Raw genomic sequence first — 116,165 nt, 5'->3', positions numbered from 1 at the left:
CACGTAGCGGAGCGGCTCTGGTTCCTGTTAATGGAGCTCATGAGATTATGTGTGGTCACTGTTTTAAAGAAATACCAGTAACCTGGTATGCTTCCAAAATTATCTGAGTCCTCCTGAGGTGCACATTAAGCACACATTTCAAGGCATCTCACTGAATTAATTTATGTGATCGAACAGCTTTATTTTCACTGTCCATAGAAGTGTGCTTAATTACCGATAAGGTCGCTGTATGCAGCTTGCTGCTATCAGGTTACGTCAGCATTTTCATGCTCCAGGGTTTTTCAGGCTCTTCTGCGACTTCTAGTCCTGCCTGAGTGGCTCTCCAGCTGCTGGAGTCGGCAGTGTGGTAGCAGCCAGCCTTTGGGACTGCAGGTTGCCTCTCCGGTGAAGGAAAGGACATTAAAAATGGTATTTTTGACAAGGCAGTTAAAGGAAAAAACCAGTTTGCCAGACTACCTTCTTTCTTTCTCAAGGCAAGGCTGTCCTCTGTAATTTGAGGGGGCCACTTCTCACATTCCCAGGGCTCTTTTGATGGTTTGGGACACACCTTCTGTTCTGCTTTCAGCTGCTTGGAAATTGGGAAGTTTGTTTCAAGAAGCACAAAATTCAGCTGCGCATGGTAATGGATGTGGCCGACCTGATTTTGTATGGAGGGGGAGAACATTATTGTGCTGTGATTTTTTTAGCTGGGATGGGAAACAAACCTCTCCCCTCCCTTAGAAGACTTTTGTCCCAAACAAATCTAGTCTGAAGATCATCAGTGGTGAAACCAATTTACCTCCGTTCCTTGTTCCCTAGATGTCTCTGTCAGCTGCAAATACGCTCTTCCTTCCTTGCCAACCTCCTGGCAGCATAGAGAGTGCCCCACGCTCTGCTCTAGGACTTGCTAATCTTTCTGTAACTAAACCTCACTTGAGAAATCTGGTGATGTTCCCATGCCTGACCGATGCCCGCTCTCGGCCCCTCTCTCCTCCGTGTCCATCCCGGACCGTCATTGCAACCACTCATCCTCACGAGTTCCCGGTGCTCTGTAGTGGCTCTTGCCCCCTCGTGCTGCCTCTACCCAGGGCAACCCGGTGCTAAAACCAAGCTAATAAACTGGGCCGGCGTTGGCTGGCTGTGCCAAACCACGGTGCTCTCAGCTCCAGAAATGCAGGTCTGAGACGCTTAAGCAGCCCTGTGCAGAGCCAGCAGAGGAGAATTTGTTAGTCTGGACTATGCTTTACTTATATCCCCCAGTGAGGCCTGTCTCATCTGTTTTGAACCTCTGCACAGCACATTTTCACTTGTTGCTGAGGCTGTTTATGCTATTGGATTACAAATTCCCAGTGTTTTTCTTGGTGAAAGAGGAGTAGCCGGAAGGGAAGACTGTAGAAAGTAGCTACAAGCAGGAGTGCATAGTATCGTCTTTGGGCCTCAAACCTTTAGGAAGTAGACCCCAATTAAAAACCCCATATATATATATACTGACACAAATATTCTTGAGTAATTCTTTATATCTGCAAAAGCTTTCAAACAGACTGAGACCCTTTTTCGTCACTTTGTGCGAACACTCTAGTGAACAAAGTTTTTAGCAGGAATGCTGATGGAGGCTGCAGCTTTGCATAAATTGAGCCTGAATTCTCCCTCGTGATCCTTTGCATCGGAAACCTGATCCCACCCCTTGTGCACACTTAGTGAATCATGCCAACTTCCATGTTAAAAATCAAGTGGTTCAGAGGTTGAATGATGTTTGCACCGAGCACGCTGAAATCTTTCAAGCAAAAAAGTGGACAACGTTGTTGCTTAGTAGTTCTTGCCTAGTTTGCACAAGATTAAATGCAATTAAGCAGTTGATGATTGCAAATAGCTTCCCCGTCTCTGCTGAGAATCCTTCAGAGCAAGCGTCTAACACTACTGCCTGTGAAATACTTTAGTTTCAGAAACTAACACAAAGTGATGTACTTATGATCAGAGTTAAAATCCAGTGTATACCGCAATAGCCAAGTGATGAGCTCAGCTGTCAGGACCAAAAAGCAGGGCGTTATCAGGACGAGTCCAGCACACAGCATACAACATCTCACAGCCAAACTCCTTGTGTAGCCACTAAATTAAGTTTTCTGACGCAGAGGCTTTTTGAGAGAGAAAAAACGATTTTGCAACTTAGATTTCAGTGAAATAGCAGAGTCCTTTTCAGCTGAAGTCTCTAAGCAGTTAATACACCTTCGTTATAAACAACTTCTGCAGCCAGAGGCTTTTACTACCATTAAAGTTTTTGCAGCAGTAATCTTTCTCCCCTGAGGTTTTGCCGGGAGAAACATGAAACTGTTTCCTCATCCTCCCTGTCCTATTCTCAGCTGGAGCCTGGCTTTTTCCATTCCCATCATAACCTTTGGGTTTAGTAGACACCTTCCCTCATCTGCCACAGAGGCTGGGTGGGGTCCACACACTTCATTATAGAAAGCTGCTGTAATTCAGTCTGTGACTATTATTTTTGTTTTCTCCTTTTTTCAAATGCATGTTTAATGTCATGCATTCCTGACATAACCCGTTGTAATTCTGTCCACCATCTGAGACTGCAGCCTGTTGCCTCCTCCCGCAGTGCTGCAGAAGCACAGCTTTATTGCAGGATGTCCAGCATCTTTTGAAAATGTTGCTAGGGTGCCTAGAGGAGCAATTGCACGGAGACACTTTGTTGTCCAAATTAGACCCTCTCTTTTTCTCATTTAGATTTGATGTACTGTGAATTTGAAAAGAGATTCGCTGGCTTGTTATGTCTTGCCTTACGTTATAAGGCAGATTTTCTGTGTATACGCACACATCATTAATACATTCTGATAATAAATCCAAGGAGGGCTCATCCTTCGTGCACCAGAACACTTTGGTCCTGTCTCTCCACAGCCAGTCCCACATCTGTGCAGGCTGTAGCAATTGCTTCTGAGCTACATAGCAGTCTTCAACCTTGTAAATGGCTGCCAGCCCCAAACTAGCCCAAGGCAAGGTGAGGTTCCTGGGTGGATAACCACTGAGGCACAGGGGTGCTCTGCTGGGCCTGGGCTGCGGTTTTCAGGCCATCAGTTTCAGCCTCGAGTGACAAACAGGGGTGACTGTGGGTGCACGTTTATTCAGGCGCAAAAGGTTCCGTTTCCTCCTCAGGAGGCATTTCTTGCTGTTGCTATTGGCTAGGAATCCAGGATGATGGATCCAGTAAACTCAGGAGGCATTATAAACCTTCCTGTACAGTTGACAAAAGGATGAAACAGAACCAAGGCATACTCCTTCCAGTGTTTTCCAATTGCATCCTTTTCTGGCCTGGCTTCATAAGAGCCAGCTGCTCTTAATCCCAGCACAGGTTTGGGAGGACGTTGTCACACCTGCTGAAAAAAGATAATAACATTAAATGTTATCAACATATTGACACCTTCAGATATTTTCTAGAGCTCTTACACCTGCAAGATTGCGGGTAGGCGGTGCTTTAAAATACCCCAGCTTTGAAATAAGTACACTACATGCAAAAATCACTTGGCATATCAAATCTGTCATTTGGATCCAAAAAATCCCAGTAGTTTCCTGTTTGATTTGGTCCTTTAAGCCAATATATTTAGTGTTTGCCTGGATCCATACAGTCTGCTGTTTGAAAACTGCATTTTCAGGGTAAAGGATAAAAGAGAAAGGAAGAACCTTATCTGCTGCTGATTTCAGGAAAGATTTGAAATCTCAGATATCTTTGCGTTTGTGTCTACCTTTCAGTGCAGTAGTTGGACTCTGTTCAATAACAGGGTTTCAAATTGTTCCCAAAACGTCATTGTTAGGGGAAAAAAAAAATAAAACAGGAAAGACCTGTTTCAGGAAAGGCTGTTGTATCACTGAAAAAGGCCCCACGGAGCACCTGACTCTGAAATACACTTATTTATTATAAATAATTTCCATGGCATCACATTAACAAACATGAAAGGTCATGAACTCCTGTATTTGAAGCAAATGTGTTTGACATCTGGGATCTGGCAGAAGTTCCTCCTGTGGGATAGATTGTTTGCGCAGAGCTTTATTGAAGAATAATATTAAGAATGAATTACGAAATATTAGTGTAACCTAGTAAGAAATTATTGTATTTTACAAGCCAGAGACATAACAGATCTCACAGAACTATTTTAGTTCATCTGATTTAAAAGCACGTCAAGGACTGATTGCTGTGACCAGCTAACAGTGAAAATCTGTGGGGCTTACGCACTGCAGTTAGAAATGGGTTGGAAAGAGAGGTCCAAATGCAGGCAATTGCTTAAATGCACGTCTGTAATTTCATTACGCCCCCACTCTATGAAGGGAGCGAGGAGGGAATTGGCAGGGAGCCTCGGTAGCTGGGGAAGCCGGGGGCTGAGGGGACCAGGCCACCCCTTTGCACGCCCAGCCAGGGAGCAGGGCAGCCGGGCAGCTCCAGCCCTGGGCATCGGGCACCTCCGTGGGGCCAGGGACAGTACGGAGATGGGCAGGACACCAGGGCTGTGGGGAGCTGGCCACCACCAGTTTCTCTCTCTCCTCTCTTGCCGAGGCCAGCGAAAACCTCATAGGAGCAGCCCTTTCCCAATACCCGGGGGATGCTCCCCAGGCCATTTGTGAAGCCCGGCCACCCCAGGAGGTGGTCTCCCACCAGGCTGGGATGGTGCCACCTCCTGGGGTGCCTCTGGGGTGTCTCCCCAAACACTGCTCTGGTCTTGCTTGCCTGTGACACTGCCCAGAAATGCCTCTTTCAATGTGGAATTCCCTTCTATTCTCCAGGTCCTCCCAGTCTCCTCGGGGCCTGGTACCTGCCTGCCCAAGCAAAGGGCAGAGCAGGCAGCCGACCCAGGGACGGGAGATGTCCAAACACCTGCCCAGCCCCTTTCCTTCCCCCCCTTTTTTGGGACCTCAGGGCCAGGTGCTGCCGCCCTGCCCTGTGTTTTCACACCATCAGCTCTCTGGGGTCAGCTCAGGGCCTCAGAGCTGGCCTCTCTCCTGAAAAAAGACACAGGCCTGCCCGAGGACGAGCAGATGTTCCTCTCCCCGGGACGCCGGGGCCAGCCAGGTGTCACCCGCGCACGGAGCAAGGGCAACACACAAAATGTCCTTCTGGAAAGGGACTGAGTCAAGAAACAGGCCCAACTTGTGAAGCACAAAAATAATGTATTGTTTACAGTTGTAAAACTCTTTTTTTTTTTCCCCTTCTATTTTCAGGTGAAGCCAAACTTCATTTACCTTGCTTAAAGGAGGTGGGGGCAAAAAGCTGTCCCAGAAATCACAACCCTTTAAAGCCTGCCAGCCCTGTGGAAGTGAGGGAGCCAGGCAGAACATCCATGGAGGCCAGCGACCAGTCGCCCACAGAAGCTGGAATGCTTTCTTCCATCTAAAATTGCTCGGTTCAAAATGAGAGCACACACTGAACTTCTAGCTAAAGCTTTGGGCTCGTCCCTCAGGGAAAGGCAGGGAGACAGAAACAGCCCAGTCTGGCTTGGTACTTAAAACCGTTTAAGAAATAGCATAACTAGAAACAGAGGTTACCAGCCCACTCTACCCTAATTTTAATGCTTTAATCCAGCTGTAGGGTGTTTGGCCATGTTCCCAGACAAACAGACCAATATACAGCCAACCTGCTGCCCACCCTCCCGGCCGTCGCTTTGCAGGGCTGCCGGCAGCATTGGCTGCTGCTCACCAGCGCACCCAGAATCACTGGGAAGCAAACGTGCTGCAGCCACAACCCTTGCTGATATCACTAGAAATTTTAGGGCAGGAAAAAGGATGCAACCCCAAGGCAGGGGATTATGCATATTTAACTCATGTTTGGTTATACGCATAAATATCGAAAGAGGGGGGAACACGCAGCTCTTTAGAGACTGTTCTGCTGAACAGACTGAAGTGGGTTACCTTCTTGGTACAACTTGATCATACGCCCAAGCTGAATGGCGCAGGTCTCATGAACCTATGTTTTAGCAGAAAGTTTAACAGCTGCGAACTGCAGGATGTTTATTCTCAACAGTATTTTCTTGACAAATTATTTTCAAGAATCCTGAGTCAGCAGTAGTAACTGTAGGTACAAATATTTGTTTGCAGGACACAGTAGCTTTGTCATGTCATTCACCTGTGCTCCCCAAGCCAAAAAGTTTGTATGTGTATGACTAAGGCTGATCTTCCATGGTAAGCAAATATCCACTCGCCTTACATTCAGCTGTCACTATTGTTTTAACTCTTAGCTCCATAAGAACTAGATCATATGGTAGCAAAGAATTCAAGGGTGAAGGGTTAATCATTTCACTGCAGCTCGGGGATTAACTTCACATTAAAAACACGTGCATTTGTATCCAAGTGACATAATGAAGAATGTGGTGGGAGATGGAAGGTGCGCTCATTCAAGCAAGCAAGGATTTATTGAACTAGTTCTTCAAGATCCTAGGAAACCTAACGGAACATTTCTTAGCCAGTGGACTGGATGGTCCCTCGGTTAAACTGATGTGGTGATCCCATGGCTGACAAGGATTTTCATTAGTAGGCAGATGGAGGCTGTATTTCGATACTAGATTCTCGGGGACCTTGGCAATTGTTCTGTAACGGTATGGTGACTGAACTGTGCAAGAGCCCAGGAAAGGAGAAATAACACAGGCTAGAAAGAAAAAATGGAAATGCAGAAGTGCCGTTAGAGATCAGCAATCAGCTGCCATTTGGGACAGTCCTTACAAACAGTGGCACAGACTATGAACGCTTGCATCAGTGTGAATGAGCTGCGTTCACACGTGCTGTCCTAATGAGTTACTGGTGTGAGAAAGTGTTCACCTGTATGAGACGTGGAGCTGCCGTCCAGCTTCCTGGAAAAAACATGTAGGGCTCATTTTTTCCATCACCGATGTGGCTATGTGCAGGCTGACACGGAGGACAGTTTAACAGCATTCAGCAGCACCTGCGGGCCCAAGGAGTAACCAGTGCCACCAAAAACAGAGAGGAGAGGAGAAGGCAGGAGTTCTGGTACACAGAATACAGTCCGTGGGACTACTCAAGGAAATATCATTCATAGCTCACCCTTAAGGAAGTGCAGCAGGAGGTTAAATCCCTGCAGGATATCAGTTTTACAGCCCAGCTAAACCCCATCTCTCCAGCAGCACAGTGTTCTTCACCAGCTGGCCGGACAGCACCGACAGAAGAGAGAGTACAACCTCCTTCTCCTGTCCACATTTGTGAGTCAGCTCTGGAGATACCGTTGCCTTATCCACAGAGCTCTTGCTGAACGGAGAGACCCTTGGCTGGGAGGGTGCTGTCAGAGCAGATTGGTCTTGCATTGTGAAAAGAGCAATAAAAGGGGAGGGGGTCACACTATTCAGTCCCATGTGAAACCCTGTCTAAGACAAACGTGACAGCATGTATAATAAGAACAACCTGAAAAGCAGACTGTAAGCAGCTAGAGAAGGAAGGATGCAGTGGCTCAAGTCTGGAAACCTCAGATGAGGCTACTTGAGCTGTATGCCAACAGCTAAATCTGAGCAACTTTGTTTCCTAAAGCGTCCATTCTCCACCAAATTGAGTGGAAAGCCCAGCCACTTGGTGGCTTCACCGGTCAGGCCACTTCTACCAAGGCACCCTGGTGGGGACTGAAGAACCAGAAGTCTTTGATCATGGGTCACAGACCTACTTTCTCATTTTCTTTGAGCAGTTCCTGAGAGCTGTTTGCTTCTGCTGAAATTTTGCAGCCCAGCGTTCCTGCACTTAGCCTCTCCTCTTTCGCTTTGCACGTGTGCCTGTCTCAGTGTAATTCTCCTTGAGCGTGTGATTCAGAATTAATGCGTTGCAGTGTAGTGGAGGGAACTGACGTGTCCTCATGATGCTCTAAATGAGCAGCAGCAGTTCCTTTGAGTTCAAAACAGCCATAAAGATCTTTATCGGCTTTCTGAGTGGCTTGTAAATCATCACAAGCCCAGTGAATGGCGTACTACCTACCTCACTTCTGCAGTGAGTTATTTGAGTGATAAGAATGCGAGAGAGCAACTGCGTAACATAAGTTCATTCACTTCCCACAAAGCAAACCAGAGCCAGCCTCGGCTGCCCTTGCGATTTGCTGAAATAAGAACATTCCACCTGCAAAACACAAACCCAACCAACAAACAGCCAAACCCCATTAGGCATAGGTCATTGAGTATGGTGTGGGTGGAAAAGCCTTTCTTGTACCAAAGTCACAAGCTATGTAGTGCAGGTGGGAGTGAGAACTAGCTACTAGTTAATGATTTATGTATGAGGAAACCAGTTCAGTCTAAATTATCTTACATTAACACTATGTGTTAAGGGGACAAGTTTATTCTGCAGAGCTAAGCCAAATTCTTCCCCAGCCTCATGTTCACTGCACAAACCCCTGCCTTCACTGGTCCACATTGTACCTCCAAGACCCAGGGCAACTGGGAGAGGAGAGTGGCGCCGCGTCAGGCTGGGAGGAGAGCCCACCTCCTGGGATCTTCCTGCGAATACCTCCAAGGCTGCAGCACGCAGCCTGTACACCCTCCCAGACACGCTCCAAACATGTGCTGAGTAAGGTATGACTGGTGCTTGGGGGAACTGGGCAAGGGAGCCATCCCCACCACCAGAAGCAATGACCTGCTCCAACCTTCAGTGGAGTTGCAAGGGAAAGAAATGCCTCAGATAGGTCAAGCTCCTGGTACAGATAAAGTAGTATCACACAAAATGTTAATTTGAGCCTTATCATGCATAAACCCAGCAGGAAATGAAGATAAAATACACACATGTACCTCCAAGTATGGGCAAGTTTACAACGTAAAAACTGTGAAAGAAAATTAGCCTCTTGAGAATTAATTGTATTTTGCTTTGAAGTTTTCTTTGCTACATATGTTACTAGCATTTATGGCCAATAGATGTACCAGTATGATTGATCCTCATTCAACTTGCTTGCCAGAGGGGTTACATGATTCTGGCATGAATGCTTGCAATGATCTTATGTGATCACCACTAAACCAGGCAATGATCAAAATAAACTATAATTCATTTATAATTTTTGTTAGCAATATATTTTTTTTATTTTAAAAAAGCTTTAAAATAGTCCCTACTGGCGTAAAATGCTCACAAGTTGTAAAACAATACAAGAATTAAAAGCTCATTTTCTGCTACAAATGAAGTAATGGTTACAGGTTAAAGGGGCAGGACGAGGGACATTGAAACCATCCATTTTAAATTACAGTATTCCTTTTCTGAAAAGAATTAAGACTACAAAATATAACATGTTTATTAATTTGGACAGCCTGCAAGTAAGAGTTAGGAAGTGACTGTTTAAGCAGAAGCAGAAGTTCTGTGGAGCATCTGTCGTGCTGAGCAGTGAGTCCTTCTCCCTGCACCTGTACTGGTTGCAGGAGAAACTGTTGGTATAAGGTGGTGCTATATGTGCTATACCTTAAATTGTACTTATAGGCTTCCGGTGTCCAGTGCATCTCATTAGGTGACAGGCTGGCCAGGACAGCGTGATTTGTTTGAAAACTGATGCTGCATTCAAATACATGAATGCTGCCCTCCTGTTTTTATTGAAGTGACTGTTAGTGCTTTTCTGACGTTCAAAGGCCCAAGCAAAACTAAAGGGCTTTGTAGAGCAAGAGAGAGACTTGTCTCAGAGATCCTGCATACTGAGAGCATTCCTTAGTACTTTACATTGTCTGGGTTTGTCCTTCCCTTGCCTCTGGCCATGCCGTCTCGTCCTTGGCCCATCCGTCAGCCAGCCACCGTGTCTGTATCCTGGTAAGAACCAACCGTGCTTAATCCTGCTGGTGGGAGACAGGGATGCTGGAGGTCAAGGAGTGAATTCTTCCTTTTCCAGATGTTGCATGGGATGTCTTCATTCCAGAGCTGTTTATAGGCTACATGGGCACTTATCTTTCTAAGGACATGATCTCCTTTTTAATATTTTGGGTTTCTGGTTGATTATTTTTGTCCATAGCAATGACATCATAACCAAAGCACTGAAGGTTAACTAATGAGCAAGCTCTTTTTTATTAACTTTCTGGTTCAGTTGTAATTTTATCCCTCAATAATTCTCTTTTTTCATTTATGGGAATGACTTTACACTGGTGTGAACTGAATGATGTCACTTACACCACTGTAATTCACACCAAATCACAAACTGGGTAATTCCAAGTGAGCACAACCCTGGGGAACGGCAGAGGGATATGCTAGAGCTTGCTGCAGGTAGTATGCATGTGGTAGGCCACAGTTTGGTCCTGTCATTTAAAATTTTCCGTAGACGTAAAAACACAATGAGAAATTTTATACACATTATGAAGTAAATCTCCACTTGACATCATTGAGAAGTCAATGAAGATATCTCTCCTCCAGCTGAGGACATGTCTCTGTGAGCTCTGTGCCTTCCTCACTGACCTGGGGTTCAGGCTTGGGCTGTTTCTGATCGCTGTAGGAGCCCGGGATCTCTGTAGAGCTGCTGCAATTCATAGTAGCAATTTTGGCAGCAGCCAGTTTTTGTGTCCCCCTTCCCTACCTGAATGGCATCAGGTGTCAGAGTCCAAACGAATATTTTAAAATGATGAACTAGATTCAAGTTTTCTTGGGGATACTGATTTGAATAACAAATCTGTGTAATCTTGGCAGGTCTTCTGCCTCTTTGCTTGCATTTCACATAATCTACAAAATGAGTTCACTGACAAAAATGTTTCTTCAAAACAGCAATTTCTTATGAACACTGGAGAACTCTGGTGCTGAACTTTAGAATTGTGTTTGCATTATGTGTAGGCAGCCAGGAAACACCATATGTTTTGAGGATTTTTTCAAAACTAACCTTTGTAGCTATGATTTCACATGTTGAATACAGAACATTTGCAGCAAGTTGCTGATGAACAATCTCCAGACTAAGGTCCCAGTCTTGAAAAACACATGCACATGCATTACTGAACACTGCAGAATCTCAAGGAAGCCAACATAATCCCTTACAGGTTACAGAGAGGAACAATTTCTATGAATGATGCATGAGTCGTGACTCTGCAAAGGCTTGGGTGTAGCTTGATGTTTTAACAATATGTAGAGTCAAGTGCCTGCGTTGGCCTTTGAAGAACAGGGGTGAGGAATCATTCGTGGAAACACATCAATGAATGGCTTGAAATACCAGAGGAAATTTTGACATGTCAAAGGATATCTCAGGAAATCTTAAAGTACCCAAAGATACAGTACCCACAGAAAAAGAGATACTGCAATCATACTACTGTTTATTTACTGGAAACAATCTTTCAGCTCTACTGTAAAAATAATACATATCTGTTTACATTTATACCACTGACACTGAGATTCAAGACTTAAAATAAAACTGGGCTAAATCCAGACCTGATGTAAGGTGGTTAGCGATCACTGACTTCAGCATAGTGGTGATCACATTGCACTCTCTCTGACTGGGCCAAGTACTCGGTTTGCAAACTGGGAAAACCTCATGCAAGGTCTGAAGAGCCTAAGGATGTATTGCATAAGCATGTCCTTATCAGGCTTCTTAAAAAGCCCTGAGACTATCAATCAAGCCAGCATGATACAGATGCAGTTTCAGGAGAAAAGTGATTCATCAGGACCTAAAAGAGCATCTATCGCCTCCAAAACTGTGGGGATTGTGTTGTTTTTTTTTTAATCCTCTTCATAATGCCAGGCTCTGCCAGCATGCTGGGCAATCCCTTCAGCCATTCAGACCGAATGCTTTGCTGTAAGGGTGCCTACCGACATTGCAGAGGAAGGGGGGTACAAAGGCAGCAGATGGGCCAAGAGCAGTGCCTGCATTTCCAGTGAAACACGTGAAGAGCTTGTTGTACAGATGGTGGGTGCAGAGGAACCTGGCAGGGAAATAACAGATCTGCCTTGGCTGTGAGAAAAGCAACTGAGGTCAGTCAGAGCCTAGAAAAGACAGATAGCCTACAACTGATCTCCAAAAAGCAAAGTGAAAAATGTTACGTAGTGCCAGAGGAGAAGCGGAGCTCACTCAGCATGTGCTTGCGGTGCATGACCATAATGAGATCATTTGTCCAGGACAAACTCAAAAGGGAGAATGAGTGACTTCTGGGATACAGGAGGGAATTGGAAGATTGAATATTTCAGGAATTTTTGGTTGCTGAAGTGTTTTCTAAAGATCCCTTTGCTACCCAGCTACATTCCTCAATTCTTACGTCAAGGTTACTGCATCATTATTCACTTGCTGGTGTAAAAGTGTATCTGCCTTGTACCCAAACTCTCCCTCGGGTGACCTCACCAGTATTAGCTGAGTTACACAAGGGGATCAGTTTGGCCAATGGAATCCACCAGAGGGATCTCAGAAGTTTGAACTAAGAACTGGAGTAGGTGAGATTTCCACCTCTGATGTGCACACTTACAAACATCAGATGCACTCTGCGCTGAAACAGGTGAGGAAAGAGGCAGCTGCAGGGTCAGAGACATCCCCGCACAAATCCCTCCGGGCCGTTACGCTCCCTACAGCACTGACCCTTCAGCACAGGTCACCTTTCTGGGCAGGCTTTCTGCGGAATCCCCGAAAGTCTAGTCATGGCCATCAGCCTCAGTCTTCATGCGTAGCACCCGCTTTGGGGCTGAGCTATTCAGAATTGGTTCAAAGACTTAAAACAACAAAACGTGACGGGTGTAAATCACTTGTCTGCGCTCATGGCAGATGAGGAAACACAATTTGCTTGTGCCGTGTTATCTTACAACTCTTTGACTTCCAAATGCAGAGCCACACTACCACAACTAGTTTTAGCTTCTGTAAATTCTCCTTGCATACAGATACATGCACAGCGCTTTACGTGCGCACAGGAACGATCCTAAGGATACTTTTTATCTTTCTGTTAAAGAGCAGCAGAATCATGCAAATTAACAGCAGCTGAGGGTTTTGTCCATCCAGGATAGAGATTTATTTTAACAATAGCTCCTGGCTTGAATAACATTAGGGCATACTTTTGTTCCTTTTTTTTTTTTAAAACATCTTTGTGCTATGAAATTTTCATTGCGTTCTAATACAGCTACATGCTACAGAAAATATTCAGTAGCATATTCTGTGAATAAGCCAGGCTGGAGAACTTGAATGACCACAAACTGTACTGATTCTATTGCTCTGCTTGCTCTAGACAGAGAAAAATGAGTATGTAAGTTCTGCTGATGCTGATACTATGGTTATGAGACAATGAAAGTTGATCTTTCTGAAAGCTGAGCCAAAAAAAGGTAAAAATGAGTACAGGCCCCCAGCTTGAAAAGGAGAAAGCTCTGTGTGAATGGCCCTGGACACTACACTCGGTGATGGTGGGTGACCAGGTACTCAAAGCAGCTTAGCTATTCTCAACAAAGTTATTGTTGTCAGAGAAGCACATGTTGAAAAATGATTCTGTAGGATCCAGCAAACTCTTAGGGGAAATAACATTTTGTCATCTGTGTCAAAAAAAGTCAATTCCCTAAAAAAAAAATCTCAAAGTCAAATAAGCCAGATGATAGGACCCATTCAGCTCCACAGCACTGGCTCATTCATCTCTTGCCATTCTTCTCCCTCTGGCACGTAACCCGACTAGCATGAATCACTTGGTTCATTTATCAGAATAGATTCTCCTTCCCAATCATTGTGATCTGTATCAAAGATTACTGCCATTTCTGCTTTGCTTTTGTTTACTTTTATTCCAATTATTGCACTGGCAATAGATGCTGTATGAACACATAGTGAGAGGCAATCTTTCTCCTGAGGACCTTCGTTTAAACAGACATGACAGCAGACAGGCAGGAGGGGCAAAGAGCTGTCCCTCCCCAGCTCGGCCGGGGAACGGCTCTGCCACCCTGAGCAAGGAGCGAGGAGCGTGTCAGAGCAGAGCCGGTGGGAAGCCACAGGTACCCAGACCAGGGCCAGTGCCCTCACCTGGTGCTGGCCAGAATATTGTCTATTAACCATATGGTAAAACTCTTTGTGTTAGAAAATCCTCTGCAATAGGTTAGAATAAAGAATCATTTTCTGAGCAGACCTGGAATTCTGTCTGCTTTTAGGGAGGCCCGGCCTCAAAGAAGAACATGAATGTATACAGCAGTCACAAGTTCGCATTTTTAACTTTCATGCTGTAAAAACCTGACATGCATAGTCCTTTTTTTTATCTGGTGAGAATTGCTGTAATATACGAGCCTGCGATGGTCTACTGGAAGCAGACCCCTGACTAGGAAATGGAGAGTTTAGATGTTATAAACTGCTAGTAATTTATTATTTTGAGATTGGCATATATTTTGGCAACGTTAAAGTTGGCTGGAGTGATAGTGAGTGATGAAGGATGTTATGGCAGTTGAGAAGTGGCTGAATTCCTTTGTCTCCAGACTCTTCACTTTTTTTTAAGGCGCAGAATGTCTATATAGAAAGTGTAGCATTGTTTTATGAGTATTTGCTGGACCCTGCTAAAACTAAGCGTTCAAGCTTTACTCTTTTAACAAAGTGTTTTGTTATGGAATTCCTCTGGGTTTTGATGTTTCTAAATTAGGGTTAAATCAGGTTGGTATGTGAGGGCCATGGGAGAACAGCCCAGAAGTGAGAAACTGTCTGATGTCTCACAGCATGCACTTCCTCTCCAGAAGGTGATGTGATGGCAGGAAGAGAGGGGACTCCTCAACTGGACGTGAAGAAGCCATAACATAGGGGCGCGAATGGGGGAAAAAGGGGCTTTTAAGCACTGGGAAAACTTTCAGCATGTTGAGAGTTTAATGTCTTTAATGCAAGACCCCGCCTGCTCCTTGTCTGCTCTGTGGGCCACCAGAGCCTGCTTGTTTCCCATGTCTCACTTCCATCATCTGGGACACACGAGCACTTTTAGCCCCATGGTTATAAACTAGCATTCCTCCTTCCTGGTTACCTCTATTTTCCCCTCCAAGACTGTGGTATATGATGAGCCATGATACACTCAGGAAACACATTCTTGTTTCTGATATTTCTCTGCACATTTCCTCTATATTTATCTCCTCCAAGTCGGCTACTCACAAAACTCATTGGCTTCCTGCCCTCAGCTTGGCTCACTAAACCCTGGAGTCAGGCTCCAGCCTTTTTGTTTTTACAATAAAGGACAGCCTGTGTACAGAGCTCTGAACCACAGGATCCCAGAACATTGTAGCAGCACGGAGAAAACTTTAAACCATTAAGAAATGGAAGCTGCTAAAGCACACTCAACTCAGCATTTCGTTGCTGTGAGCCATTGCATCAGGGCTTCCTTCAAGCTGAGTACAGGTAAAAAGAGGAGAGTCTCTACTAAAGCTAGGGAAAAACAACTCCAGACTAACTTAAAAAGCTTATTAGGAACAAGAGAGTCAATTTTCTGATTGTGTCATGCAGTCCGTGTTGTGACAACTTTCTGAGTCTGTATTCTCCCATTTAATACTCCACTTTAATGAAGACCTCACATAATGCTTCTACTCTGCTCCAGCCTGCTCGCATTATAATCTTCATAAAGTCTTTTTCCCAAGTAGCATTAAGCACTTCCAGTCCTCAAAAAGATGAAGCAAAGGTTATCTTTCCTGCCGTAGCAATGCTGGAGAGCAAATGAGCCAATAAGGAAAAAGCAGGGGGAAGAAGCAAAAGACCTTGCTTCAGAGAAATTTAAGAACAAGGCGTATGAACCTTCATCCCTACTAAAATAGAAGACCAAACTGCCACTGGCTTCAACGAGGTAAGCATTGTACCTCCAAACCATACAATTTTTTTTTTTTCCCCCCAAACTCCTAAACATAGATTTAGCTTAGCACTGTGAGGCCTCAGCTGGAATACTTTTCACAGTTTTGGGCACTGCACTTCAAGAAAGATGTGAACCAACTGGAGAGAATCCAGACGAGAGCAACAAGAATGATCAAAGGTCCAGAAAATGTGATGTATGAGGAAAGACCAAAAGAATTGGGTTTGTTTAGACTAGAAAGAAACAGTCTGAGGGGAGACATGACAACAGTCTTCAGACATGTTAAAGACTGCTGCAAAGGGGAACATAAACTGTTCTCTATTTCTACTGGAAGTAGGCTAAAAAGCAATGGATTTAAATTACAACAGCAGAGATTCAGATTAGACTTTAGGAGAAACTTTCTCTTGGTTACAGCAGTTATACCTGAGAAGACATTGCCTATGGAAACTGTGGGATCCCATCGTTTGATGATACTGGTACAGTGGGGTCTGCTTTGTGGCAGAGGCACAAACAATAAGACTGGTCCAAGTCCTTTTCAGCTTATTTTCCCCAACGTTAGGAATGTAGGACAGACACTGTACGTGAACAGAACAATTCATTTTTTTCTGAAGGAATTTGGACAGGTCTGAGCTGAGTGGTCCTTGAACAGGAGATTGGTTGCAGCCTTAACTACAGTGAGTCTCACTGCCTTATAACCATTACAAACTGTCTGCAACTACCACACTCGGGAAAACAGGGAAAAATAAAGTTCTGATTCTCATCTGCTCTAAAGTCCCTGGACACTACTCTGGCAGTGGAGGCCTGTGTCAAAGAATTTGGGTGTAAATAGGCATAACACCCTAAAGACTGTAAAACATACCAACCAGTGATAGATTTCTATGAACTCTGTTATATAGAAAGATTTAATAGAGGAAGGAACCCAAACATGTGACACTTTTTGTTAGAAAGTAGAAGATTACATAGTACAACATGTATTTTGGAATGAATTTACAATGAATTTTAACTATAAAATAGAATCAAAGAAAAAAACAGGTGAAACTAAGACAAATGCAGGGTGAATTGAAACAAAGTGCCTGACTGATAATTCCAGAGATAATTGGGAATGTAAGTTAGCACTTCTGAGATCCCTTGTTTCAATAGGTGGCTTTTTGTTTCTGTTTCTGCTTGTTCGTCTGCTTTCCATTTAGAATGAAAAAAAAGGCAAGATTGCAAAAGCCAGCTTTTTCCTCAGTTTCTTTGGTGCTTTTTGCTAAGCAGCCTCAGAGCTACAAAGGTTCACAGTCTTTCAAACATAGACTCATACCCTAGAAGTGTTTACAATGGAAAGAAGAGTCCTTAAAATATATAACCACATAGAGAATCATATGGGATCTGCTGACGATACATCTTCAGGTGTCTGCATCCTGGTAGGGACTGTGCATGAAGAGGCCTCCCTCCTCAGACAGGCATAGGTCACCGGGTCTGTGGAAATATTGGTTTGGTTTAGAGCTGCTATACGTACTGGCTTCTGAGGAGAGAGTTCTGCAGAGGAGGAACCGTCTCTTTTGTTTCAATGTTTCCAGGGCACAAACTCAAGGTTTAGAAGGAGTACTGTGATACGTATATCCTCAGCCGGATGACAGAGCTTCCTCTGAAGTTGATGACGGTGTTAACAGTGATCATTTCCAAGTCCAACTGAATTGTACGGGGCCCCTTCACGGGGCGGGTCATCACCAGAGTAGCACTGATCGGTCCCGTTTGCTGTGCACAAAACAAGAGGAAACAGGTGAGATTTTAAAAAATGGCTCTTGAAAACTATCATCTCAGGTGAGACCACATTATGGCCATGGTCTTTAAGCAGCCAAAATAACACTGTTTTCTGCTACATTGTTAGAAGCTACTGCAATTTATGGGAGAGGGAGCTGCATTTCAGCATTTGGCTCCATTTTGGTGTTTTGTATGAGCTATCACCTTCTACAGTTTGTAAAGCCTTTGGGAGCCCTGCACATAAAAGGAGCTATTGAACATAGAAATTTGCTATTGTCCAAATGGAAAAAGATTAAAACATGGATTTAGCATATGCACAAGCAGTGACACCTTTTTTTTTTTGTGCGTGAGATATTATTTTGTTTGATGTAAAGAGCGCTGTTACTTTCAAGCAGCGAACACCAAGAAGGGGTTATGTTAACAGAGCTTGGAGAACAGATGTTCCTATGTGAACAGGATCAGGGTTTGTTGGATAATTGTGTATGTTAACGTTGCAAAACCTTACTGTCTGAAGAGAGCTTTAAGTCTGTGAAGGCACTTCAGAAAAACCTGTCTTTTAGTAAGTGGAAGCAGACCTTTGAAATATCTGGCCAGAACAGTGGATTATGAGCGTTTAAAAATCAGAGCTGCCGACGTTAAAACCAAGTGCAATTTGGTTTCCAGCAGAAACACAAAGCGGGACCTGTTTTACCGCGAAACGGAGCGTTTGCGTTATCTCTGCTCGGAGAAGCCCGAGAAAGCGGTGAGGAGGAGGCGGGCGGCGGGCGGCGGGCGGCGGGCGGCGGGCGGCGGGCCCCGCTGCCTCAGCCCGCGGGGAGCAGCGCCCCCGCCCTTCCCGCCCGCCGCTCCCGCCCTTCCCAGCGCAACCAATGGGCACCACCTGCTGGCTGCCGGCCTGAGGGGAACGGCGCTGCCGCCCGCGGCGGCGAGAGGGCGGCCGGAGCAAGCGGGGTGGTTTAGGTGGCGAAGGAATGGCTGTGCGATAAATAAGTGAAAGAAAACTGGCAGACTCGAGCAACGATGCTGGTCGCTGGAGCCTTAGCGCCTGGCGGAACAAGCAAGACGAGGGGAAAAGGTCGGTGGGATCAGCAATGGCTTTGCAACGGGAAAGATCTTGTGAGATGTGAAGATCATTCTTGGACCACTTGCCATTTCGGAATTTTGCAACATTTTCTGTCTTTTCACAGTGAGAATCTGAGGCTCTCAGGAGAAATGTGTATTGGAATCTACCGAAATCCATCACGCTACCGGTTTCTGTGAGGCATGGGAACCATCAATAGCCACTGTACACCACTTAATGTGAATATGAATTTTGGGTAGGGTTAAAAATCAACCTTCTGAATTCCACCTTCCCTCGTGGCTGTGCCTCATTCTGTGCAGACACTTCCCATCACCCCTGCGCGTCAGAGGTGCAGTGAAGATGACTGGGGAACGGAGATGTCTTCTGAGGAAAATTCAGATTAAAAAAAAAAAGCAGTTGTGTTTTCTCTAACAGCGTCTACATAAAATGTGTGTTCTCAGTGAAAAAAAACCATAACAAATGAAAGAAAAGAACCCAGAAAGTCAGTTATTGGGATAAAGGGGGTTTTTTTTTGCTTACTTTTTTTGGTTTTGGGTTTTTCAATATCCAATGAAGAGTTTAATAAAACAAATGAGAAATGTTGACTCTTTCAGTGACAATTACTGATTGTCCATCAAATAAAAAAGAGTTTGGCACAATAGTTTCTCTTGAGCATGGGAGACCTAAGCTATTCGCAGACATGGGTACAGCCCTGGACTTTCCTGAACCTAACGTCTCATAAAACAAGCATGTTTGCTTTGGGTAGGTTACCTTCCTGAAAGAGCCAGCAGCCCCTGCAGATCAACACACTGCTCTGCATGTCTGCCTCATTTTTAATGCCTCATACTGAAGGTTTAAATGATACTAATTTAAAACTGAGTTTTGCTATCAGAAAGATATTCAGCTAACAAGAAGATACTCTGTGTTTTCTCTCTGAGTGCCAGACTTACCCGCATGTAGAATTCCCTGCCCTCGTTCCCTGACTTGATTTGGAAGATGTAATAGGCTCCAGGGTAGCGAGTTGTTGCTTGCATCTGAAAAATGTCAGAAGGCACAGACCGCCCGGACACCATATCCATCACTCTGTACAAGATGGTGAATGGCTGATCTCTGCAACCGGCGTTTTCAGCTGGACACATGCAGCGGCTAATTGTCAGAAATAAGATTGTCATCAGGGGTTACAAATTGCTGTAATATTTGATTCGTTACATGCAAATACAGCTGCATAAATAAATAAACAAATAGTTGACCAGCTAAAAGAATCTGAAACTTGTAATGAATTTTCTCACTTTTAGTATTCTCTGTGTTGCTATTCTGGCCTACCTATATCCCTGCCTTCTTTTTCTTCTCTTCTGTGCCAAAATATCTTGGCATCCTTTGTCTCCTTAGATTACTCAAAAATCTGTACTTTCTTTAAAGCATCTCTGCAGATGTAGAATACCTGGTACATGTTTGTTCTGACAGTAATTTAAACTGAACTGTCCCCAAAATAATGTTAATTATTGGATCATTTCACTGATGGTGCTATATAAATGTTGTATTCAGTGTTTAACAATCTTTTATATACTACAGGAAAACATACAGCGAGACATCCTGGATCAAACCAAAGCTCTAGCATCAAATGCAGAGCCCTGAGGAAGAGCAGGACAGCAAGCCAAGCATATACCAATTCCACCAACAGCCTCCAATTGTTTCTGGCTCAGGAAATTCTTGAAACAAAGATGTCTTCTGTGTATTCATCAGCCCTTAATGCATTTCTTATCTATCAGCTTGTTCAGCCTCCCCTTACACCCACATGAATGTTTGACATCCACAACCCCTGCGGCCAGGAGCTCCACAGCCCCCTTCACCTCTCTCTGCACTGTCCCTTGCTGACTTCGTCTGATGCTCTCAGCTCTTCTGTGGAAAGGAGAGCGGCCAGTCGATCCCTATTTATCTGCCCCATGCAGCTCAGGGTTTCGTATTTGACCCTGTTCATGGCTGAAGAGTCCTAACTTAGCTGTTTCACACAAGGAAGCTATTCCCTATTTTTGATCATCCTCATTGCTCTTTGTTGTCCAGTTATATTTCTTTTGAGAGGACGCGAAGGAACTGCACATTCTTGAAGATACGGGTACACAACGGCACGCGCTCTGAGGATAGTATCTACCTATGAACACCTCAAATTCAGATTGCTTTTCTGACCTCTAGTGCGTACTGCATGTCACGAACTATCTATAACAACCTTCAAATCTCAGTTTGGATGGATTATGATCAGATCAGTGCTCTTTATTTAATTTGTGAATTTGGAATTGTCTTTTTACTTTACATTCATCTACACTGAATTTCATCTAACATTTTTATTGCACAGTCACTGAGGATCCTTCTGCAATTCTTTTCTGCCCACCCTTTTCTCTACTGTCGTCAGATACTGTTGCAGACTTTGCCCATCTCATGGTTTATCCTTTTTCCCAGGTTGCTTACAAATATGTTGGACAAAGTAGGTCCAGCTCAGACCTCTACAGAACTTCACTGTGAAAGCTGACAATTTAATACTATATTTCTTTTTTATCTTTCAACCTCTTATTCTTCTGTGCCAGGGACTTCTCTCTTACTTATGGCTGCTTAATTTCCATAATAACCTTATGTGAGGTTCTTTTCAGAAGCCTTTGGAAACCCACACAGACTGCATCAGCCCATGTGCCCTAGCCACATGCTGCTGATTTCTTCAGAGAACTCTAGGAAAGTTGTGAGGCAGGGTGTCCCTTTATAAAAGCCATGCTGGGGAATTTGCTGGAAAAGAGTTGGGTCTTTTTGCCTGTTTTTTCTATAACCTCCACTACCGACACCAATTTCAGACAGTTCATCTGGCATGTCCCCCATAAAAAGGCTCCTGGCATTACAAACACCCAATTCTTTCCACAGAAAACACGGATGCAAGGAATTCACTTGGCTTTCATACTGACCACTTCTAGACATATGCCACAAATTAAATGCACTCACATCTAGTCACGAGCCAAAGCCACCAAACACAAAGCTCAGAGACCAAGAGTTCTGGTGCAAGCTGATCTGTGAGGACTCTATAGTTGGGCTCTGGGGAATTTAGATACAGAGGTTTCAGATACTTCCAATTCCAGTTTAAGACTCTACCACCTCTGAAGGTAGGTAAACCCAGAACTGGAAGAACAGAACGTGCCCCCTCCTCAGCTGCTCTAGTTCAGAAAGCAAAGTAAGGACATGAATAAATTATAATGGAAAGAAGCTGATTCTTCATCAATTGCCTTTCCATAAAATCCATTAGGCTACCAAGCAATCGCAAGTTATTGGGTTTAGTGGAAACACTATGGATGAAATAGTATGGGCTGCAATACAGAGAGATCTGTCTGGAGCTGCAATATTTTGAGCCCCAGGAAAATAACCTACAAAAATGTAAAAGAAACAGGCAATTTTTAGAAATGCAGGATTTATTTTTTTGCTCACTCCAATAATTCCAAATTTAGACAGTAACAGTGCTAACAGCCTCATCCAGACATACCCAATTTCTGAACGAGTTAAGTCAGTCTGTGGACTTTTCAGCACTTTTAACCTTTAAGCAGTAGGAAACTACTTGTATCCTGCTATAACTATCATCTAATGTTTTAAAGTACTTCCCAGACATAAGGTAGTTAATATTTACAGGAAATACTCATACTAATAAACAGACTGCATTTGAGCATATATGAAGTCGGTTAGTAGTGTAAGTAAATGTCTCTTATTACATTACAAACCTTGCTGTTTTCTCTACTCACTGATAAGTGTTTTTCCAGTCTAACTTCCCACATATCTGAGCATCATATCATATCCCACCTGGTGACCTGGTAAGGAATTGCATTTTATTATTTTCATAAAGCTTACCAATGGTAAATGCAGCAACAGCATGTATGTGTAGCTCTCTAGACACACTTCATGGCTGTGTTGTAAAAATGCAACTTATTTGGTTCACTCTAGATACACTTCACACAGACAGAATTCGCTTTTGTGGCTGTGGGTATGTTACTCACTTCTCATTAATCTGGATATAAGGATCCTCGCATCTTACTGGGTCTAAACATTTATATTCTCCTGGGATATTGAAACACGTTTGCTGTGGAGTGCAGGTGAAGTTTCTGGTTTCACATTCATTGATATCTAAAACACAAGAAACAAGAGAAAGGCTAAAGCGGGGAAATATGTGCAAGACACCACTCCTACAAACTGGTTTCCATCTGAAGGAATTGCGCCAAAATTCATAACACTCTTGCACCATGAGAAGTGACCTTTTGATGACTGGCCCCTCTTTCAAGATCAGTTTTCACTCCATTCATTTCTGCTTGTTGGAGTGCTCCCATATGCTAAGTGCTGCAAAAATAGAAAAGAAATTGGCTGCTCAAGCTCTCTGACCTTAGGGAATGGGAAAACTAAAGAGAGACCTGTAGCAGAGAGGAGAGCATCTGAGGGCTTTCCTGGTCAGTAAAGTCTTACTCACACGAACACAGCAATTGACCTCAGTGGGACTGTTCACATGATGACATTCTTACCAGAATTACATAATTGGCCCCTACAAGTATTTCACTGTGCAATGCCAAGACCAAGCATCTCAGTTCTTGAAAGCCTCTTTTCAGACACAGGACCTGTTTTCTGGTCCCCTTGGGTTTTAATCAGCACAGGAATGTTCTTACCTTGGCAGCTTCTGCTATCGTCAAGCAAGTTATAGCCCGAAGGACAGATACAGTAGTAAGAACCAGGCCCGTTCACACATTCGTGCTGGCAGAGGAACTCTGAGAAGCTGCATTCGTCCATGTCTGCAGTGGTAAAACAAAGTTTAGTGCCTTTGGCTTTACAGTCAAAAGAGCAGTCCCACAGGCAGGTGGCCATCCAGACTACGTGCCCACCACCCCAGCTGGAGGTTGGCACCCTCCAGCTCCCTAGAGCTCTGCAGGAACCTGGCAAAATGCTATACAGCAAGTTCTTGGTTAAACATTTTTCTCTTACGGAAACCAAAGCTGCTGCTGAACACAATGCGTGGCTTTATTTATTTATTTTTCTTTTTGAATACCTGTCACCAGTTGGCCATGTTTTCAGTTCTGTTTTACGTCAGAGATAGAGCTACTCCAACAACAAAGCTGCAACTGTAATCTGAAAGGAGACTTGGCAGTGGTTTTCTTTTCTTTTTCTTTCTTTTTTCTGGAGAGCAAACTTCCGTTTCCCAGGGCCACATGGGTCCCAGAAGAACTGCAGCCAGCCCCGGCTGGTTTACGTTTCTTAGCCTCTAGCCAGTTACTTCCAAGGCATACCAGCAAGACTATAGAGCTCATCCCAGCTCGGGTCAGACCTGGGGGAAGGCCCAGCCATCTCCCAGATACCCGGGAAGCTAAGCAGTCTGTCACATCTCTGACTGAGAGCAGAAATTGTACTCTTTTCCCCTTGCACTCGTGAAGTGACCGGTCATTGTATTCTGCAGAACTGTGCTCAAGCGAGAAAGACGAACTTCAGAGCTGCACATGGAGGCATGGCTGACTGAGGGGGAAACACACGCAAAGGCGCTAGACTGAGGGAGGCTGCAGTTAATCATTTCCTTATTTCCCCGTTCAGGGGAAGAAAGAAACAAAGGCCAGAGCCCCAGCCAGGAACTCCCAAGTTCTTATTCCCAGCTCTGACATGTTGACTCTCCCAGGCAAAACACTTTTACTCTTCAGACTGAACTTCCCTTTCTTCTAAATTGGGCTCAGTCCATTTATCCACTTTTGGTGTTTTGTGCAGATGGATTGCAAAGTATTTGAAGTCCAAATATGTTAAAGTGGCTTTATGGCTGCAACCACATTATCAAAAGGGAGATGAAAGGAACTCTGTACCTATATAGTTCTGTTACTGTGTAACTTGCCCCAGCGAGTTCGCTGAAAAAAACACCTTCCTGACAAAACACGGACTGAGGGCTGACTCCATAAAGGGACCAAGATATCACCCACCCCCTCGAGGCATCCTAGCCCAGGCGTCCAGCACATCGGGTTCATATAACCTGTGCTCAGCTGCTGTCAAGTGCTGGAGGGACTTAAAGCCCCGAGGGTCCTACATTTCTGCTGCTAAGCCCAAACAGGACAGACACACCTCTGCTGTTCCTAAACACTTCTGGCATTCTGCTGACTGCCTGCAGAGGCCAAGATGGTAGGCATTTCACAGCACATCCAATGCACGTGCAAGACCTCTGTGATTAGAAAATAATGCTAATGTTGGGAAAGCCAGGTTGAAATCTCTGCCTCTCTCCTTGAATTGGGGCAGGGATGCCTCCCATCTTCAAGGTAAGCTGGCTGCTAGGCCGTGAACTAATCCCGCAGCTCTTGAAATACCTCTGGATCCTGGGTGTCTGATTGCAGTGTCCTCCTAACCAGGCATTCCCTTTGCGAGCCTCAACAATGTCTAGTGATTGTTTGTGAAGTGAAAGAATCTCATTCAGAGAAATTTGGCCTGCTTTGACAAGCATTTTCTCACATGGAATTGTCAAGAAAAGGTCCTCTGCTCTAAATCTGGGTGGTGGAAAGTCCCTTGTGCTGGCTTAACCCTCAGACACAACTGAGGTTTAAGCACCACCTCTTCTGTCACCGTTTTGTACTGGCAATGTTTATGTGGCATTGCATTGAACTTAAGTGGTTCAGGCCCTCAACTAGCTCAGGAGCACATAAAAAGGTGCGAGAGTCTAACTGAGAAACAGAAACTCCATTAGAAAGCAGAAAACTTAAGTTAGGTGTTGCAGCTCTAAGTGTTAAATGCATCAGACCCTTTAGAGATTTAAGTCTTCTTTCCCTTATAATAAGGAGGTTTGCAGGGAAGAACAGCTTTGGAAACACTAATCTATACACATACTGCATATCACATATCTTGTCTCTCAGAAACAGCGTGTTACATCTGTTTACTGTAAATTAAAAAACAAGTATTTTCCAGTGCATTTTTCCTTCCAAGAAATGTTGGCGAGATTCTCTAAATTTATCAGGCTGTGGGAACATTAAGCACAGACATAAGTTTTCCCTTCAATTAAAATAAAGCAATAAAATAAAAACAAAAACAAAAGAGGAAAAAGTACAGTGACATAAGCACAGTTTCTTCTGCTATGTGCTGAACAGGTTAGCAATAGTTGTACTAAGAAACCATATATCGTTTCTGAAGCGTAGCCAGAGCCATTCAGGGGAAACGGGAAGGTTTCATGCAGAAGTGTGCAGTCCTAAGAGCAAGAGGAATACATGTATTCAACAGACAAATGGAAAAGTGCTTTATGTAAAGTAGTTCTTTAATCATGGAAGAATATTCTAGGACTATCCCTACTTTACTTGTTCTAATAAAGCTTCCTGTTCAGCATTACAAAGCGTTTTCTTATGTTTTGCCGTTATCTTGAAGCTTTTTAATATTTAGCTTATTTCTTTCAAACCATTTGCAGCCCTCCTCCGTTGTGCTTTTCTGGGTATTTACTGTGTGCTTTAACTGGAAAGAAGATCGTATGAGTTGCAGCTATCCCGCTGCTAACCATGGACCAAGGCAAAAAACTTTTTAAAAAGCATGTACAAAACAATACATTCGAAAAAGAAAAAATAATAGAATTAAGGAAACTGAAACAATAAATAACTAAAGACAGTTACCACTGCAGTTAACTCCATCAGCTTCCAGTTCGTAGCCAGGTTCACAGCGGCAGAGAAAAGAGCCGTAGGTATTGACGCAGGTCTGAGTGCAAGGGTTTTCGCTTGTACATTCGTTCACATCTATGGGAAACCAATGTCCAATGCATCAGTGACTTCTCCCCAAACTCTATTTTCAATTCATTACTGTAAAGCATTTCAAAGAGATTAGCTGTACAGTCAGAATGATTTGTTCTGAAAAAATATAACTAAGTCAGTATTGTTTATTGGGATTCAGGCTGATGCCTGGAAATAGTGGGTTGGAAAGACAACATGCATGGAAATGAAGCATTTTGGGAATGTCTTCGGTCAAAAAAGTAACATGGAAGTTGGGGATGAAATATTTATTACAAATGCTTCTGCCTTTGTCCTGCAATTTTAAAACCATCAAACTGATTTTGTTATAACAGACCTGAGACAAAATGCAGCAGGATATTCCTGAGGAAGATAATGCAATGAGGAATGGTCCTCGTGGAAACCTAGGGCTAAGACAAAACCATTTTTTTTTCCTTTTAGGACATTAGTACCTTCTGGACATCATTAGCACAGACCGTTTCCTGGAGCATGTGGGAAGACGCTCCCTGCTTAGCTAGAGAGAGGCTTCATGAAGAGGTTGTGTTGACTTTGATTGAGGTAGCACATCGCAGCAAAAGGTGGTCTAATGCTCAGGACCCTAGTCTGGAACTTGGGAGACTCAGATCTAATTTACTGATCTGACAGAGTTTTCCTGTCTCAGGTGGGTCACACAGCCTCAGATTTTAAAAGTGATTTCAGTGCCTAAACTCTTGGTAATTTCAGTGAATTGAGTAACTCTATATTTTAAGGTACTTCGGCCTCGGTGCATATTTCTCCTGATACACTGGTCGTGTGGCACCTGTACCCCTCTGAGGTACTGTGAAACTACAGAAATATCTCAGGCTGACAAACCTATGAACATATTCAAAAGCAGTGTTGGGAAGGTTACTTGTATTCTAAAAACTAAACAAGTTTTGAGGGTGTTGCTGGGTTGGGACCAAAGATTTCAGTCGTGGTTTACCATACACAGTACCTTGGCATGATCTTCCATCATCATTAAGGGTAAAGCCTGGGTTGCACGTACAGGAGTAGGAACCGGGCACATTGGCACACAGCTGCTGGCAGTAGCCGTAGCGACATTCATCTATATCTATAGATGGGAAAGATGAGAAGTAGAGTGGTCTGCATTTTCACATGCAGGTACGAAGCAGCAAACACACTGAGTCAACGGTACCAGTAACACAGAAATAACCCAGCACACTGGTTATGGACGTAACAGCCAAATTTTCAGGTGTTCAGACCCAGAGTTATAGTTAAAATACATTTCTACCCAAAAGAATATAGTAATGTGTTTTTATCCACAGCTGACATCTATCAGTATGTCCTATGAACTGATTATCATTGCTGTAATCTTCAGCTTAATGTGATGTCTTCAGGAAGCCCAGAGTCAGGCCCTTTAAGCAGCTGCCTCGAAGCATACCTGATAGCTGGCACAGCCCGTCAGCACAAGCACAGCCAATGTTGTAGCAAAGTTTTGTCAGAGTCAAGATATCAACCTTTTTTACGTCCACATATACCAAAGGTACTCACTAGCAAAGCAATAAGTGTTTGTTGCTGAATACTCCTTTTTTTTAGAGAGGATATTCTTTAAAGACTTTTTTTCAAATATTTCACGTTTTATATGAATTTTTAACTGACAAGTTATTGATTCTAAAATGTAAACAGTGAATTTAATGCCAAAATAGCAGCATTAGCAATACATGCAACTGACTGTTATAAGCACAAGAAAATGCTGTAAGATACGTATGATGGTAAGTGCTAGAAGAATTTTGCCCCTGGGCTAAGAACTGGAATGAAACACCTGGAATAGTTGTCTCTTCCAAGGCCTTACATTTCCTTTGGTATCATCAACTGGCTATTGATTTATGGAGATTTTTTTAATGGCTACTCTCAAAGCTTTGAAGTTAAGTTTGTGCAGTAGAAAACCAAGTGTATTATCTCCAGTCAATTTGCCAGAAGGACCAAAGCACTAAGGCACAGATTTTGGTGAAATGACCCCCACCGTAGGTTCCAACGCATGTGAAAATCAAAATGACAGTATTCTCCCTATGGTTCACGCGTATACATATATATCTGCATGAATTCCAGCAGTTCATTATTTGTTAGCTAAATTGGCTGTTTCCTGTTTTAAATATTAAGAATGTAATGGGAAACTGAATTCTTGAACAACTTGAACATTTACGTGATGTGGTAATACCATAAAAACAACAATGTTGTGAATCTGTTGTGTAAGTAGCTACATCCTGCAATTCAAGTTTATGTTGCTGGCCTCACTGGGGCAGTTTTGCCATAGAAAGTCTCAGGAAACCGTTCTGAAAATGTCAGAAGTCTTGGAAATACTTTCTCTGTGTAAAATAACAGGGACACTAACACTCAGTTTTACCCTTACTAGCTTTTATTTCCCACTGTGTTCTAAATAGCAAGATAACCTAAAGGCCAGGGTCAGCAGTAGGCTTGGCCCAAATCCGACACGGGTTTTAAGTAAATTAATACCTCATTTCACTGACACAATGCATTACTTTAAATACATGCTGCGGCTTTTGCAGGACGGCTATCTCAAGAGTGCTACATTTTGAGGATAAGGACTTTCACAGGGCTGCTTCTTGCGGGTGGGTCGTGTCTATACTGCTTTACTGGCTCCTCCTGTATAAACTTTACTGGGATAATTACAACAGATAAAAGTGTAGTTTTTTGTAACTGTGGTTTACTAACAGTGCACCAAAAAAGCCTGTCTCTAAAACCCAACCCAGCCCTCCGATTACAGTAAAAGGTCTTTTACTGCTTTATGGCAGCAAAAATCACTTCTCCGAGGCCAGTGGAAAGTATGGAAAACTGAGACTTTTTTGACCCTTAGGGAAAAGTATATCAACTCGAAACACAATTTGCTTTTAGCTCTTTGCATTGCCTTTTAATAATCCACCCCATGATTACTTAAAGTGGGCAACACTGGGATGTTATTGCCTATTTTAAATAGCATAAGCAGATACTCAAATCAATTCAGCAATGCAGCCATTTCAGTTCTCTGGTATATCCATCAAGCAGTAGAGTACTTTAGATCCACGTCCAAACCCTGACTGCTGCACACAACCCTTGCATTTGGGCTGTAACTGGGAGAAGTAAATGGGTAACAAAACAGGTGATGCAGAGCATCACCGGCCCTCCCTCATCCCCACCCCATCACGTATGCCTGTACAACCCCCAGTACGAGCTTTTTTTCCCAAGAGAAGAGGAATTATCAGAGATTAAGGAGCAGGGGGCTTGGAGACTTCATATCCCAGGGGAACTACAAGACAGTGACTCTCCAAAGCGGCTATGGCTGCACAGACCCCAGCTTGGACGAGGCTCAGCTCTGTCCCTGCCAGGTGAGTTACACAGCAGCTGTTTACAGTAGTTAGGAAAGCAGCCACGACTCAGTCCTTCACTGGAATTGGTCCTTAGGAAGAGAAAGTTGGAAAATAACTGGAGAGGCTCCAGGGATGAATGGGCAGGGAAAGCCCGTTCTCCTTCCAGCGGAGGTATTGTGGCAGGACGGTCCAGCTCTGCAGAGCTGGCAGGCAAACAGCCTGCACCGAGGGGAAAAAAATAATGAGCAAACTTTCAAAAAAAAAAAGTTGTATCCTATCATCTCCTAGGTCCTATCTGTGTACCTAAAATTAACATCTACTTCATCATCCCATGGGCATGTCAAGTGAGGGGAATGGGCTGGAGAAGAGGGGAGCTGGAAGGTTTTCCCGTGCTATTTGTTGAGAGATGTTTTTTTCAAAAGGATGAACAGGTCATTGCTGCAAGGAAAATAATAAAATCGAAATAAAACTGCTTGGAAGCTACCAAAATGGCATGTAGTTCAGAGGTAGTTTTTTTCTCACTCCCAAGCAAAAGGGTTGGTTGAATCTAGGGATTTACTGGCCTGTTTCTTGATATCAAATACTGATCCCTTTGGGTCCACACTGTCACAGTGTGGAAAGGACAGGTCTGTTTGGGAATAAATCTTTTTGCATACATGCTTGTGATGGATCTTACGTGAAAGGGAATCCTTCAAACCAGGAATATGAAAATCCCACGTATTACATGGATGCTAGTCATATGGCATTTACATCTATATTTTTGTTCTGCGAGGGAGTCTCTCTGCCAAGCATACCATCGGCACTTACGAAGATGAAAGACAATTTCCACGTAGCCGAAGGTTTAACCATGTACTTGACAAAGATGCTCAGTGACATTATTCCAGCTATTCACAGGCTCACATACACAGATGCTCAAACACCACAGCACACAATGTTTTTACCTAAACACTGGCCTTCTAACAGCCAGTAGCCTTCAGTGCAGGAACAGGTATAGCCCCCCTCAGTATTTATGCAGATCTGGGTGGGGTTACACTGGTGAGAATCTGAAGCGCATTCATCCACATCTGCAACACAGAAATACAGCAAGAAAGTATTAGAAATGGCAACAACAAAAGATTGTTCACACTGTACAGGGACTTGCACTCCCAATGTGTACCCTGGCTCCGTGCGAGGAACGAAAGCATGGTGGAGTAGAGAGAATAACCATAACCTGAAGTAAAATTCATAATAATAAATGTCTGGGGCAGTGAGAACTGAGGGTGCTCATCAAATCTCTCCCTTTTGCAGGTGACCCAGTGTTTCTCAGAGCTCCTCAAGAAAGGGATCGCGTTACCTCAAGCTTTTTATTACTTCCACATTTGCTCTGTCACTGAACTGCGATTTCCGTGCTACAGGGCAGCGTTCAGCCCTAGGGAAATGCTGCTGAAAGGGCTGTATAACCCTACTGCGGAGTAAGAGATGAACAGGGAGTTCGAGAGATGGACAAACACAACTCAGACATATAAAAAAAATTACTTCCTACCCCCACCAACGCAGATTATCTCACTGTAATTTTTCTGACAGAAGGTTCAACCAAAATCAACCTTTACCTGACAAAAAAAAATGTATACTTCCCTGGAATCAATTTCCTGACAATAAAACTCTTTTCTTTTTAATTTTTTTTACCATCCTTATTGTTTTTAATGTATTGGGGTTTTTATTACAACCCCTTAGGGTGTTTTTGTTGTGGGCTTTTTTTTTTTTTTGCAAAGGAGGTGAATAGCATTCCTACACTTATATAAACCAGGACCGTGGAACCTAACTGATTAAAAATGCCTTCAGAGTCAGAAGTTCAATCTGAATCCCTTCTTGCTCAATCTCTTCCCCGATGTTTCTGGCATCGGGTTTGCCTCTAGATGTCAGAAATGGAAATATTAAAAGATAAATTGTGTCATTTTTTCAGCCAACTCAGATTTCTATGTTTTATTTATTGATACCTAAACTATTTTTTATTCCAGCATACTGTGCACTGGCCTTTGCTGAAGTACTATGTCATCCAAGCAATGCTACTCCCTTGATCGCCCCCTGATTCTTATTAACCCAGACTTTGTTGGGTCATGACGAAAGTATGTCACAACCGCGCTGGGCTGGAGCAGGCAGCAGAGGGCAGGAATTACAGCTCAGTGTCCGCCCCTGAGGCACCTAGCACAGCCAGTCGGCTGTAAAATCCCAGCAGTCATGACATAACTGATCCAATCTACCACAGCAGCATATCTAACATCTTCAGATATATAAATAAATACATATATATTATATATATGGAGAGAGTCTAGAGTTCTTATCTTGCCAGCATCTGTACCAGACCAATTTATGGTGAGTCAAAGCTGGTAAAATAACATGAGTAGCACAATTAGAGGTAATTAATTCTGTCGGAAATCGGTTCCCATGTATTTATTGGCCAGATGAAGGTTGGCAAAATGGTGGGGGAAGTGGGAAAGGGGTAAGATAACAAGTCTAGACTATATAGGTACATAGATATGTTGTTCAGTTCAGCTATTGCTTCTGCGATTGGGCTAAAAAATCTGGATCCTCCCTTCATACAGCATATTGCACGTAATTGGTAGTATTTGAACACAGATTTTATCTAACCATAAATTTAATAAGAATGACATTAATGTTTTCTAAATGAAAAAGCTTTCTATTTGTCACGTTTGCTTATTGTTTTAGGAGTGGGACCTTGGGATCCCGCCAGTTATACTGTTTCTAGCCTACCCTGAGCTTAAAAAGGAGATTTTCATTTTCCATGCTCCCTGCTTCCAGTAATATTAATAGGTGAAGCACAGTGGAGACAAAATGAAGGTCAGGGTCTTACCACCACATATGGTAGCAATGCTGTTTGAAGACTATAGATCCTCCACTCTTCTGTGGTGCATCTTTCTTGCAGGGGAGCAACATGCGTCCTTCACCAAAAGCAATGGGTGGCTACGGGATCGGTTTTCTGCCGGAGTTGTCTTTGTAGCAGTTCATGAGCAGCAGTACAATCACTCCGGAAAAGTAAGACATCGATCCTCTTTTCTTTCTTATCTACCAAGCAGATTTCTTTGCTTACTCCCAGTCTTCATCTTTTGTGGTGGTTTTAGAGACATACCTCCATTTGAACACAAATTTTTTTACAACAGAGGCTACCTGTGGCGTTGCTGCTGTCCCTAGAAAACCTGATCAACCTGAAGCTGTCTATGCAGAAGACCTTGACTCCACATGTTTTACACTGATTAATACCTCACTGACTTCATTCATGAAGTTTTATGCAACCAACAGGTATAAGCAGCTTTACTGGTAGCATCAAATCTTTGTACTTGGGCCTGAGTGCACACACCCAGTTCTATATTACTCTGGCTTTCTCTAAGATTGCCCCTTACCATGATGAGCCATTAAACTCTGACAGACCCAGCCAATGCAATCAAATCAACTATTTTTGGCAAGCAGCTTTCTCAGTTCAAACAGGTAGTATAATCCCAGCCTGTCTGCCAGGTGTTATTTACATTACATGGGCTCACTAATTGAAAGCTGATATTTGCACACTGAGAAGAATGTCGGTGCAACAATTGGCTAACCATTAAGTATCCTCTTGAAGAATATCAGAGCTGGGAGACAGGGGGTGCCTTGCCCACCCCATTTACAGAGTGCGGCATACGGTGGGAGCTGGTGTCGTTGATAAAGTCAAAACTAGACATTTGACAGGGAAAGGAAAATAAAAAAACCCAAATTATTTCCACTGGGGACAAAACTAGCCATAAAACTTTGAGAGATTGCCTATAATGGATACACTAGACTTAAGTGCCAGCATAGAAACTATATCAAAACACTCCCAGGGCATTTTTGGTTGAGTGGAAAATTGCAAGTGGAAACAACGTGACAGCTAGTCAATAATGTGTAAATCATTTCTTATTCTGGTTGCACAGCTTATTTCTGTCCCATTCAAACACAAATCTTAGGTGTGTTCATACCGTGGGAATATCACTTCAAAGCCCATTCATACCACCTCTGCCCTTGTGCTGGGTCATACACACAACTACAGTAAAACTGTGATGCTAAATGTACGTAATACTAACTTGTCAATAGTTCTGTAGGTTCAAAACAGATAAGACAAATTCAGAGAATAAAAAATTGTAAGGACAACTCAATACAAGGATAGCACATGTGGTTAAGAAGTCCCTGAGATGCAGTTTTCTGGAGCCTGGAAGAGTGCCTCTGACCTAGCATAACTTGTGTTGCAGTCTTCACCGTGGAAGCAAATACTGCAGTGTCCTGTCTGAGCCCCAAAGTAAAGTCTAATCAGCTGGAGAGCAGAAGAGTTACTAAAGTGAAGCAAGCTAGCAAGAAACCCTAGAAACGCCACTGCCCCCCATTCAAGGTGTTAGTAGATCGTGATATTTGATGATTTCAGCATCAGTACCATGAAAGCATCTGATGGTGTCACCTATCACTGATATCCAAGGACGGTTTTCTTTATACTGAATCTGCTTTTAGTACCTTTTGTCACCAAGATCCTTAGAAAACATTATCTGCATCCCAAGAGCAAGTCTAGGTTTTACTAATAGCTAGCATTATCGAATAATTCCTCTGTGATTTTGCTTAGATTACTCACTATGTGGCTACAACATTTGCCATGAGGTGAACTAGGAAGCAAACGTAAATTAGATCTGTCCTCTGTGAAAACAGACTAAGGTGCCTGGTAGTTACTATGCAGGACAAGGAACCGGCACAGGGGCAGTGACCACGCTGTAACTCATGTGCTGAGGATATACCCTGTGGAAACTCACCCTTGCTCTTCATCTTCCATTGCCCTGCTTCTTATTTGAAAAATGGGGATAACAAAATCTCTGTCATACTCCAGCCTCCGTCACTGTTTAGCATCTAAAACTATTCAGGGCAGAGCCTGTCCTCTTATGTACAGAGCTAGTTCACAATTAGTCCATTTTTATTTGAAGCCTTCCAATCCCAAAACAAATCAAACTGTACTACGAAACCCTGCACTGTCCCACTTGATGATAAATATCAGTGCCCCTGGATTTTAACCAGGAAATTCAAGACTGAAGAATTAAAGGACTGGCCTGCAACCACTCAACAAGACAGAAGTAAGAACAGGTCACAGACATTTCTGACCTGCAGTCTTTCATGTAGCCCAGTACAACCTGCCCCTATTATATGAACACAAAGATGCGGCTTTTTCAGAAATTTTGTGCAGCCTCTACATTGGCTAATGAGATCTAAAGTAAAAGATTAACCGTCATTCTGAAAGCATTATGTTCTACTAGGAGACCTCAGTGGTATCAAAGGCTCTTTCAGCTAAACTCTATGCTACTCACAATGTTACTGTTCTACACTAATGGTGAATTGAACCTCAAAGTTACTGCAACAGAGAGAGAAGTATTGCCACAGTCAGTGGCAAATTGAATGGGTTATCTAGCTACCACACCTCCTCTTACCCTTACAGACAGGACTGGGACCATTGGTCTGAAATTACATACAAAAACAGGAGGAGGTTAAAGATAGTCATACCTAATCATTTTGAATAAGTCCAAATTTTCCCAAGTGACTAGTGACTCTGGGTGAATCCTTAGAGGTTCTTGATTTTGAGAGAGCAGCTGTTCAGCACTTAAAACCACACTAGAGAACCAAGGAAAGGCAGAAGGGATCCCTGTTCAAAACTTCTCTTGGCAAGGAGTGCTTGGCCAACGCTGGCCCTGGATGTCTTGGCTCTTGATAATGCTGCTGTGTGCTATCAAATTAGCAGTCATCTATATTCTCTCATCCATCCTTCCAGTTGTTGTGTTCACATTACTGCTCCCACAGCTAGTTCCAAGGGCAGAAGTTCAGGCAGAAGTCCAGACTGAAATTAAAATTTGACCTGAAGTGGAAACGATTCACTTTGTTACTTCCCAACGGAATCCTGCGAGCAACCACACGGCCCATCCAGACCACTGCTCTCTGTCTCCTAAGAAATACTAGCTAGAATGAACACAGAGCCTCATGGCTCGAAGCCACGAGTTTTAAAGAAAGATCTTTGGTTTACTGACTGAATGGGAGAATAGGTAGGTGGCATCTCCTTATACATTTGTCAGGAAGCCCTTGCTGCAAGAGCTTGAGCCCAAATACTCCAAGATTAACCACACCCCTCTCTCTTAGCTCAGTGTGTCTGCCTTAAAAATTTATGGCTCTGGTGGTTTGGTCTAGCAACCCTGGGGTGTGATGTTCTGTTTGCTTGACATTTTGACAGAGGTGAGGTGGCTGGGACAATGGGGTTTCATTTGGGTATTGGAAGGGTGGAGAAAGTGTTATTTTATATTTCTGGCTGACCGGCTGCCTTTTGTGGGATGTGATGTGCCGATGCTTTGTTTTTATTGGTACTGATTGTATTTTTAATAGATGGCAGGATGCCTGGTGACTGGATAAATATCATTTACAATGTCAAAATAAATAAATGAACTAATTGTGCTTAGCATGCAAATTACTGGCTTTGTGTTTTATTATCTGTAAAAGCTAGCAGTAATCTTAATGGATTCTTTAGAATTTAGCCACATCATAGAACAATGAATGAAATTTTTAATTCATTGCCCATAAATTTAAAAAAAAAAAAGAAATAATTTAAAAGCCATGCATAGAAAAAACCAGGGCAGCATATTAATATAGTCAGAAAGAAAACCTAGATGTCAAACTGCAGCACAACACCACATCTCACCAGGGAGGCTAATTCTTATCAGAAGACGTAGTGATCTTTTATACTGACTCATGTCCACAAAGAATGCAGGACTGCGGCCACTCTCATTTGTATCCATAATATTGCAAGAAATCACAGCATAAAAAGAAAAACAATACTCTAACCCATTGAATTAAGACCAGACATATTCAATACTGCTCAAATGAAAGAGGCTAAAACTAGGAGACCAGCAATCTCAAGAGCGAATCATAAATGTGGAATCATGCTGTGAGTGTCTACAGGATCCTGAGGATGTGCTTTTAGTCCACTCTTTCCACATTCGGGATAAAATGCAGAGGATCACAATCTGGTGGAGTTACAAACTAAAAAGTGAACAGAACTCTTATATAAAAGTAATTTGCTACGTATGCTGGGCACATTTGAAAGTGCATTTCAAGGCAGACAAATGCAAGGTCATATATCAAGAGTAAAAAATGTTGGTCATGAAAATAACTCTGGGGTCATTAGAGATAATCACTTGAACACGAACTTTTCCTGACACAGTGTTGCTGAAAGGAAAGCATAAACATGAGAACACTGAGTAGACACAGGAAATTGTTCTTACCACGGTATATTGCATTAGTCATGTAATTACTGAAATACATTTCTGGTGTCAACACTTCAAAAAGCGATATTGCAAAGCGATCAGGAAATCTCCAAAGAGTAATTCCAAGTCACAAAAATTTGTCTCCAAGCAAAATAATGCTCCATGTAATAATCTATTTAAGAAAACATTCAAGGCATATTTGCCTGTGATCTACAAACATCTTCATGGAAACAAAGTTTTTAGCTGCAGATGGTCACTAAAGCTAGCAAAAGACCATGGGATGAAATTCAGTGTTTAGAAGAAAAATTCAAAATAAAAATAAAGCACAAACTTTAGCAGTACTACTGATTAACCATCTGAAAAACATAATAAAGCACATGGTAGATGTTTCCTTATTTTAGGGCCTTAAACCTGAACAGTATTTCTTCCTTGAAATATGCTGTACCAAAAAACTGTGTGCTTGAAACACCAATTGCTGGGTAACATTCTAATGGCCTGTGTCACAAAAAATACAGATTATGTGGTCAAAGTGGTGTCTTAAAGTCTTCATTAAATGATTTAACATCATTTAACATTTAGTTATTTTTATCTATATCCATAACCATCACGCCTGAGATTTTCTGCTTACCTTATATATTTTTTCATTTCCTAGGCCATTAGGAGATCTATCTTGGCCAGTGAAACTACTGAAAATGGGAACAGGAATTCATAAAGTTCTTCCAAGTGATTTCTCCTTTGCAAAGATTTAAATGTACACGTGCAGTTTTTCATTTTTTGTTTGTACTTTTATCAATAAATTTGATTTCTAGTGAGAGATATTGTACCTCTAATGTTTGTTTGTAGTAACTGCAGAAAAATATGGAAAACTTAGAAAATGTTGATAGCATTGTTATGCTAGATGTTGAGTCATCAGCCTACAGATGTTGGGCATGCCAACAGCCTTCCTTTCAGGACACATAGAACGATTGCATCTTTATGAAGCATGAAGCAAGATAAAGAGGAAGAATCCAAGTTATTACCACAGACAACCTGCTGAATCAAAGAGCCCAGAGGGGACTAAACTGCAGATTAGGGGAAGCGGAGATGCAGGAAGTAGGAGATTGTTTGGCAAGCTAAGTGACTTTAAGAGGTGGAAAGCCAGGGGAGAAAGCCAGCAGAGAAGGGGAGAAGGAGCAGAGGTGCTCAGGAAGTGGATGCACCTGCCCACTGGAAGCAAAGACACTGCTTGCCTTTCTTCTCAGAAAAAGAGGACTTTGTGCATAAACAGGACTTTATGCACTAAAGAATACAGAAGGAAACAAAGTCCTTAAGATCAGCTCATCAGTTCAGAGACAATATCAGAGTCCTTCAGTAAAAGACTTTCTTGACAAAAAGCTACTTTTAAAAGAAAAAAAAAAAGTTAAATAAATATATTGATGAGTTTCATTTTTGTATTTATGAGCATGTGGTTACATACCACACGATAGAGTAAACGCATGTGGAAAGCTTACCAAAGAAGCTCCATCCCAAGGAGATGATGTGCACCTGCCACTACAGGAACAAGGGAGACTGCTGCCTTAAGTCCATCCACTGATGTTGAAAGTGGTGGGATCGGTGACTACGCTTATCCCTCCGCAGGTGTGGTCCACGCTCAGGGTGCTGTGACCGTTCCGCCCCCTCCACGACAGCTCCTTTCCCTGCTGGCTGGCAAGGTGATAATGCCCCTAGCAGAGAGCTATCATGGAAGGATGTGGACTTGTCGTCTCTGAGCTAGAACCACATTCTTGGAGACTTTGGCGATTAGAAGAAAAACTTTGCTTGGACTCTGTATTCAAGAGGGAAGCCAATGTGGACAGCAGATTTCCAAGACAATATGCTTTTGGCAATGTGTGCTGTTTCACAGATGGACTGTTACATTTTGTTCTATTTGGAACATATTTAGCATGCATGACTTCCTTTCTTAAGTAATGAATTCTGATAATCATGCCATAAATTTCTGTGGGTCACAGTAGTAGCTATGGCTGTGTTTCCTTCTTTTGATCAACCATTGACAAAAGTGGGTATGTTTTTGCCATCATGATTATTTGAGAGACATTAGCACCATGGGGTTCAATACAGTAAGGCTGAAGATTAATTTGACAGTTGTGAGAGCACAGGTCTTGCAGATCGAAAAAAGTTTGCCATGGAAAGTCTTCTTCCCCCTTCTGCTAGGAGGTATGGGTGATTTGGGGGCCCTATTTCTTTATTTTATTCTATCTGTATTTTAGTCCTGCTGTTGTAACATCACAACCCCAGGAGCTCACCCCACTCTCGAGATACAAAGTTCTTGCAGAGAGGCTCAAGGCTGCGAGCTCGTTCCAGAATCTCTGTCTGCTCAAACACTGCAGCTCGTTCAGTCATTTATAATCCTCGGGGCTCCATTTTAAAATAATAGAAAGATTGGATGTCTATTTTTTATAGGAATAATTGCAGGCCAGGACTAAACATCCGAGCTCAGTAACATGGATATCAGTTCCAAGATTATTTGGAACAGAGCACTTTCCCCAAACTTCTCCCCCACTCCTTATTTGGACACTGAGAAATAATTTCCTCAGTAGTAGATTTTTACTCAGTGAAATCACATGTTTTCTCAAAACTTTTTTTTCTCAAGATAATTACATTTGATAAGAAAAGGGGAGAAATAACAATGCCACATTCCTAAAGTGCCGACTGAAGCCAAATTCAAACTGCTGCTGTGTGGGGTCACTGTTTTTTTCCAAGGACGACTGACCCTGCTGAGCGTGGACGCAATCCAAGATCAACTCCCTAAACACCTGTTTAATTGCATATTTCAGTGTCTGAGGACTGGCCATTGATTGCTGAATTCATTTTCTATCTGCATCCCACATGCATTATGTTATCGGTCGATTGCTAAACAAGGATTAAAGTGTTTCTTCACATAGATGGTCAGCCTGGAGGTGGATACTAAATAGTGTGAGGCATGAATCTGTAATGCTGCTCCTTCTGCCTGGTATGAAAATTGCTCAACATGTGTCACAGGTTCTAGATCTCCTGCCAGCTAGCTGAGCCTTTTTTTAGCTAGCACACTTTTAACGTTGCTCAAAGATGATAAACAACAGCTAAACTGTGAAAGTACTCTGCTCTCTGAGCACTTCTAGTCCTGCTTTTGTGATTGAGATTTATTGGACAGCCATGCAGATAAGTGCATAGCAAGGAGACAAAAGGGGCAGCAGCCTCTTCTCCTTCTGCTCAGAACAGACCTGCGCATGGTTCATACACTTGGCAGCACCTGCATGACCGCAGCTCCTCACTCCCACCAGTCACTAGGGCTCCCTGTTGCTACAAGATCACACCCAATTGTGTGGACTATTTTCAGTGTCCCACGAGAGCTTTTGCACAAATGCACAGTCTGCATATTAATTCTGGGATCAGAAATGAGAAAAACTACTGATTTCAATTAAGGGCTTTGCTTAAACATGGAAACTCCATGGACTGGAGCATAACTGTACGCCCTGGAGTCATGGTTTCCTGTTGCAGGTTCTGCACAACTTATGAAGTCCATGGTCAGTGCATGTGATTTGGGCATCTCAGTTATTTCCCCGCTGCACTTACGCTATTCCAAGTGGCTGTGGTACAGTGGAACAAGAGTGATGCAAGTACCCTGCTGGAGTGGGGTAGAGATGTGTTAGCATCCCACTGATGACACCGAACCTGCTGAATTAGGAGATACCAAGCAGTTGCTGCTCAACATGGTTTCATCTTCATCAGCAGGAAACATCTTTTTCAGCTGAATAAATGGAGCGTTACTGTTGTACTACCCATTTCTCAAAATTACCTATTTTGTATGATAATATGCTACACTGAGATGTGCTGGTAGGGTGGTGAGAGGAGGCAGTGAACACTTACTGCGAATACTCCCAGCTGCTGGGAGGTCATGTAAGCGACACTTTCCATTGCAATGGAAACGAGAGAGGTGCAATCAGAGCCAGGGCATGCACACTACGAAATTAAAACATACTTCTAGCAAAAGGTGTTTGCAGGCCTCCCTTTGCTGCATGATAGGAAGTAGTCTCATGCAAGAACCTCTAGAGAAGGCTTATAAAATTTCACAGGAGTAGAACCATTAACACTGAAAAAGTGAATTTTCTATGGCTGAATTATATGTTTTCTCTGCAATTCTATGGGATAGTTTAAAAAGACCCTGTAAGAAGGAATATATTAAAAATATAGGAGTTTAAAGCACTATTTATAAAGCTTTTAAACATGTCTGTGAAATCCTATTGGCTTCTCCTCCAACGAATTCTTTCAAAGACTTTTCTGTTTGGGTACAGAGCATGAGAGAACTAAAAGAAGAGAACTGCTATTCCCACTTTTGCTCCCCGGGGAGCTCTGAGAAATCACTAGCACAAATAGTCCAGCCAGCTGGTTTAGCCAATTGGTGGTCAGTTTACATTTCCTCTAATAAGTGAACTTCTTGACCGTACTTTTTAACTGAGTCATTAAGAGCTCCTTTTCCAAGTGTTTTGGCAGGCTGAAGAGGTCTGAGACTGTGAATAGACCACAATAACTAGTAAAGAAGAGAACAGCCCTACTTTTAATACAGCAGAAGAAATTGATCCAAATGGATCCAGAAATTAAAGCTGCAATGAAAACAAAGGGATGCAAATATCCACCTGCAGGATATAACAGGAACTTTTATGGGAAGAGTTGCTTCTTCCATTAAAATGCAGCCACTTTGGACGTGCGACAAAGCTTTAACCATTGCTCAAGCATGTTGTGCAAACAACTGTGGGAGTGAAGCGTTTGAGAGCTGAAAAAACAAGAGAGATTCTAGGTGTGCAATATGTACATGTCCCTAGAGAGAATTCAGCATGGATGCTCTAGTCACTCTCACAGTATACCTTGAAGTCTTTAATATGCATGAAAAAAGAGGACCCCATGCATGTATAAACAAGGGATCTCCATTATGGTGAACTGGAATAGTAATATGAGATTCATCACTAACTAATCTCTCACAAAGCTTCAGCAGTCATCACCAGCATCTCGTTCAGGAATGGACTGGATTCAAAGCTGCCTGGCTTGAGCATGCCAGGAGGCTCCAGCCGGAGGTGGCATGGCTGTAGATTGCCTCATGTCACTTGAACTGTGTGAGTCAAACACACATGCAATGGAGACCACAGTGCTTTGCCTCCAGGAATCTAAGACCTTATTCCCTGAACCTAGCCAATAAAACCAGGGAAAAGAGCTTGGCTGCACCAAGAGTGCTTGCAGAACGTGTGTCTGGACAGTGGGGCAGCTTTAGATTTGCTTTAGAGGCCCTGTAGAGCTGACCAGTTATACGTGACTCAACACTCACATCACTAGCCTGCCCAGGCACAGCCACAAGCTCTGCAGGCAGTGGGAGTTAGAAGTCCTTCTTAGGACTTCAGATCTCTGCCCATGGCAGCAACCCTTGCCAGCTGCTCTAGGAGCTGTCGTGATTGACTACGAAGAGAGTGTTATGCTTGGCACTAAGGGCATTGGGGAGCTTATCAGGGGAGAAAATTGTTTTTCATATTTCATCTGAGTTTCAAATCTGTCTATGTGTCAGCCTGCTTTATAACAATCTCAAAAGCGCCACAAAGCCAAGGTAATTCTTGTATAAATGTTAGGGCCTTTTAGGCTCTTTTGTAAGCAAAGAATGGGTAGTGGACAAAAGCCAGTGGAGAAGAAAAATCTTTGAGAATTATCCTCTGCAAATACTGGCTTCCAGGCTCAGACAGCTGTGTCCTCATTACTGTTAATAGCAAAGAGCTATGCATGTTGGGCAACATTCCCCTTTGAGTATATACATAGCAAGCCATCTATTTATTTATTTCTGTGGTGGTGATCATTGGAAAATGCCTATAATCCCTGCTCAAATAACTCATTTTAACTCAGATTTGGCATTCACTGGTTTATAATGATTGAGCCACATTTGCTTGCAATGTTCCAAAAATTGCCGCCAGCCAACTGGGTTGCAAACCATCCTGGATAAATGAAAACTGTGTGGATATGGGAGGTTTACTTTGTTCCAATTAGTGTGTGATGTGGGTGTCTACTGGCAGTTCTCCTGCTCTCCTTACTCTCAGTTCATGGCTTCCTGGAAAAAGAGGTGTTTCATCTCAAAGGGCTTTTTCATTTTCTTTCTCTCTCTGTTTTAAAACCCATTCAGTTACCTTTAATGCATAAATTAAGACAGAAACTGTCAAGATTTGTGAAATGCTGAGATAACAAGCCCTCAAAGCAGATGTGCTGAACCTTTAGAGGCAGAAAGTTGTGTTTCATTTAGCCCCAAGAACTGCCAGTTTTGAGCAGGACCACGACAGGTTCTGGATGGCTGTGAAAATCCCAGGCAGGCCAAGCCGTGAGGCTGAAACTGCAGCAAAGAATATTTCCAATAAAAGTTACCTAACACTTGCAGGAGTCTGCCTGTCAAACAATAAATCAATCGAGATAAGGGCAGGGCTTCTTCCCCTGTACTGGTCCTGGCATAAAACAGGTGTGTTGATCTCAATGGTCTTGACTGAATTTGCACTCCGTAAAACTCAAGATTCACTTCACTGAAAAGCTGAGATTAAAATCCTTCACTTCTGATTATTGTTTCTATTTCACTATACCAGCTTCCATCCAAAGATCTTACAGCACTTTAAAATCAATGCTAAAACTCAAAGTCTATGTGACAAAGAGAATATCACTTTCATTTTATGGGACTCTCAGATAAATTAAAGGGTAGAACCAGTATCAGACACAGGCTCCTGCACTTCAGGCACTGCAGTCTCAGAACCATTGCACAAGGCATGTTGGAGTTGACCTCTGGAAGTCATCTGGTCCAAGCCTCCACTCAAAGCAGGGACAATTCAAGTCAGGTTGCTCAGGACCTTCTCCAGCTGAGGTCTGAATTTCTCCAAGGATACAACCTTTACGAACCTCTGTTCCAGTGTTTGACCACCTTCACAGTGATAACCTTTCTCCTTATATCTAATAAGAATTTCCCATGTTGCAACTTTTGCCTGTTCCTGTCCATGTGCACCTCTGAGATGAATCTGGCTTCATCTCTACATGCTCACACTAGACAGTTGAAGACAGCAAGCAATACAATTCCCTTACCAGCCTCATCTTAAGGCAGAGTAAATCCACTTCTCTCAACTTCTCCTTGTATGTTATGTGCGCCAACCCTCCAACCACCATGGTGGTCCTTTGCTGGATACTCTTCAGTATGCCCATGTCTTTCTTATACCACGTCTTTCTTATATTGGGAGAATTGAGTGCCTGTGAAGGCAACAGGAATCCCCTGCACACTGAACTCTCTCCTGGAGGTAGCTAAGAGAAAATACTTAGAATGCTTGTCTATACAGATTAGTTGTAAACCTTGTTATCAGTGCAGTTCATCACAGCAGCAATATTTTGTGAATCTCTGCTTCGTTTACTAGAAACTGTTGAGGTGGGAGAACCATTTCATTGGATGCTGTACAAACACAGCTAGAATCAAGGCTGCCCTACTCACACATACAGATCTGCACATTTTTGTCCCCAAAGCTTCAAGGTAAGTCTACCTTCTTTGCACCAGAATTCAGAAATTGCCGGCTAGTGCTAAAGGCTGAACATGTGGCCAGTCATACTACCAGCGTCACAGGCAGTCCCACCGTCTCTCACAGTACCTGTGAAAGCTCAGAAAGACACATGGTCACATTGAGCATTCCCAAGCCAAATGGTTCAATTCCAGGTAGCCTGGCCTGAAAAAACATGCTCTGTAATTAAAAAATAACTAACTAAATAAACAAAGCAATGTTCCCAACCAGCAGGAACATTTAATGTCTGTGGTTATTCCTGGAGCAAACTCCTGCTCTTACTCTCCAGAAGGCACATCCCAGTGAATTTTCCATCAAGAGGGCCTGCTCTAGTGAAGAGCTAAATTACGTTTTTTCCTTTATCATAGTACTTCCCTTTATTAGCCCCTTATTACCACAATGTCTGTGGTCATACTCGGTCATGCAAGAGAGCAGGCGCATTTTAGACGGCACAATCTCCAGCACGGAAGCATGCCTAGCAAATCCTTAGCATGATTAGCATTTTACCATTTGTAGTCTTTCTAATCATCTCTAATCAAATACTGCAGACAGTGCTTAATTCAGCATTTCACGTCCCTCCCCAGGTCAGAAGGAATGAACCATGGATGGATCAAGTATTTCTGAAATGGTTTCATGTCGCAAGCCTCTAGGTTTCAGCTCTAAATTTTGATGAAGCAGCGTGATGGTATTTTGTGTCTTGTGACGATATACATCCCTTATCAGCTTCAGAGTGCACATGACCTGCTGGGTCATTAATGGATATACTGCAAATTGTCAGCTGCGAATTACATTTAGAGGCATTCTCCAGTCTGTGTAGGACACATCTGTGCCATAGCTCTCTGGGCTCAAATCTACACTTAGGTTTTGAAAATTGCCTGGGGAATATGGAGATAAAATTTTCACTTTTTTCCATTAAAATCATAGGCAGTGTTGGAAGTCTTATGCGTAACGTTTTAAAAATTCTTATTCTCTTATGCCGCTTTTCATCTATGACTAGTTAAACCTCTTGAAAATGTCAATGAGCCAAATTGTCATGTTGCAAGCCAAAAAAAAATCACTGATTTCACTGAGAATTTTGTCCCAAAATGCAATGTACTACCTGAATATCATAACAGAGGCTTTACAAAACCATATTTTCAAATAGCACTGATTTAGTGGGGAAGAACACCTCCTTCCTAAAGTTGGCATGCTACAGTCTTTTGGGATGACTGCATGAAACCAACTGATAGCTGTCAATGCACCGTTCTGGGCTGTTCCATCACAAAGTCAGCCCTGGTTTTAATTAAAATAATTTCAATCTGCTTCTGAATTAAAGCTCCAGATGCAGTGCTTAGTGATTTGCTGGCAACAAGTGTTGTATATATTGCTGCAGTCTGCCTTTGAAACACATGAGCACGATCCAAGGCTGCTCCAGCCTATGCCTGGTTTAGGATTCCCCACGGGGGTTGCGATAGCAGGAAATTAGCAGCGTGCTATAGCTTTCAGACCACATCTCCTCTCCCTGGCCTGGGTCCTGCTCCAGGGGTAAGGACTGGCAGTCTGGCAAACTGCCTCTGCACTGCTCCCAGATTCCTCCTTTGGGAAGGGGATGTCAGGCTACCCGTTTAAGCTATCTCAGCTTTGCGTTGCTCCACGATAGTGACAATAACTGTTATTTAATGGGTGGAGACTCTTACCCATGCTATGAACTTTTCTCTGCAGCGTTAGATAAAGCAAACAGTTTTCTTTTGTGCCTCTGTGCACACTGGAAGCTGGAAGTACATCAAAGGACTCAAAAGTACAGCAACTTAAAGATACCTGATAACATCTATCCCACCCCCAACTTGTGCAAGACTTTCTTGCTAACAATTGTTCCAGGCAGTTTTTAAATGCTTCTTCTGATACATTTTGGACTATTCCTCCACTACAGCATACCTAGTGTATTCTTGTATAACCTGATGCACTGCACTGTCATAAAGGGTTTTACTATGTTCAGTCTAAAAGTAATTTTCCTTCATTTCACCAAATTATACCCTATTCCAGAATAATCATTCTTTTGTACCACTCACCATACACAACTTCTGCTTCTCTGGCATTTACAGTTCCAATTGCTGTCATGTTACGCTAAGCTTTACAATATACTTAATTCTTTTAATCAAAGTCACCCTCAATAATGCCTCCAATTTACTGTTGCTCTATACTGAGATCTCCATAAACTTACCTACATTTATCCAGTAGTAAAGTACTTACATTTAATGTCAGTAGGTTGGATCCATTCTCAACAGAATATATTGAAGGACTATTCCCTCTCTGTTCTGGGATGAGAAGTCTTAGTAACACTGCCAGGAACTGCCCCACAGAGAGACTCTCTTAACATCACTGCCTTCTACTGTTCATCTTCCATCAGATGGCCATGTGTTAGGTTATCTTTTCATCTGCTGCTGGGTTTCCAGTCCCTTAATTTCCTGACCACAACTGTAGCTTTTCGAGACTTCTGTGTATTACTGTTTGTACAATCTTCCCACTCAGTGTCACCTATAGATATGTTGGGATTGTACCACAAAACCACTTAATGCCTTTGATCCAACCAGCAATTTACCAGCTCACCAGCTAATACTTCATTTACTCAGGGGCCTGGCTGGAAAACAAGAATTTTACTTCACAAAAAAAAAAAAAAAAAAAAAAAAAAAAAAAAAGAAAGAAAATGGAAACAAGCTCAACATATTACAACAAAGCAGACATTAAAATTATTCATTTTTGTGGAAAAACAAAACAAAACCCAAACCAAACAACACAGTTAGTGTCAGACCAAGCAGTAGATCATGGATTCATTCAAACCCTGCAAGTTTATGATGCACTCCTCTCCCCCTCCTTCCAGGCTCAACCTGTTTAGCTGAAGCACTTCTTGTATTTTCAGTATCTGAATGCCTCATGAACACAAACAGATTTATTCTCACTGTAGTGGCGTGTTATTGATGTAGAGCTGAGCCATAGCAAAGCTAAGGAAATTTTCCAGAAGGACTTTTGAGTTTGTATATACACACTTGCAGGCGCCCAAATGAAGACACCATACACACCATGACTTTCAGAAAGTGCTGAATGCCTCTGCCTGAAAACCTAGACCCCTCAAGGGTTTCCAGCTGGTTGCTCAGATATTGAGATTCCTCAGATAGATAAGTAGTCAATTCTGAAAACAATATTGAGCAAAGAGGTCTGAGGTCATACTGGCAGCCTGTGGCAAAGACTGCAGGCCAGTTCAACGGGCATTTACAGGCTAAACTTCCACTGAGGATGAAGGTCAGTGAGAGCAAGGGACCTAACCAAGCACTGGGGACCTGGGCCTTCATTTCAGCTGTCCTGTCACCTATACTACTGCCCTATCATCTGGGCCATCCTTCTCCTCACGCTACAGCATAGCCTTATACCACAGGGCACCTGTAACTGTGAGTTACGGTTGAAAAGAACTAAAAGCAGAGAGGGTTTTGCTGGTGTTAAAACTGAAGATAGACTTCAGCGCACCTTGTCATCCCCAATGGGCAGGACGTCCCAGCCAAGAGGCAGAACGCTGAAACTACTCCCCCTGGGCTGATCATGTGTAACTCCCATTCATCTTCCAGTAGCTTTATTTTCTTTGAAAAATTCTCTCATTGAAGTACTAAAATGGGAAGCCAGTCAACTGGCAGATGAAGGGGTCAGAGCATGTTAAACTCCACACAACATCAGGCAGCTCTTCTATTTCTGCGTGGCAGCTCTGTCATGGGTCCGGTGTCTTAGGGACAAGGCAAAGAAGCAATGCCAGCACATTACCTCTGCCTATAGAGTCTGGCAAAACGTACGGTCCATCTGGCTGATTTATATTGGCAAAGGAGCCAATTCATATTTTCTATATATTTTGGCTTAACATCTTGATTGTGACATATAACCATGGCCAATTTCAGGCTGGAACCAAGCAAAAAGAAACAAAGCTGACCCAAAAAATATAAGGGAGAGGCCAAGAAAAACAGTGACTTTTAAGTCATTGAGAACACTGCCATCTCTAGGCACTGTGGGTGCTGCAAATATATGCAAAAATTAACATAGGCCTGAGCAGAGTGCTGGTGCTATGAAGGGCACTGAAAATAAATAAGCCTTCCAGGTAAGGAGAGACACTCTATCACGTACTGAACTCTGCACGTTATGCCACAGGGAGGTAGAGAAGGCATCGCTCATGCAACCAAAGTCCCTGAGGGTCCCAGCAGAAAGCTAGGCACGGACTGTCATCCACAGCCAACACACCCATAGGAAAATGAGAGAAGAACAAGCCACAGAGCCAATGGATTGGGGAAGGGTACTTATGAAGTCTGTCAATCTTCCAGCACCGTTAAGTGACTTAATTTTCTTTTAAGCCCCGTAATTGTCTAGTTGGCAGGACTGCCTTCCATGACAGCTATCCCACAAAGCTCATGAAATCTGCTCCAGAGCAGACAGAGCTAATCGGTCCATAGTGGCTTTAACTGATCTGGCACTGCTGAAATCCCTGGAAGTGAGACATAATAAAGGCAAGGCAGCCACAAAGCCCCATGCATCAGACTGCTGTTAGCAGTGAGTCTAAGGAATCATTCAGAGATTAACAGCAGGGGTGAGACCCCTGCCCTGGCCAGCACATACCTGAGGATATGGCAGGCTGGGCATGATTACTGCTCCTCTGAAGTGAGTCAGGTACAACCTCCTGCCAAGTAGCTCTTGGTGACAACTGAAGTCTATGTATTATCTGGCTCAGAGCCCAGTGACCAATAACACCCAATTCAGAGACCAGGCTTAACGGAGGCCATTAAACCAACCAAAACCCAGAGTCTCAGTTGAACCTCTTTCCCTTGCATACCCTTTCCCTCTGCAGTCTACAAAGCACAAGGGAGGTGGGATTCCTGGGTTCTTGCCACTTTGTGTACCAAAGTGTCATACAATTCCAAGAAAGAGGGGAAACTGAAACACATGATGAAACAGAGAGGTCACAGTCTAGAGAGATTTTAACCTTTCTGTGTCTGGACTGTGGCCTGCACATCTAACAAGATATGGGCATTGTCCCTTCTGTGCTTATGCCCCTTCTCTGCATACAAACCAGTTTTGTTTTGTAACGTGACACATTCTCATTCAGCTGTCCCCCTCCGTATGCCACTGTGCTTCCCTCCTGGCTCACAGCTCAGTACAGAAGAAACCAGAAAACTTTTAATCACCCCTGATAAGCAGGTGAAGACACTTCCACAGAGAGAATCAGTTTAGCTCAAGTTAAAGTTGAATGCAAATTCAAGCACTCCTGGTGGCCACAGTTTTTAATCATAAGGTGATTTTCTAACCAGCTGTCTATTCTTCCCTCACAATGTCCAGGAAATCCTTATCATGGTATCAGGAGTCTGTCAGGAGGAAAATATGGCACCAAACTCCCTGACCATAAGCTACTTATGTCAGTGGCTTTAAGTCAGTGGCTTAGGCTCAAGACAAATTAACTGAAACCTAATAAATTCAGTGCAAGAACTTCTGCTCCAAGACCTTAAAATCTTCACCAAAGTCAATGGGGACCATAATCAGAGGTCTAAGAGTTTTTGGTCTCCAGTGGACTATCCAGCTATCTACCCAGTATGACTGTAGTTGTCAGGTTCAGTTGTGGCTATACTGTAGTTGTGTTTATTTTATTTTCCCTTCTCACATCACCACACATAAATACAGTCAGTCAGTGATGCTTGAAAGGCACTGACATGCAGAATGATGGACTTGCGCTTACTGTTACGTTTTGCCATACCCAGGAGCCTGCTATTTTCCATTCCAGTACACAGAGATGCCAGTTTTCTTAATAACTTGCCAGCCTCCTTGGCTTGCATGTTATATTTCTTGGTTCAATTTTACTCATGTCTTTGTGAGTAGTAGAAGCTTCACAAATAAACGAAGCACTCGCCTGTGCTTTACCCACCAAACCGTACTCCTCCCACACTGCACTTAGCGAGGAATGAAAGAAGGAATAATCCAAGCCACAGAAGGCTCATTTTACCCTGCTATAGACAGATACGTACAGCAACCTTTGCTATCAAGCCAACTCCTCTGCCACAAATGGATTCACTTCAGTGAAAAGCAGCATTTCCACCGTCATTCTCCTTGGTAAATTCTGCTGGGGGAGGATACATTTATTGATGGTCAAATTTCTGTAGGAGTGACCCTACTGATGGACCCTGCTGTAGGGACTAGCTGAATCTTGCCTTTCCTCAGCCCTGGCCCATCCTCCGTGCTGGTGCAATGGTTTCCTGAGGGAGGAAGGAGCTCTGAGTGTTTTCAGGTGTACCTTTTTGCCCATGAATATTTTATGGTCAACTTGTGATTACCTTTATGAAGACTGTTGGGGTTGTGAATAGATCAGGCCATCAGATCAGAAGCACTGAGGCTGGATCCAGAAGAATTATAGGTATGTTTGTCTGGAGATGTACAATGTGGGTTTATCCAATGGGACAGGCCTATGTTAAGTATGTCTGTACTCTATGATGTTAATTATCCTTCTTCCATTAGTCCCCTGGCATTTGGTCTTCTGTCTTAATGTACATAGTTTGTATTTTCCACGTCTTTATTTTACCTGGCTTGTCTAGTCTCGTTACATTAGATAATCAAGGGTCAACCACCATGAATTGTGCTAAAACATGAACTGAGCACAGCATAAGTAGATGGTGACTGAAAAACTCCAGGACCAAATAACCACTGAAAGCTTTTGTAGCACAGGTGTTCCTGAAGTAAATGGGAGATACTGATAAAGTTCTGGGACTTCCTCTCTCCTCTGATCTATGCAGAAACACAGACAAAAGTGCCCAGTGATTTCCAACCAGGTTAGTGCTCTAGGGAAGTAAATAAGTTCCACATGTCTCACTTTGAGCTTCACTGTTGTAGGATTATTAAAATGGGCCTTTTTTCTCCTGATTACATATTTTTAAATGATGCTTGTCAGGGAATTATCTCAGCACCTATCATCTGCTTGTGAAATTATCCTTGGTACAATCCTGAAAATGAATTATTGTTTCAGTTTACACAGAATGACATGAAGCCCCAAAACACCCAGCACATTTATCTATGGCAAAGTCAGGAACTGAATGCAAAATCCTCCAATCCAAGCTTTAGCCACCAACTATAGCTTCTTCTTGAGATGCTTCAGAGGCAACTTTTCTGCCGCTATAGCAGCATGAGGTCTGAATTTATATTTCTCCATACAAAACCCAACAGGAAAACCATCTTACGAATAAAGGCTACACATCATGGCCCTTAATTTAATCAGGAGTTGTCATCAATTACATGTCCTTCCAGGAGGCCGCCCTCAACCTCTTGCAGAACCTATTCGAGTGCAATCTTTCTTTTTTTTTCTAGTTAATTTGGACATGATGGTAGTGCTGCCCTAACAGGGACCACGCATAGCCTTCAGGAACTGGCCCTCTGGAGTAGCAAAATAGATTGTCTCACAGACCAAGAGAAAAAGGGAAAGACACAGACCTGAACCAAATAGGGTCAAAAAAGGCAATGGCAGGAGTGGATTCCATTTGTTTTTCCTTTACACAACCCTTTCCAGGGCATAATCTCCTTGCTGCATTTCACTCCTTTTCTTCCTCTTGTTTCTATGTGCCCAGAGAGGTCATTAGAACAGTCAGTATTAGGAGGCAGCCTGGCGTAGTGACTAAGCCATTGGATAAGGAATTCTGGACTCTATCCCCAGCACAGCCATGGGCCTGCCGCAAGACCTGGGCACTCCTTTCAGTTCCCTATATCTTCATTTCCCTCCCCTCTGCCCAGACACACACATCTGGTTCGTTTATTTTGCTTGAAAACTCATCTAGGCATAGGCTGTTCTTAATGAGGTTGCACACAGGGCAGGTCAGCGCAATCGCAGGCTTGGATGTGGGTATTAGGTATGCTTGCAATATAAATGATAATGATCTAAACCCCATCTGTGCGAAGGTAGTGTTTTGAAGGAAGGAGTTTCACTCCGCGAATGTAGGACTGGGGACGTGTAGGTGGGGAATGTAGGAGGTCCTGGCAGTCTTTGAGAAATGAGGGAAGCTGAAGCAATGGCTGCTCCACAGATGAGGCCTTGAAGAACAATTCTCTCTTACACTTGGAAGGAGCATCTTTCCATTTCCCTCTGTTTTCGTGCTTCTCCCTTTTAGCTTTTGCTTTTAAAATAAAGATGATGCTTTTTTTTTTTTTTTTTTTAAATTAACTCCTCTGGCCTCCTCCCTTCTCTCTGTCTCTAGGTCATACTCATCTTGCCTTCTGCTTTTACCTTTCCTAACATCTACTTCCCTGTCTTTGCAGTCTGCTTTCTCTGATCCCTCCATTCAACACTCAGATACTTCCCCACCTCATCATCTCCTCCCATTGTGCATGTGCATTAATGGGAGAGAAAGTAAAAAGAAGAGCCCACCCATTACATTCTTCCCCAACGCCCAGAAGGATCTCTGCTTGAGGCATGTTTTAAAGATCATTGTAAATCAGGAAGCAGCAAGATGGAGTGAAGGGGAATTGGAAAGAGCTCTCAGCTTACGAATGTGTAATGCAAGAACACGGGCCCTCCCTCCAGTTTAGTCTTGCCAACAGTTACTAGACCAAGTTCCTTGAACAAAAAGTCATTATTGTGACTAACCATTCTGTATTTATAGAGAAGTAGCATTAGAAGACAAACAGTTCAAGCAGCGCTGTTGTGCTAGATGTTCTTTGCTTTTTCCTGTATGTGGTCTTTTATTCCAGCATTAATTGTGGTTATAAGTCATTCCCAACCTGCTTTGGAATGAGTTTACACAGACTTTGTGCTGTTGAAAACACAGTACATTTATACATACAAGATATAAAGCATTCAGCAACTCCAGGGGTAAAAATACCATGTATCAGGAATCAGACTCATAGAAGAATTGAAAAGTAATTATCATTAAAATATTTCTCTGCCTGTTCTCACAAATGGCTACAGCTACTTCTGCACCACGCAGAGGACACTGGAGTGGGCAAAGTGGTCGTTGACATGCATCTTTGAGAGGCACTTGTGCCAGGAAAGGTTTTGTTTCCGCAAAGGACGAGATCTGGAGATAAGAGTGTTGTTAAGACTGAGTGGCGAACAGGACAGGGAAGGAACGAGGGCACCTAACCCCTGTCTATGACCATCCAGGCCAGAAAGGATGAGGCCAAAAAAGCTTGAAAAGGAGAAGAATGGCCTGTATTTCTTTTTTTTGCTGTGTTGGAACATATCAGCCCCCATCAAGGGGAATGTTATTTGAACCACCCGGGGTGCACATTCCTCTGAGAGCCAGGGAACGTGGAGCCTTGGCAGGCAGGCCAGATGCCAGGCTGGGACAGAGCCACCCTCTCACAGCCTTCCTACGTTTCTGTCAGCTCTAGCAAAGGGCCGGGGCAGGGGGGGAGAATAAAAAAAAAGAGCTTGTTAAGTCTCATACAGCTTTCAGATCAAATTTTTATCCTGTTTCACTTTGGAAGTCTCTTGAACAAGCTCAGTGCTTCAAAGCTGAGGCTGCAAATCTCCCAGGGAAGGTTTCCGTGTTTAATAAGCTGTTTTGACTGGAGTTCAAAGGGAAAGTAAAGATTTCTGTTGGCCTAGCTATAGAAAATGTGGCCCAGACCTGTAACCCCATATCTGACCAGACAAAAATGTGTACTCTGTTAAAAATTGGAGATTTCTCAGAAACTTTGGCATTAGAATAGCTCTGGTTCCCCTGAAGTCAATAGCAAAAAGTCTCATCATCTCTAGTGGAAATACCTGTGACTAATTTTATTTGGAAAGAAGGTGCTGGAAGGCGGTGCCAGAACACCAACATAACAAACCTGTAAGTTATATAGTGGCTCAGCTACTGGGCAAAATAGCTTCCAGTTTACTCTTTTCAACCATTCCACCACAAAATTAACCCCTGAATGGCTTCATATCCTAAGAGCATGCTGAATGCTGACAAGCAGGGAAGCACAAAGCAACTGAAATACTATTAACATGATGCAATGCTTATAATTAACTTATAATAAGATGGAGCCATGACTCATGCAATTCAGACTTTCTTAAATGACCTGTGTGAAATTTTGGTGGTTTCTGAGGATCCTGTCAGGGTTCCCTGGTGCCTCATTTCCAAGGCCTTCAAGCACAAGGCTGCACATCACCCCTGTTAACTGCAGCAGAAGTCCTGGAAACAGGGGATCAGTCCTTCCTACCACCACCGCGGTGAGGCATCTGCTCATACCGCTTCCCTTGGTGCTCACACTTTCCATCCTAGGGCACGCAGACACGAAAAGAAATACTGCCTCAAGACAGTGAATGTCTCCAGAGGATTTCACTAAATGAAAAATGAAATCTAACCCCATCAGAGACCCCTTTGCTCTGACAGGTCTTGTTTTCTTTAAGTTTTGTTTTTCTTCCTCTAACACAAATATGATCCATCATCGCCCAAATTCAAACCTGATGTAGACTTTCAAAAACTGCTTCCAGCTAACTGTGGTACTCAAATGGCAGTCGGTCCTTTCCCATCTATTCTTGTTAATGTCTCTATTCACCAAACTTTCCCTCACAATTAAATTCCCGTATTTGAAAGTTAAAGTGGCAGAAGTGAGCAGCCCCGACTGAAGAAAGCCTTAGTCCTCCCATTTCTGCCAGCTTGGATAGGAACACATAGACCCTTTGCAGGCTGGAAGGTCCACTGTAAAAGTTTCCAAAATCCACCTATTTTGATTAGTATGGTTTGCGTGCAGTAGGCCAGAGAGAGTGAAATACAGGGCTTTCATTTCCCCTTTGATTTCAGCACTTCTTTTCCACTAACTGCCCCATTTCCTGATTCGTCTACCTCAGAGCTAGCAAAATGAAAACACTCCTGGAAGCCCACTTCAGTGGATAAAATACCTGAGGTTGATCAATTTGCTAAGATCAGAAGGACTAGTTGCAATTTTCAAAAGACTGGATAGTATACATGCTTAGTTTTACAGCAAACTCATCAGTTATCCCAGGATTTCAAAACTCCTCATTAAAAAACCATCTTCTTTAATTTTCCAGTAGGTATTACTACTAGTGCTGGTTAAAAAATACGTTTTTCACACCTTGGAACATAATGATGGCAATGATTCAAATACAGAAAAATGTGCCCCAAAGTAGCTGAATTTAAATCTAGACTCTCACAGCTCCCGTGAAGCATCATGGTCTCCTCACTAGGGAAGCAAACAAAGTACATCATCTGAAACCAAGTCCTGCCAGAAATTTCAGACAATAGGGCAGAATCAGCCCAAAAGACAAGTCAGTTTTAGCTCTTGTGTTGTTCTGCAGCAGCATTCCAAAAAGAAAAGTTCTGAGTTAAATGCAGTTCCTTAGTCTATAGACAGGCAAAATTATTGAAAGCTCATATCTTCTGCAGTTTGGGCTTTTTTTCTTGTCAAAGACCAGTCCTATTTCAAAAAAGATTTTGATAAAAACCTTCAGACAATGAGCTACATATAATAACAGATAAAAATCTCACTTTACCATTAGGACAACTGAGATACAGAAACAAGTAGTGGTTATAGATTAACTTTGTGGTAGACCTGTGGGCTACATCTCCACTATTTACCCTGAGCAGCTGCCGATGATCAGTTTGATCCTGATCTCTTGATTCCAAGTTTGGCATCAAAATAAATATTTTGGCCAGTGGAATTTACTTGAATTTAGTTCAGAAATTTTCTCTCCATTCCTTCATAACATGACATTATCAAAAGCAAGCAAACCAAAGGGATATAATCTAAATCTCCCTTAAATTTGAGTAACACAGGAGCAGCTTCTATCCAAGTTAAACACAGTATAAAATGAAATAAGTGGAATCAGAATCTAGCAGAAGATGCAAAAGTAGAAAAACTAGCAACACAAGAAATTTTTCTTTTTTTTTTTTGTTTTTTGTATTGGAGATTGGGGAATATCAAGGTGCTAAGACAATGTCAATGCTCTGCTGGGGCAGCGATTCTTTCCCTGTGTGTTTGCGCAGTGCCTCGAACAAGGGAGCTGCAGTCTCAGCTGAAGTCTACAGTCACTAAAGCAACGGTCGTGCTAACAGTTGTGTACCACCCTCTAGAGCGATGTATGAGCTCCAAAGGGCTCACAGTCTAAGTGAAGAATGCAAAGCATGGCAGGAAACAACTCTCATTTATACCATTTAAAGGAGGAAGACCGAGGTCCAGGAATCTGAACAAGGTCACATACTGCCAAGAACTGAACCAAGATTTCCTCAGTCCCCACCTAATGCTTCAAATGGGCCATCTATCTTCTCTCTCAAGGACAGAATCATAAGCACAAAAGGCATGCTTTTGATGCACTGACAAATAACCTGCCCTCAGATGGTTGTTTATCTCATAAAAACATTACTTCTCTCATAAAAGTGGGTTTCCTGATTAAATAATAAGACTAAATCATATCTTAGCTTGCATCGAATAATGACTATATGAAATGTAGAGCTCACATCCTTTAAAAAAAGTAGCTGAACTTCAAAAGAATGGGCTTGAGTGTTACAATAACTAAAGGATAATTGCAGGACAATTGTTTCTCCAATGTCAGACAAGCTTTAATATAAATAAAAGTATAGATTAAAGATTTCTGCTACTTACCAGCACACTGATTATTTTCATCCAACTGGTAACCAAATCGACAGATCAGGGGTCTTGTAACAGTAGGGTAGTTAGGAACGGGGCCTGGTGCTGGGGGCGGTGGATAAATATTTGAATAAGGATTCAGATATGGTGACCGATACACTGGGTTTGTTCGGGGTACGCATAAATAGCCACCATTCTGGTTGACACACACCATATCTCCTCTGCAGGCCTCAGGAATAGTCCGACATTCATCAATATCTGGAAGGAAATTGCAGAAGTTAAATGAGTGATTGCTTCTTAATGGGACCTATCAAAAAAATAGTTAACATGTTTTTCCCAAGACTTTGCTAAAAAATTTGATACTCTCTTTGAACGGAAAAGCTAATCCTTCCTTGTGGAGCCTCACTTTGAAGTTAGATCATACTAAAACAGGAAACATCCCATATATTCAACATATCCTGTGTTCTCCTTGTTTTACTTCACTATTAGAGGGGAGAGGGAGAGGGGAAAGCCTGCTTTGTTATTCTATAAATGTTCGGTTTAAACACTGATTTACACATGGCTACAGCATGCTACTGCCTGTTCCTGCTAGAGGGTCTGTCCAAACCACAACATGCAGATCAGGATTTCAAACACTGGTGGTTTGGTTTGCCCAGCTGTGAAACTTGGATCCTGATTTTGGAACTCCCGAGCTCCCTCCCACAGAAAAAGTTAGGGATGTTCAGATCTGGGTGGTTCAGGCCTCTTTCTTGCTCTGATTGAGATCGTTGCTGAATTAAATTTAGAAAGATACAAATGGTTTAGCCAAACGGAGCATTCGCTTGGTTCTCGGAGCACAGAAGCAGTAGGTTGCTATGACAGGGCAAGCAATCTGTTGCTGGTTTTTCCCTTACTGTTGGGTGACCTTAATGCACGCAGAAGATGCTGCCCTGGAGACTGAATGCCATTGATAAAAAGATGCTATAGAGCAAAGTGCGTGTTTCCCTATATTGTCTCAACACTTTACTTGGAGTTTCAACCCTGAAGCAGTGGTACACTTTATCTGAGCCTCCAGGTGGAGGCTGCCAACAAAGACAGTAAATAGTCTGGAGGAGAAAGAGGAGAGTAAACAACCTTTGTCATTTGGCAACTAGACTGAGCTCCCAAGCTCATCTTAATGCATCACAGCTATTTGAGAAGCACTGACAGCCAACTAGGATCTCAACAATGTCAAAGATTGGTATATACTTGTGCTATGTAAATACACACACATATTTATATATATATGTATATAATTTTGTATATACATGTACACAAACACCCGTATTTGCCACACAGCAAGAACTTTTCAACTAAAACATTCTAACAGCAGCACAGTGTTAACTCAATAAAGTCAGGGTTTCTGAACCCCAGTTGAAATGTATTGATTTAATTAAAGTCCTACCTAAGCACTGCCCAGAGGCACGGTCCAGGTCAAACCCATTAGTGCATTGTTGCTAAAATGAGAAAACAAAGGACACTCAGTGACTGTGAAATGAGAGGGTTGCAGAGTCAAATGCTCATCTGGATTATTAAGCTTAGTACAATCGTTCAGCACTATACAGTACACCAAAATAAAGTCCCTTCCCCAAAGGACGGTCAGCAAGGCATGAACCTGAGACCTCAGCCCATATGCCCGCCCCTTAACTCAGAAGGTAGTTCCCTCAGGTGGGGACAGTGTCAGGCTGTTCGTCTCCCCGGGGGTAACCAACACGTAACGTGCGATGGTCTCCATACCAGTTGTTAACAGAAGTACATTCTCCTATTTTGGAGGCTTGTTTTTGCCAGAACAGGGCTCTCAGTTAAAAGGTACTAGCTAACTTCTCTAACAGGCTCTAAAACGCCACATATAGACAATTCAGTACGTATATCTCAACATGAGCTGTCTGACTGAATTGAAGCCATAGTTAAAACATAACAAGCTTAATAAAAGTAAGGCTTTTACTTTACACCAAACCTTGTGATTTTTAGAGGATAAATCTTTTCATGACACATGTTCTAGGCTTGCAAGGTTACTTGTTCCTTCCTATCCTGTGGTGCTGGTCTTTATGAGGGCTGCAAGCTGGAGTCTTCAGGACCTCATCAGTGACCCCCAGCAGTTCTAAAACAGTGATGGTCCTGGCGATGATTGTGTCGAAGCCCATTAAAATGATCCCCTGCTCTCCTTAGCTTTTGATTGGGCCTCCCGCTATTTAGCAACGGGCCAGGCAGTTTTCACAAGCACAGGATCCTGCCAGTTACTAGGTTATACTAAGGAATGTAAGCAAGAGATATCCAGAAAACGGGAACCACTGAAGTAACCAGAGGGCAGAGGGATGGAGTGTGTTCAAGATTCTGCCTTTTTTGTTGTTGTTAAATGATAAAGACACTTATTTTTGGACTCTGGAAGAAATCAGTGGAGGAGTAAAGTACTTGGTTCATGTTTGGAAGAGTAGTAAGTTGTAGATGGGAGACAAGGGGTGAGCTGGATAAGCCAGTGGAAGCAGGCCATTGCAGGAATTAGGGAGGGGACATGAAGCGAAACACATGGCACTATCTGGATTGCACCTGCCACTTGCACACATGAATACACAAAACCACTACTATGAAGGAATTCTGCCTTCATTTATTTTGGCATTCCGAGATGTTTTGGTATCATGCTACAGAAAGCCAAGATATTCTGATGGGAGAACGCGTAATCAGCCTCATGTTTTAAAGAATGTACAAACTCTACTTTTTGTTCTCTTCTCTGTCCTGTGGCGTAGACACTACACCTAGGTTAGCAGGAAAAGTTAAGATACTTTTCAACAAAATTATTTTCTTTTGGACAGTAAATGATGATTCAGAAACACTGAGACTACTGTAGAACTGGTTTCAACCACTTTCTAGAACTTGATTCTAGAAAAGATTCCAATATTGCTGAAATTACCAGTTTCAATATCTTCAGAAAGAATTTGTTGCTATCATCTTAGTTTCAAGTTGCTTTTTGCTTAGACTTCAAAATCAATTTATGGTACAAGATTATTTTATAAAAATAGCAATGGAAACAATATTTTTTGAATTATAAAACAAACCCTTAAAGACATCTCAAAAATTCTCCAGGGGCATGAAAAGCATTTCCCATGCAGATCCAATGTTCACAAAAATATCAATAAGCATGCCATGTGCAGGAAATTTTCAATGTAATAGAAAAAAAAAAAAACAACTACATTTCAGAGCCTTTGGCAAAGGTATTTAGAAACACAGCTCTGGACTGTGAGTATATCTGGATTATCAACTAGGAATTCAAACTTAACATGCCTTTGGGAACTGTTTTTCCTAATTTTAAGTCCACTTGGAGCCCAAGAACACAAAGAACTAATGCTTCTGCTATTTCAAGAACTGGACTGCTTTACTTCCATCCACCCTCAAAAGCCCTGCCTCTTGAACAAAAATGGTTTCAAGCACAGATTAAAATGAAAACTAGGATGCAGTCATTCAGGATCACAGTCCAAAATTAAACAGTCTAAGACAAGATCCTGCTATACACAGAAAATACCTATTTATATGAATAAGTTTTACAAACGTGGAAGTTCCCCACCACAGAACTGAGCTGTCCCTGCTCTCGTGAGATGCCTTTTCTTATTACTTTTTCCAGAAGTGTTCAGTTCAGAGGCAGAATCAGGTTTTCAGTGAGGTCCAGGTTTCTACAGGGATATTTTGCTGAGCTGGCAAGGATGAGTCAATAAGCTCAGCCCATGTTCGACTCCAGAATCCTGCTGGCTCCAAGTTCTCCCCTCTAAACCCTTAGACCACACAGCTTCCTTTTCATGTAAACCCCAGACCACAGAGCTTCCTATTCACCTGCTAGCCAGTTAAGTCTCATGCCATATAGCGCTTCAGTACAAAACAGTACGTAGATCTCTGTGTGCACCTCTCACCTGTGCTTTTCCAGGGCTTGAAAGGCAGACGGCCAGTGTGAAAGCAGTCAGTATCCTGTAATGTGCATAGAAAATAGGCTGAAAACCTTCGGATATCCAGGCTCATTATATAGAATTAAATACACATGGACAAATTAATTTCTAGTGACACTTCAGTGTATTCCACAGAGATTTGCTAACATGAATTTGGCCTCTGGAGAGGGAGTAATAAAACTGCGGGCCAGACTCAGAGTCACTAATTTTACTATGGTTTTATGCAACTGGGATCAGAATCAGACTGAACATGTGTATTAACTAATCTATTTTTTATGATACCCCATGCAGCAGATGCTTAACGAACAAGTGCGTAATACTCAATAAAGTATTTTTGCCCCTCTCTGACACCTTTCTTTTGAGAATATCAAAGTTTTTCTTGCACATTATGCACATTTTACAGATGGGTAAACCAGAGCGCAGGCCCTGCCTAAGCTCACAGTGCAACACATTGGCAGGGCTGCACACATGTCATGCAGGAGGTCCTGAATCCAAGCCAGTTGCTCTAACCGCTAAACCGCACTTCATCCCCAGGAGACTATATCTGAGATGAATCCATTTTCTTAGGGCCAGATTCTGTCCCTTTACTCAGTCTTGAGTAATACGTTGCTCTGCAAGCAGACACACTGTGCCAGGTCATCAGCTACTAGAAGCTGCTATCTTCATTGGAGCCTTCCCCAGTTGTATCATCTTAGCATCTAGCGGGACCTACTGGGTCTCTTCACTGCAACTGAAAGAAAAGGATCCCTCGCCAACACAGCTCCGTGGCTGTATTTGGAGCTCCTTACCTCGAGCATAAAAATTCCGGTCAACTAAGCTCCCACCCCGAAGCATTTACTAACAGACAGAAAATCAGGAAAGGACAGTAAGAGATTATTTTTTTTCTATGTACTATGGATTTCAGTGCTTTGCCACTGCCTTACATAAAATTTCTTCTCAATATAATTAGACCCACATCTTGCTTATCTTGGATTCTAGTTCTGAATGGCAATTGTATACAATGCGCTCCCACAAACCCAGCACAGGAAGCAAGGGATATTTTAGGTAGCCTTAGTTCTGCTACCCAAGCGAGCTGCCAACTTTCTCTCTTAGAGCTGTCTCTGATTTCCAGTGCAAACTGAGCTGCTGAACGAGACCTACAAATGCATCAGACAAAACCACACACAGTGACCAACACAGTTGAAAAAATTTGTTTTAAATGTGGAGGCAGGCACAAGATGTGAAGAGTAAACATAAACCCTAAAATGGTTGTTCATAGCGCTGCGGAGACAGATCATGCTTGCTGGCAGCTTCTGAGTGACAAGGAACGGCAAATTCTGCACAGACTTTTCCTTAGAGTCAGATGCAAAACATTCAAAATGCAACATTATCCGTTTAGGTTTGGACTTCATTTATTGATGCCTCAAATCTTTTTGAAGAGATTTTAAAGCATGGACTGGTATAAAGACTGCATACTCACTTTGCATATAGCAAGAACAGCTCTAGAAGGAAATACTGCAGGTTACAGCTGAACGTTAACATGCCTAGCAACTGGGCTACGTTCTGCATTACTGCAGAGCAGTGCACGCTAACAAAATCCCCTATAAAACTGGTCAGACAAAACTCATACGTTTCTAGACGGTCTTTAGTTTCTGTTGTTACAAGATGATATGTTCTTTCCTCTTGGTGGGGGGGTGACCTTACTGCCTCATAAGTGTTCTGGCTGCAACCACCATCTCAATTTGCTCGTTACTTTAGATATTAAACCCCCTCAAGAATTATTAACAGACATGCAGCACAACCTCTCAACACTATATTCAGCTGGTCACAGTAGCTTGCCCAGCAGGCAAAATATTTTAAACTAGTAATTAACTTCTGCAATAGTAACTAATTAGCTTCAAATCAATCACTGTAGCCAGTGGGATCGTTTGCTCTCGCAATTCAGCACTGCTGCAGATGCCGGGGTTCCTAATGCGCAGAGTATAAGCACAGATCAAGAAGGAACTCGTCAGAGAGCACAGCTTTAATAACAGACAGATCGTCTTTCCCCACCTCTGACCACTGAGATCCTGTCTCTTTGCAAATGCCTTTAGCAAGTGGATTGGCATACCAAATCCCTGCCACAGATATTTTCCACAAGTAGGTTTCCCTTCAGTAAGTAAAGAAGTTTCATGCATACCACTTACCTTTTTAATCCTTGCATGTCCAAAACCGTTGAGGAAAGGTGGAAAAAAAACCAGAGTCTGCGCTGATGAATAACTAGAAAGTTTTTCCAAACATTACCCTCTGCTAGCACTTCGGTTCCTCAGTCATTTATAGTCCAAAGAATGAAATAGCAAGTAATGGAGAAGATCGGGAGCCGTCTGTACCTCCTCAGACACTGGAGAGAATACAGAGAAAGCACCTGGTTTTGCTTAGTTCTCTTCTGTAATTCAGCATTAAACCAATTGGAGGAGGAATGTTAAAAATGAACACTTCATTTTCTAAGTATGTTAAACAATGCAAATGGGGGCCTCAGCCTGGGACAGCTGGTTTAGATTACAAAGCTCACCAACTGGCTAGACTCCTCACAACAACCTCGAGGAGCCTGCCAGGATAAAACACTAACAGCTTGAAGGAAAGCCTCTCCCGCTGCAAACTTCACAGTTAAATGTGCCTCAGAGCAGAGAGCACCGTTATTGGACAGAAACCCTTATCAAGGGACTGGAGAAGGGAAGGGATTGTTTTCCTTGCTCGGAGAACAAAAAAAAAAAGTCAGGCTTTTGGAGGCCCTCTAGCCGGTGTCTCGGACGATGAATATGCAACACTCGCTGCTTCGTGCCAATGGCACATTGATGAAAGGTCTGACCCTCTGGGAGGTGAATAATTTGAATTCATGACAATTGCAGCTACAGGAACTATATTGCTTGGGGATTATTTGAAAACAGGAATAAACAAATTAAACACTCAAAGGAAAACAAATGGCTTGTCTACAAACACTGGCCCTTTTTAAACTGACCCCATGCTTAAGGGAGCGGTTTGTGAAATGAAATATTTCTCAGGAAAGGCAAATCTTGCAGATCTCCAGTTATGCCTGAAGAGGAAGGAAATAAAGTACTTACTTCTTCAGGTGTTTTGCAACTTTGCCACAGGCAGAGCTTTAGTATGTCAAGCAGAACATTTATGAGATGTGAGAGGTAAGCAATCAGACGCTGCAAAGATTATGCTAGATCCAAAGATGAACACTGAAATTAAATACAGACATCGACATTAAATGAATACTTTGGATTTCTGTTGATTCTTCCATTTGAGGAAACCCTTTATTCCTAAGAAATGTGAAATATCCAACAAGACAGATAAAAAAATCTATCATACATCTCTGTAACAGATATTGAGAAACAGAGTTGTTGGATGTTCATAAAACTGGCCTCTAAGCATGGATACCCAGCTTGAGATACAAAGATTGAGCTGCTTCAGGGTTGCTGAGCACCTACAAGTCATACCAGTGCCAATGGGAAGAGCAAGAGCTCTGTACCTCACTAGCTGGCTCTAATTGCCCAAATTACTTTTCAAAAAAGATGGCACCAGACGCTCAGTGCCATTCCTGACAGTTTACCTCTCGGTGACTTGCTTACATCATCTGCACTGCATGGGAAGTTAAACACCCTCCTAGAATTATTCAGTCTCAATACATGTGCAGATCAACAAGAACCAATTAACTTATTTTAAATAGACTTCCCAAAAGCGTAACAAAAACTCACACAAGGGATTTCTGAAGAAGCTCTCTGGGCGTGTTATGAGAGGAAAGTTTTGTCATGGGGCAGAAAACAGGCAAGAGACAAAAAGCAAAGACTGGGCAAATTTTCACCGTGGCAAAAGGTTAACAGTGAGTATTCTCATTACTCCGTAAGTCTGGTGTTTCCCAGTACACTCAATGATCTGGAGAGCTAACAAGTCTAAACGTAGCAGTGCTTACTGTATGTTGGGTGTGTGAAGATCTACTGAAACTATGAGAAACAGCTCTACAGCAAAGTAGATGCTCTGAGCATCCATTTGTGTGGATGAAGAGCTTGCTTCATAAACTTGTTAATACTTCACTTGCTGATCCGCCAAATTTTTCCTGCCACCATGGCAAAATCGTTGTACACGTGCCAGAATCACCGTACGAGCGCAGCACCAGTCTGCTCCCAAAGAATCGCCTCAGACTACGGAGTTCGGATTCATCAGCCAACTGGCAGAGGTGCTCCAGCGCTGGAGACGGGAGGTGAATCCAGACCTGAGCACCTCAGGGGCTCCCTTAAGAAGGAATACTGTACAAATGTTTTCATTTCTGCTGTCTCCATCTGACAGCTGGAGTGGATAAAAACCAGAGTATAAAAAGTGTACCTAACCACAACCTGGGCTTGTTTACAGTGTGGTGACATTTTTTTTTTCCTAAATAAAAGGATTTGATGTCATGGCTAAGCAGAATTTCTGCAGCACCTTTCTGTAACCACCATCAGCCACAAAATACTGAGATGCAGCCATACCCTTCTCACAACTCTCTTTGATGTGAAGAGTTGCATAAAGGAAGATGTTTGTGGTGCATAAAAACTCTTTTGTTCACCCTAAAAAAACATGGATGATTCAAAATATCTTTCAGCACCATCTGCTGACACCTCTGCCATTTATGCTTAGGATGGTGGCTAAACTTCAGGTCTAGCAGCACTCTCACTTCAGTGGCCTCAGCTATCCCCCCATGTATAAAATCCACTGGTTTATTTAGATTACCTTGACGTTTTCTTTGTCTTCATGAGGAGGTGCGGAACAGTCCACAGTACAAAACGGGGCTCTGTTAAGTAACTATGTTCTTACATACTCAGTTACTATAGCTTTGTGCATAGCTAGGGTTGAAACTATAGCTCTAATTAATTATGTTTGAGCTTTGGATTTCAAAAATTGTATATATATATATATGTGTATTTCAAAATATATATGTATTTCAAAAATTGTATATATAATCATAAGGGGCACAAGCTATGTTGTGTAACCTTAACTCTACCCTCCTTGGATGAGATGACTGAACGTATGAATTACGCCATGCTCCGGCAGACAACGCACACCACCCGGTTAGCAGGGACCCTCGGCACCCGAGAACATAATCTAGTGGCTTCTGAATGCTGAGACAGAAGCGGTATTTAGGTCAGGGAACTCAATAAGAGTTAACTACACTCAGCACTCCTGAACAAAAAGTCTGCTTCACAAAAATAAGTCCTCATCTACTAACTTTCACAACACTTCATCTGCTTTTTTAATTCTATCTGCAATTGTACTTACACTTCTCCAGAACTATATCTGCCAAACGCCCTTCTTAGATGTTCTTGTCATTTTTTAAAGTTCGCCCTTGCTGAACATTCTCAAGGACATTGTCAAACTGCAGGAGCAGAGTCAAATCACGCAGATCTGTGTGGTGGTAGGCGTGCGAGCCCAAAGTCATTGAAAGCGACAAGTCTTAGGCATCTTACACAGCCATACAGACCTGAATTCACTGAAGGACTTCGCCAATAATTGACACTTTAAGGGCCTATATCCAAGCTTCAGATGCTTAAAACATCCATTTTGCTCCTACCAAACCTTATGGAACCAAATTTTCTACCAGCAAAACTGGTAAATCACTTAGAGCACAACTGCTGGGCATTTGCAGGAACAATAGCGTTTTGATAGCCCCTAAGCTCCATGAGATTCACAAGCTGGGCTTTTGCCTGACTATGGAGATTGGTCTAAGTGTTCTTGGAGCCTGCCAAATAAGCAAGCTTTTGATATTGTCACAGGTTGATATAACACGTGACAGGCAGCGATTTGACCTACACACATCTCACCCTACTGCCGCATGAATAGCACTAAGCCCATGGGAAACTTGGTCTCAAACCCTAATTCTGCCTGAAAAAGAGTAGGGCTTGTTTCTTCCACCTCCCAGGACAGAATCCCAATTGCAAACTCTTGGTGTTTGGCGAGGGTTCCCTCTCCTTTTTCAAAGATGGACTACCGTACGCTATCAGCCGAGGTCTGCTTCATTCAGTGTCTGAACTGTAATTGCCATCTCATGATGACATGAACGATGCAATAACCTGTTCCAGATGGCTCCGGCCAGAAGCTCAAAAGCACAGTCCCACACATATTTTCCTTTCCTAGCCAAACATAACACAAGCAAGAATTAACAGTGAAAATTAATGTAATATGTAATTTTAAAAACATCACTAGCGCTAACTAAAATGTACTGTGAACATGGAGTGCCTGAGATGTCTTGTGTCGATTTGCAGGTCACACTGCAGGCGTTAGGAAGGAAGAAGTGTAACAGTTCCTGTTGTGCTGCTGTCTCTTGGGGCTCGGTTGTCTCAATGTGGTACAGTTATCACCTGTGTGAGATATCCATGGAAAAAAGAGCCAATACGGCATCCCTTGCTTCCCTCCTGCGTGGAGATGTCACCCATTCCTTCGGGATGGCAATACCACTGACGATATCACTGCTTCCCAAGCACAATAAGCAGAGTGCCCCTTTCATATAGTAGCAGATGTTCTCAGAGTACCCCACCAGATGGGCCACATAATTTAAAGTTTTTGTTTTACCTTATCTAACTCTACATCTTACAGATGTAACTATCTTTACAGGTCTGTGGTCACTCTGCTACTGGTTTCTAACAGCATATTTTCACATTTTTAGGAAGAAAGTAATCAGTGGAAAGTCCAGGCACCACTGGATCCATTCTGAAATGTAACAACACTAAATGTGGGCTGGTATCTGACTCCGCTTTGTTACTTTGAAAACATATTCCTCATCCCATTAACTGAGGAATAGTAGAATCTAGCAGGTACATACTGAAACCCAAACAGCTTAAACCTATGCCCAGTGAACGGCATTTGCCGTAAGACAAAACTTTTGCAGGTATAGTGAGACCAAGTTTGATGTTCGTGATCGCCTGTTTAGCTGTAGTGTTTTCTAGGAAGGCCGCCTGAGGCAAAAAAGGGTAATATTCTTGGAAGAATGCTTCAGTATGGGTCCAGGTTTTTTTCCCTCAACAAAAGTAAGGTAAGCAAACAAACTAAAAGCTTTTTATAACTTTCCCAGGAAAAACACAGTCTTTCACAGCATTTTTCGTGCATGTGACAACTCTCCGCAGGTCCCTTCATGTTACTATTCATTTGCAACAGTATACCACATTCTTCTTGATTTTTCAATCCTTAAATGACCAGCATTTATGCTTTTAAAACTATTTTCCTGTGAAAAGTGGATAGAACATCATCCTGTAACTAAAGACAGAAGATCCCCTCGAGAACTCACAGCTCCCCCATGAGTTGTTGCGAGTATCCGAGAACCCCCAGCCACTGTTAATACTTTTCCTTTTTTTTCTGTTGAATGTCATCCTTGAGCATAGCTCTGGTAACTGCAGTTCATATTTTGCCTGAAACTAGACAGACGTTTTAGTTTGTTTGTGTTTATTTTATAAGATTGACATGTACATAAGCTAGGCTGCGGTCTTTGCTCTTCTGCATTTTTGTCAAACGGTCTAGAAAGTGTGGTTGAAAATAATGCTCTTTAATCTTGTGACAAGATGTTTACCAGCCCCCTTTAATAACAAGCATAAATCCTTTATGGCCAGTTTCAGCTAAGAATGACGTTCCATAAATAAAGACCTAAAACTCTTAATACTTCTGGACCAAGACTAAAGCCTGTTTCACTATTTGGCAAGCCAACATTCGGTCTTTGCAAGTGCCTGGGATACATAAACCATTGGTCTCCAATTATGACCAGACAGTTAGAAGCACATATAAAACCTCCCTTAGAAATACTCAGGACCGATTTATTTTATGCTTAAATGCCTTAAGACTGCAGTGTCTTTTGCAGTTTCCCAAGTTCTTTACTAACTTGTGCTCCACACCATCCACACTGGGCACATCTGGCACAGCAGCATCAGGCTGCACGTTAGAGCAGTTGACTGGAGAGAGTAGTTCACCCTTCCAAGTTAACCTGGCAGCGTTCCCTGTCTGCTGGGGCATGTGTGCTAGTAAAACATCAGCTTCACCTGTGCTTCCTCCTCTCCCAGGTACTTTATTTCCATCACATGGAATTGACATTTTGAGTGGGTTTTCTTTTTTTTCCTCAGATTTAGTTGAGCAACCTACTCCTCTTTTTTTTTTTTTGGGGGGGGGGGGGGGGGGGGCATTTCTTTTACTCTGCTTAGGCAATTCATTTTGCTTTTATCCAGAGCAAAAGGTTACCCTTCACAGCATCGAACATATTCTGCATTTTCCATTAAAACACTCCAGGTTCTGAGCAAACCCAAACACGTCTGTGGAAATGCCATCTCTCCACGGGGATGTTTGAATGTTCACAAGTATGTGCACTATTTTTGTAAGGGCACCTGCCAGAACCCTGCTGATGAATCCAGAGTAGAAAAATATTTGACATCAGCCCTCTCTTCCAGAGCTTCTCTCTTTCCAAGTGGTAGAAAATATTCACTTTTTAAACAGGTTTCACTCTTATAGGTGCACATATAAACAAAAAGACCTCTGTGGGGTTTTTTTTCCAATTAAACAATCTGCAAAGATGCCTATGTTTTTGGATCTTTTCCTTATCTTATGATTTCCAGGGTTATATGTTTGACAAATATGGGAGTGGCAGAAGGTTTCCATATGAGGAGAGGTATAATTTTGACTGTTTTGTACTTACTCAACTGCTTTCCTAACCCCAGAAGACATTTGTAAACTTTTCTTCAATTTAAAACCTACTACACTTAATTTTGTTATTCCCATAGCAGGGATTACATCATTTCCTAATTTACCTGTTTACTTTTGGGGTTTTGTAAATTAACCGTGCTGTTTGGAAATAAATTGGCTATGAACCTGGGTGATAAAAATGATGTGTGTTGTCTATTTGTTTTCAGACTCATTATTCGCTGCTCTGCAGCAATGAGGGCTGCTGCGGAAACGACTCAGTGCTATGGGTAGCAATTCCACCGAGCAGGGGATGTACTCCTCTTTGCTAGTTCTGCTATACGCGCGCTGCAGTGCTTACAAATTCTTGCAAAAGGATGCAGTTTACAGCACAGATTGTTTCTTTTCGTTTTTTGTTTTTGTTTTTTGTTTTTTGTTTTTTTTTTTTTAATAATCTGCTGGCCTTTGCTTTGACTTGCGCTGGTTGTCACCGCCCGAGGAGCTCAGCAGTACCGGGAGCTGCCCCTGCAGAAGCAGCCTGGCTGTTCCCAGGGGCTCCAGCCCGTTCGGGTGCTGTGGGGGACCAGAACTGCAAGCAGCCGTGTGAAAAGTCTGTGGAACTGGACCCTGCTCCCAAGAGAGGCACTTGTACTGCTAACAGAGCCCGTAGCTGGAGCCTGATAAAGCAATCAGTCCCCATTTTGTCCACTGTTTCAGAGCAAAATTCAAGAAGCTGAAGTTGTGCCGGACGAAGAAAATAGAAAGGAACAAAAACTCTGACAGGTTAAATGTAAAAAACAGAAAAGCAGGCCAAGAAAGTTTGAGAAACAAATTGTAAGAGGCATAAAAGCTAATAATAAATTCTTTTTCAGACACACCAAGAGCCGGAAAACTGCCAAACAGTCTGCAAAGCCAACAGATGAACAAGGTATAAAAATAGTGCTTAGAAAAGATAAAATCACAGTAGAAAGTTAAGTGATTCTGCTTCATCTGCATTTGCTAGAGAAACTTCAAGAGTTTCCCATAGTGGAATTAAAAAAAAAAGAAAGAAGTAAAACAACAAAAAAAAGATGATACTTGGGAGGATCTGCCTAAAATTGAAGTGCCAGCAGAAGAGGTTGTAGAACAAATCAAGAAAATGAAGAACAACAATTCATCAGAACTCATTTGACATTTAGAAATTAAGTGTTGTAACTGGAGTTAAATATGAAGGTATGTAACAGCTGAATTATTTACCGTAAGTGTAACCTCTCATAAAATTGCCTTAGTGCTAGAAGAGCAGAAGGTAACAAATAAGATACTGTATTTAATAGGTTTCTGTATAATGCTTCGTAAAATATAGAACAGTAAATCCAATATATCAGGCAAATCAGTAGCGCAGCACAGGAGACTTAGTGTTGCTCTTTTAGGCATAGATTTTCTTGGAGATTATCCTTAACAGCTATGTATCTCAGAAAACTAGCTCTGATCCATGGTATACGGATTTATTTTTACATTTACTCTGTTACTCCATGAAACTGAAAGTGGCTCCAGCCAGCTCCTAACTGGTGCCTGTAAATAGCAAACATGAAATTTTCCCAGCAAAAACTTGGGAATTTGGGTATAACAGTTGCCGTTTCTTTCTAAGTCTAGGATTTCACCTACAGCCTTTGTAGCCACCCCTGGTAGCCCAAGAAAGGGCCTATGGAATGGGCACCGAAGCTGAGTTAGATGTGGCTGAGACTCCCAGGGGTCATGGATACATCAGTACCCTGGACAACTGGGGGACTCGGTGCCAAGCACAAAGTCAAGACCACGTCACTGAGACAGAGTGCACGTAACCACCTTCCTGCGAGTTACAGGCTCAATTCAGATTCAGTTTGGCCTCTCACCGGAGTTTCATTTATACCTCCAGAACTGGAAGGTAGGCCCTTCAGGTTTTGATCAACTGCAATGATTTCTGTTATTTCTCTATTCCATTTTAGTTTCTAATGAAAATCTTTTCTTTCATGAACTAGACTTACTAGTCACATTTGGCCAGGGCAGTGCAGGCTTCAGGTTGCCTGCAAAGCATCTGACTATTAAAAGTACCAGTACAAGGAAGCTGGAGCCACTGGTGGAGTTCAGGAGAACATCGCAGCAGGAGTGCTGAGGGCTCCCTGAATCCCCAGTCCAAGTAGGCAGGTTCTGGGCAGCACACCATAATCGTCATTCTGTCAAGAGTCCAGTAAAGACAGAGGTACCATCTGCATGATCTTTCCCTGCAGGTGGCACTCTGTAGGTCCTTGAGCCCGAGTTCTCTGCAGACAGTGTGCTATTCAGAGTCTGGGTTTGGGTCCAGACAGAGCTGGCAAGCCTAGTTATGACTCATTCGGTTTCTTTAGAATCCTGCACTCCTCAAATTTTTCTAGTTTCCTAATAAGCCTCCTCTAAGTTAGCTGAAAACTGTTAAACACATCTGTTCCTGCTTCTATTGTCAAAAATAAGGCAGTCTTCTGTTTGCCTTCATTTTTATTGGCACCCACCACTTGAGCATACAGAGCAAAGTGCAGTCTAAATATTTTCCAATTCTATTTCCAGAAAAAGTTTCAGTTTTGATGACTATTTTTCAGTGCTCCAGTCTACCATTTAAGCCACTTTACTATATTTTTACTTCTGGTACAATTTAGTGTTGGATCCATGTAAACCAAAATATATGGATGAACCAGAATCAACTCAATGATTTGCTTGTAATTCTGAAAACATCCTTTTATTACAAACAAAAGCGTCACTCAAATACTTTAATGCCTCATAACAATAGAGAAAAATACTGCAGGAGATGGGGAAGCATTTTTACATAAAGGTTAATTTTACAACCAACATTTCGTCTGGTTGGCTACCCCATGACTGAATGCTGAATCCTTTATTTCCCTTCCTAAATGCAGTTTCTCAGACACCTGCACTCAAAAGTGTTTGGGATCACTCTCATGGTCTCTACTTATTCTCCTGAGAAATAACATTTGCAGCTCTCATCTTTTATACACGTTCCCATTGCTCAAAACTGCTACTACCTCTTCTATTGTGCTATTTACATCCAGTTGCTTAGGCTAAATATATTTTTATTGATAATACCATACTTACTGTTCAGGAATCACATGGATTCAGGGTACCTAAGTTGTATAAATCAGGGTACGTTTATTTAGTTGTATAAATCCAGTTGCCTCTGCCAAACTTAACATGGGCTTCTACCTCTCTGGGCAGCATTGAAAAGTCAAATTCTCAAAACCTTAGCATGTTCTTAGCTCCCTACTCCCTAATTTACAAAAGTTTAGATTCAAAGCATTATACCTCTCGGCTTACTGTTCTCAGAGGGCTGTGTTTAGCAGTGCTCCCCTTTCTAGGGAGTCAGGAGCTACCACCGGTCTGCTTTTACTAGATCAAGATCAGTTATCCAGCTTTGCTCATCTGGTAGAATAGCCTTCACAGAAAGCTGCCAAATGATAAAATACACACCATTTTGAGTGTGTTATGTGCTTCTTTTCCCTGACCCCTTGGATTATTAATTATTCCATCAACAAACATTAGATACAAAGTGGCTGTGCTACAGTGATGGCTAATAGTTACCATTTCATAACGACATAAAAGAAATAGTTCCGAGCTGCCTCAAACCTGTAAAACCTCTTTGGTCTGTGCCCCAAACCTGGTCATGCTGCAATTCAATCCATCTCACATAACCATCTTGAAATTCACTGCGGGGAAACACAGGCAGCACCCGATGCTGCAAATGAAAACCTTAGGGTTAACCGCACAGAAGCGCTGCCAGATTCCCCTTACCTTGGTGGTACTGGTTGATATTCAAACTGTATCCGGACAGCTCTCCGAAGAGTTGGGTTTCCTTTACACTAAGGGAGACAGAACAACATTCTAGGTTGTTGGTACAGCAAGGGTCAGACTTGCTCACTTTGTTAACAAACACAAAAAAATAGGCACAAATCATCTGTTTCCCTGATACCATTGACCTGTAGCCTGTCACTGCTTGTTGAAATGCCATGTGACAGAGCTTCTAAATTCTGTTCTGTCAATCATTCACAAAACCCTCTAATAATAGTTGACCATAACTCAAATATTATAATCTTTTTCTACTTCTCCACTTTTTCCACAAAGTAATACATTTTAAATGGTTCTCTCATTAAAACAAATCGTTAATTGCAAGCATTGAAAACTAGATTGAGCCATGGGGAAATATAATTTCTGGTCTATTCCCTGTCAAACACCGCATACAATTTCTTTCATTCGTTCATACAATTCCCACCTGGTACACATGCAAACCTCTCTGCTGCTGACAAGTTCAGCAGTCACGTGAAGCACCGAGACTAAACTGCAACACTGCTTTCTTGGTAACAAGAATGGTCTTCTCAAAGCCCGAGGCGTATTGTCAGGGCTGCTAAAAAGCATGTATTGAGTCTCTAGCTGCATTTCTCTGGGGACAAGCAGAAGACCACAGCCTGTCTCACACATTTCAGCAGGAGCAAACGTACTCACAAAAGTGAAGCCGAGAAGGTTTTGATGCAAAACACATATGAAATAATCTTTTTTTTTTTTTTTAATATTTATTCTTATTACTGTTGTGGGAAGTTGTAGGAAGACAACTCTCACATTGCACACACCAAACGATATTTTTGCTTTTGTCAGGATACTCACAAATGGCAAAGTACATTTAGAAAGACATTTTCTAGTCTCTGTGGCGAAGAACACCCTTTTCTTTGGAAAAAAATTCACCTTCAAATTTTCTGCTGTCAGATGCACATTTTAGTTAGACTTCAATAAAGGAGTGTTGATGCTAGCAAACCCATTTCATCTCCTCATCCACTTGCAGGAGGTGCACATCATCTCCTTTTTTTCAGCAGAGTAGGTTAAAGTTTACCTCACACAATAAGCATACAGGCCCTAAAGTACCTAAGTGATTGATCTACTCAAATATATGCCCCGTACGAACATTATAGCTGGGTTTCACTATTGTGCATTAACATACCTTCAATTAGGAAATCTGTTGTCCCACTTTTTGCCAGTTTGACTTGTTTTCACACCTTCATGAAACCTGTGTTAACTCCTCTGTTGTCACCGACTCTGCATGTACTTGCCAGTTAACCATAAAAATACCTAGGAGAATTTGGGAATATCTTCCGCATATGTTCCTTCAGAGCAGGGGGTGTAAGTCCCAAGACAGGCTGGGTCTTGCCCAAGCGAAACTGGACTTCATTAAAACACACTATGCTGGAAGTAGGTGATTGAGGACTTCTGTGTACACACAAGCTTCCTTCCTGGGTGTCTTCCAGCTGAGTGGGCATTAGAACCACAATCTGAGATTGTACAGGTTTTAGGATTGCAGAAAAAGAAAAGTTTACACTCATTTCTACATAATTCAAAGGGTAAGATATTTACACTCCTAATATTTGACAGCAGATTGATGGCTTAAGGAAGACTAGCTATGTGCAGTATGATCCAAAGTCTGCCAGTCACTTAAGAAAATGGCAAGTTGTCTCTCCCAGTATAAATCAAAACACAAGGATCCAAGGGATCATTTCTTTATGATCTCAGATAAGGAAACAAAGCTCAGGCCACAGCTTCTATTGCTGAATAAGAAGCTGCAGCCATCTTCCTTTCTTTATCAATTTAGGGCAAAATTCCAGCAAACTGGAACACTGCTACAGTGCTTTGTGCAGCTGCTACCATTGGGGACCAGAAACTGCCTACTGAAAATGTAATTACCTGGGCTGCTGTCAGTTCCTGGGGCTCAGCTCAGTTGGCAGGCGGCTGAACGGTCTTGAAGGCATAACCTTACCGGTGAAGTTTCCTCATTTGTGTATTCAGCAAAGTTCCTTCAAGCCTGAGGAAATGCTGAGTTTGACCTTTTTTCAAATGTGGCCAAGCTCCAATCCCTACCAACATACGCTGTATCTTTAAAATAGGAATTATTCTTTCATCTTATGAGCATAATGAATGGTTTTGAATTTGTCAGGGTAATCAATGTTAAATTTGATCAACGTGTAAGTGTATTAAATTTATCAGATTAATTTGTTCTCACTTCACTCAAAACCAAGTCTTCTGGGACCACACTACTACATTCATATGTTTTTCTTGACTGCTGTATTTTTCTAGTCCACCTAATAAATGACAGCAGAAATATGGCAAGAGAGAGTCATCTGTGATGTCCCATCCCCCCTCTTTTTTTACCTTGAACTTTTGACTTGGTGTGAATCTGCATCTCTCTTCTAGCAATTTGAGATGTCACTCCATTACTACATGCAAACATTTGAAAGACATTCGTATCCCTAGTTAGGTGATCTAGTAGCATACATGCTCAGCATCTGCAACCACAGGAGCCATCCCAGCTGTGGTACTATGACATTCACAAGAATTTATAGTTATAGGAGGATATCTAAATAGTGTACATTCACATTGGAAGAAAACATTGCTGTGGTAATAGGAATAAAACAGAATTGGCAGAAACAGACTGAAAAAAAAAGAGGCACTTCCTTTCTGGGTATAATGTTGCACACAGCTGGAACTACGAACAGCAAGGGAGCTGCATCATGTTTCCTCAAGGGGGAAAACATTTGTGTATGATTCCCAATGAGAACAAGAAAAAACAACAAGAAAAAAAACCACAACAAAAAACAAACAAAAAACCAAAAAACCCCCAACCAAACAACCCAAGACATAAAAGAACTCTAATCAAAATGGCTACAAATAGAGAAAAAAGGGTGTTCTCAGTCCGCGTAAGGGGCCTGGGAAATGTTTTCGGTGTTACTGTGGATATTCACAGCAATATTTATTAGCTGACCACCACAGACCAAAAAAGGTTAAGCTTTGCAAGGGCAGTTTGGCACAGACTGCCAGAAACTTGAGTGCCAGCAACACTAATTTTAAAATCTAATCTGTGAGAAGCTGTTTAATGGCTATCTTAACACAAGAGAAAGATTAATTCACTATCAGTGCTCACAGATGATGAACATCTGTGAACATTTTAAAAGAAATTAGATTTAACCAGCAATGCAACAAGCTCAATAAGAAGGCATAGAATGACCCCAAATTACTTAATATTGTCACTTACTGAATGATAAATGCCCCTTTTTATGTATGAAAAAAAATTTAACAGTTATCTTCCAATTATTATTTCCTACAAAGAAAATAAGCCTTTAATCACTTGATACAATTTTCTTCTGCTTGGCAAAATGTTTGAGAGTTTTAGCAGCATGGCTGAACTCCCAGTTTAGAATAAATTTGTCCGAATTAGCCTGTCAACAGATCTAACACAACCAGCAAACAACAGGCACATTTCTTGCACACTTATGCCGATAACACACTGTAACGACTACTTGCTACAAAACGTATTTCAGAGTTAGATAGGTGATGCTTTCAGATACTGAAATTTAGAATGCCATACTCTTCTATAAGCTTGAGAGAAACACGAAAGTCCAAGACTCAGTGTTGCTACTGCTATAAACAACATGCCATGTACAAATTATTTTTTCCTTTAACTAAAATGCCAGCAGCTGTCTATTCCTTTATTTTTTTATTGAAGACTAGTTTCCGTATTTAAGCTTTGCGGGGCTGCAAATAAATTCAGCAGTAATGGCACGACACAACAGAAAAAAACTGGAGGCTGGTAATTCTTATATATTATTTTCTAAGAAAGCTAATTTGAAGCTTTCCACCTGCAAGACAACTACTCAAGGCAACAAACTATTAAATTCGGAATGGGGAAAAAAGATCCAAAATAGAACAAATACATATAATGCTTTTAATTCCTCAAGCCCTGCTGCTACCACTGCCATATGTGTATATATATGTATATGTATTTTATATATATTTTTTTTTTAAACATTGACACAAAGTATATAAGTATATTGACACAAAGACTACTTTGGTTTGAATGTTTAGATAAATCAAAGACTTCTCTCTGTTTGAAAGAATGCATGAAGCGGTTATCCCTGCTATTTCCATGGTATACTAATGTCTCTCCGTATTAAACAAATGTTTGTATTTTTTTCTTCAAGTAGGTGACAAAAAAGGAATTTAATTTTATTCTAGTTAAATCTACTCCCAAACTGGAAGTGTTTGGTTAGATGCGACATCAAGTTTACAAGTATGTCTGATTAAATGAGTTGAGAAAATTCTGGAACTTTTATATGATAATGTGGCAATAAAGTCATCAAAACTGGCAGTAAGAAGACATCAAGGCTTAAAATTGCAAAGCTGTCACGAGGTATGTGATCATGTGAAATACTTACAAGGCAAGCATCTTCCATTCTGTCTCTTCTGCTTTATCAATCAGTCACTGCTATATATATTCCAGGTAGCCTGCCTTATTAGTAACTATTTATGCAAAATGGGTCAAGAAAATGAATAAGAAGCAATAATAAAATGAAGGCTGGGAACTGACATTTGGTAAAAAAGAAAAAAAAAAAAATCTTTCTACACTGGTCACTATAATGTGACAAATTATATGGTTGTGACTAACTGGTTTAATGCAGGAGAGTTTAATTAAAAAAAAAAAAACCAAAACAAAAAACACCCCACCCCCCCCCGCATTCTTTTACAGTAACAATTAGAAAGATCAACCAGTTACTTCCTTCTCTTTGCATAGAATGCAGGATGAGCAAAGAATATAAAAAAATGAAAGAGTCTAAAGAGGACAACAGAAAATCCTAACCCTTATTTTTCCCCCTTACATCAAATTTGCAAAATTAATTCCTTACTAGAATTCTGTTAACCTTACCACTAAAGATAACTGACAGCTTGTTAGATCAAAACTAGGAGGACCATGCTCTTTTTTCCTTGCAAAAGCAAGATGAAAGAGAACAATTAAGTTAAATGAAGAATGAAAATTTTCAACTACTGCACCTGCTCACAAATTCCACAGAGAATTTTTTTCCCCCTGCTGCTGTGTGAAAGACCCACACAATTAACAGGATAGACTACAGGAGTCACATACTTACATGTGGGAAACTGGTAAGGTAAATATATATGAAACAGTTATCAAGCACAAAGTAAACACAGAAGAAAAATTAGAGGAAAAAAATATATCCGCTAATCTTTCAATAAAAACAAATCTTGAGGGTTTATAATAGTCTGTGAAACAGTGTAAGAAAGAAAATAGAAACAAGGCAATGAAGTTGTTCTATACTTTTCAGTGGGAAACCACTGCCTGGAACAGAGAGCACATTTGATTTCTAACAAAGCAACAAACTCCACCAACGCAGTTGTGGAATAAGCCCTAGAACAGAAACCTCTAAGCCATGGGGATTTTCTCCATAGTTCAACAGACCTCCTAGGACTTAAGGACTGAAGTCTCTCATCTCTCTCCTGTAGAGGATTTTCTTCTCTCCGAAGTAGCTTAATGAGGAACTCTGAAGTTCTTCAATACCTTTGCTTGGTTTTATATTTCCCTTCTCAGACTCATAGCTTACTGTATAAATGGAGCTGATTTACAGCATGCAGAAACAAATGGTCTTACCATGTTTTATTTATTGGCAATTATAAAGCTTCCTGGAAGAGAAACAAGTACATATTAAGTTCTCTGCAATTAAAGAAAAAATTTGCACCAAAAAGTTAAGATCTGCTCAGTTAGTATATTCAGAGGATAGTGAGCAGCATGAGTCCATTTGTAATTTATAATATATGTCACGTAATTTTTAAAAACTAAACATTTCCTTCTGCTTTGGCTCACCAAAAGCAATTTTATTCTGAAGCAGCTATATATCCTTAAATAGACATGACTACAAGAACAAGAGAGACTGCACAGAAGCCATCTGATTTCAGTTTTCTTTATATTTGTTATAGAAAAAAAAAGGTACCTATTCCAGTCCAGTTTAAATGAAGATGTACATTTGAAGTACCAAACTGAAATGTTCTCAGCTGAGGTAATTTCAAATTCTCATTACATTTATCACGTAATGCAGAATTTACTTTGGTATACTATGTGTGGCTGCTATCCTTTCAGAAATCAAACTGCCAAATTAATTACCTTGTCTATAATGGAGTAAAAAAATTTAAAATAAAAATTCAATATGGTCAATCCACTTCCAAATTCACGTAAGTCTTCCATGAAACATTAATATACTGCAGAAAAGGGACTCAAGCAGTTCTTAAGGTAAATATAGTAATTAAAAAAAAAAACCACCAACTTTGCTAGATTTCAAGGCAACAAAAGAAATTCACTATTTGACCTCTACATAAATAAATGCAAAGATTTCTTGCATTATTTTGGTTGATTCTGTACAAGTTTCAGTAATTAATTTTATTTAAATATAACTCTTACAGCAATTTAATCCAGGATCTTAATGAAAATGAGAAGTAAAGGTTGACAGTTCTAATATAGAACTTGCACAACAGTTACCTTAACACTGACTAAACAAGGAATGGCATATAAAAAGATTTAGAAATTACACATTTTAAACTGAAGATGTTTTATCTCAGATTCACTATGAAGATGACTTTTATCCTTTAGTATGCAACTTCATTCTTTACCTGCCAAACAAAGTGTACAAGTTATCACAGCAAAATTTACACAATAATTGACTTTGGCCTTGGTCTTACAAAGACCTATTTACATATTTGAGATAAGTAAGCATCTTCTTCCCTTTAAATTCTATACATGTGTTCAAGCTTTACGCCTATATTTAGATCTACAAAATCCTGCAAGATAAAAAGTCTCTCAAATATACATCTTAGATCATTAGAGTACAGTGTCTTTATATGTGTGAACCTATCTTTTGCTAAATTACCCACTGTTCATCACATGGACAGCTCTAGAAAATGAAGCACTCACTTCCACAGTTAAATCCTTGGTGCTGATGTGTTTGACTTGAAAGCAGCTATTAGTCGGGGGGGGCAGATAAAATCAGTGTGCAGAAAGAGATTAGCATTCCTCAAATTGCCCCCAAATGTGGCCAATCCTGTAAAAAAGAGATACATGTCCTAGCGTACATTAAGTACATACCATAAATCGTGTGTGGGAAGACTGCAGCTGCTCAATAACCACACTCCCACATGCTCACCGTCTTATTCTTTGGAGTTTGTGTCATTAACTGAACAACTCAACTAAGACCAATTTTGGCTGGAGATTTTTTTTTTTTTAAATGCTGATTCTAGAAGGCCCACTGACAATGGCAGATCATTTTAATGGAAAAATGGATCTCAACACCAAGGAGTTAACGCTGTCTATGCATAACTGAAACAACTCAGAGTATAACTAAGGTTTAAAAATCCTTCCATTTGTCTTGTGACAATCTAGCAACAACATAGATTTTTTTTTTTTTTTTCTCAGTTTAAGATTTAACCCACACCCAAAATGAATGCCTGCTATAAAGGCAGCAGTTACTCATGCTACCATTAGAATTTGCAAAGCACTGGTTAGTTTGTAATTAAAAGAAAATCAAGGTACAATTGCAAACAAGTACATGACTTTTTACACAAGGCCTCATTGTGGTAAATTATATACGGCATAGTGTTCTCATTTTCCTTAAAGTGCTATCATCATCATATTGATACAAGATCATCTACTGTTTTAGGAGGTCTTTTAGTACAGCACCAGCACTGGCATCAGGGGACACTGGCAGTGGTGTAAAAGTAGGCAATGCATCAGAAATAGGTTTCATAAGCAGATGTCCAGAACTACTAGCAGGTGTTATGAGAGGCACTGCTGCAGATCGAGGTGCTAAAAATGGATTTGTATCTGGTCTTCTGCTCATTCCCGAGACTGCAGAATCTGTAATGTAAAAAAAAAAAAAAAAAAAAAAACCAAAACCCAACAACAAAAACACTTTGTTAGAAAGCATTCACAAGTCTACCCAATTTTAAAGCATTTGTTCACAAACAAGTTCTAAAATTGCCTATCACTTTTGCAACATGAAAATCCTATCTTCTTGCCATGGACTGTGGGTGCTCTCAAAGACTTTCATTCTCTCTGTCTTCTCTCATCTTGGATCTCATCTGCGACTGCTTCTTTTGCTAAACAATTCCTATGTCTACACTTCAGACCACCAGTTACAAGACTGACTTAAAGATTAGGGCACTCCCAGAACCTGCCAACCATATTGTGCTTGTTGGCAGCTGAAATTCATTAACAGCTCAGGCTACCCCAAAAAAACCTATACATCTCCATGACAGGCAACAGGAACACCCTTTGCCAAGGTTCACTTTATGCATGCACTGTCAATGTCAGACATGAACTATCTGTCACGTTGACGCCAGCACTATGCAAAGGCATAAATGCCCTTGCGCACGCACTACGATGCAGCAGACAGGTAGGTTTCCCACCCCATGGCGTATTGGCACAGCTTCCCCAGGGTCAGCCCCAAGAAAACCCCTGTAAATAAGCATAACGGACAGTGAGTCACAATTTAGTCTTGAGACAAAACTTAATGTTTGCCCATTAGTCAAATTCTAACAAAATTTTAGTTTTAATAAAGTATTAATAAACTACTTTTTTTTAATCTAACAATTGACTTGCCCTTCCTCACCTTCCCCCATCAAATCCTCACTCAGCTCCAGATGTAACCTGTTCTCAAGGTTCCTACACCAGATGGAGAGCACAAACTAAACTGACATTTCCATATGATACTAACTGTTTGGATAGGGGATTTCATTCCGATTTTTTTAGTTTTAAAAAAGGTCTTTCATCATGTAAACATCCTAATTCTCATAAATGCATTCCTGTGTGGATATTATACTGACATTTGTGTCCAGCACTTAAAAGCTGCTACTATATGGTTTATTTCTAGGAACAAAAAACTTAAAGCACCCAAACAATTAAAGGGATATATATAATGGGTGTCTAGTTTTACAAGCCAGCAATTTAGCTCCTGAATGGATAAAAGGAATCAAGAATTTAGTTCTTCCAGACAAGGAAATTGTTTTTGGTTTGTTCCCCCTCCCCCCCAAGTAAAATAGGTACTTTACCTATTATATTACTGTTATACTACAAGGAAGAAGAGTAAAAAGAAAATTAAACTTAATTTAGGTTTATTAAAAAATAAATAAATACTGCTTTCAGAGATAAACTGGTATTTCACAGTAGACATTTATACTTTGTAACATCTAACTGCTTTAGAGAATTGAAAGAGGGTTTTTTAGCATCTCTCTCTCTGTAGATCTATATAATACACAGGTTTTTGGGGTTGGGTTTTTTTCTTTTTTTTTTTTTGAGTTTACAGTTAAAAGTTTCAATCAAAACAAGCTTCTGCAAATCAGCAGGACTGTATTAAGGTGAAGTCTTAAATGCACTAAAAAAATAAGTACAAACTGGATCAGTTAAACTGAAGATTTGGATCTTACATTACTTAGACAAAAGTGCATTAATTTCAACATGCATAATATAAGCATAATTGTTCTCTGCCTTAGAAAAATCAAAGTTAACGCTCATGCACTGCTTATAGAAATTTCAAATCAGGCCATATACTCAACTGATTTTATTTCAGTCCTCTCTGAGCAACCAGGTTCTAGATACCAGAGAGGCACTACAAGGTTGGTGTTACTTGCATTCTTCACTCAGTGAGACCCAAGCTATCAACAGGGATGCTGAAAATCAGGACTGGGTTCACCGATATACCATATGAGTTGTCTGCACAGCATTTGTTTGGCTCTAACAGGTGCTGTTAAAGCCTTTCCATATCAAAGGGAATTTGGTCCCTCTAATCTTCTGTATTGAGATTTTTGGAAGAGGGGTATAGAAGCAGTGGGAAGGAGGAGTGGGGGAAGAAGAAAAAAAGAGAAAAAAAAGTTGGAAATTGGGGCGGGGGGGCAGAAATCAAATTGATAGTTCACAAGTGAGGAAGCACAGAATCATTGAGATCCCCTTGAAAATTCTACTTTTATTTATTTGTGTTCTGCGTAAAGATTCAAATTTTCCTTCAAATGTTACCTTGCATTTGACTGTTGGATGGAGTACTGCTAGCTTTACCAGCTCCTGCTGCTCCTAAAGGTTTCATATCATGAACAGAGAGCTTGGGTGGAGGAAGGCTTGGGCAAGATTCTGTTTCAAGGAATTTCACAAACAACTCTGAAAAAGACTACAAGAGGCTACTAGTTATTATATTTTACTGATGCTCTGTTGAAAAGTATGTAAGTTAAAAATACATACATACATAAAACAAAAAGCTGTCAACAGCCTCCAAAGAATTTTGTACTGGTACTTAGTACTAAGTACTTAGTACTTGGTACTAAGTAGTCCTTAGTGAGTGACAATTAAATTTATTTTCAAAATACAGTTTTTTGTTGTCTCAGTAAGTGGTATTTATGTGAAATTGATAAACTCTAAACACAACACACATACTTCCACCATGGTTCCATTATTGATTTAAGCCAATTGTTTCAAGAATCCCATGCTGCTACTGACATCACAGTATTTCTTGTGTCCATGCTCAAGCAAATCACTCCTCCAGAAACACATAAAACTTAAACATTTCTCTTAAAACCCATTGCTTGCTTTATTTGACAAAAAGTCTTGCATAAAGGAAGCATGGAACGATTACGGTGTCAGTAGCATCACAAGGTAAAATTTTGCTTAGTAAAGACTGTATTATATATACAAAAGCATTAATTTTCCTCTTTTATGTCCGTAGTTAATCAGACCACAATCCTCTGGTGGTCTAAGTGCCTGCATTATTTTAGTGGGCAAAAACCAACCCTACACTTCAAGATAATTTACAGGAATCAATTCTCAACATGTTTTTCTAGCTCAATGAGCAAAACACCAAAGTTAATCCAAAAAGCCCAATCCCTCAGTGCTCTATCCTTGAGTGCATTTTTACTGGTCTGCAAAATGGAAAGTTCCATAGATTAACTGCTCCCATGGACCATGCTATGAGAACTGTTGCTTTACAGTATTTGAAAGCTTAAAATATCAACTTTATATGCTGTACATAAGAGGCACTAGCTGCAGCAGCTCAGAAATCTTTTCAAATGAAATTCAAAGGACATATGGGAACACAGTCATCAAAATACGGTGTCATGGTCTTCTACACTGTTGAGTATTGCAGAATTCCAGAATCCCACATTTATTTAACCTCCAGCACTGTCTATCTGCAAGATAAAGTCCGTACTATAAGTAGTCAGTGATCCTAGGAACCAGTGGAACAGTAATTGGATTTCTGCATTAGCCCAACACTTAGTATTGTACAATTTTCATCAATGCCTACATACTTATTTAGTGCAGAAAAAAAACCTCATGCCAAAGCAGTTGCACAAAAACAAATAATGCAAGATACAGCAGCATCAGTAAATGAAGCTCAATATACTGATAAACCAAACATCAGCATTAATACACTACTGCCCCATTTTTCCACTCAAACATAGAGAATGTACAATTAATTCTTACGCTATTAAAAATGTTCTGATAAGTTGGCCTCAAAGGTGTACTAGGGACACTCTTTGACCCAGCTCCTCCACCAAGCCAGCCAGTCACCCATCTTGTAACTCCTCTTTGGTCTTCAGATAATAACTAGAAAGTATTAAAACAAACAAACAAACAAACAAACTTAGGAAACCAAAAATAAAGCAGGAGATAAAAGAAACTGCAACATTGTGCTCACTACATTTATTCACCATAACTATGTGGGAATCCTACAGATAAATAAAAACTTTAATTACTGTTAAAACCTTATTCTTTGCCTCCCAAAGACTGGAAGTCTAAAAACCTGGCTCTTTATTTAAAAATATAAGCCCCACATTCTTCACAATACCTAGAGGTACATATAAAACTGGCTTACTTTCCTGTAACTGACATTAAGCTATTATACACGACAGCACAAAGTTAAATCCCTTCCTTTCTGCATTAGCATTCCTCAGCAAAATGAGATCTGGTCTATTAAAATAATGTTATCAAAAGATTCCATTAAGATCAGCATGTCCTGCATAAAAAATTAATTCAGATGACAGAACAAAAAAAACATACTTTCCCTACCAGAAGTGCCAGGACAGGCACATTTAGTTTGGCAGCAAGTCATTCTATTTTCAGGTAAGGATACCGCAAATAAAAAAAGAAGTCTAGTTTTCTGCAAAGTATTACCTGATCAAGTTCTTCCTTTTTTATTCCCAAGATACTTCCCATTAACCTTAACACTTCAGGACGTTTATTTTTTGGAGTATGAAAATGTCCAACAAAGAGATTTCTCATCAGGAGCCTGCAGAACAAAGGAAGCTTGTTATACAATCTGCTTTTGTGTAACAGTTGATATTGTAATATCAATGCATGTATTCCTCAAACTCTCGCCTAATTTACAATAATCGGAATAAACAAATCTAGTACAAGGAACTAAAAGGGTACCTCACCAATTTCCTTCCCGTACAAGTTATAACATTTCTTATACAGTAAGTGTCAATTTGGACAGTACTAGAAATATTGTATGCAGTAAAGTGAAACTGAATTGTACACGAGCAAGTTTTGATAGCAGTACTACAATCAGGGAAAATGTTTATTCCAAGATCTTGACTCAGGAGAGTGTTTAAACAGATACTTATGTGCAGTCCCAAATCAAGACCTAAGAAAGAGGACAGGGGAACCCATTTGCCTATCCCCGTTTCAGATCTAATGGGTAAAGAGAAGAAAAAAAAAAAAAAAAAAAGACCAAGGAAGAGAGATTTACACAACATCCAGGTGATGCTAGCTACATGAAAGGCCTTGCTGTTCACACCTTAGACATTATAACAGACGTTCACTAAGAACTTTTATCTGCATTTGCAGAGCTCATCCTATTGAAGTGCGCTTCTACTTAAGAAACACATCAGTAATCCAAATTTACATACATATTGGTTTTACTAATCAAAATTACTATTTACAACCACCAAGCAACTCAAAAATGTCAAAACAATCAAAGTATAATTACAAGATCACATACGGAAGCCCAGTTCTGCACTACTCTTTCAACCGTGTTAGTAATATATCTGTACATTGTGAGGAATAAAAACCGAAAATGTATACCAAGTCTTTCATTAAAGACTTACTTGTCCACTTTTCCTTCTGTGCTGTTCATAAGATTCATTAGTTTATTTTGTACATCTTCTAACATTTCTCTTCTGATCTCACCTATAAAATGTTATGTCACAGTAAATAAACAAAAATTGAAGCTTTGTTGCAAAACATTAATAATATACGTTTTAAAATAAAAATATCCTAATATTGTTATGGTGCTCTTGTTTAAAGAAACAAAATCAGCTTGATTTTTTTATTAAAAAAGTGTCAACTTAATAAGTGATTGTTATTTGAAATCATAAGCTAAAATTTCTGGAATGATAATGCTAAAATACAGGAACACACAGAAAATAAATCAATTGCAGAACGTCTGATTAAATGCTCTGTTCCACCTAGATAATACAGAACTGGAAAGAAATTCTTGATCAAGGTCTATAGTCCTGTGGTGGCAATCTTTTTCATAATCTGACCAACCTGCACATTGGCATCAGGTCTTTTGATCTCAGTACTTAACCTCAAATATTTCCTAAACCCAGCTATTCTTCATACTCTACTATCAGATTGCTAAAGCCTTGAAGTACTAAGGAGTTCTCCAGTCTCCCAGGAGAATTACTGGCTAGCAGAGCAACATCAGTAACTTGTTGTGGGTCTCTTCTTTTAGGACCTTTCCTGCTCCTGTTAACTGATGCAAGCTCTTGAAACAGCACACTGGGACACACTAATGCATCCTAGAACCACTGCTATGCTTCATGATTCAGTATACTGGCTAGAAAGGCTCTGTGGAGATTAATGCAAGATTCCCCATACTTCTGTGAATACAAACATTCAGATAAAAATAGCAGAGATTAAATGCCACAGCTACCACGAACCAAAGACAAAACTGAGAGGAAAATAGCAAGCATTTTCAGTCAGGCATCATGGCCTGCAAATTAAGTGAATAGGCCAGTACTATAAGTTAATTAAGATGAGGTTGTCTAGGAGTGTGCTAGGAGTCACTACACAATTGTCTGCCTTTTTTTGCACACTGGCTCCAAGTTCTGGTACTGTTCTGTAGCGGCTGCAATGAAATGGGTTCATCTAGGATATCACATCACTGATAAAGATATTCTTGGCCTACACAAAGGACCCTATTTTTCCTCTCCACAAACCCGAAACAGGAACTACTAGAAGAGTAAGAGAGGAGTTTAGATTCTGCATTCACTAGTGCTATAACTTTTCAGCTTTCTGAAATTCTTGACCTTAATCAATGATTTATCTACTATCTACACACTTGAGCCTCACGACATCAGAGTGTTTAATGAGGGAGATAGAAATGTAGTAGTGCATTTCATTCAAAGGAGCCATGGCATGATATTGTTATATTCACTCTTGCCCAGTCATTTCACAGCACCAACTTCTCTACAATTCTAAAATTCCACTAACACAAATTACTTGTTAGCTCAAATACAGAATATACCCAATTACCTCAATCATTCTGTGTCAGTAACTCAGGCTTCCTTTGACCTCCCACAAAACTCAAAAATAAAGCTCATAATAAAGAAAAAAAATATCCTAAAAATTTTACTTGCCATATATATTTTACAACAATCTGACTGTAAGGAAACAAGGCACAAAGTTTTCTCTTTATAAAAACTCAGATATACCAGAAACTGGATAAAAGTATCTGATGTTCAGGTCTACACAAGTTTGTACAAAACACACAGAGTAAAAACTGCTAGAAAAACTTATCACACTTAAATCTCCAAACACAGGATTTAAGAACACTGGCAGTAAAATGTTCTCAGACAAGAAAACAAATAATTACAAGGTACAAATAATTCTCAGAAGATAAACTACAAAAGTCTTCACTTCAAGACAGCAAAAATATAATTTTTCACCAAACTGGAGTTCTGCAAGATAGTACCTTTGAAGTTACTTTTTTTCCTAATAAAAGTACAAGTAAGTCTTAGTCACGCACAAAAGCTTGACAAATGTATTGTAACATGGACTGTCCATGTGAAGACCAACTCTACCCTACAGTTATATAAGCAGAAACAATGAGCTTTTTCTCCTCTCCCTCTATAAGGTTGAATGCTTATCTCCAATCCTATGGAAAAACTGCCGATCAACTTAATTTCCCTACCATCTTAACACTTCTTGGGCTCCTGCTAATTAAAAGTGCTTCATTTAAAAAACAAAACAAAACCCACAAAAGATACACTTCTCTTGTATCTATCTTGCCGTTAATTTCTAAAAAGCCTCAACACCTTTGTAAGAAAAGTGACTTATAAATTTTTATACCCTTCAAATCATCTGGGATGCATGAAAAACATTACACTAGTTTCCACATGATTTTCAATCTTTAATAAATGCATGCCACAACTATGTTGACACAACATTGTTCTTAATTAACACCAATAACTCCATAAGATCCCACACACTTTCCTTATATATACATCAAAGAGCTAGGCTGTGAAATTAATACAACATAATATGTCCTGTTCAAATACTCCACGTCTTTACATTAAAATTCATATTTGTGAAGTAAAATGTTTGAGAGTACAGAGTAGAACAAACTAACTAGTGTCATGCTGGGTAAGTTCTTATTCAAGGAACATAAGAATTAAGCTCCTTATTCAAAATAAGTTAAAAACCAAACAAAATTATACATATTATACAACAATGTATCTTGTAACAACTACATCCATATGCACTGAAATCCATTCCAATAATGTGACTGCTCTTCAGCACTCCCCTCTCTCTCAAAACACCAGGGTGAGGCACAGGAGAATTAATCCATGGTTTCAAGGTTTAAACTTACTTAAAATTATGCTACTCTGTAAATGTGGTTAAATAAGACCCGAATACTTGAAGGAAAACATTTGCAATATAATTATGGAATGATAACAGTTGTAGGAGCATACATGGAAGTCGAGTTGTTATTTGGGTCTCCACAGAGTAAAAGGGAATTAAAAAAGTTAAACTACTAATGCCACAAAAAGACAAACAAAGAGCACTGAAAACGAGTTTCAAGTAAATCTCATGCTGTTGCTGTTGCTCTACAAAGCAAGACAATTGCAAGTTTCCTTTTCAATTTTTATTCACGATGAATTTTAAAACAAATGTATTAACAATTCAAATGAAATGTTACTGTTGTTTTCTATTTTTTCCTGGCAAAAAGATTTTATATCAAAGAGGACCAATTTTGAAGGACGGCTACACAGCTATATTCCATCCACAGTGACTATGCAACTCTATCATTAAACATACTTTTTAAATGGAATATTTCCTTCTAAAATAGAATCTTACAGTTGAAAAGGATTTAAACACATTCTTCGTGTGTATGAAAAGACTGAATAACAAAAAAGACCTGAGCCAAAATTCAGCATGGACTGCTGTAAACCAGACATTTACAACAGTTTCCAATAATTTGTTAACCATTTATGGCAATCCAGAAAACTGCATCTGGTACATCTTATACTTTTCCCTTAAAATCACTTCTCCTGCCAAAAAAATCCATAAAGAAATCCTTCAAAAGATTTGGCCAACAAAACTGTGTCTGGGAATGTATTTGGCCAATTTTCAATAAGACATTATATGTTTTCTTGTGTAAATAAAGAAAACTGAGTGCCTCTTTTTTTTTTTTCAATAAAAATTATGACTTATTCTACAACAACATTAAAGTGCCGTTTCCTTTATGCAACAATTCCTTTTTTAACAAGTAAATCGCTTGCCAATACAAGATAGCTTGATAAAATACTGAGATTCAGTTTTGTGTCAAATTTCAAACCCCTCCTGCTTTCATATACAAAGGTTCGCAATCAAAATTAACCAGTAATGAAGAGCTCCCCATTTGGGAGTGCTATATTTGCCTGTGCCAAAGTTAATTTCAATCCAGGGTGTCTGAAAACTTTTGCTGTGAACTTCTGTAGTGAGACAGAGATATACAGATCAGTCAATTCAAAAACAAATCAGTATTTAGTTGTACATTTATGTAGCAGCTTGAAATGTAATTTAGCTTGTAAAACTCATATGTGTGCTCAGGGACCACTCCTATGACGCCCACTTGGATGCCAAATTGCACTTAGACACAACTAAATTTAAGTAAGTACACATTCAATTACATAGTAGAAGAGTTGTAACTTTTTTGTAGAGATCTTGCTGAAATTGTGAAGACTTTCAAATGACTTTTCACACCAACTATCTGATCATAAGCAAGTATGCTTTAAGAAAATATTATGTATTTCAAGAGTAAGACAAATTATAATTTAAAAATGAATAGCAATAATTAGTTGTATATGTTCAGAGCAAGAGTTACCACTGCATCCAACAGAGATGATGTTCCAGGTCTCCCTCCAGCAAGCCTTAATTAAAGGCATTCACCCAAAAATTTCCCACAGATATAGGAGAAAAAACCAAGAAGAGCTGTTAAAGTAACCACAGAGAGTGAGCAAACCTCTGTTCTTCAAGCTCCCTTTCTAGAGCCACTTCAGGGACCAATCACAAGTTTTCCTCTGATTTTAGATTTACTCCCTGTGCTTAGTGAAAGCCTGACCAAAACAGGATGCTGCAGTAATAGCAAAATATGGTGACACACAGAAATAAAAAGGGAAAGACAAATTAGGACTTAGTTGGGAAAATGGAGGAGGAAAAGACAGATGAAGACAATAAGAAAAAGAAAAAAGCCTAATATTCCCTCAGCAGTCGGTACTGTTAGTAAGTTCACCCATATCAGAACCGTCATGCAACTAGACACAGAGAAGTCACTTTCCTTCTTGGTTCAACATTGCAGACAAAATTACAAGTCAGGCCTGAGATGTAAGTACAGAAATCCAGCAAAATTATTATTAGTCCTAAGTCCTGCTTTAGCTAATGCTATGACTCCTTTCTCATGAAAACTAAAATTAATGCAGTAATGAAAGAAAAAAAAGTGACCTTGTTACCCATATAGCTATTTTGTCACCTCGAAGTGAGTTGCTGAGCTTACAAATTTTACTGATGTTTGATATTCAAATACATCGTATAGAAGTTACCCTTCATTTTTTCCATTTGATTAGACTAAATAGCATAAGGCCATAAAACAGAAATACATTGAAATTATACCAGTTTTTAGTAAAAGGTTATTCTGCCTTTTCAGGCTTTCCTACAGTTTTAATGCTAAACGTGTTTATGAAAGAGAAGGCTATGCATCTCTTATGGAATTCATGTTTCAGTGATGCCAGAAGGAGGGAAACAAACAAACAAAAAAAAACCCAAAACCACACCCCAAAACATTCACAGAATCACAAAATCAAAGAAACATTTATGTTGGAAGGGACCTCCAGATCATCTAGTCCAACCCCTCTGCTCAAGCAAGGTCATCTACAACAGGCTGTCCCAGACCATGGCCAGCTGGGTTTTGAATATCTCCGTGGATGGACACTCCACATCTCTGGGCAACCTATTCTAATGTTTGACTACCCTCACCATAAATATTCTTCCTTTTCAAAACTGTTTCTTCTGGCAAATTCCTCTACCATCTGGCCAAGTTTTTTCTTCAAATCCAAAGTAACGACATTCATCAAATATTAGAGTACTTAATCTGAGAACAATATGAAAGGCATCTTTCTAAATATGAGGAATCAGGAAGCTTATTTGAAATGAGATCTAAAAACACAATCTAAAGATATGCCCAAGACCTTCCACATAATCTCTTCAGACAGTCTCACATCCGTGCAAGAGCTGCTCCCTCTACATCTCTTACCAACTGCACACCCTTTCTCTCTACATCACTGTATTCCTGTGTCTATGTCAAATATGGTTGGTACTTACTTTGGAAAATCTGACAACATCTGGTATTTCACAAACTTTTTAAAAAGAGACTTACACAGCTAAATGAAGGGCTTTGGTATTTAGGGGAGAAAAAACCCCAGCTACTACAGGGCTTTCTTTTGAGAAAGATCCCTAACGGAAGGTAAACATACTTTTTCAAATTTGCTTTATAAACAAGGAAGTCCTCAAAAGGTGGCACAGAATTACTCTTTTCCTTATAGGAGATGAATTTTGGTAAGTTTCTAGGAATACTACATGGCCTCCTCAGCTGCTTGGAATGTCTTAAGCAGAGATAAAAAAATGTAGTTACCTTCTTTCTTAAGCTCTTCAATCTGCTCCTCTTTGATGTCGAGCTGCTCTGTAAGCCTTGATGCTGCATCCAGTGCAGCATTTGCCTCTCCTAAACTCTCCTGAATAGATGGCAGGAAAGGGAAAAATAGAGAAGCAAGGGAGTTCACTATCACAATTACACTAATACCACACAGATCAAACATAACAGAGACTTCAATCACTTGTTCTTTAGAATAACTGGATTGTAAACGTCCTCAGAAAATGGATGGTCAGCAGAGGAATGCTACTTTGCTGACCTTCTGTTAGTGCCCCCCTCTCTTCCAAGGAAGAGAGAATAATTACATAACTTAATATATTCTTAGACAGTAACACTTAACACGGCAGTTAAAAACCAAAAAATTCAGTCAAGAATTAGCATTCAGTTTCACAGGGTTCAACTTCATTATTCAGCCCACCTGCAGTGATACAACTTTTTCTTCTAAGTTTTCTGCTTTTTTCCTCCATTCTGCAGTCTGTTTTTGGTGTTTCTCCAGCTCTGCTGAATACATAGCTTTTTCTTCTAAAGGGTTAAAAATACAAAACAAAACAAAAAAAATCTTGATTCACAACAGGTAACTCTTTTTAGGATACGCAATTGCAAAACCTCAGCATTATCATATCTGGTCTTCATGAGGTAGAGACGGAATTCAAATTTCATAAATGGGATATTGACCGTCAGTTTTCACAGGGCCAGAATTGGTTTTGTAAGTTTTTAAAAGGACAACACATTCTTAAATTCAAGCTATCAAAAACAAAACCAGGTAACTAATACTTGAAAAGCACCAAAATATGGTTAACTATCCCAGCTGAAAAACACTTGTTGGAATCTTTGCTATTTCTTGACAAAACTTACCCTGTTGGAATTGCTCTAGTACCATCTGCAGGTTGGCCAGTGACAATGCATACTGCTTCACTTGGTCCTGTGAGATGGTGAGCTGTAGCACACTTTCATCTCTCTGCTTGGAAACCAGGTTTAACTGCTCTTGCAAAGATTCAACTTGCAGACTAGCTTGATGACTTAATGAAAATAAAATATATTATTTATGAAGACAATAACAGAAGTCATCACAGAGAAAATTAAATCCCAGCAAAAATAGCCTACCTTTAATTTTTCAGCTCAATTTATAAAAATGAAGGCAATTTTTTTTCCTGATTCCTTTAAAAAAAAAAAAAACAAACAACCCAACCTAACAACAGATTTTAAATAAGTCTGGTAATAAAATTTTGGCAATCAAAAAAACCTACTTTTTTTGAAGTGCGTTAGAAAAAGAAAAAAATCTTTGTTGTTCATTATTGTAACAGTATCTTTACCAAAAAAAGAATCCATACCTTGCTAATTGTCTGCTTCAATTACTACATGAATCAATAGGTCTTTCTACCAATTTTTACTTTTAAAGCCAGTCTCCAAGGACGCAGTATATCTTGCTCCATACTGATGACTGAACACCCCATTTACCTTCCCATTATGCAAAAATATTATGAACCTGATTTACTCCTATGCCAGTCTTTTTAGAGTGTGCATATCAGGTGGGAAATAGGCAGTATTTCCTGAAAGGTATTTGACAAGTTTGATGAAGAATTAAGAAACATTCTGATGAACAGTTTTTACACAACCTTCTCCCAACTATTCCACTTTCTCCACAGTTTTTCACAACAAATTCTGCTCAACTCAGAAATTTCTTTGCTGAGAACGTTAAGAGCAGAATCTATCTCGGGCACTTAAAGAAAAAAGAAAGACTGCAGCTACATACATATTTTTTGATTAAAATACTTGTTCATTTGGACAACTGTAATAAGATGAAAAAAGAATTCTTTTGCCCAAAGTAACCAACATTCCTTTAAACAAAACAATATTAAAGCAGTCAAGATAAGCATTGAGTAATTTTAATACTTGGGTTTTCATTGTTCTGGCTGAAAAATGTGATTATGGCAAATAAATAAAAAAAAAAACACAATTGGCTCTAGCCTCCCAGATTCTGCTACCCATGAGAACTTCAATGCATCTTGCTTTAGATATGTAGGCTAAAAAGAAAAAAGCTTACAGCAGTGTATACTTTCCATGGTATGGGGTATAAAGTAAGGATATATACCTGTCTCGAAAGCAATTCACAAAGCATGACAGTCACATCTGTGCATTGAAGTGTATAAAATAAGACTCTTTCAAATTGAATGAAGCCTTGACTTAAAAGTAAGTTAAAGTCCATCTTTTTTGATTTGACAGACAACTAAATTGATGGGTTGAGGGATTTTTGTTGTTTCTAGTTCTAAGCACTGTCAAAGATGTGAGATTTCAATAGCTGCTACTAAAAGGACAAATACTTTAAGTTCTCAACAGCAGCCAAGTATATTTCAAATCACCCTCCTGATTTAGAGTAACGAAAGTTCATATTTTTTTTTTCCTCAAGTGCTTAGCAAGTTATAGAATGGTAATTCAGTAAAATAAAGCCATCAGTACCAATCTAGCTAACCATGAAATTTACAGCCAATGCCACTGCTATATAAATTAAGACTACCTGGCATTCTCCACTGCAGTAGATGAGGACACAAGTTTTTCTTCCAAAATCAAAACTTTCTTTCTTAGCTTGACCTCTCTGTCTTCTGCAGCTAAAGCTTCTCGCGTGTAGGAGTCTTCCATTTCTAAAAGGTGATTACGTAACCTCTCCAGTTCCTGATTTAGGCGCTGCTCTTTCTCACGGAAATGCTGTATCTGTGTAGAACATACCTTAAGTTGCTCGTACTATCACCTTTCATAAAAATAATTTAAGCAAACATAAAACATGTCCATTGAAGCACATTGCACGTGTATCAATTTTAAATGATTTTTACCAGTGATTGCTACCAAAAATAATCCAGAAAATATTACAGATGCAATTTCTTATTATTTTTTCTTTTACTTAATGCAACTGTAAATTATTTGGTGGTGTACCTCACTCTGCAGGGCACTGCTCTCCATTTGCTTCTGCTTGAGCGCTACCATGACTTGGTCTCTCTCTTGCTGAAAAGTAACAGCCTTTTCCTGCATTGATTTAACTTCATTTAACAGTTGATTCAATTCTCCTGTCTTGCCCTGTTGAAGACACAAAGAAGCATTTCAAATGAGGTAATAGTTTTACCAAAGGAGACATAGTCTTCGCCCAGAAGAGCATAAAGACAATACTGATCTAACAAAGAAAAGGGCAGGACACCCATGGCTCTACAGCATAGAAAAACATTCAGGGAAAAATGTTATTTTGAAGTTATTTCACTCACATGTTATAAGACAAAGTAAAAGTTATTGCTAAAAGACACTATACAGATGCATTGTCTTAACTGACTGCTGTGAATGAACAGATACTGACATATCTTTAGATGAGAGGTATGTGTTATGTACATAGTGCCTCAGACACTTGTATACTTGAAAATTTCACTTTTGCCCCAGTGTTTAGAATCTATTCTCTGCGATACCTGTTTATTAGGCCATGCACATGTAAAGCATCAGCCTAGGTAGGTCAACTTGTCTGAACATAGGAAGACTAAACACATGAAGAAATCTTTAAAAACAAACCATAAGGTGACCTCACTCCCAAAGATTAGCCTTCAATGAATCACAGCAATTTCCATCACATTTTCAGATGTCAAATTTCAATCAGTAACGTTCCCACTTACATGCAATTTACTGCAACTTTACATTAGCATATAAAGGAGAAGCGTGAGTATGTCAGTTATGCAGAATTCACATGTACATGTGAATGCATTCAGTTATTTGAAACTTTTCAGCATGCTCTTTACCTTTTGTTTCATATGTTGTTTTGAAAGCAGTTACTTTCATCGAATATGTTGGATAAAATAAACCAATCTTTGTTTTAATATTTATGACCTTCAATTATTTGTTTTTATTAATCAAACTGAATATAGTAAAATTCTTTTTGCAGTAGAACCATAAACCTGCAGGCAAACCTTCTCTTTTTATGTCATGTTATCTTCAGACACACACATAAAATACAAAATTGTTTGAATACTATTTTTCCTAGTTCTCCATGGTGAACACAAAGCGTGTAACAAGAACTTCTCCGATTTGTGCAAGAAAAATGTCCAGAAAAAACATTGCATGCTTGTGAAACTGAAAGCCTAAGCCATGAGTGAAAGTCTTCAGGCCAAAGACATGCAACACAGAGAACCTAGCCAGACAATGCAGATTTCCATGAGTTAGGGGAAAAAAAAAAAGAAAGAAAAAAAAAAAGTAGAAAATAGTAGGAGCGTGAATTTGTAAAGTATTAGTATATTTTATATAGGCAAGACTGATGAACATAAAAAGTCCCAATGGTAATTCAAAGCTATTTTTCACGATGTAACTGTACTTTGAGACAACAAAACTTCTCATTGTAATTCTACAGTATTTCTTTAGAACGGGATAGGAAAACCTCTACTAGAAGCAAACAGAGCTAAACATCTGTCCTAAGTCAAACTTCTAAAAAAAAAAAAAAAAATCCTAGTTTTTCACATGTATTATGTCAAAGGTGAGATTTCCAAATGATAAATTTAAAGACACATACTGTTAAATGCAATTCATATTTTGCTTTTCCAAATACATTACACTGCAGATTTAGTTGGTAGTTTGAAAATGCTTCAAAGAGATTTGAGGGTGGTGAGCCACTGGAACAGGTTGCCCGGAGAAGCTGTGGATGCCCCATCACTGGAAGTGTTCAAGGCCAAGTTGGATGAGGCTTTGAGCAACCTGACCTAGTAGAAGGTGTCCCTGCGCATGGCAGGGTGTTGAAACTAGATGATTTTTAAGGTCCCTTCCAACTCAAACCATTCCATGATTCTACAAAATTTTTTATTATATTTATAGTAGGGGAAAAAAATTAATGCCAGGTCACTTAGCAATGGTTTGCATAAATACTGCTCTCTGATAATGGACAATGCTCATAACTTTGGAAAATGAAGAGGGATGCTGAAGGCAACAGGGAGAATAAGAACAGTATGCATAAATGGGGACAACTGTAAGAAAAGATTGAAGAATGGTGACCAGAACCATCAAGACAAAGAGAATGGGGACCCAGACAGTACAGAGGAAAAAGAAAATTATCTCTTTGGAATTAATTACCAGAAAAGACTGCCCACTAGGACATACTCACTTTCAGAGTCTACAAAGCAAACCAAAAATATCTACATCCTGGCAAAACTACAGGAAGACTTTTGCACTGTACTTAACGCCTATTTCTCAAAGAGAAATGGCAATTCACACATTACTTCATAACTACAGCAGCAGCAGTTCATACAACATGCTGTTGACCTGTGTATCACGTAATTCTTTGCTCTTTTAAAAAAGATTATTCCTCAAATTACATACACAATAATTAATAAGCCACTGCAACTTTTCTCTGAACATATGCTTTGAAAAAAGTATCAGTTTTTCCCTATGTCAAATTGTAAAGAAGAAACCATTAATTTAGCTTGTCCAATGTTTTATCTTTTGTTTGCAGCTGGAGTTTCTCCAGCCGTAAAAGCAAGATACATAAACCCATTCATCTCACAGGGATGTTGTGAAGCAATCACATTGGAATGATGAACGCTAGAGGAAAGCATATTGGAAAATTACTCGAGTTGAGAGCTTATGGGTAACAATTAAGGGGCAGGCTAATATGGGTGACACTGTTGTGGGTGTTTATTACAGGCCACCTGGTCAGGAAGAGGAAGTTGATGAGGCCTCCTACAGGCAGCTGAAAGTAGCCTCACAATCACAGGCCCTGGTTCTCATGGGGGACTTCAACCACCCTGATATCTGCTGGAAAGACAACACAGCTAGGCACACACAGTCCAGGAGGATCCTTTAGAGCATTGATAACTTTTTGACACAGGTAGTGGAGGAGCCAACGAGGAGAGGTGTGCTACTGGACCTTGTACTAACAAAGAAGGACTGGTTGGGGATGTGAAGGCTGGGGGCAGCCTTGGCTGCAGTGACCATGAGATGGTGGAGTTCAGGATCCTTTGTGGAGGAAGCAGGGCAATAAGTACGATTACAACCCTGGACTTCAAAAGAGCTAACTTTGGCCTCTTCAAGGACCTACTTGGAGGATTCCCATGGGTTAGGGCTCTAGAAGGTAGTGGGGTCCAAGAGAGCCGGTTAATACTCAAGTATCACTTTCTCCAAGCTCAAGATCAAAGCATTCCTGTGAGTAAGAAATCAAGCAAAGGGGGCAGGAGACCTGCATGGATGAGCAAGGAGCTTCCAGCAAAACTCGAATGGAAGAAGTTTATGGAACGTGGAAAAAGGGACAGGCCGCTTGGGAGGAATACAGGAACGCTGTCAGAGTATGCAGGGATGCAGTGAGGAAGGCTAAGTTCCACTTGGAATTAAATCTGGCAAAGGATGTCAAGGACAACAAGAAGGGCTTCTTCAAGTACATCAGTACCAAAAGGAAGACTAGGGAAAATGTGGGCCCCCTGCTGAATGAGGTGGGTGCCCTGGTGACAGAGGATACAGAAAAGGTGGAGTTACTGAATATCTTCTTTGCTTCAGTCTTTATTGCTAAGGTCGGCCCTCAGGAATCCCAGACCCTGGAGATAGGAGAAAAAGTCTGGAGAAAGGAAGACTGCTTAGCCTGGAGAAGAGGAGACTGAGAGGGGATCTTATCAATGCTTACAAATATCTTAAGGGAGGGTGTCAGGAGGATGGGGCCAGACTCTTTTCAGTGGTGCCCTGCAATAGGATAAGGAGCAATGGGCACGAACTGAAACACAGGAAGTTCCATCTGAATACGAGGAAAAACTTCTTTACTTTGAAGGTGACAGAGCGCTGGAACAGGCTGCCCAGAATGGCTGTAGGGTCTCCTTCTCTAGAGATATTCAAAACCCACCTGGACGTGATCCTGTGCAACTTGCTCTAGGTGAACCTGGGGGGAGGTTGGACTAGATGATCTCTAGAGGTCCCTTCCAACCCCAACCATTCTGTGATTCTGATATACACACAAAAATGCATTACCGTGTGACTAATTTTAAAAGATATTCAAAAATATGAAGGCGCTTACCTGTTCTTTTTCTTTCAACAGCTTCTCAAAAGCAAGAGCTTTTTCCTTCATTGAGTGAGACTCAAACTCTTTCTCTTTCAGCATCATTGAAAATTGCATATTAGTCTCCTGAAGTGCTCGGAATTCTGTTTCTTTTTCCCTACACCTTGCAACTATTTTTTCATTTTCTTCTTTCAGTTTTCGAATATCCATTTCTAAAATTAAATTTCTTTCTTTAAGATTAGTCACAGCTTGCTTCAAAAGCTCATTTTCATTTTCTTTGTTACTAAGATTTTCACTCACAGAAAGTAACTGATCACTTTTAGATTTAATTAATATGTCTTTTTCCCTAAGTGATTTCTGTAAGACATCATGTTTTTCTTTGATCTGTCTCATCTCTGACTCAGTCTCTTCTTGACTCTTTCTTTCAGTCTCTGATGCTGTAGCCACAGAATCAGATAATCGTTGATTGTTTTCCTGAAGAGTCCTGATAGTTGAATCTTTTTCTTGCAACTTTTTTTTCAGTTGTTCCAACTCCTTTTGAAGGAGCTTAGACTCATCACTGAGTACTTCAGAAGCACTGCATTGAACGCCTGAAAGCTGTGAAACAGTGGCAGCCACTGCCACAGACGGCGTTACCAAATCAAGTTTACTCAGGAGAAGATCCTTGGTGTTATGAAGCTGTCCTATGCTGTGTTGAACTTGTGCTAATTCCTGACTAAAACTTTTCAGCTTTTTCTCATTCTGTTCATAACTCTGAATCAAACCATTATAATCTACCTGCAACTTTGAATTACTATCGCTTTCAACTGAAATTTGTGCTTGAAGCTTGTGTAACTCTTCTTGGAGGTGAGCTGACTCATGCTGCATGTTCTGAACCGTAGTTATTACTTGTTGCTTCCACTCTTCCATCTTCTTTACTTGCTGTTTTAGTTTATCACGTTCTTGTAGAAGTTCCTCAAACTGGTTACTGTTAACACCTCCTGACCCGTTATCAGTACCTGTACTGGATGTCTGCAAGACAGTCAATAAGGTTTGGCATTTCTGACTTAGAGCATCTATTTCAATATCTTTTTCTCGAATGATACGGGATAAATTCTGAATAGTTTCTCTAGACATGTCTTGACTGCTGTTTTCAGATCTATTAGATAACTTCTGATTCTCCTCTTGCAACCTTACCAAAGCTGCTTCTTTAGCAGCGACTATGTCCATGATATTACGATACTCTGTTTTTAACTGACTGTTTTCTCTTGTCTTTTCACTTAGAACTGCTAGTACTTGTTCTCTTTCCATAACATAAGCTTGCAGCTGCTGCTGAAGACAAAGAACATCCTGTCTATAGGATGCTGAGGAAACTCTAGCATTGAGAGCTTGTATTTCTAAATCCTTCTCTTGAATGATCCGAGTAAGTTTGCCAACTTCATCCTTAGACAACTGATCAATTTGCTGACTTAGAGAAACATTCTTTTCATTTAGAAGCTTAATCTCCATCTCCCTTTCTTTGATACCTTTTACCAGTCTTTCAATTTCAGCTTTAGATAAGTCATGTTTTTCATTTCCATTTTCTCCATTAAGAGTCTGAACTTTGGTTTCCTGAAAAAGATCAGAGGAATCAGTTTGAATAATCTGCCTCTCTTTGTGCAACTGAGTTTTAATTTGTTCAATTGTTTTCTGCAAATTTTTTATTTCCTCATCTTTCTCTAAAGAAAGCCTTTCATGTGTGACATTCATTTGCTCACACTGAAATTTAGACTCATCTATTTCCTTTCTTTGCTCCTGCAAAGACTGCTGAAGTTGCACTGTTGTTTGATTCTGATCTTCTATTGTTTTTTTGTGAACTTCTATTTCTTCTTCAAGATTACTCTTTATCACTTTTAACTGCGTTACCTCACTTTCAAGTTCAATAATAATATCTAGAGTTTTAGGCTCAACCACATGCGTAGATCTACTTTGCTGATCCTTAAGGCGTTCGATTTCTTCTTTCAAATGATTATTTTCTTCCTTCATGACTGCAAGACTTCTGTCTTTTTCCTCCAAGTTCTGTTTTAAGACATCCTGCTTTTTTGAAACTTTCACATATTCCTCAAGTTCCTGCTTCACCTGTAAGGCCTGATTTTTAAATTTTTCAATAAATACCTCTTTTTCTTTTATGAGTTCTGTCAGCTGCTTTTGTCCTCCTAAGCTAGTAGTCAACATCTCTTTTGTTTCTTGATGGTCAATTTCCATCTGCTCAATGCTCCTTTTAAGTTCAGCAATCTCAAAGTCTTTCTCTTGATTGAGTTTAACTAGGCGCTCATGTTCAAGCTGCAATGCAGTGGTATCCATACTACGTGCATTTGATAATTCTTCAATAGTTTGCTTATACTTCTGTGCTTGTTCCAAAAGCCTCTTTTCCATCTGGTTTAATTCACTCTCTAACTGTCTTTTTTCCATTTTCAAAGCCTCCGTAACAGTGTCTTTTTCCAAGTAAACTTTACTTTTCTCAGAAACAGCATCACTTAACTCCTGTTTCAGTTCTTCAATGGCTGCGGTCAGCTTTCCATTTTCTGTTCTGAGATCAGACAGAGATTTCTCTAAGCCTTCATTTAGTTGTTTATTTTCTGAAATGGCATTCTGTAGTTTTGCAATTTCTACTTCTCTTTCTTTCAGAATCAGATCTTGACAAGTGTAGTTAGATTCCTGATTACTTTTTTCTGTTAATTTGCTCAAGGATACAGAAAGTTCCTCCTCTTTTTCCTTTAGTCTCTGCTGCAATTCTCCAATTTCTTTTTTATTACGCAAATTACAATCCTGGGCTTTCCTTAATTGTTCCTGAAGATCTTTAATATTATCTTGAAGCTGCTGCTTACTTATATGCAAATCATTAAGTGCATATGAACATTGGCTGAGTTTTTCTTTCTGACGATCTAACTCCTTAATAGTTTCCATCTTCTCAATTTCTAATTCTGATACTTTCTTTCTTTCAAGATCTATGTCAAATTTCAGCTGTTTGATGATACTATCATTTTCTGTGTGTTGTTTTGATAGCTGCTCTTTCAGTGTAATCATATGCTGAAACGAACACAAACAAGAATCCATTAGGAGAGGAGACCCAGCTAAACTAAGCATTTCATTCATTTTTATCCTCTGAACAATAAAAAAAATTGAGAGGAAACAAAAATGTTTCCTAGTTGCCAACATAAGTTGGCAAGTAGTATCAACTAGTGAATACTAAATTAATTAAAACCAAATACCAAATAGGGATAATTACATTTCATTAAAAACAAGAACATTATATACCCCAAAAGAACTCTAACTACCTAAATCAAGGAACAAAAAGACAACTACCTAAGAAAAAGACTGCCAGAATTTGTCAGGGCAGTTGGAATAGGCATGCAGCAAATACCCACTACTTAAAAACAGGGACGCACTAAATTTAAAATAACAAATTACAAAAGTGAGTGCATATCTGTATATTCTATTTTCAATTTCTTGTTTGAGCTTATTTTTAAACACACTTGCTGGCATTCACTTCACAGGAAAACACTTTAAATGTTCAATTGCACAAAGTAAACCAATATTGAAAACACATGGCTTGCAACTATATGTTTACAGGTCAAATATATCAGAACAGTGACAAAAAGGTATCATTCCATTTTGATTACATATAATCAGTGACTTTTTTCACTCCACAAATGTTCCTATTATGAAGAACTTGTAATAAAGTAACTTAATTATTCAACATAATTAAAAATAATGAAAGGAAAAGAAAAAAGTTTAAAAAAATCATTCACGTTATGCATACTGTCGTAAGACAGAGGTCAAAACATTAGCAGGATAAAACCCGTCAAAAGTCTTGCAAGGAAAAACCAAGTAGTATTTAACGGACTTCGGAAAGTAACATCCTTTATGGACAGCTGACATGCCATATTATTTCTTTGTCCGTAACAAGTGCATTTCTTGCACTTCAGAATTTTGCATTGAGACAGCAGATATGGAGACACACTGGTCCCAATATTCTTTTTAAGCCTCAGAGGATAACTTATATTTCCCTGCTATCTGTGTTCAAAGATCAACTTAAAAGATAAACACACACACAAATCAAAACATTTATTTTAGCAGTTCAATAATTAGTTGCAATATTTATTACCTGAGTAGCTTCTTGATTCTGTTTGTCTAGTTCTTCCAACTCTGCTATTAATGTTTCTCTTTCAGCAATGCTTTCATTTAATTCATGTTCTTTCCTTTCCAAATCTTGTCTTAACTGACTTAATTCTGAATTGTGATCCTCAGTATGTGCAGAAAGAACATTCTCATTTTTATGTTGTGCACTTGTCAGTTCCTTCTGAAGTCCCTCCTTGAGTTAAAAAAAAAACCAACATTCTAAATATTAGACTTTATCTCACTGAAATTTATACGCTGTTTAGATTTGAAATGGTTTCTTCCCCCCCCCAACAATTAAAAGCAAAGCATGCATTTTTATGTTAGAATCTCTAAGCCTACATCAATATTATCCCAGTTAAAAATCCTTCATTGTGACGTATTTGTCTCTACTATTCACACATACACATTTATTTTCTCATCGCCAAGTTTAGGAGTGCCATTTACAAACTTCTGCACAAACAGCCATGGTCTGACGAGCAAAGTTATATCCACCTCTGAGGTATGGATCCACAGCTGGGGTAAACTGTTGTATCTCCAAGAGATATCCTAAACATGTAGTATGCTGCATGGCGAGACAGGAATTTTTAATCAAGGACACCTGAATAACATCCTTACGAAAAATGCCATGGGAACTCCTGAATGCATGCAAAACACAGTTGAAAAATACTCCTGGATACAAAGTAAACTAAACCAAATCTCTCAATCCCTAGTTTATAAAGGACTAAGTCCACCTTGCCAAAAACTAAAGGTGTGTTCCAGAGAAACTGTATGTTCCACTGCCTAACTTCATCAGTAAGATGGAATGTAATATTATTAGAGTACTACATGGAAGAGAGATATTTTACAACTGATAACAGTGTCAAAACTGAAATGTGCCAAAGTAGAAGAGGTGAAAAATGACAAATTTTACAAAATGCACTATTCATACTTTAAAAATGTATGTTACAGCAGCCTAAGTAGCAATGGGACAGGCGGAACTCCACTAGCTCTCTTTAACAGAGAACACTGTGGAGTTTCACAAGTCAAAATGTATTGTTTCTATCAATTCAACATGTAATTATAGAATTAATCTACAATTATTTCCTTCATTACAAGGTTATTTATGTAGTAGTGTGAATTCTCCAAAAAACATATAGTGCCAGAACGTATGCTTTCGACCAGTTACTATTGTTATGAACTTTTTTGTTGGCTTAATTTAGAAATTGCTTTACCTGACTTAAACTTGAAAGTCTTGCTAATTCATTTTCTGCTTCTATAAAGGAAAACAAAACAAAACAAAAAAAAACACAACATAATTTTATCCTTTCCAAACACCAATAAAAACAAATCATTTTCCCACCTTGCCCCAACAGAACTCAACTGCTCAGAAGAGAATAGTTTCACAGTATTTTGTGATGATAAGCATCAGTGCTGTAAAAGATTCAAATGCACCATCAATCACCACCACAAAGTAGAGCATTACTTTTACAACTGAGTCCACATTAGGAGGACTTTGGTACTACAGTGTATCAGTTATGCAATATTAAAATATTTTCTACATACAGATATACTTCTTAAACAGATATGTTTCAGTGTTTCTTTAAGGAGAAGGTATTAGCAACAGATCGTCTTTACACACAAAAGGTGTACTTTTAGATTTTAAACAAACAACTTTTATTGAGGCTTACTTGCTTTTAAAGAAAGAAAAACCTATCAAACAGTTGGCAGACATGGTTACTTACCTAATCAGAAACCCCTGTGATAATCACACTAGTCCTAATTATGTCTCCTTTTCTGCTTAGCCTTACCTCAATGGACAACCCTTTTCTAAAGCAGCAACTTTTAAAAGGTATATATTCTCATAGAATCATAGAATCATTAAGGTTGGAAAAGACCTCCGAGATCATCAAGTCCAACCGTTAACCTAACTGCCAGGTCCACCTCTAAACCATGTCCCTAGGCACCACATCTACACATTTTTTGAACACTTCCAGGGACTGTGATTGTACCACTTCCCTGGGCAGTCTGTTCCAATGCCTAACCACTCTCTCTGTGAAGAAATTTTCCCTAATATCTAAAATTTTTCCTAATATCTAATCATTCCAAATTCTTAAAATAAGTTCTGAGCACTAAAAGTGAAAACCTGTGAATATATACCAAAAAAACCCCCCAAAAACCATCATCTTTGTACCTAACAGTGCTTGCTGTAGTCTGACAACATCTTCAGGTAGTGATGTCTTTGATTGGAGCTTCTTCTCTTGTTCTTTCAGGAGAGCATCTTGCTCTGCAACAGAACTCTGAAGTATACTAAAGTCAGATTTAAGATTTTCATATTCTTGTGTTATTTGGATTTTTTCTACCTTTGCCAATTCTTGCTCTTTCAGCAGAATTTTGTTTTCTTCTTGGGCAGAAAACAATTTGTGATTTAATTTTCTTATTTCATCCTCTAGATCCTTAATAACCTGCAACTCTTCTACTTTTCCTCCTTCTAGACTCTGAGCATTTTTTTTCTGTTCACTAATTTTAGAGTCATCCATGGCATCAGCACTCACACCATCTAAAAAGCAAAAAAGATTGTTTGCAATATTAACCAAAGCCAACACTGTAGATCTTTTGTTTAAAAGTCTCTTCTTCCACCCCTTCTCCTGACAGAGGGAGATGGTCTAAACCAAAGACATGATGATCATCAACAGAAAGCTTATTTAAATAGAATTAACGTTTGAAGCAGTGCTATACATATTACTGGTTTGATAAGCAGCGTTTCAAATACTTACACATCCCTAGCTCGAAATAATTTTAAAAGGTAAGCGTTGCAAGACATACATTGTTCATAATTTAATTAAAATATACTTGACCCCCATCTCTCTTAGTGAGGAGATGACAGAATCTAATTTATCAGGATTTGGAATCCCTCAGTTTTCTAAGAATAATTTATCAAACCCCATCTAATTCAGCCTGGTGTAAAATCCCTCTTTATAATTTAATTAATTGTCAAAGGTTTGCTGAATGGTTGTTATGGAGAACAGTTTGCTACAAATTAGTACATCATTTGCTAAATGATGCACAAAGTTTTTCACCTAAAGATCTCATTTTGCAGAACTGATGTTTTTACAGATCTACCATACTATCATGACATTCATAGTTCTGTACAATCCTCACAACGTAATTTCCAGGTAAAGTTACAGAGTATAAAAGGACGTAATCAAAAACATACAGAAAAAAAAAAAGTTAAATGAAAGCACACTGCTTGTGAATTCATTTCAGTGAAAGCTCACACACTTCCCCCCACCTGTATTACACTGTCAAACAGAACCAACAAAACAAAAATATAGAATATTCTAATCCTTCAAAAGCTGTAAGCAGTATTTGTTTTATAGATAACTTGTAATGCAAAAGATATGGGATTCCTGCCTTTGACTTCATTAAATTAGTCCTGCTGGTGTACGTACATGCAGTATATATAGCACGTGCAGTAAAAGACAGATTACATCTTAACAGGCATCTGATTTTAAGAAATAATTTCTAAGGTAGTACTGATACAGAATTTAAGAGGCTGTGAAAATATTTCCCTTCTTTCCAAGAAGAAAATGGATCTCTCTTTCCAAAAGGAGAGTATACACTCTTTAGAAGTCCAAGTTTTAACAGATAATAAAATAGAGGTTTACAGGCAAATCTTATATATTTGCGCAAAGAAGCCCCTAAAGGAAATCTAACTGACATGACTATTTTTACGAAATATGAAATACCTACAAGACAACAAAAAGCTCCTTGTGAGAACTACTGAGCGTCTCCTAATACCTAGTCATGCCACAGACTAAGGCGTGATCCTTATGGCCATCTTTGAGCTTTTGTCAAGTAACCCAATTGGCACACAGCACTTCTCACCAAAATTATTTTTGTGCTGAGATTTTCTTATCTTTAACTTTGTATGTCTCATCCACACCTATATTCAGAGTAAGTTAAAAAAAAAAGTGTAGAATTTAGAGCACAACACTTAATATGTACAGAAAATGACCCTCTAGACTGATATATGTCAGAAGATTAAATGCTATCATTTCAGTGTTCAAGCCAACCACAGTGAATATAAGATACTAGGACACATGCCTTAAACATGAAGCTGAACTACAGTTGAAATTCAAATTCCTAAACATCATGTATTTGATATCTCTTACACTGTTACATACATATTTGATGCTTTAACCAAAATCCACTGTACATCAAATAAAAAAGAAAGCATGTGGTAATAAAGACCTTGCTGTAACTGATTCTCAAGTTCTTCAATTCGCTCCTCATATTCACTCAGCTCTTCTCGGTGTCGACGACTTATCTCTACTAGCTTTTGTCTGTGTGCATCCTGCAATACTGAAAGTTCATGTTGATGTTCATCTATTTCTTGACTTAAATTCCGTTTGAGCTCCTAAAAATATCATTAGAGAAACAGAATGGTAAAATACAGTACAGAAGCTTAAGAAAGAAAAAAATAAAAGAGAAAGAAAAAAAGTTTTCCCTAGTAAAATTAAAGGATTTATTAAAGGATTTCTCACAGGAGAGGTCAAGTTTCTTGATTTTGTTGTTTTGGTGTTTTTTTTGTTGTTGTTGTGTTGTTTGTTTGTTGTTTTTTTTTTTTTAATGTGTTAAAAGACATTCCTTTTAAAAATGTTAACACAAACAGCATGCTCTACACAACAGCAAATACTAAACCAACGTAGAGAGATTGCAACTCTTTCATAGGAAGTGGATACTCTAGGACATATTTCTAGTAACTTTCAAGGATGACAGGCAAATCCCTATTTTGCATCTTCAATTAAAAAAAGGCAAGATGTTTCTGAGAAGGGAGAAGAAATTATTTTCTGTATCTAAAATTCAGTCTCACAAGTCATCAACAGCTTCTGAAAGTGATTTGCCCTCACAAATACTGATGTCATTCTTTTAAGCTTACATACTATATTCATCAAATCATATAAATATCCTTTCTCAGATTAACTGACTGTTTTTAAATATAGCACAGCAACATTTCAGTCAGCACTACAATTACAAGCCCACATGCATTTTTAATAGAGAAAATGTAAGTGCTGGTGTTGTAAATATTTTAACTACATTCACAAGTCATGACCATATGCAAACCCATCAAGAATAAAGCGTAAAAGACAATTAGTTTGTCAAAATTGTCTTCTTACCTTAACAATATTTTGCAGTTTGCATATTTCACTTTGTTCAGCATCATTTGTCCCTTGCACTTTGGAAGACTGAGAAAAGAAAAATCACATATCCATGTGAAAATTGTGATAAATATGTGTATTTTTCACCTAGGTGCTTCCTCTATTGACACTCAAAAGTAGAAAACAAAGCTAACGTGAAGCAAAATTAAAATCTACAGCAATTTTGATTAAAAAAAAGACATTTTAATGGAAGCATTTTAATTTTCCATGGATTTTCTCAATTATTATTACATGCAAATGTGTAAATGTTTGGGGTGGGGTGTGTTATTGCACTTAATAAGACAACAGGGTTGCTTATTTTTACGTGAATATTTCCACATGGGAAAAGTATACCTCTGAAATCAGGCTATAGCTTGAAAAATGATGACTCACATCAACAGCAGCTTGAAAGATTATATTCTTTGTTGTCTCAGCAGACCATGAATTACAACTGACATATCAAGGCCTGAGAGAAGAGTAAGTAAAAACAGTATGCAAGTACCCAGCTATCACTTTGAACAGTATTGTGCTGTCAATAAATAATCACTGTCACAGCCAGGAAGAAGAAAAGTATTTTTTGAAAGGCTGCACAAAAATGAAACCCTGACATAGTATTGTAGGAGAATGTTTATGAAAGACAAATCATGCATAAAAGCATCACAAAAAAGCAGTTGGAAGTTAGTCACTGAATGCGTCCCTAGTCATGTGACAGCAAGAAAATGACTAAAAGATTATTAGGTTTCAGCTTTTCCATCAAATCATGATGCTTCTAGAAATTGTACAGCATGAACTTTCAAAAGACCCACTCCAGAAACACCAAATGCAATGAAAACACTAATTTGGAGAGGAGAGGGAAGGGTAAGATAGAGGGGAACCACTCACCAGTGCAATCTGCTTCCAGTGATCAACCTCAGATTCAAGCCTAGAAACTTCGTTGGACAATCTGTTAATCTCTTGTTGTGACCAGATTACATCTCCAAAATCCATGTCATCTCCCTCAAAACCTGAGGAATGTCTGACCACTGGAACATAGGAAGCTGATGTAGTGACTGGTGGCAAAACACCAGCTCCTAACTGTGCTGACTGAGCAGCCGTCTGCACTTTCTGCAGTTGTTCCTGTAGTGCATTCTGTCTAGCTTTTAGATGGCTGATTTCCACCTGAATATACAGAATAGAATGCATTGTTTCAATAAGAAGAGTATCAAAAGATGCTCTGCTTTACCCCTTGTGGCCTTATGAAATGTGAACCAACCAACCAGCTCCCCCCCAGCAGAAATTACTGATCACTTTCACTAAAAAGAAAAGGTAAAAAACCCCAAACACTCTCCTAATGGAGAAAAGCTGTATTAGCCGATGTTTTACAAAGTATCTCACGCAAGGACACATATTAAAAGTTTTAATAGTTTTCAGTTACGTAAAACTTCAGTAAAAGTGTTTGCTGATTTTTTCAGCAGCCAAGGTACTTAAGAACTATAGCAAGATTCAGGCTAACAGGTTGTACAAAAAATTTAAATATTTAAAGAGGGTATTCAGATATGAAAATTAAGCAATATATGATGCTCCACCAGTTATTTACATTACATTTGATTTCTTTCACACTTAAGAACTCAATGTATTGAAAATTTACTTATTTACAATAAACTAAAATTAGCTGCATGCAATTTTCTCATAACAACTCTGTTATTGTATTTAATAAGCAGAATTCTATACGTCTCAAAACTCTGCTTCCTCTATTTCCTACATGCATTTACAAACAAAGCAGAAATAAAACTCCTTTTGTGTAATTCTAGGCATACTGGCAACTTTCTTCATTTAAAAGGCTATGAAATCTCATGTTACACAACAGGTTATAAAGCTGATGTTTCCACCACAAAGGGACACTTCTCAAATTATGAAAGCTAGTTCTGTTCCCTTTAATTGTATACGTTAAGGTAAATAATTATATCTACAGACAATATGTCTCCTTCAAATGAAAATCTGCTCCTATTGCCTTCCTTAAAGATAATTGAATGAGAAATACAAAACAGTTTAAGTGTCCTTTCTCACAGTGATTCCAGGAACAACAGAAATTCTGATACATGCATGACATTCCCAGAGAGCTTTCTCTTGTCTCAACTGTCTCTTGGCAGCTCTGCTTATATTACATGATTCAATGAAATACATGTCTTAGTCTCTCAGTGTCTACATTAACAAACCAAGAAACCATAACTGTGACCAATACTTCCACTGAAAGAGCACAGACACTATAACAAAGAGATTAAACAGCATAATACATAAGTTTATTGGACATAATCACTCAAATATTTTACTCTGTATCCTACCTCTTTCTGTTGAAGCTGATTTCGGTACTCTACAGATAACTGCTTTATTTGAAGCTCTGCTGCTTCATGCTTTTCTTCTAAATCACTACAAACTTTTTTCAGTCTCTCGTTCTGGCAAAAATGAGAAATGAATGTTGGTAAATTCAGAACAGTTCTTACAGAATTAGAAAAGCGTAAGTGCAGAACAGTAAAGAAATCAATTAAATTATACAGATTTATCATGTTATTTCACTCAAAACACACAGTAACTTCCAAGTGTGGGCCCAAAAATCACGTTTGTGTCCAAGCTTTCCATTTTTATATGGCACGGACTCTAGCTCACTTTCAGAAAAAGGTTTGTGGTGACCAGAGGTAAATGCCAGGAAGAAAAATTCAGGGCTGAATTACACCTTAGCATGATCCCCAGGTGGAATTTAAGAACAGCCACAGAGCACAAATCGGAGCTAACATCCATACAGTCCAGTATTCTCTCTCTGACATCGGCCAATAGCAGATGGCAAGAGTCTAGAAAGAGGACAAGCAGGAACAGTTACTTCCCCAAAATACTATCTTAACTTCTCAATGCTCTTGAGGGCTGAAGTCATACATGAAAGTTGTTGGTTTACAGCCCTAAAGTCACAAGACTAACAAGCCCTTTGTAAAAGTACACAAAGTCACTTTCCACAAGGGCACATGGGATTTGTAATCACTTTTGGAAGAGCACGAGCATCCGTAGCTATGTCAAAATGAACATACAGTAGGGCAACACAGAGAACTGCATCAGGGAACACGCACTCTGTACTTTGAAGCTTGCTGCAAAAGACATGCTGTCCAGCATAACCGGGCATTCTAGATCTGCTTTTATTTGTGGTCATACACGAAATGCTATAAACCAATCTTAACTCTTTAGCAGCTAAAATTTATGAAAACTTTAAAGATTTTAGCATTTGCAAGCTTTTCAGAGCCAAGCCTGTTGCTGCAGTCCAAGTCCACAACAGGCAGGAACAGCCGCAGGATGCAGCAGTTAGCAAAAGATGAAAACTTGCACCACATGCATACTCCAATAAACAAATGTGTCCCGCTAACTGTGATAGCGGTTTGTCGCCAAAAAAAGGAGCCACATTCTAACACCACTGTCACCCTTGTTTCTACATTTACCCAGGGAGAAGCAACTTCAGTGCTATATTTCACTTTCACAAGAAACAAATGTTATTTATTGCTTTTAATTGCAGTAGTGTTCCAAAATTTCTTACTTCAAACTTCTGTGCTGCATTAATACTTTCTATTTCTCTGAGTCTAGAATTGGACACATGGAGTTCTGTTGCTGCATCTGAAAGAAAGTGAAAATTTTCATTTTTATTAAACTACTTTTAATCTGTTACATAGACATCAGTCAAGACCACAGTTACCACTAAGTATCTTACTTTAGAATGCTTCAGTGTTCATTCCTAGGTAAATATCAAAAGCTGCTTTTATCAGAACACTGTCAGAATTATTTTTCAGACCAGAGAGTCTTTCTGAACCTAATTTAGTTCTCTCTTATCTAGGCTTTAAGTCAGATCACAAAACTAACAGAAAAGTATGGATTTAAGCTTTAAAATAAGGGGAAAAAAAAGGTTTTTACTTGACTATTTTGTGTCACTGAATCTGTTTTTCATTTAGGACTTTGCCCCTGAAATGACAGTTGTGTGTTTCTCAGTAATCTCACCTGAAGTCTCAAACCAAGAATTAGTTCGATAAAATATGCACAACACTGACTAAAGTTTTGGGGGAAAAACAAACAAACAAACAAACAAACCCAACAAATCCTGCAAAGTAACCCACACAACAAAACGCCAAGCCTGCCCCCCCCCCCCCCCCATAAAGGCACAAAAACTCCATAAGACTCGCTTTCATTTACAAAGGTGACACAATCTACCATACCAGTTTATCTAATATAAAAAGCACATAATTCTATCCCTGGATACTCTTCCTTTAATGATCAACCTTCCCCAAATAGGCTATGTTTACTTCTCCCATGTCCCACTTTTAACAGACAGAAATACCACATTTCCTTTTATTAATGAGAAATCATCCTGAATTGACTATAAAGCAACCTTGACAATTCTTGAAAATCTGAAATAAATATAATTTTCAAGTAAATACTGTATTTAATCTTTTTCTATGTGCTGTTTAAAACTGATGCAGCTATAGTCTATAATCCACAAACGCTATCTTCAGTTCAGATGGCAATCAAAGCAAAGAGTCTAAGGGATAATATTAAAAATTAGGAAACATTAGAAAACTAGGAAATTAAGGAAAGGAACGTAAGGAACTGCTTCAAAAGCGTTCTTTAGGCCGCATAGTATTTAAAGTCACTAGATTTTTACACCCTCAAGACTAGTAACTCATAAAAATGTACTACTATGACATTTCTAGGAAACAGAAGTTGTTCACAGCAGTATCTAGCAGTCAAGTACACCTGGAAGTAACTAATGAATATCAACACATCTTTCTTGCACAAACTAAAGCACAAATGTGTGAATCAGAATCTCAATTTATCTTTTAAAAAGGCAAGACAAACGCACTAGATGACTACACAGTTTAGCAGCGTAAAATATGTTTCCAAACTAAACTAATATGGACTTTGGAATTTAAAACAATTCTAAGCAAGTCTTGCAGAAAAGTGAAAAAAGATAACTTCCCGGTTCTCATAATAAATTTCTCTCTTCCGAGCATTTTACCTGTGTACCAAAAAAACCCATCCATATGAGACCAGTAGTAACAGCTTGCCAACAGGATTTATACAATACTTCCATAGTGCTTCATAGGTGCGAAGTTGCAAACAAAGCAGAATTGTTTAATTTCACATTTAAGATGAGTATTCAGAAGTCTTAACTGTTCTTTGCGGTTGCTATTCTTAACACTGTTTTGAGAATGCTCATTTTTTTCAAGAGCTTATAGTTTCAAGATAGTAAACAATACTAGTGGTATTAACCTATTCATATTTATTACCATGTTATACAATTTCTTTCCTAGAAAAATCAAAAGGTTTATTCAAAAACTTGTAACAAAAAGGCATTATTAAAAATATAAAGAAAATACTATAATCTAGAATAAATTTACTATTACTTTACTGAATATCTTACTCTGATGTCTCAGGTTTTTTGTTTCAACTTTCTGTTTTAAACATAAATCATCCTAGCTTCTAATCTCTACAAAACAAGGGCCACGTTCTCCTACTTGGCTGTAGGAGGATGGTAAAACTCGTCAGGTTTCTCTGGGCCCAACTGAAACATAAATAGCAAAAACATCAGAAACACTGGACCTTCGCCTGCGTGACACGTCAGACTTAGATCACACCAGTGGCAAAAAAACTCTGTACTACTACTGCTCTCCAGTTTTATGAAACCACTCGAAAAGCAGCTGATCAAACGGGGGTTTAGATAACCTAAACAAACAGAATGGAAGAGCGTTGTCTGCGTCCTTTCGTTACTGATCAACACAACGCTTCACGCAATTCAGAAACTTCCGAATAATAAACCCACAACAGGTTTACCTCTGCTATGGTAGCCTGGGAATACGTTTGTTTATTCTCCAGATCCTGAGGTCACAGGGGCAGAATAAAACCGAAAACAAAGCCAGCGGCTCCCCCGACAGGCAGCGGCCGCGGCTCACGGGGGCCGCTCGGCTCCCCCGCGGCCGGCCGGCAGGGGCGGGCAGCGCAGGGCCCCGCCGCTGCCCACCCCTGAGGAAACCGGCGGCCGGAGGAAGGGCTCCCTCACGAAGCCAGGCCTCCCCTAGCAGGGACGCACCGAACAGAGGCAGCCCCGGCAGGCATCCCGCCGCCCCGCACGCCCCCCCGGCCCGGCGCCTCGGCCCCCCTTACCGCCCACTTCCTCCGCGCCCTCCAGCAGGATGTCCTTGGTGAAGCTGGAGATCTGGCCGGTGAGCGAAGACAGGCTGCCCCCGACCTGCCCCAGGGACTGCCCCAGCCCCGAGCCCAGCCCGCCCAACCACGACGCCATCGCCGCCGCTCGGAGGGCTGCGGGCCTCACTCAGCCCCGCGCCGGGCGGCCGCCGCAGCTGGCAGCCGGCTCCCCCGGGCGAAGGGGCGGCCTCCTCCTCCCTTCCCCTGGCTAGGGAGGGGCAAGGCTCCTGCTGCGGGCTCAGCAGACCGGTCTGGGCGACCCCTCCGCCAGCGCCCCGCGCATCCCCCCGGCACGGCGGCGCTCAGCGGCTCCTCTCGGCGGCTCCAGCCCCTGCCACCTCGACGGCCGCCATGACACCCCCTCCCGAAACACCATCGACAGCGGCCGCAGCCGGCTAGAGCGCCCCCGCGGCGGCTGTGACGTGTACGCGCCGGCGGAGGATGCCGGGATAGCGGCGGAGCGGCGCGGAGGGGGCCCGAGGCGGGCGGGTGGTGGCGGCTGCCGCCGGCGTAACGTCCCTGGGAGCCGACAGGCTTCGCCCCCCGCAGGCAGCGGCGCCGGGGCCGCGTGGTTTTGAAATGTTGAAATGTTGAAATGTGCTGTTTTTCAGAGGTACAGCCCCAAACCCACGGCCGGGCCGGCGGGCGGGCGGGCGGGCTGCACCGCGGACGTGTCAGCCGGGCCTGGAGCTGGGCCAGTCACGGCCTGCGGTTAATGTGAACCCCAGCCTTGCTACAGACGCGCTTGGGTCACGCGTCGTTAACAAAACACAGCGGCCAACGCTGCAAGAATAGAGACATGTTGTATTTGAATACACGTTTGCACAAAATACACAAGGTCTTGAAACACTAGGGCCCTTCTGCTTTGGATGCAGATGCGATGGGTGCAGCCACAGCCCCAACACTGGTCTGATTTAAAGTTCTTGTTTTTGATCAAATGAGGTATTTAAAATTATTAGGGACTACAGGGAGTACTGCACAGTTACAGAAAAGGCAGTGTTAAACAGTAAGAAAAATGGTGATATGAAAAAATGCAG

The 116,165-nt window shown here is 40.5% G+C and overlaps 2 protein-coding genes across 2 annotated transcripts; both read right to left on the bottom strand.

Moving 5' to 3' along the window:
- Positions 1-16,533: 16,533 nt before the first annotated feature.
- On the bottom strand, positions 16,534-63,235 carry FBLN5 (fibulin 5). The gene is made up of 11 exons (XM_082316901.1): positions 63,073-63,235; positions 60,875-60,929; positions 58,381-58,432; positions 56,973-57,215; positions 30,472-30,594; positions 27,160-27,276; positions 26,076-26,195; positions 23,130-23,252; positions 22,473-22,599; positions 19,404-19,599; positions 16,534-17,387 (listed from the first exon to the last, which is right to left on the bottom strand). The coding sequence occupies exons 1-11, from the start codon at positions 63,087-63,089 to the stop codon at positions 17,226-17,228; spliced, it is 1,335 nt and encodes a 444-aa protein (XP_082173027.1). The 5' UTR covers positions 63,090-63,235; the 3' UTR covers positions 16,534-17,225.
- A 14,918-nt stretch (positions 63,236-78,153) lies between these two features.
- TRIP11 (thyroid hormone receptor interactor 11) lies at positions 78,154-115,526 on the bottom strand. Its single transcript, XM_082316957.1, has 20 exons — positions 115,087-115,526; positions 112,472-112,548; positions 111,240-111,350; positions 109,801-110,076; positions 108,898-108,966; positions 107,972-108,137; positions 105,912-106,277; positions 104,953-104,993; positions 103,728-103,934; positions 99,620-102,649; positions 95,536-95,676; positions 95,123-95,316; positions 93,463-93,626; positions 93,026-93,129; positions 92,590-92,689; positions 86,522-86,603; positions 85,587-85,701; positions 84,897-85,019; positions 83,442-83,589; positions 78,154-81,287 (listed from the first exon to the last, which is right to left on the bottom strand). The coding sequence occupies exons 1-20, from the start codon at positions 115,223-115,225 to the stop codon at positions 81,079-81,081; spliced, it is 5,862 nt and encodes a 1,953-aa protein (XP_082173083.1). The 5' UTR covers positions 115,226-115,526; the 3' UTR covers positions 78,154-81,078.
- Positions 115,527-116,165: the final 639 nt, after the last annotated feature.

Source organism: Platalea leucorodia, assembly GCF_965183815.1.
Source record: "Platalea leucorodia genome assembly, chromosome: 7".
NCBI classification, from domain to species: domain Eukaryota; kingdom Metazoa; phylum Chordata; class Aves; order Pelecaniformes; family Threskiornithidae; genus Platalea; species Platalea leucorodia.
This window is presented reverse-complemented; position numbering and strand designations above follow the sequence as displayed.

Coding starts and splice junctions, on each gene's coding strand:
- FBLN5 (XM_082316901.1), bottom strand. Junction 27,277..30,471: donor GTTAGAAGGCCAGTGTTTAG/GTAAAAACATTG, acceptor TCCCATCTATAG/ATATAGATGAATGTCGCTAC. Junction 22,600..23,129: donor CGATAGCAGAAGCTGCCAAG/GTAAGAACATTC, acceptor CTTGTGTTTTAG/ATATCAATGAATGTGAAACC.
- TRIP11 (XM_082316957.1), bottom strand. CDS start 115,225: ATGGCGTCGTGGTTGGGCGGGCTGGGCTCGGGGCTGGGGCAGTCCCTG. Junction 102,650..103,727: donor AGAATCAAGAAGCTACTCAG/GTAATAAATATT, acceptor TGTTCGTTTCAG/CATATGATTACACTGAAAGA. Junction 85,702..86,521: donor ACAGAAGGAAAAGTGGACAA/GTAAGTCTTTAA, acceptor TTTGTTCTGCAG/GCTCCTGATGAGAAATCTCT.